Source organism: Megascapheus bottae, chromosome 15 (genome assembly GCF_031878675.1).
Source record: "Megascapheus bottae isolate mThoBot1 chromosome 15, mThoBot2.hap1, whole genome shotgun sequence".
NCBI classification, from domain to species: Eukaryota; Metazoa; Chordata; class Mammalia; order Rodentia; family Geomyidae; genus Megascapheus; species Megascapheus bottae.
Genome location: NC_143523.1, coordinates 27,222,792 through 27,344,687, shown reverse-complemented (window position 1 = coordinate 27,344,687; position 121,896 = coordinate 27,222,792). Strand labels below are relative to the sequence as shown.

At 42.0% G+C, this 121,896-nt stretch overlaps 4 protein-coding genes and 1 long non-coding RNA gene across 7 annotated transcripts; 3 read left to right on the top strand and 2 right to left on the bottom strand.

Annotated features, from left to right (window-relative positions):
• The first annotated feature begins 2,261 nt into the window (after positions 1-2,261).
• Ffar4 (free fatty acid receptor 4) lies at positions 2,262-20,107 on the top strand. The gene is made up of 3 exons (XM_090346236.1): positions 2,262-2,828; positions 10,183-10,311; positions 19,440-20,107. Exons 1-3 carry the CDS (start codon positions 2,262-2,264, stop codon positions 19,830-19,832), a joined length of 1,089 nt encoding a protein of 362 aa, XP_090202362.1. The 3' UTR covers positions 19,833-20,107.
• Positions 20,108-22,952: 2,845 nt separating this feature from the next.
• Rbp4 (retinol binding protein 4) lies at positions 22,953-29,650 on the bottom strand. Its single transcript, XM_090346237.1, has 6 exons — positions 29,550-29,650; positions 29,312-29,444; positions 29,051-29,187; positions 28,766-28,872; positions 23,639-23,851; positions 22,953-23,239 (listed from the first exon to the last, which is right to left on the bottom strand). The coding sequence occupies exons 2-6, from the start codon at positions 29,420-29,422 to the stop codon at positions 23,202-23,204; spliced, it is 606 nt and encodes a 201-aa protein (XP_090202363.1). The 5' UTR covers positions 29,423-29,444; positions 29,550-29,650; the 3' UTR covers positions 22,953-23,201.
• Positions 29,651-36,711: 7,061 nt separating this feature from the next.
• Positions 36,712-71,839, top strand: Pde6c (phosphodiesterase 6C). The gene is made up of 22 exons (XM_090346925.1): positions 36,712-37,191; positions 42,618-42,770; positions 42,877-42,966; positions 44,149-44,289; positions 45,244-45,318; positions 46,174-46,238; positions 46,339-46,405; positions 47,838-47,885; positions 48,912-49,061; positions 49,810-49,953; positions 51,242-51,310; positions 54,760-54,906; positions 55,136-55,243; positions 55,574-55,683; positions 57,962-58,049; positions 63,852-63,952; positions 65,787-65,894; positions 65,981-66,044; positions 68,607-68,681; positions 68,785-68,868; positions 69,612-69,768; positions 71,565-71,839. The coding sequence occupies exons 1-22, from the start codon at positions 36,712-36,714 to the stop codon at positions 71,624-71,626; spliced, it is 2,586 nt and encodes an 861-aa protein (XP_090203051.1). The 3' UTR covers positions 71,627-71,839.
• On the top strand, positions 38,617-42,617 carry LOC150054058 (uncharacterized). Its single transcript, XR_016537915.1, has 3 exons — positions 38,617-38,633; positions 41,682-41,794; positions 42,565-42,617. It is a non-coding gene; the product is annotated as an uncharacterized LOC150054058 (long non-coding RNA).
• Positions 71,840-75,426: 3,587 nt separating the features above from the next.
• Positions 75,427-104,376, bottom strand: LOC150054056 (protein FRA10AC1 homolog). Of its 3 annotated transcripts, XM_090346234.1 has the most exons (15): positions 104,252-104,375; positions 103,637-103,722; positions 101,719-101,792; positions 100,214-100,309; positions 99,652-99,697; positions 96,157-96,233; positions 94,738-94,821; positions 94,016-94,100; positions 92,973-93,018; positions 92,359-92,472; positions 91,112-91,154; positions 88,337-88,449; positions 83,221-83,259; positions 77,721-77,799; positions 75,427-75,913 (listed from the first exon to the last, which is right to left on the bottom strand). In XM_090346234.1, the coding sequence occupies exons 3-15, from the start codon at positions 101,790-101,792 to the stop codon at positions 75,871-75,873; spliced, it is 939 nt and encodes a 312-aa protein (XP_090202360.1). In that variant the 5' UTR covers positions 103,637-103,722; positions 104,252-104,375; the 3' UTR covers positions 75,427-75,870. The 3 variants fall into 3 exon arrangements, with proteins under 3 accessions (XP_090202360.1, XP_090202359.1, XP_090202361.1); XM_090346233.1 differs by lacking the exon at positions 103,637-103,722; XM_090346235.1 differs by lacking the exons at positions 83,221-83,259; positions 103,637-103,722 and having other exon boundaries at positions 104,252-104,376.
• Between the last annotated feature and the right edge of the window lie 17,520 nt (positions 104,377-121,896).

The following is a 121,896-nucleotide window of genomic DNA, read 5'->3' as shown; positions in this document are numbered from 1 at the left end:
AGCCAGCCCTGGCAGGAGAGTCCCTGAGACTATCTCCAACTAATCATCACCCATCAATAATAAAAGCAAGAAGTGGAGCTGTGGACCCAGCAGTAGAGTACTAGCCGCAGGCTCAAAAAGTTCATAGATTATACCAGGCCCTGAGTTCAAGCCCAGGACCCACAATTCAAAAGAATAAGTGTTATAGGTATCCTCTTCCAAGCTGGCTCCTGCGGTGCTAGGATATGAAGTCTTAGGGGACTGTCAGGTGGATCTTTGGACTTAGGAATGGTACGAAGGTGGGATGGGGAAGATTGAGGAGTAGGCTTCTAGTCTAGACACGCCATCTGGATTGTCCATCTGGAGGAAAAACAAACTCCAACACCATCTTCTCCACCTCTGATTCTTTCCCTCACCCTGATATGTCTTGAAGGCTAGTCAAGGTTCAAGCTGAGCCCATCTGCTCTCCAGTTTAGAAATCAGATTATCCACTCAGCCCCCCCCCCAACCCCCATGTCAGTGGCAAACAGACACACACACACACACACAGAGTCCCTTCCCAGTAGCACCTCAGACCTGACCAGTATATTCAACCCCCTCATAAACACTAGGCAGCTCCAGCAGCTGGGAGGGGCCTGGGAGTATGGCAAAGGGAAGAGGGATGAGGACATGGGTGGTGGTGAGAGGACGCTGGCAAAGGAAGTGGCACTGGGTGTTGAGCCACAAAGCACACTTTTCAGTTTCTAGAGCAGCAAAGTGGTGGAAGCAGGAGGTGAGGGGGCAACCTGCCTTCTATTGCTCGGCAGTCCACCTCAGATATCAGACGAGTTGCTCTTGTTGGACTTCAGCTTCCTCTTGGGACAGAACTGGATTTCCCTCAGCGCTCGGAGTGCTCTGCTCCTGAAGCACGTTTACAGCTTGCCCCTGTAACAGCCAAAAAAGCTTCATCAGGCTGACCTCTCCCCTTACCTCCTTACCCCTCCTCTTCCTTCTCCTCCTCCTCTTCTACCTTCACTACCACCTCTTTTTCTTTCTGGGATGTATAATTTATTCAACATTTTTTGGAGAGCTGCTTGTACACAAGAAACTTTTTTTTTTGGGGGTTGTGGGACTTGAACTCTGGGCCTGGGTGCTGCCCTTGAGTTTTTCAGCTCAATACTACCACCCTATCCCTTGAGCGGCATCCCCACTTTCAGTTTTCTGGTGGTTAATTGGAGATGAGAGTCTCACAGGCTTTAGTGCCTGGGCTGGCTTTGAACCGTGATGCTCAGGTGTCAGCCTGAGTAGCTAGGATCGCAGGTGTGAGCCACCTCCCCCAGCACAAGAAACATTTCTATCTAATTATTTTCAATGCAAGAAATGGACCTGAACTTTCATTAGAGTAACTAAAACTTGATAACCTTGAATGAGTGATTTATGTGTGCTCTTCTATTTATCCACCCAGCTCCTGCTCTACCCCTGAGCCACACCCGTCACCCTGAGTGGAATTCTTTATGAGTTCCTCGCAGTAACCTTAATGAGGAACTATTATTCCTCTTTCAGAGCTGAAAAAAAAAATGGAACAAAGAGGGATGGATCTACTCAAAGAATGATAAACAAAAATGTAAAAATGGTATTATCTTTAAGTAGTTGTGCAAAGGAGGTGTCACTTGTCAAAGCAGTTTATGAATGCATCTTGAGCCCTGTCTCCCCTCTCCACCCACCCCTGCCCCTTATATTTTTTCTTAACTTTGTGGTATATACACAATGAATTCTTGACTGCGTTCTCCCCATCATCTCCCCTTCGTTAGACTCCCCCTCTCCCCTTGGCCCCAACCCCTTCTTGCTAGTTACCCGGGGATTTTTTGACAAGTCTTTGGGCCCAGGACCCTTCGCTTCAATCTGTAGGGTTTCTTGAGTGAAATCTTCCACACAGTTCAAAACAACCTCCAAACTTCAGCTCTGATCTAATAAATCTTAAGTCGCGAAGGAACAACTCGGCTCAAGGTGAACTAGGGGGCTAGGGCGGCTTGGTGGGCGGGGGTTTCTGGGAGAGCTTCCCCTGGCCTCCCGGGGAGCCCCGGAACTTGAGATCAGGACTCCCCAGAAGCTGGCAGTCTGCGTGGGGCAGGCTGGGCACTTCCTCGTTCCCTGGAGCCCGGGACCCAGCTCCTGCGCTGCCACTGGTAGGTCGGTCAGGGGCCAAAGGGGAGTGTCGCAATCGCCACCCGCCCCGTCTCCACCCAGGCGCCCGATCCCCTCCCAGACGAGCGCGCCCGCACAGCGCGGCGGGGCGCCCGGCCATGTCCCCCGAGCGCGCGCCTTCGGGGCCCACGGGCCCGCGCCGCAGCCCGGAGCCGGCCAACCGCACCCACTTCCCTTTCTTCTCGGACGTCAAGGGCGACCACCGGCTGGGGCTGAGCGTCCTGGAGACCACCGTGCTGGCGCTCATCCTGGCCGTGTCGCTGCTGGGCAATGTGTGCGCCCTGGTGTTGGTGGCGCGCCGACGGCGCCGCGGTGCCACCACCGGCCTGGTTCTCAACCTGTTCTGTGCGGACCTGCTCTTCACCAGCGCCATCCCGCTGGTGCTCGTGGTGCGCTGGACCGAGGCCTGGCTGCTGGGCCCGGTGGTGTGCCACCTGCTCTTCTACGTGATGACCCTGAGCGGCAGCGTCACCATCCTCACGCTGGCCGCCGTCAGTCTGGAGCGCGTGGTGTGCATCGTGCGGCTGCAGCGCTGCGCGCGCGCCTCGGCCCGGAGGGTGCAGGCGGCGCTGCTGGCCTTCATCTGGGGCTACTCGGGGCTCGCCTCGCTACCCCTCTGCATCTTCTTCCACGTGGTCCCGCAGCGGCTGCCCGGCGCCGACCAGGTGAGGGCCAGGCTGGGAGGAGAGCCACGGGTACATGGGTGGGGGGCCAGGGGCAGGGCGGAGAAGCCCACGGAAGCGGGGAGACCCAGGTAAATGGGTGATCGCCCTTCGTCGTCCTGCCAGCCCTGCCGTCCCCACCTGAGAATTGCAACCCCAAACTCCTTTAGTGCCATCGCCCACCCCCCATTTATGTTTATTTGTTTCCTGTCAGCACGGGGGCTTGAACTCAGGGCCTGGGCGCTGTTCCTTAGAGCACTGGAGCAAATCAAATAAACCCTGTAACTTGAGCCACACCTCCACCTGCTTTTTGGTGGTTCATTGGAGATGAAGAGCTGCTCAGGCTTTGGGATCCAGGCTGGATTTGAACCTTCAGATCTCAGTCTCCTGAGTTAGCTAGGGTTACAGGTGTGAGCCAGCAGAGCTGACTGGATCCCACAGACTGAGGAGCCAGGTGGGATTGGAGGGGGTTTACCTGGACAATGACTTGTTTTCTGACCCCGTGTGACTGTCACTCCTGCTTCACAGAGGAGGAAGCCCAGCCAGAGGGAAGGCAGCGTCTGCAGCCTTGTTATTAATCATCCTGCAGCTCACGCCAGCCACTGGTCACCTTCTGTCCAGAGGTGCCAGCGCCAGTCCGGCTAGCACGCAGTTAGGAGAAAGGGCACTGAGCCCCCAGGCCCTCAGACCTGATGTGGCCTCTCAGGGGCTCGGGACTTCCCCTCCTCACCCTCAAGTGTTTCCAACTGCTCTACAGGGAGGGTGACCCGAGACCACAGGGTCTTGGTCGGGAATCTTGGGTGCCAGGACTTTTATGAGGAGTTGTTCATCAGGGTCGTGGTGGCGGCAGGGGTGTCCAACGAAGATTCTCCTCGCAGAGTAGCCCCTGCTTGCATGGCCTCCACTCCTACCGCCGACAATTCAGGAAGCCCTGTCCCGGCCCTGCAGGCTTTGCACCCCAAGAAGACTCCAGACTTGGGTGCCAGCCGGGGTGCACCTCAGAGGCCGGTGTTCAGGGTCTTTCTGGGCTGGTTCATTTCTCTTCCACGCCTGGCAGAGGGAAACAGAAAAAGGACCATACCTATAGCTTGTTTTTCCTTCCCTTTCTCTGCTAATCCTCCACACTGTCTTCAAGGCGAGGGCTCTACCGCTTGAACCACGGCACCACTTCTGCTAACAGTGTATTAAATGACTAACGAACTGAAACATTATGATCAGGCTTGTGGCACTTAATCAAAGGACATATAAGGATTAACAGGCATGCCCCAAAGAGCTAGGATTGGCTAAGCTGCTAAGGGCTATTAGCCTGGGGAGACTAAAGACTATCTCAGTGGATAGACTTGCTCTTTGCCCAGACACATCTGAGTATCAAGGTGGCCACATGGATTCTTCTAGAATAAGTGGAAGACCCAGCCAGGCCCAATGCTACACCAATGGGATCAGTTTGGAAGATAAGTTTTTCTCTCATTGGGTCAGTGCCTTTGTTGAATTTTCTCTCACTGGGTCAGTGCCTTCGTTGAATTTTCACAGAAGAAAAGGATGAAGGGGAAAATCCTTCAACTTATCAGAAAAAGAATGAGGTTAGGGAATTTAGATTAAACAGAACATAATTTCAGTTTCCAGAAGGGTATTTTGTACTCTCCCTTTTACAAGTGTTCGGGGATACAATCCTACTGAACTGGCAAGGAGCCCTACAGAAAGAGTTGCTAATCCTTTCCCAGCCAAAAGCCCATTCTAATGCAATGTGCCAACATGGACTCCAGAGGTGAAGGAAGAAGGCCTGTGCAATTGGGGCCTCTGTTTCTTATGCTCCTTGACTCCTACTCAGGCACAAGTATGGTGGTGGAACTCTCCTCAACAGCTCCAGAATGGCCAGCATTGAATTGTAGAATGCCACTCTGGAGATCTGTGCTGGTGAGGGGGTGGGGGTGGGAGAGGCACACATCCTCCTGCCCCTCCTCCCCCGCCCTCCCCTTCCCCTTGGCAGTATACAGTAGTACTCTTGTAGCCCAGGCTTTGCTTACAGCAGTTTTAGGCATCCTTGGGTTCAGTTACCTGTGGACACCAGGGGAGTTCAGAAAATATTACATCAAAATATTTTTTAATCCTAAAGTTTTCTAAGTTTTCCAGTATATTGCTATAATTCTATTTTATTATATACTTAGCTGTGGTTAATCTTTTATACAATGTCTAACTTAAACATTAAATTCTAGCATAGAACTGTACATATTGTATAGAATAAATATACATATACATATATACACACATATGGGTTTAGTACACTATGGTTTCAAGCATCTACTGGAGGGATATTGGAATGGGCCCCTCTTGAAAGGAAAGGGTTTATGTTTTCTGCATTCTTGCCAGGGAAGCCAACAAGGTATGAATTTCCTCGAGTGCCACCTGAGGTGGTAGTAGGCTCCATTAGCTGAGCAGTTGAAGAAACAAGGTTGACAAAGAGGAAAAGTAGGGAAGTGTGTGTGTCTGCTTAAAAAGAAAAGAGAGGGAAGGATCTGGTCTAGACCCAGGCCAGTCTCACATTTAAAATTAGCAAAGCCTTATGTTCTCAGATTAACAGTTTCCTGATGGTAGACCCTGCCTGTCTTTTCTCACCCGGACACCAAATATGCATGTTTTGGATGGGTGATATTTTCCTCCCCACACCAAGCGCTGAGGGACTCAACTCACCACCTGCATGTACAGTTCCTCCCTGAAAGTAGCACAGACCAGGGGAGCAGTGCCCCATCGAGCTTTCTGCCTCTGCAGCAACAGGAGGGTGGCTGCCAATCCCAGTGACCAGATTTCCACACTTTACTACGGCAATCTGGTATTTAGAGTATAGGCTTTGGAGCCAAAAGTGGTGTGTTTGAATCCCACCTCTGGACCACTGAGGAGTTTGTGTGGGGCAGAGGACAAGCCAGACTTACTCTCTGCACCTCACTTTTCTTATCTGCCAGCTGGACATAAGAACAGCATCCACCATCTAGGACTGCCATTGAGACTCAGGCTCTGTAAATGGGCCAGCGCCTGGTATGTAAGCGGTCCTTATGCACTCAAGAATTGCTGGCTGTTATTAGTTTCCTTATCTTTGGGTATAAACATTTTAAACATTCTTCAAGCAGTATAATTCTTCTGCTATGTAAAAAAAAAACAAAAAACAAACCAGGCTGCCGTTGTAAGAGTTGACATGTCTTAGCAACGCTGACATTCAGCCGGGTCAGCTCAGTCTTGCAGCAAGATGCCTGCTGGTGTGTGCCGTGGCCCTGGCCAGGCAGGATCTCCCACTGCTGGGTGGAGAAGCCTCGGCTAGAATGTGCTGTCTACTCACTCTACAAACATTTACTGAGCATCCCTTCCTGTCACCCTGCCAAAGCCACTTCAACGCAGCTTAGAAAGTGCATTTATTGAGGACATGGATGGTCCCATAATTCCATAGTCCAGTATGGTCGGTAGCTCAGCAGTGCCACAAATGGATGTGCTCATGTTTATTCTCTGAAAAAGGAAATGACCAAAGTTACAGCAGGCAAAGGATGGTTCCAGAGGATAGCCTGGCTCCGTCTGCTTCACTGATTTCATACTTCACACTTAGGGTGCTTGGTCCCCTCCATTCTGCCCCTTCTCGATTGTTTACCTGACTGATTCTTAAGGGGTCCCTGCTGCGTATGGGCCAAGGAGCTAGGTACCACTGGCTTCCATTGTTCATAGTAAGAGAATACTTTTCTTGTTTTCCAAGACTGGACTTGAACTCAGGGTCTCAGTCTTTCATTCAGAGGCTGGTGCTCTACCAGTTCAACAATGCCTATGGCCCCCCCAAAAGTCAGCCCATCTCTTGTGTGGACCATTTCTTTATTTTCTGTTGCAAAGCTGATATCCAAAGAGAAAGAGAATTCTCCATTCCTTAAGACAACAGTGACGTCTTCCGTTTGGTCTGAAGAGCTAAGTCAGAGTGAACGAGCCCCTCCTTAGGGGCTGGTATAGGGGGATCAAGGAGGCTTGTGGCTCACGAATCCTTAAAGAAACAGCCAAATATGGGCCAGGCATCATGCTAGCTTCAGGGGTGCGGCCCTCAAAACACATTTCCTTCCTACCCTTGGCACCACTATCATGGAGGGATATGGGGGGTGTTTGGATATGTCACGTGATATGGAAGGGATTGTTGGGGAAGGCTTCCAAGACAGTGTGCACAGTGGGTGTGGAGAGAACAGGAAGTGAGCAAAGCAATGGCCTGGGCGACTGGAGGGCCGCAGGGCCACACGACCACTGGGCCAGAGGAGGTGGCTGTGACAGCACTCTTTGCCCTTCAGAGCTCTGCAGGAGCCCCACACCCAGCTTAGGGGGTAGAGAAATAGGGGCAGTGGGGGGGGGGGGGCTTCTAGGCAGGCTGTAGGCCTGCAGAACTAGGATGTCCTTTGGGGAGTTTGGGCTCATCTGGAGAGGTGGACATGTGGGAGGGGAGACCAGTAAGAAATCTCACGTGATCTGGGGGAACCATTTTTTTTTTTTGTCTTTTTTCTCTCCAGGATCTGAACTCAAGATTTCAGGGTTGCTAGGCAGATGTTCTACCATTTGAGCCATATCCACAGTTTTTCTTTTGGTGTTAGCTATTTTGCAGAAAGGATGTCTGTATTTCTGCCTGGAGTCAGTCTGAGACCACAAAACTTTTTACCTCCAACGTCCAGGGTAACTGGGATTATAGGTGTGTGTCCCTATATCTGGCTTATTGGGCTGAGATAGGGATCTTGGTTATGTTTTGCCTGAGTTGTTGGAATCTCAGTCCTCTTGTATTCCTCTTCCTCAAAGCTGGATAACAGGTGTGACATCATACCTGGACCTCCACTTTTTTTTTTATTAAGACAAAAAGTTAAAAAAAACTCAAATAACCTAGAGGTAGACACTATTGGCTTTCTGGAATGTCCCTTTCAGCCTTTTTCTATATGTGTATTGCAGAAACGTGTGTATATATAATATATATTCATGCATACAAATATATGCTATATATTATATTTATACAAATATATACTATGTAATATTCATATAAGTATATAGATGATATATTCATGCATACATATTCTATATAACATTCATATTCTATATAACATTCATTCACACATATATGTGTATATACTATATAACATTTTCATTCATATATACACATTATCTTCAACATCCTAGGATCATACAGCCTGGGTAATAGAGATTCTTAAAGATCATGAATTGATCAAGCATGGACACAGCAATGAGCATATATGCATCACAGAATCTGTGCATATTCAAAGGGGATGTTTTTAAGGGCAAAGTGAGTAGGATTATATAAGTTATTCTGATAGCATCCCCCTTGGTTGCTGAGTGGCGTCTGTCAGCTGTTGAACAGGCAGCTGCTGGCTGAGGTACTTTTGTGTGCCAGGATGTGGTGACCTTTGCCCGAAGTGGTCAAATTGTGGCCGAATCTTCAATAATAGTTCTGGTTGTGAAGCATGCCTACAGGAGATCTCCGCTTTCATAACCCTTGCCTCTGCTTATTTGTCTATGTTAGGTGGATTTTCTCATGAGACATATGGTGTAAAGACCTACTCTTTGTCCCCAGTGGGAGAAGAATGCCCCTATCCTATCATTACTCACTTGTCTACAAAATGGTAGAAACCTGGAGAAGTTTGGGGTGGTAACTCCAGTTCAGAAGGCTTTAAGAATTAGGGTGTGAGAGGTTATAGGGGTTTTCCATCATTACTGTAAGAGTTAGAGATAAAGTTAAGGCTGGAATCCCCCTCTTCACATTAGTGTGTCAGCATTTCAGCCCTCTCAGTTGCCATTCAATGCACGCTGGAGGACTTGGGAAGAACCCCAAGAACAGTGGGAACTCCACTGCAGGATTTATTTCCAAGCTCCTCAAGAAACACAAGTTTCCTTCTAGCCACCTACAAGTAGAAGGATCTAGTAAGCCTTCTTTATGGAAGGTAAAAGCAAAGGAACATTTAAAAAATGTTTTAGTGTATGTATGTGTGTATATATAATATATTATATATAAATATATATTATATACACATTATATGTATATATACATATACATACACACTATATATACATACACACACACACACATCTATGTGTGTGTGTGTGTGTGTGTGTGTGTGTGTGATGGGCTTGAATTCAGCCCTGGAAGCTGTTTCTGAGCTTAAGGCTACTCTCTATCACTTTGAGCCATGACTCCACTACTGGTTTTCAAGTGGTTAACTAGAGATAAGAGTCCCACCGGGACTTTTCTCTGGGCTGAATTGCAATCCTCAGATCTCCAGGATTGCTCAGGTCTCCTGAGTTGCTAGGAGTACAGGTGACAGCCACCAGGACTCTATGGTTTTATTTTTATTTTTGTAAAAAAACAACAAAAAAACCCTCTTGTTTTCATTTCAACAAATATTAGTTTGCATGATCAGATGCACATGGGCATTGTGCCTTTCTGTAAGGAATCATTTTTTTAATAACACAAAAACAGGAAAAGGAAGCAATGACTCCAGCTGCCTTTACAAGGTACAAAAATAATGAACATATTCTTCCCCAATTCTCTTGTCCTGGAAAGTTTTCTTGTTCCTGAGGTCCCTTGAAACATTTTGCTGGGGGGGAAGGGGGCAAATACCATCATTATAAACTACACCCTGTTTTGTATCAGATACTTCTAAGCCTTAGTCTCCTCCTCTGTGAAATGGGAAGACGGTGTGAATTCAGTAAAATTGGGGAACATTATCTGAGATAATATATGGGGTACAGTAAATGTTCAGTGAGCATCACACACTGGTGTTTCATTCAAAAACTGGGTAGGATAATGAGCACTCACTTCATGCACACTCAGTGCCCTAGCACAATGTGATGTGTAAGAGCCTTGAACTTGTCTCCCTATGCTTGGATTAGGTCTCACATCTAGTCTGCGTAGGCTTTCTCAGGTGAATCCTCTCATTTGGTTTTAAACAGTTGGATTGAAAGAGCATGCTTAAATGCTGTCTGTATCCCAGCCAAGGGAAGGGGGAAGACACACACACACACACACACACACACACACACACCTACCTGTGAGTGGCCTCTAGTTTTCCCAGCCTGCGCCCCTGAGGCTCAATACCTCCCTGGAGAATGGGAACAAAAACAATGCTTTGAGGGTCAAAGGCAAGGCCTAGGTTAATGGGTTGTGGTGGAGTTGGGTGGAAGGATTTGAGGATATCCTTTCCCACTAGTTGTAATACAGCCATGCAATGGTATCATGTAACCGTAACACAGCCATGTAATGGTATCATGTAACCTGTCAATTGGGACTGAGCTAAAGGCCAAAGAAGTATCTGGAATTTAAGTGATTTTTTTTCCCTTTTATAACTAGGAAATCCTAATTTGTACACTGTCTTGGCCCAACCTCGCCGGAGAAATCTCGTGGGATGTGTCTTTTGTTACTTTGAACTTCCTGGTGCCAGGCCTGGTCATTGTGATCAGTTACTCCAAGATCTTACAGGTAGGTTTGGTTGAAGGGTTGCTGCACCGTATCTGGGGAACTGCGGAGTAGAATCTTAGAAACACGTAATACTTGGAAGTATGTTTTCACAGGTTGTTTTTTGTACAAATGTATATGTGTATATCATACATGCGCCGTGGGTTTAATGAAGCACTCAAGATCACAGGTTAAAATGGTCACATGGCCACTTCCAGGTTCGTGATTCTTTTTTTTTTGACAGTTGTGGGACTTGAACTCAGGGCCTGAGCACTGTCCTTGGACTTTTTTTCAAGGCTACAGCTCTACCACTTGAGCCACAGCACCACTTCCAGCTTTTTTTTTTTTTTTCTATGTGTGTGGTACGGAGGAATTGAACCTGCATGCTAGGCAAGCACTCTACCACTAGGCCAAACTCCCAGCCCCTCCAGGTTCATGATTCTTATCAGAGATGAGCTCATAGGTCCCCTCCATGACTTCCATTTTCCCACCATGGCCATGTCTTTCCCTGTTACTTCCTGAATGCTGTTGTGTCTATAGAGGCCTCAAAGCCTTCCATCCAACAGACATGATTGTTTTATGGAGTATTGACTTTTTCCTCATCACACACACAGCAGGAGGGCAAATATGCACGTTTGAAGACTTTTATGGGAGCACCATATATGAATCAAAAAACACACCCAGCTTACGTGTTTGGCTCACAAATTGAACTGGCTCATAAAAGCAGTTCCGGGGAGGGGGGCGGGAAACTGGCCAAATGCCCCTCCTCTCCCCAGGATCCCTGAGACTGTCCATTTCAAATGTGTAGGATACAAGATATTCCTGCTGTCTACCCTGGTAGAACACTCATGCAGTGATGTCAAGGAGACAGGTAGCTCCTGCTCCCCACCTTTTGAGATAATACCTTTGCATGAAGGTGTGTCAAGCAATACATGTACTTATGCCTACTGTAGACAGCTTCCCTTAACAGTCTGTAGTTTTTGGAGTTGGGCAGTGGTTAAATCTTAGTTTTATAACATCTCACCTAGGGGTCATCTGGCAAATAGGTCTATTGAAGTGGTAAGATCTCATTGCCTCCCTGTCACTAATTTTTTTTTTTTTTTTTTGGCTCAAGTCCTGGGGATTGAAGTCAGGGCCCAAGCACCGTCCTAAGCTTCTTTTGACTAATGCTCTACTACTTGAGCCACAGCTCCACTTTTGGGGGTAGTTTAGTGGACTTTCCGGCCTAAGCTGGCTTTGAACCATGATCCTCAGATCTCAGCCTTCCAAGTAGCTAGGCCTGCAGGTGTAAGAGTACCTGGGCATTGATCACTTTTATGGCCCTTTGTAGCTGATCAGTAACTTTTTTAGATGTTCACAACCCAAGGGAAGACTTCTGCCTTGCTCTGTAGGCCTGCGGGAGACAGGTTACTAAGTAGAATCTTCCCTATCAGATGATTTATGACTCCTACAAAAATAAAATAGCCTTTAGATCTGATAAGGCAATTAAGGTCCAGAGTTAAGGCCTGGGATGTGTTTGCAGTGGGAGACATGATATATTTTAATGTTACAAAAGGATTATTGCCATTAAGTTATATAGAAATAAGTGAGGGAATAGTACAATGTTTAAAATTTTGACAAATGCATATGTAATATTCATGTATCATGGCATCCTTATAGGAATTATAATGACAAAACCCAGGCACAGAAAGGTCATGAACTTATTCAGGATCACAGAGCTTTATAAATGTCAACCTGAGGGATTAAAACTCAAGATGTCAGGCCTCAGAGGGTCCCTCTGCTTTAATGTTCACTCTGAAGTGCTGGTGGATTGAAGGTGGGTCAAGAGTTTGCAAGTAACGTTCTCTGTCTAGAAGGAACTTTGATAGAAAAGAAGAGAGGTTGAGAATGGTACTTCTGTCTAAACAAAACACCCTGGAGCAGCCAGGCACCATGGCTTCCTTCTGTAATCCTGGCCTCTGAGGAGGATGAGATCTGAGGATCAGTTTGAAGCCAACCTGGGTAAGAAAGTTCATGAGACTCATATCCACTAAACCAGCAAAAAGCTGATAGTGGAGCTGTGGCTGAAGTGGTAGCACACCAACCTTGAGCAAAAAGCCTAAAGGCCTAGTGCCCAAGTCCCTAGTTCAAGTCCCAGTATTAGTACCTACTCAGGATCCACTTCTGATCTCCTGAGAGGCCAAGAGGGCCCTGGCATACACCCATTCCCAGGGCACCGTATACCTTTTGCCTCCTTCAGAGTCTAGCCAGTTTACTGTGGGTGCTCAATAAATATTTGTTGAGCCAGTGAGGGATAAGCTTGGATCCCACTGAGAAAGGCCTGGGCTTCCAATTAAGGGAAGGGGTGGGGGGGACTGGTGAACAAAGCCATCTAAGACTAGGGTTCTAGACCAAGTGTCCCTCCCCAGTGACCTTGGGGCCCCTTGAAGCCAGTAGAACTCCAGGATTGTTTTAGCACAATAAAATCAAAGTGGAGCTAGGATGCTTGAGAATCACAAGGTTAATAAAAATCGAACAGTCTTGAAAAAAATTCCTTTCTACCACACTAGCAAAACTATTGCCCAGTTCTCAGGAGGACTGGGATGTTTTCCTCACTTGGTACCTGGGAGTGGGCAAGCTGGCAGGTGAGTGGCAGGGCTGGCTCTCAGCCTGCACATCTCCTCTCCTCAACATGACCACAACTGAGACAGCAGACCCACTGCCCTGCCCAGGCTCTTCCTGTCATATTCCTAGGCCAGGCTTCCCCACCACTCCTGCCTTGTCACCTGCCTCGATTGTCTCGGGCCCCAGGCCCATTCCTGGGCTGCAGAAGGTCAGATTCCCCAGCTCTTTCCTTGTCCCAAACGTTCTTAGAACATTCTGTTGTACTGCATTGGTCAAATGTACTTGGAAAACATGGCTATAATCCAAGTTAGGTGGGATTCTGTGCTGCATAGGCTCATACACACAGGGAGTCTCCAGCGCCAGAATACGCCAGGCAGCGTTGTGCAGTCTGACTATAGAGCTCTCTTTTCCCTATAGAGCATTTCTCTGGGCCAGTGTTCTGTGGAATCACCTGTGAGAAACCCTGCCCTGCCCTGAGATAGTCTTTCTAACCTGGGCAAGAACATCACATTAGCTGGGCTTTTCCTCTAACGATCACCTTTAGCAGTTGCCAGATTTGACCTCTGCCTTTCCGGCTTCCTTTTTTCCTAATGACTCAGATCTGCCATAAATTTTCAGTACATTTTTTTCCAATGACAGTTTTCCCAAGGGAATAACCTCCCAGCCACTCTTTAATGCCTTGGCCAGGCTGTCAAGGGCGGCTGTTTGGGCTCAGTTTACAAGATTATCCAGCAACACTGTCAGGAGGACCTAGGATAGACTTCTACCTTTGGTAACTGTGTTTATTGTTGCCCCTCCCCCTGTCCACATCCAGGGAGATGGGCAAGCAGAGTAGGCAGGGCCCGAGTGCTCAATTCATACTAGAAGCTCAATACATGTCTTGAACAAGCCAGTGAGTCTATGGCTTACAGTGGGAAAGTTCTCAGCCTATCTCTCAGTGCTTAACTGAGAGACAAAAGGTCTGTTTCAAATGAGCATGAAGGGGTTAGTGAACAGGAAGCCTGTCTCCCATGCTATAGGCCTCAGCTCCAGGTTTGGGGACAGTGGTCTCAGACAGAGACCTTCAGGGAAAAGGGAGTCTCATGGCTGGAGGTTTAACTGGGAGATGCCGATTGGTAGAGCAGCCTCCTTGAATTAGACTCAGCCCCCAGAGACCCAACCTCTTGTCAGTGGGACTCTTTCTCATCTCTGGCCATTGTGGTCTACAGTGGTAAGGTACAGCAAAGGCTATGAGATGGGAAGAAGTTTCCCCCATGGCCTTCAAAGTTCACGTGGTTGTAAAACCAGCAAGTCTTGAAGTTTTAAAAGAGACTCCCTCGAAGGTTTGGGGTGAAAACTTTAAACCACGCATTGTCCTCCATTAGCAGCTTCATACTCAAGAATTACTGCAGAGAGCTGGGCGCTAGTGGCTCCTGCCTGTAAATCCTAACTATTCAGGAGGCCGAAATCTGAGGCTCACAGTTCAATGACAGCCCAGACACTTTTGAAAGTCCGTGAGACTCATCTCCAATTAACCACAGAAAACTGACATGGTGCTGTGGCTCAAAGTGGTAGAGCACTTGTCTTGAGCAAAGAAGCTGAGGGACAGTGCCCAGGCCCCCAAGTTCAAGCCTCATGACCTGTCCCCCATCCCCCTGAAAAAAATGATCTGTGGAGTTTAGGGGAAATGCAGATCCCTGAGCCCCCTCAGTCACTCAGAATCCACATGCACGATGGCAGGTCCACTGGCATCTGACCACACTCCCAGGAGTACTGTCCCACTCCTGGAGAATGACATATCATGTTGGAGAAGGGCACCAGCACCTCTGCATGGGGTACACGGCCCCCCCCACCTTGACTGGGAGGCTGGAGGAAGCCATCTTACCTTTCAAAGCCTCCATCTTTGTTTCAAAAAGGAGGTAACCCCAGTATTTACTCAGAGGCTTGTTTCGAGGATGAGAGGTCATCCTCTGGAGTGAACAGGGAAGTTAGTTTAGCACATCAAGAGCTTGAACTCCTGGCCCAATGTTGACTAGTCTTGACATCTAGTCGGGGTAGGGAAGCAGGGAAGGAGACACAGTGCCATTTTTCTTCCTCACTCTGCAAACTCCGGGGCCTGTGGAGAAACTCCACAAACAGTAGCATCCGTGAGTGCTCAAAACAAGAAACACAAGAGAACAACAAACACAAAACCTCTCAAGCACTGGCTGAGAGTCAGCTACTTTGCCTCACATAGTCTTTCCCAGTCGTGGGCAGGTACCAGCGAGAGCCCTGGCTTTGGAGAACACAGAGTTCCTGCTTCAGGCTTTTAACTCCCAGAAAGGCCATAGTTTGGTAGGTTTTAGAAGAATACTGCTTGGACCCCGACCATGCAGTCTCTGTGGTAGATGCCTGAAACCACAGACCGCAAAGATGCCAAGCAGGAGATGAATCCAGGGGGGCTTTAGAATTCCTGGCTGTACAGCTTGGAGTTTAACAGCTGGGCAGAGAAAGTTCTGTTAATAGAGGCTGTAGAGAGTGGGAAGGAGATAGATTAAGAGAAAGAACACAGGCTGTTAAATCAGAAGCCTAGCTTTGTAATTGCTGAGCTGTGACCTGCTGAGCAAGCTCCTTGGGCGCTGTGCCTCAGTTTCCGCACAGGTATCCACAAGTACCTAATGTCACAGAATGCTGGGAGAAAGAAGCTACAGAAGGAAACCAAGTGACAGGCAAGGCCTGGGCACCTAGAAGTGCTCAGTAAATATGAGCTCTTGTAATACTTTTTGAATGGATGAGGTTGACAAGTCACCATACCAGAGAGCTCTGGATGCATGGATTTTCTTGTCAGGATAAGGTGGGCTGCCTGAGGGTGACACTGCTGTACCCACCAGTCACATTTTGGCCTGGAGGGGCATTCCTACTCCGAGGCAATTCCATTCCTCCAAAGCCTACCTGTCTTACCACCCTGTTCAGCTATCCATCTCCCAGACCTATCAGCCAATGTGGCACCTTTGTTAACCAGCTTTCACCTTCACAGACCTGGACTTGGCACGGTAAACCCCGGTCCTGGTCCCCGAGATGGGGTCATCCGCAAGGGGAGCAAAGAGAGAGTTGAGTACTACCACAGCCACCTTGAAGCCTTTGATGATGCAGCCAATGGTTAACACCACCGAGCTGGGTTTTCACAGATAGGGGTTATCACCACTGATGATTCAAGTAACTTCAGTTGCCTGAGAATTAATTTGCTCCTCCACAAAGCAGGAAATTATGTGGTGCAAATGCAAAGAATAGTTCTGACAGGATAATCAGAGAGCAAAAGACCCACAGAAGAGTCCAGAACCCCTTTCTAAACCTGTGCAATCCCGGTGGCCTTACCGCCCCCCCCCACAATATAATGCTGACCCTGCTCATCAGGGCAAGATGTTATTAGCAGCCCAGCAGCTGCACAGGGAAGACTTCATTTACTGAAATGCTCATGAGGTGTGCACCCAGATAAGCCAGAGGATATTTGTTCCAATAATCACTACCTGTCAACTGGGGTGTATGTGCCAAAGGTCACCAGTTGTTCTCTATTTAGGAAAGCACACCCGTCAATGACGACATCTAACATCTGATCCCAGAACTTTCTAGTCACTGATTGTGACTGCCTTATTTTAAAACTTCCTCAGCTGGGCACTGGTAGCTCAGGCCTGTAATCCTACTCAGGAGGCTGCGATCTGAGGATCAGTCACAGTTTGAAACCAGCCTGGAAAAACTTTGAGACTTTTAACGCTAATGAACTATCAAAAGGCCAGAAGTGAAGCCATGACTCAAGTGGTAGAGCACTAGCCTTGAGCATAAAAGCTCAGGGACAGCACCCAGTCCTCGAGTTCAAACCCCAGGACAGATAAATTAATCCTTCCTTTTCATGATGAATTCTAAGAACCCCCTTCCCTGTTGGAGGAGGAGTTAGTGTCATGGCTGGGAGGATGGAGGAGGTCAGGTGTTCTGTCAGTACCCTTGACCTTCCTCAAGGACAAGAGGCCGTCTCCTGTTGGTCATGGCTATGCTGGGGTTCCAGGCCCTGCTGCCAGCATTCCCAAGCAGACCTCCACCCGTGCCCTTCTCACACTGCTTCATTTGGGGTCTGATACTAGGAGCAGCTGCTCTAAGCAAATGAGCAGCCTCCAGTTATAACTGGCAGTCCCAGATCAGAGTTCCACCTCCAGGGGTTCTGCATGACAGATCTGGCAACTCACCCCCCCAAACTCCAGGTGGTGAAGGCGAGAGGAAATGTATGAGCAAGGCCTAGGCATACCATAGAGGCTCATAGATGGGGAATAGAGATAGAGCTCTAGGATTAGAAGAATTGGGGAAGGGGCAAAAGGTAACTATTGAACACTCTCTGGCTTTGTTGATCATTGTGGAGAAGTTATCTCTGAGCTCTTGAGGGGAGAAAGGTGGTCATGGTGAAGCCATTGTTCAGGAGCAGTCTTCAAACACCACAAGATGTTTTTGGTTTTTTTTTTGCCAGTCCTGGGCTTGAGCTCAGGGCCTGAGCTCTGATCTTGGACTTTCTCAAGGCTAGAGCTCTACCACTTGAGCCTCGGCACCAATTCCGGCTTTTTTCTATGTATGTGGTACCGAGGAATCGAACCTGGGTCTTCATGCGTGCTAGGCATGCACTTTACCACTAGGCCAAACTCCCAGCCCACATCACAAGATGTTTATTAGCCCTGTCCTTTCTGGATTTCAAGAGGAGAGCAAAGAATCTATGGAAGGCAAAGAAGCCAAGCTTTATCCTGTTTTCAGTTGAGGCTGAGCTCAAGGAAGGAATTAGGAACTGCTGCTGTCCTGAACCACTAATATCCATTGAATACTCACAGGTAGATTCTTCCAATACCCACAACTCAGAGGCCTGCAGGCCTGACCAGATCTGCTTCCCCCTGACACTGTTAGAGAGAGCTTAGAGTAAGAGCTTTGACCAAAAAGCTGGGAAGTAGAGCTGTGGTTCAAGTGGTAGACTGTCAGCTTTGAGAAAAAAAAGTTAAAAGACACCACCCAGGTCCTGAGTTCAAGCCCCAGTACTAGCAAGAGGAAGGGAGGAAGAGAGAGAGAAAAAGAATCATTTTTGAACATGTACTTCTGAGCACATATCCTTCCTCTGGGTTATCTGATTCAGTCTTTTTAGTCTGCTCTTTCACCGTTGTTGGAGATGTCTCAGGATGCTGGTGTGTCTCTTAGGAGACCAACCCAGAAGGAACATAGCAAGGCAAGATTTTACTTCTGCTGAAGGACTTGCTGGTGACAGGAAGCCACGGAAGCAAGCGTTCCGTCTGAGCCCACCCAGGTTTTATCCCTAACCTGTTACTGGCCTTTGTTCTGATTGGTCAGAACTTAGTTCACAGTCTTGCATGAGTGGCTAGTTTGAAAAGCATTAGAAGTTGATCCATGTAGGCCAGCAAAACAGGGCACCTGGCCAAAGCAGTAACTTATCGGAAAATGAATTCGAACTCTGCTGGTGCTCTACCACTTGAGCCATGCCTCTAGTCACTAGAAAAGCAAACCCTTATAACAAGGTACAGCTTAACTAAAACAGCTTCTTGTAAGATGGCACCTGCCCTTAAAAATGGCAGTGTTTGCTGGTGGGAATGCAGACTAGTTCAGCCACTCTGGAAAGCAGTGTGGAGGTTTCTTAAAGAACTGAAAATAGACCTTCCCTATGATCCCGCCATACCACTTCTGGGCATCTATCCTGAACATCATAACCCAGGATATGATAAGGACACCTGCTCAGCTATGTTCAGTTCTGCACTATTCACAATAGCCAGGCGATGGAAACAATCCAGATGCCCTACTGCAGATGATGGATACAGAAAATGTGGTATATATACACAATGGAATTCTACATAGCCAACAGACAAGATAAAATAATGGCATTCGCAGGGAAGTGGATGAATCTAGAGCGAATCATGTTGAGTGAGACAAGTCAAGACCTAAGGAGCAAAAGGCACATGGTATCCTTAATATATGGCTATTAAATCCAAAGAGTACAAGAGCGAGGACTCAATAACTGCATACCCTAAAGCTATGGACATGGTAATGGAAATACAAACATAACTATACAGACATAAAAACCTATGACTCTATAGACATAATGTTTTATTTCATAAATTAATATGTTTCTATGACATACAAACCCTTAGCCTAATTTTGATTAAGTTCTAAATACTAAGTCCCAGTGATTGTAAATAGAGATTCCCTCCTTGAACACTTGTTTGTTAAACTTGTCATTTAAAATATGATGTAAAAATTAATGTTAATAACTTCTTTAATAAAAAATGGCAGTGTTTATTTCAAGCACACAGAAAAGTTTGTAAGCCCCATGCACTGTGGGTGATTCTCTGTTTTCCTTGGCAGCTGGTGGGGTGCCCCTCTCCACCGCACAGCTTCCATGTAGCAGCATGCCGGGCCTTGGAGGCAGTTCCTTCTACACCAAGTTCCAAAGGCAGATGTCCCAGTACACGGGGATGTCAGATCTCAACTTCTACCTTGAAAACCTCCACTTGCAAAGTACGTTTTGACTCTAGTTGTGTTTGTGCTTCCTGCAGATCACCAAGGCGTCGAGGAAGAGGCTCACTGTGAGCCTGGCTTACTCCGAGGACCACCAGGTCCGCGTTTCGCAGCAGGACTACCGGCTCTTCCGCACTCTCTTCCTGCTCATGGTGTCTTTCTTCATCATGTGGAGCCCCATCATCATCACTATCCTCCTCATCTTGATCCAGAACTTCAAGCATGACCTGGTCATCTGGCCCAACCTCTTCTTCTGGGTGATGGCTTTCACGTTTGCCAACTCGGCCCTAAACCCCATTCTCTACAACATGTCACTGTTCAGGAACGAATGGAGGAAAATACTGTGCTGTTGCTGCCTGCTCCCAGAAAAGGGAGCCATCTTGACAGACACATCTGTCAGAAGAAATGATTTGTCTGTTATTACCAGCTAATTCGTTCAGCTCTCTAGGCAGCCTCGCTCACTCTCAGGGGAGCCAGAGTGTGCTTTCCAAGGGAGTTACCTTGCCAGGGTACCATCACCGCTGTGGGCCCTGTTTTACACAAATGCAAGCTTTGCACATTTACAACTCTGACAAATTATGGGACGATCATTCAGTGTAAAACTATTTTTCCTTTCTAAAAGGATCTACTGTGAGTTTCTTTTAAATATGAACTTTTTCAGTGTTTGTAATATGATGGAGCTAATAAAGTTTTATTTATAACTGTTCCTACATATGTCAACCCATACTTTATGGTTTCTGAAGGGAGTCTTGTTACTGAGTCAGGACTCAGATTTCTCCTTTCAAAGGTCGCAGTCACTTTAGGCATTACTTTGAACTCATAAGGCCTCAGGTGCACTCATTTATATAAGAGAGCTTAAGACATTTCCAGGGAACAGGTAAAGGTGGTGTGTGGGGGGGGGGTTAATTAAACTGAGGTGAGTGCTTTGCTTGCTCTTGAGTTTGCTTGCTTGGCTGGCACTCTACTACTTGAGTCATGCCTCCAGCCCAGCTTTTTGATTGTTATTTTTTTATTTAAAGAATTTATTAACATTGATTTTGATTGTTATTTTGAAGATGAAATCTTGTGGACTTTTCTGCACTGGCTGGTTTCAGATCTCAATTGTTGAGATCTTAGCCTCCTGGGGAGCTAGGATTACAGGTGCAAACCATGGGAGCCCAGCTAAAGGCTGTTTTTTTACCCCTTTATTAAAAGAGAAGTGTCATGGAATCAGAGAGAAGATGGGATGAATCCAAAATGTTTGAGAGTACAACTATAAGTGGACCTTTTTGCTGTACCACCCATCAGAGTCCCCTGAAACACCTGCTGTGCCCACGCTGTGTTCTTGGTGCTGAGAATCCAGTGGTGACACAGCCAACCAGGCCCCTTCTCTCAGCAGCTTACTCTATCCTGGAGGAAACAAACACTGAATGGGAGTCAGTAAATAATACGACATCCTAGAGTGCATACGCAGCCCAGGACAGCGTGCTGTGGGATTGTCCAGCATTTAGACAGGATGAGGAAGGTGAAGAAAGACAGCTCTGACGAGTGTAAAACTTTGGGTTGAAAGGTGAACTGCAAATAACAACTGCAATGTGGATGCAGGTAAAGGGGGTTTGCAGGCAGAGAGAGAGGCTAGCTTGCTTGTATTAGGAAGAATGGAGGATCCAAGCAAAGTATCTTAGCCCTAAGCCTCCTCCAGATGCTGTCTTTGATGCTGGGACTTGGGGAGGAGAGAGGGGGAGTGTATTCCACTGAAGCCCATTCCTGGAGTCCAGAACAGCCCCAGTCTATGTCAGATCTAGAGGACACCACATCGAAGATGGAGGCTAATAGATCTGAGGAATGCATTTATTTGTCCAGCTGCTGTGTAAGGAGCAGGCTTGGAGGGGCAGGAATGAAATTGGCACCCAGCCAGATAGTTGCTGGAGTAGGAAAAGTTGATGGGAGCCTTGGAAGTGGATAGCACTGATGAAAGGTTGTGAGAAATGATCTTGGGATATACGTTGAGACAGAACAAAGATGAGTTACTGGTTTAAAAAAGAAAAAGAAAAAGTGTGAGAGGAAGAGTCTTTCAGGGTGACTCCTAGGAGCAGTCTTGGGGAGGGGGGTAGAAGTGGGGTGAAAGCCAAGTGTTTCATTTGGAATGTGTTTGAAGTCCCAGTAAGACATCCAAATAGATGTGTTTCATATGGCCCATCTATAGTCACATCTGGACAGGTGGCATTGCTGGGAGCCTTGGATGGCTTTTGGAGACCTACACTTTTGTGAACTACCCGGAGAGAATGGAGAAAGGGAAGAAACCAGAGTCAAAGACAGAGCCCGGGGACATGCTGACTCTTGGAGGTTGGGACAATGGCTGGAACACAGCGCCTGCCACTTAGTGGGTAGGTGACCAATCTTCGTTTCCTTGTCAATCATCCTCAGCTGTCGCTGCCACTCCTGGAGTTTCTGAGGTAGGATTTATGGTGACCACAAGCTTAGGGACAAAAAGACTAAGAGAGTGTGTGTCACAGAGAGAGAGAGAGAGAGAGAGAGAGAGAGAGAGAGAGAGAGAGAGAGAGAGAGAGAGAGAGAGAGAGAGGGAGGGAGGGAGGGAGGGAGGGAGGGAGGGAGGGAGGGAGGGGGAGGGAGGGAGGGAGAGAGAGAGAGTTGTTCACATGCTGGTGCTAGAGCCTGAACTCAGGGCTTGGATGCTGTGAGCTCTTTGCTTGTTTTGCTCAAATCAGCATTCTACCACTTATACCACAACTCCATGTCTGTGTGCTTTTTTTTGGTTTTGTTTTGGGTGGCTGATTAGAGATAAGATTTGGGCTGGGCTGTAGCTCAATGGCAAAGCACTTGCTTCCCAAGTGCAACATCCTAGGGTTCCATCTTCAGTACCAAAAAAAAAAAAAAAACCAACAATAAACAAACAAACCAGAACCCAAGAGTCGCACAGGCTCTCCTGCTCAGGCTGGCTTTGAACTGTGATCCTCAGATCTCAGCCTCCTGAGTAGCTCAGATTACAGGTGCAAGCCCCTAGTGCCTGGTCACGTGGAGCTGGTTTTGTGTTTTGTTGCGAGGGATGGATGCATATGGTTTGGGTCTGTGAGGCTGTCAGGCTGAAGCAGAGAGAGCTAAGCAGCGGCAGCCTGCTGTTCAGGAGAAGACTTGCAGCACTTTCTCATGACGCATGAGGAGGGGAGGCAAGAGCGTCCATGGCACCCGCAATGCAACATCCCCTCCCCTCCCCTCCCCATACCAGTGTGGCTTGAGAAGTGCCTACACAGCTTCCAAGCTCAGGGACAGACATTGCCTCATTGGCTTTTCACTGTATCCTGTGAAGCGGGGCCACCCAACCTGCCCCGAATGGCACTGCTAATACCTGAAGGGAGAACAAAACTTCTCATCTTCTCATCTTCTTGGGTTAACAGGGAATCATCTTTTTCAGGAAGCTGGGAGAAACCACGGTCTTTAAGAATGGAGATTCACCAGTAGAATAGGTCAAAGGTCATAGCAAGTGGGAAAGAAAAATGCCCCGGGATTTGAAAGGTCACCTGTCACCACAAACCAAACTTCATACTCGCAGAAGCTGGTGACTATATTTTATTAAATCACTTTGGAGTCCCTGCAGTGGTCCCTCAAAAACCTTCAGTAACAATGCACATGCCATAGAAAGAGGGTCACTCATTCCCACGGATATTCTTTATGTGCATTGATGGTGTTCTGTTTCTAGAAAGAAGGGTAGGAGATGGGGGGACAAACTGAACTCCTAAGATAAATAGAGATGAAGATTCAGATCAGAAGCTTGCAAGTGAAACTTCCCATCCTTGGTGTTGCTACAAAATGTTTCTTGACAGTTTGTTCTCACAGTAACCTGAAATGCAGAAAGCAAAGCCATTCATGAGAAAAAGATGGGGTCCACGTTCAGGTCCACTGGGCAGACTGTGGTGGTCTCCATTCATATTCTGCTTCCTTTGAATGAGCTGCCACAAACGATGCCCTCTCCGTGAGACGTGGCTCGCTCTATACGTACACATGTAGCAGAGCTGAGGACTGAAGTTAGGACCTTGCACTTGCCAGTCAAGTGCTGTTCCTGAGCTAAGCCCTCAACTTCAGAGATGTGGCTATAATTTATACATACCCTCATGCCCTCAAGGTTCTTCTTGAAACCCTTTAAACTGAGGGGTGAGGGAGGGGCTGCGATCCAAGAGCCCAGGACCTGCTGTGTGAATCAGCGCTTCCTTTATTATTTGGGATCAAATGTACCACTCACCATTGTGCTCAATCCACCGATACTGCCGGTCCAGACACAGCTCCTCCTGCCTCTGCCTCACCAGTCTCCGGGCCTCCGGGGCGAGGCCGCTGGGGTGGCGGGAGAACACGAAGGAATAGCTGTCGGCACACGTGCCATCCAGGTTCAGCAGGCGGCAAGAGTACTGCAGCGCGAAGGTGTCATAGTCCGTGTCGATGATCCAGTGGTCGTCATCTGCAAGCCACACAGCCACAGGGTTCGTGGACTCCTCCTCCCCCTCAGGAGTCCGGGGCCCTCCCGGTGTACCCCCAGAACTGCCCCGACTCTATTTAATTTAGCCTCTTGTTGACAGATGACTGTGGCTGGGACTTCCTCAGCGCTAAATTCTTCTCAGTGACTTCACACATAGAACCAACATGCACACTGTTATTCCCTGGTTGATAGATGAGGAAACTGGGAAACACAGAGAAACTAACTCACCCAGGATCACAAAGAGCAGGGAAAAATTGGGATTCAAGCAGTGTCCACAGGCTTAGCCACATTATCATCAGTCACTACATAAGTTGAGGGGAGAGGGATTTGCTTGGTGTCTCTGGCCATGTCATACTCCATGTTGAGGAAAGACTGAGGGGCCTTGATGCCTAGCATTAGAAGGTGTGAAGCCATCTCTAGAGCTTGCCCCAAGTCTATCCCTGTTTGTGCCTCTCAGAGAACCCCTGCAGTGCCAGCATAGGGTGGAATTTAACGCCAAATTAGGCTGTACAGGAGGTCTGTTATAGGAGAGGGAGTGGAGCCCCTTCTCTTCAGTTCACCCCTGACTTGATAGAAGGGAGCAGTCCCATCCTCCCTGGCTGTCCCAGCATGAGGATCAGAGGTCAGGCTTGGAAGATGCCCAAGCAGATGGCTGCTGAGCTGTCACCAGAAAGCCACCCAGCAGAGGAGCCAGGCAGGGCAGTCACGTGGCTGCTAAGATTCATGCTCCCATCCCTGACTCCTGAGCAGCAGGGCAGAATTTCCATGGCTAGATGAGGTCACTCCTTCCCCTGTTATGGGATCACTGTGTCATCTGGGGTTCTCCGGGTGCCTAACTCAGACATAAAAGCACCCACCTTCTAAGTGTCACTTCGGAAAATCTATGGCTTTAGAAAGAAATCCTCCTCCTGCTCCCAATTATTGGCAAATGTACAATGAAACACAGGCAGGAAGTAACTTCCTGCCTGCCCCTCTCTCCCTGCAGTTGGCAGGGTGCCTCTGGAGAACCAACCAGACACCCTCAAATGTTTCCAGACAGAAGCTAACTACACACAATAGACTAAGGGGAAGAATGCTGGAGCCAGTGGCTGTGTGGCTGAGAGTCCCTGACTCCCCAACCCAGGAACTGGGGTTCCACTGCAGCCATGTCCATACTGTATCCCCATAGACTGGTTAGAGGTTTGGATTGTTTATCCTCAAGTAACTGGCAGAGTCAGCTGCCCCTTGGGGATGTGGTTCTACTGGAGATCTGGCTGTCACCCATGTGAGCCTGGAAACCCCCTGGAGCCGTGGACCCTCCAGTTATCCAACAGGACCAGATGGGGGTTCTCAGACCTAACGGATCAGCTGTGCCAGCCAGGAGAGAGACCTTATGCTCCTCATAACTAACACTGCAATCCAGCAGCCCTGGACGTGAGTGGAGCCCAGGACCTTAATACCAAGTAGACCACCATAGCTCTGGACTCCATTATCTAGACCAGTGGTTCTTAAACCTCATTATATAGAAGGCACACCACTGGGGAACAGCCCCAAAATCAGGCCTCAGCCCTACCCCAAGAGTTTCTAATTCTCAAAGTGTAGATTCGGGTCTAGAAATCTGCACTTTAACAAATACCATAGTTGATTTAGATACAGATGGTCAAGTGCCCCTGACTTTGAGGAACACGGATATAGACATTCCAGCGTCCATAGTGACTCAAGGCCTGATAGGTTGACCATCAGAACAGCAGATCTGATTTGAGACAAAGACAAAATGAATCTTTGTCCATGTCTTCCTTAAAATAGTGATGATGGAAGTTAATACCTCTTTTTAATGTTACATATCAAGCCAGGCACTATGGCTCATGCCTGTAATCCTACTTCCTCAGGAGACTGAGATCTGAGGGTCGCGGTTCAAAGCCAGCCTGGTCACTAAAGTCCATGAGACTCTTATTTCCAATTAACCACCGGAAAACCAAAGTGGTGCTGTGGCTCAAGGGGTAGGGCGGTAGCCTTGAGCTGAAGAGCTCAGGGACACTGCCCAGACCCAGACTGACAAAAAAAATACACATCAAGTAACCATTTCATGCATTAGTTTGATCAATTTTTCCAATAATCTTGGAAATTAAAAATAATTGGCCATTCCCATTTCACAACTTAGGAAATCAGAGAGGCTAATTCATGGTGCAGCCATGCCTTTTGAGACATCCCTAACTCCTGAGACATCTATTCATTGAGTCTAGAGCCTTCCCAAGCTGGGGCAACAAGCCAGCGCAGTCTGATAACCCTAGACACTGAATGAGCATTTACACTGGAGGAGGCCATCAGTTTGCAGTACATGGAGAGATCAAATGACCTTCTAATTCTCTTGTCCAGATTCATGTTTAATGTGCCAACAAAGAAACTAGCATGAAGCATGACATTAGTTTGTAAAGAAGGTCCCCCTGTAAGCTAAACATGCGAAACAGAAGGTCAACATATGAAGTGACATCTTGTGAGACATTCAGAAAACATCTCCTGAGCTGAGATGTGTCTTTCAGTGGCACCTGACACTTATGTGACTCTGAACTTCTTACTCTTCACTTAGAAGAGACTTGAATCAATGGTCCCTGTGTTCCTGACCAGAAAGTTAAGAAGCCGTAATGGCAAATACTTAGAGAAGTTTTATCTCCAGCACTGATCAAAGTGCTGTCTGCATATCAGCTATAGTTTGGTACCACAAATCCATGAAGCAGCTATTACGTATCACCTTCACTTTGCGGATAAGGAAGCTGAAGCACAGAAAAGCTGGGAAAACAATCCAAAACCTCACAGCCAGTAGGTGAGAGGAGATTTGAACTCAGACAAGTCTGATTTAAATGGGGCAGGCTTAACCACTATATCACACAAGTCTTTTCTGAAAGGCAACCTAAGGAGGCTAGATAGATAGAGGGACAGATAGACAGACAGGCAGATATCTCATTTAAGATCTATACCAGTCACTTTCAAGATATCAATCATTTTTCTCCTTTCCAGATGCAATCCTAGATAAACCCTCCCAAATATAGAAGGTAGAAGTAGTGTCGATATGCTTTGGCAGGGAAAGCGGGCCACTAAAGAAAATTCCCTACTTCCTCTTTGGTTGTTTCTTCCCCTGCCCCTAAAGATGCTGTTAATAATTCTATTTTTATTAAAGAGGATACCTCGAAGTGCCAAAGAGCATCATGTGTTTATCCTTTAAGTGAGTAATCTTGTATCTCCTCCTATTGGTATTTGCAATCCATTATCAGAAAAGTATAAGCTGGGAGCTGGTGGCTCACACCTGTTATCCTCAAGAAACTGAGACCTAAGGATCACAGTTCAAAGCCAGTGCAAGCATGAGGGCTCTTATCTCTAATTAATCAGGAAAAAGGCAGAAGTGGAGGAGTATGCCTCAAGTGGTAGAGCACTAGCCTTGAGAAAAAAAAAAAACAACTAAGGACAGCATCAGTACTTGCACAAAAAAAAAGAAGAAAAGAAAGATAGAAGGAAAGGAATAGAATAGATTTTACTTTACTTTTTTTTTTTTGCTTGAACCCTGAGATCTGGATACTATCCTTGAGCTCCTTTTGCTTAAAGCTAGCACACTACCACTTGAGCCACAGCACCATTTCCAGATTTTTCTATAGTTTAATTGGAGATGAGTCTCAGACTTTCCTGCCTGGGTTGGCTTTGAACCACAATCCTCAGATCCCAGCCTCCTGAGTAGCTAGGATTTACAGGTATGAGCAGCTGGCACCCAGCTTAGATTTTACTCTTGATAAATCACTTTAGGAAGCTTTCCTTCACTCTTTGAGATAATTCACATTATTTTTGACCACAAATGCATTCTCCTCTTACAGTATAGCAACTTTTTATGTGCAGCATAAATCAATAATGCAATATTTGTTTTCGGCCTCAAACTTGTAGCCCTCTTGCTTCAGACTCCTGAGGGGAGGAGAAGCAATTTCATCTAACACATGACTTCTGGAAACTCAAATAGGGTGTACTATAATAGAGAACACTTCTGCACTGGATCACTGATGGAAAAGACTGTGCCCCTGGATCTCATCTCACAAGAACGTGTAAATAATACTTTGCCAAAGTTGGTTCAGGGCCATCTGGGCCTGGTAATTGGTACCCGGGCTTCTTTCTATTGGCTCTCTCACATACCTGTTGCACAATGATGAACAAAGTTCTACCTTCTCTGGGCCTCTGTTTGTTCACGTGTATACTGAGCCCCATCCCTGGTTAGTTCATTCTCCTCTGTTTGATCTATGGTGTGTCTTCCCAGGCCTACATCATTCTACCTTCTATCAAATAGACTCCACATCTCAGACTTGGGAGAAGGAGGCAGAATAGAAAAAGCATGTGGAGCAGGTCTTAGCATGGTGGGAGCTCTGGATGCCCTGCCTCACATAGGAGTTTCAGTGCTGGGGGGGGGGGGAGGGCAGAGAAGAGGCCACTGCCATCTAGAACATGTATCTGACTCTCCAGGACACTGAACCACAATCCAACACCATGCCAGCGTTCCCTCTTTCCTGGGATAGAGGTCTCAGCCTCTGCTGGGAACTTGGGGAGCCAGATGTCTCAGAAGGATTCAGCCCAAAGAGCCAGAAGGAAAGGCAAGCCCAGGTAGAGCTGGTGATGGGGGTGAGGGGGGGAAGGGGAGCAGGGGGAGATGAAGGAACAGGAACAGGAACAGAGTGGGTTACACACACCTGGCCGAGGAGGTAACCTTGAGCTGGGGCCAGGTTTCTGGAATGGGGCGAGGGCGGGTGGTGGGAGAGAAGCTCACAGGCCCTTCTCCCCAGAGGGGGCCACTGGAAAAGAAATCTGACTTGGCCAGGTGGGATTCCCTCCATAACCCGTCCTTCCCCCGCACACCTTTCCAAAATGGCCCCTCTGCTGACTACTCACTTCCTCTCTGGAGAAAGGAGGCTACACCCCAGTACTTCATCTTGAACTTGGCCGGGTCTTCGGTGTCTGTGAAAGTGCCCACCATGTCAGCGCACACTTCCCAGTTACTGCAAAAAGCCAAGAGGATCTTGAGCCAAATAGAGGTCGAGGGGAGGAGGGGAGAATAGAGCCCCCCTCCCCATCTCACCCCTGCCCCTTCCTCCCGTGCTTAGAGTTGGTTTGATGCCCAGCTAGGCCGAGGCTGGCGGGCCAGCGGGCGCCCGCGGGGGCCCAGGGACCACTGACCTCAGCAGCCGGACGCGCCCCTTGGCGGTGGCGCTCATCTGGCCGTTCTCGTCCACGGAGAACTCCGCGATGATGTTGTCTTGCAGGAAGAGACCCTCGGGGTCCTTCTTGGCTATGGCGTACCAGGTCCCCGCGAACTGTGGACGCGATGGCACACAGGGAGGGTTTGGTGTCTGGAAGTCCACGGGCGGCCCCCACCGGGGGATTCGAGGGTGGGAGGGTTGGGGGCCTGGGCGCCCCCCCCCCCGGGCCCGTACCTACCCGAGCTTTGTCGAAGTTCTCCTTCACTCGGAAGCTGCTCACCCTGCAGTCGCGCTCCGCCCCAACGCTGCCCAGCGCCGCCAGCACCACGAGCGCCCACATCCACGCCATCGCGCCCACCACGGTGTGCGCCCTGCGGGGGTCACCCTCGTCACCCCGGGCTCCCGCGGCCGCCCGTCCCACCCCGCCGTCACCCCCAGCCCACCCCCCAGGACCACCCCGGGATGGGGGAGCTCACCACCCGGAACCGCGCGCAAGCCTGGCCACCGCGTCTCTGGCGCGCGCGTGGAGCAAGGCAGGCGAGCGCCCGCGGCCGCCCCGTCACTTTATAGCTCCGGGGGGAGGGGGTCGCGCTTTCGTAACCGCGGGGTGAAAGACCGAGGGGCGGCGCCCAGGGGGCCGGCCGAGCCCGGCACTTGCATAACGCGCCCTGACTCACTGCCTCCCGGGAGCGGGGAGGGTCTCTGAGCCAGCCTCACCTCCTCTGTGCACCCCGACTTGGGGGAGCTGCCGCGCAGGGGTGCCAACCCAGACCCAAGGCTGGCCCCAGCCCTGGTGCCAGCGACGGCCAGATGCAGCCTGGGGTGGCCGCCTCCAGGCGCTCCTGGCTCTGCTCAGTGGCACAGCGGCCAGAGGAAGAAGAAATTTGTGCTGGGGGGCTGGTGCGAGCCCCCAAGCCCTGCAGGTGGCAGATTGGCCCCTTGGGACCCTCTGAGGGTCAGTTGAGCAGGGGTCTGGGAATATTTTGGCCAAGTGGCTTTTCCGTTTCTAAGGGATGTCTTTTTACTCTTTGTGGAGAGTTTTGGTGCTCTGAGTCAATATTTGTCCTTTTGTTTCAACATCTGTAGAAGAACTAAAACAAATCCGGTTAAATATTCTCTAGAAACGCAAGCTTGGGCAGGACAGGAAACATTTCCAGCCACCTCAGTGGGTGGCTTGAGTGGTTGTGGCCTACTTATATTGTGAGCTGCAATTCCCCAGAACCTATTTTGAACAGAGAACCTGCCAATTGTTTATGATACATTTTAGTTTCAAAGCCATATTCGAATTTTGCTGTTTGCCCAGCAGTGAAATGTGTTTTGACTGAAGAGTGGATAAAAGACAGTGAACAAAATCTCACGGGTCAATGGTCAATAAGCCAAAAGGCTGTTGACTTTTTTTTTTTTAAATCTACATTAGGCCACATTTTCCTCAAGTGTTTTCACTTCATTCCAAGCTAAATGATGAAATCTGATGAAAGCAGTTGAAATGACTGGATGTGAGTTAGCCATAGGGCAAAGAAATCATTGTTCTTAAGATTCTGTACAATATCAGTTGTCTCCATTGCCCAAGTTGGTAGGAATCGAGATGAATCTGGCCAGATCTGAAAGAGGAGGAAATCGTGCAAAGAGAAGGAACTAAACCAAGAAATAAGCATTGGTCCTCAGACTAGCCCTTGAACTATTTTTTTTTCTTTCTTTTTGGCAAGTTTGCACTTTCTAAGCAGGTAGGTGCTCTACCATTTGAGCCATACCTTTTTGCTTTCCTTGTTTTTCAAATAGCGATTCACTTTTGTCCAGGCAGGCCTAGTTAGGATCCCTCCTATTACTCTTTCCACATTGCTCAGATAATAAATGCACTTATGGCACTAAGCTTTTTTTGGTTGAAATAGGGTGTCACCAACTTTTTAGGAAGCTGGCCTCAAACCACAGTCACCTTCCTGCGTCTGCCTGCAGAGTACTTGAGATTACATAACTACCTACCTGCTTTTCTCCTTCTACTTTCCACCTTCTATGCTTGGCCCCATTTGAGACCCAGCTGTCTCCGTGGTGCTAATGATATGTTTAATTTCTGGCTACCCCAGAGTTTGAAAATACATTTTTTCCTGTCCAAAGAGCTGACGAAGAGATTTGGTTGGGCTAGTTTCACAAAAGAATGTTTATATTTTCTGCTCAATAGCTACAGAGGACTGGTTTCACAACCCTACAGATAACAAAACCTGAGGATAGCCAAGTCCTTTACATAAAGTGTATCACTTAAGCACTTCCTGTTGTATACTTTAAACCATCTACATTTCCAATAGGACCTAATACGATGAATATACTGGGGAAATAGTTGTCATACGGTACTATTTAAGGAATAATGACAAAAAATGTGAGTGTTCAAATACAATCATGGCGTACTGCTAGTTACACAGTTGTTCATTCTAATCCCCTGAGGGATAATGTCAAGAGACCAATGTCAGTCATAAACCAAACTATGCACTACACAAACAAGACAGAGATAAAACAAGTGCCTGAGAGAGGCAGAGAAGCTGTGGGATTTCGGAGGCCACAGCAGGATGTGTCAGGTGACTTCATGCTTGGTGGATTCAGCATTGTGTTTGGTGCCCAGCCAATTCAAGCCTTGTTGTTTTTTTCTTTCTTCTTCTTCTTTTTTTTTTATCTTTCTGGAATTTTGTCCTCAGATATTTATGAGTCACTACTGGCTGAATTTGTGGATGCAGAACACAAAGAGAAGGAGCACTAACCATAATTCCCAAACAAAGTGTGCTATAGATAGATTCTCACCTACAGGAACCAATGTGTTTGACCCTATGTGCAGGTAAGTACCTATGTACCCTGGGTGGGAAAGGTCTCCAGAGTCTCCCCATCTCCAGCTTAATGCTTGGCTCCAATCCTCAGCATCCTAAAGCAGAAGCTTCCCGTTTCTGCTCAGCTCCTCCAGTGATGGAGAACTGGCTAAACACAACTGCTCTGGGACAGTTGTCACTGCTAGAGGAAGTTCTTTTCATTCCCCCTGGCCCTTTCTACACATTCTCACAGAATACATTCCTGCCCTCCTCAGGTACCCTGTTAGGGAGAATAAATGTAGGGATTTCAATGCATGTATGTGGTGATCATTTCCACAATAACAGGTATTCATTTATTCATTAAGTGTTTAAAAGACTGTATAACCCAATAGCCTAGATGCCCTACCATCAGCGAGTGAGTTAAAAAAAAATGTAGTCTATATACACAGTGGAATTTTACTCATCCTTCAGAAAGAATCATGTTATGTCATTTTTAGGGAAATAAATGGACCTAAAACAAGTTTGTCAAGTAAGGTAAGTCAAGTTCAGAGAGGCAAACAGCATGTGTTCTTATTCCATATGTAGAAGCTAGATGTAAAATACAAATAAACATGATAATTATATGGGGCTCTACACATTTACACACAAACAAGGGGAGTAAAGGTGGGTAGACATAGGGGAGGAATCTAAAGGTATAACTCCTCTGAACATCTAATGTACTGAGTAGCTAAACAAATTCTTACAAATGGAATCCTGTTTTTTCCCCTTTGTTTTGATTTTACCTTTTTCCATGGGGGAAGCAAAGGGAGCACAGAAACAGAGGAAGGGTAAGCAAATGTAGGCATGTATTCAATGTATACTAGGTAAAAAAATGAACTCTACAATTTGTGGGAGGAGGAAAGTGAAGGAAGGGATGACATGCCTAAGAAACAGTACACGCATAATCTACTAGGAAATTTCTTAAAAAAACAATAAAAAGTCTGTGTAACCATATGTCTTCTCTCATGGGTTTCCCTCCCCCCTCTTCCCTTCTTTAGCCTGTCCTCCCTTCCCCTCTCCTTTCCTTTTCAGCTCTTTTAGTGAAACCTTGGTGATTTTTAGATACCAGCAAAGGAAAAGTTTATTTTGGCCTCTTCTCTTAGATTTCTTCATGGTTAAAAATCATAAATTCAAAGTCAACTGGTATTTTTGACTTCAGTACACTGAAATTTATTCTCATAAAAACAACTTTTCAAATATGCATATATATGTAATATTGAAAGGAAAAAATGTTCACAGGGGTAGTTACCTCTGTGAGAGTGGATTACAGAGTTTTATTTCTTTATACCTTTTGTATTTTACAAATTTCCTTCAGGGAAAAATGTTTAATCAGAAAATGAAACAACTATTTGTTTTGCCCATATCGTCTTTGCTTTCTCTCCTTTTTTTTCTTGCTCACAAGTAAAACTGTGTTTCAAGTTCCATTTTATGAATATCATATAGTTCACACAAGGTTCCATTCCTTGCCATTTATGATAGAGAGATGATCATATTTTATTCATGGTGGTATCTAGCTCTTATCCCCTCCCCTTCTTTCCCAGGGATGCATCCAGACCATTGGATGCTCAGTTAACAAATACTGTTTCATTTCCTTCATGGAAATTCATCACTTGCTGTCTGTCACCGTGCTAATGCATACTTACCAGCATGTAGCTCTCTAGCACCAGGGCTAGTTGTCAGTGTCTTCTCATCACATCCTTGCTCTCCCCTTCCATGGGCTCCACACTGCCAGCCTTTCCTCCTTTGTACCCTTTCCTGAAGCTCCATGAAACTCTGCCTAGGCTCTGACCTGTGTCTAGGGAAGATCCAATAAGAGCATCCTGTCCTGTCAGCCATGTTCTCTTTTCTTCTCTTGGTGGCTGCTGGAGAGACCTCCAATTGCTTCAGCTGAATTTACATAAAGGAGAAATAAATTACCACTGAGTTAAGCCACCAAGACTGAAGTTAATGTCAACACTAACAACAACAGACACGTCATTAATCCCTAGAAAACACTGAAATGTATTTCACCATAGTTGGAAGAAGAGCGCATGCAAGATCCACGTATGTTCTTAGGCTAAGATAAATCAAATATTCCCAACCATTCCATTTTGTACAAACTGGTATTTGCATTCCAAGGCTGACAGAGGGGCCAAGAAAAATGGGGAAAAATAAGGAAACTGGGCAGCATTTATCCTCTGAGTGCATTTCAAAGATGCCAAAATCATTGGGTGAAAAATGAAAGGCCAGTACTGAGCCAATGTTTTAGGTAGAAAGAGTCAAACTAACTTTTCCATTTAGGGTGTTTCAGTGGCTTCAAAGCTATAAATCAACCTTACCAAACTAGTTGAAAATATTCATGTGTATCACACCACCTGACAGATGCAGGCAGAGAAGTGGTTCTGAGAGCAATGTGAAGCAGAAAGCTCCCTTTACAGTTGCTACCATCTGAAAGTCCCATCTAGTGGAGTTGAGTTTCCATGATCGCTCATGCCAGGAATGGACGATCTGGCCAAGACTGTGCTTAACAGTGGGTTCCATGGAATGATAGAAATGCATCTAGGCAAATCCAGATACTGGTGCTGATTTCATATTGGTACTCCAGTTTCCTGCATGTGTTCTTAGCAAGTATATGGACATATCGGTAAAAATATTTAACATTTCTTAGCAGTGAAACATTTTAGTAATACAGGATTAACTATTACATGTCCCTATTGATACAGAATGTCTGGAAAATGTCAACATATTAAACAGAAAGTTAAAGGAAATTTATACCCCCCCCAATTTAAAGAGGGAGGGATGGAACCAGGGAATTGTGGGTATATCTCATGCTTTAGGGAGAAATCTGACCTGTATTATCATCACAAAATATGTAGGTAGAAAAGAATATCCACAATTGTGATGAAAGATGAGGTAGTCTGAGAGGAGGGGAGACTCAGTTGACTTAACTTCTCTCGGGAAATGCATTCTACACGTCCTAATTATAATGGGATACCAATAGAATGTTATAATGAAAATAGTCTTTCTCCAAGGAGCCTCCTGAGACCAGATTTGGGTGTAATTTAGGGAGCAAGGAAATCACAACCAGACAACTGGCATAGTTCTCAAAGGCCAGTTAAGTACCTTTCTTTGGGAAAACCATTTTCCATCTGAGCATCTCTCAATTCATGAGCTAGAACTTGTAATTTTGATGATGTAAAAAAAAAAACTTTTTAAAGTTAGAGAACTCAGTGAAACCCACACAACATTCTTTCAGAAACAAACTTAAATGAAGACTTAATTTAGTCAGGATAGTAGGTTGTGTGAGGTTTTCTTTGAAGAGAATATGGCTTATTAGGTTTGTCGATTTACTGTAGCACATAAGGAGCTTCATTAAGTTTGAAATCGGTATTTTTATATTCAAGACACTTGATTTAGGAAGTTATGGTTTTTGACTTATTAGATGTGTAATGGTGTTAAAATATTTGAGGAAATCTGCTTAATAAAAGTAAAAGCTTAATAACCTGAACATTAAACAAAACTAAGTACTGTTAAGTGTTCTTTCAAGCCAGCAGTCCCTGAGACATTCAGGATCCTAGCAACACACCGGTCAGCTACTGTTAGTAGTTTAATGAACTCCCTTGGAGCGACAATACTTGATGTCCAGATTTTTGAGAGCAAGATTCACACATGCTTTGCAGGAAAAACCCAGCTAGCAGTTCCACCGGTCGCTTTGTGTTAATGATGTCTTTTAACAAGTGTTATTGATTAATTTTAGACTGGAGACAAATGTTTGTTCACCTCTATAATAATAATTAGATAGGGGCTCACATTTTTTTCCCTGGCGATCTTAGATTTCGATCCTTCTTTCTTTGTCTTCCCTATCGCATGTCTTATCTCTTAAGGTTTATATCCTTAAAATACTTCTGAAGTCATGATTTCTAAAGTGAGGGCAATTGAGAGATGAGTACTTTAGAGAAAGAGTATAACAAGCAACATGAGTGATTAAAAAATGTTTTTTTTAGCTCAGTCGGTAGAGCATGAGACTCTTGAAAGACTTTTAGAAAAAGGTAAGTTGTTTTTTTTTTTTTTTTTGCTACTGGGGCTTGAACTCATAGATTCACATTCACTCAGGGCTGTCACTCTGCACCTCCGACTCTGGTGTTTTGGCTAGTTAATGGGAGGTAAGAGTCTAACAGATTTTTTTTCTGCTGGCTTCAAACCCATGATACTCAGACTCCAGCCTCCTGAGTAGCTAGGGTTATATTCAGAGCAACGGGCATCTGTCTCCATATTCACTTGTATACTATGTTGTCAAATGTTTTTTTCTCCACCAAATGCTGATTAAAAATTCTCTCTCTAAACAAAAAGAAGCCACAAGTACTTTCAGGGTCTTCATACAAGCACTTCCTATAGCTACCATGCAAGAACAATTCAAGTTGCCAACACATGCTAAAGTAATGTCAACAATTCTTCCTTGCTGTGGACATCAGCAGTTCAGTGACCTTTTCTGCAGCAGGCACTTTTCAGCCTGACACTTGCAGGGTTGATCTGGCATGCGCCGAGGACTTATGGGCTAATAATGCTCAGGGACTTAGCATCCTAAAGAGTTATTTTTAATCCTTCTTTTCTGAATGCCACTATAATCCAGGGCCTTCTGTCACATCCCCAGAGTGTCAGGAAGCCAGCCACCTTTCTGCTTTACCTTTTGGGGATTTTATGAGCTACTACCAACTAGGGTTTCCTGCATACTTTTGACCAGAATGCATTTCCTTCTTGTCTCTCTGCACCAGGGAGTGCTCTGAGGGTCTTCCTCTCTGAGCAGCAGCAGCACAGCAAAAAAAGCCACAGCATGGGTGAGATTAGCCAAGAGGCTGTGGAGAAATACCTACAGGAGAACCCGCAGTTTGTGAAGGAATACTTCAACAAGAAGCTGCAAGCAGAGGTGCTGGGGGAACCTTTGGAGAACAACAGGGCAGCAGGCCAGGCCAACATGTCACTCCTCCAGCTGACTCAGGTGGAGGAGTCCGCTCTCTGCCTGGAGCTTCTTCGGTCTGTGCAGGAGGAGGCAGGCAGCCCTGAACTGGCAGCTCATGGGGCCCTGCAGAGGCTGGCCAGGCTGCTGCAGGCTGACCGCTGTAGCATGTTTCTGTGCCGAGCTCGCAATGGTGTGCCAGAGGTGGCCTCCAGGCTGCTGGATATCACCCCAACCTCCAAGTTTGAGGACAACCTGGTGGCCCCTGATAGAGAAGTTGTGTTTCCACTGGACATTGGAATAGTGGGTTGGGCTGCTCACACGAAGAAAGCCCTGAATATCCCAGATGTGAAAAAGGTAGGTGGCCTTTGATGGCTGGGCAGTGGTCTTAGCAGGAATAGACAGGTCATGGGAGAAAGATGGGTCATTCTTTCCGCCTAGGTCTGGCTAAAGCCTGGGGAAAGCATGTACAGTGGAAAGAATACAATGGAAAAAATACAAGGTTCCCTGTGCAACCTGAATTTCAGTATTGTGTGTGTGTATGTGTGTGTGTGTGTGTGTGTGTGTGCCAGTCCTGAGCTTCTTTTGCTCAAGGTTAGTGCTCTACCACTTGAGCCACAGTTCCAGGTCTGGCTTTTTCTGAGTAGTTTATAGGAGATAAGAGTCTCGCCGACTTTCCTGCTCCAGTTGGCTTTGAACTGCAATCCCCATATCTCAGCCTCCTGAGTACCTAGTATACCAGGCATGAGTGACTGGTGCCTGGCTCACAAGGTGGTGTTTTGATCCTTATAAAAACAGAAAACCAAACTCTTCTTATCACTACAACACATATTCATTTTAGAAAAATGGAAAATATGTTAATCACTCATGATTCTTTGCTTGGCAACAATCCTGAATACGCATGCCTGGACTTGTCCTGCAGCCCTTTCTCCCCCACCGAGTAATTACGATTTCCTATTAACAAAAGGAGAGGGGTAGCAAGTGCTGGGACCGAATAGCAGGGAGGGAGCCAGCACTGAAATGCTCTCTGTGGGAGGGTCTCATGCCAGCTCACAGTCAGGCATCTGGAGACAGGAGGATAATCTCCAAATACCTCCTGAAGCTGCTTACAGGAGGAACAGCCCTGGAAAGAGCTGTTTGTTACACATTAGCACTACTCTGGACACCCCTTAGGTACAAGGATTGCTCTGTGGCTCTTAGCATCCTGGGTTCTTCAGTTCCTGCTTTCAGGGTTTAAGTTACTTGACACTTACTTTTAAGGTGACTGCAGCTTTTTCAGTTGGCTAATGGGAAGAAGTGTGTCCTTAAATAAGCTGTTCTTAGGGCTGTATCCCTCACACTTGATTCTTTCTTATGGGAATTTGCTTCTTTCCAGTCTCCAGTGAAATCCATCTCCAAAATTAGTAAAGTATCACAAAATCATTGAAGAATTTTTTGTTCTGCCAGGCATGGGTGGCTCATGCCTGGAATCCTAGTTATTCAAGTGGTTGAGATCTGAGGATGTAAGTTTGAAGCCAGTTAGGCAGACAAATCTATAAAAACTCTTACCTCCAATCAAACAGCAAAGGAAAACAAACAAAAAACCAACAATGACAACAAATCAGAAACTGAGATGTGACTAAAGTGGTGGGGCACCAGGCCTCGAGTGAAAAACCAACCAAGAGCATGAGACCCTGGATTCCAGCCTCAGTATTGGCAACAAAGAACAAAAACAAAAACCAAAGAACACCTTGAATTTTTTTTCCCTGAGTTTAAGATAAATTCTCCAGAAGAAAATACTACGTGGAATTGTTCAAAAGGTAAAATGGGACTGGCTTATACATTGCTCCAAGGATAGAGAGGATATTTCCCTTATTATGAGGACCTCTGTTCTGAGGACAGAAGGATGTGTGTGTGTGGTGGGGGGGGTAAGGCCTTCCTGAGCTCAGAGGGGCAATCAAGACCTTATTTGCTTTCTATTTCTGCTGCTTCTAAATACTCCTCTCCCTTTCTATCCCCTGACGTGTGCTTTTATAACCCTGACTGCATTCTGATCAAATTGGTAGTTTAAAAAATATTGACGCTGGGCTGGGAGTTTGGCCTAGTGGTAGCATGCTTGCCTAGCATGCACAAAGACCTGGGTTCGATTCCTTGGTATCATATACATAGAAAAAAAGCTGGAAGTGGTGCTGAGGTTCAAGTGGTAGAGCTCTGGCCTTGAGAAAGTCCAAGGAGAGTGCTCAGGCCCTGAGCTCAAGCCCAGGACTGGCAAAAACAAAAAATACTGATGCTGACATTTTCAGTAGGCCAATTATTCCAGACTGGTTGGGACAGCATTGGAGTTTCTGCAAGTTACCCAGGTAATCCAGCCAATGTTGAAAACCACTTGTCTCCTGAATGAGCAGATGCAGAGAATGGGGTAAAGTTCTAGGTAATGTGGAATATCAGAGACAATGGCCTGGCAAGGCTCTAGCCCAACCCTGTCCTATGGCAGACAAAGCTGTATCTCCCCCAGAGTCCCTGGGACATGTGAGCAACTGAGAAGACTGGAATCTGCTTGCAGCAACTGACCCAGCCTCCCTTGCAGTTTGCTTAAGCTTTAGCCACTGCAATAAATCCACAACAAGAATGCACTTAAAGTGAAATTTCACATTCATTCTCCACCTTTCTATTGCACTTGGCAATTTATGAAACATCTTCACATGTCTAAACTTCTGTGGTTCTGGAAAAGACCCTGTGTAGGAGCAGGGGCCATTTGCATTTCCATCTCTCAAGTAGGAACTGTGCTTCAGGTCAGGCAGGATGAGCACAGCGTGATAAGCAGCCTCCCCTTTGCTGCTGCATCACCTGGCCAGCCCAGGTTGAGGGGAAGACTTCTCACACATAGACACAGACACAGAGTTGGCACTCTGACCTTGGGTAGTCACAGAACAGTCATATGATGTAGGGTAAGTAGTTGGGCACCAGACAGACATGATTGCAGGTCCATATCTGAGGCTTAGTGACCATGTATGTGACTGCGTGATTTCCACCACAAAAAAGGAGGTAACCAAACATACAGATTCAAGATTCATAAAGTACCTGGCTCATATCATAGTAGATGTTCACTTAATTATTGCTGGGATATGGTCACCTGCTGGGATTTGGGGATTGGGAAGAGATGGCCAAAAAGGGTCAATGAGTATTGTCTCTTTAAACCGGGTTAGAGGCAGGGAAGCATTCGACAGCAGTAAAACGGAAGTGTTCTCTTCAAGCTAACTGTTGTTCTGCTGGAGGGGAGCTATTTATTAACTGCAAGCAGGTTCCTGAATCTGACTGGTTTAGGAGTAGGTAGAAATTTTCAATAATTAGCTGGGTGTTGACAGCTGCCTTTCCTCCTTCCTAGATCTTTCTCTTACCTCTCTTTCTGCCTCTTGATTGCAAGGGTTAAAGGTTAGGGGGTTTAGTCAGGATTTATCTACACTGTGGCCCAGGAGGGATCAGACACACTGACTCTATAAACAATATTTTCCGTTTGCCCAGTAACTTCTTTGAGGAAAGACCGTCATAAGAATTTGCAAGCTAGGAACCCTGTGGCTCGTGCCTGTAATCATAGCCATTCAGGAGGCTGAGATCTGATGATCCTGGGCAGAAATGTCCCCAGGAGACTCATCTCCAATTAGCCACTCAAAAACAGGAAGTGGCACTGAGGCTCGAGTATTAGAGCATGAGCCCTGAGCACAAAGAGGCTTAGGGACAGGACTCGAGCCCTGAGTTCAAGCCCCACAACCAACCAAAAAAAAAAAATTGGGGAAGCTGAGAAACACAAGATGTACTTAATAAAACTTCACTAAGGACTGTTGGAGCTAGTGACAATAAAAGCACCAGAAAGCTACACCTCTCTTACTCTGTAATTTGATGGATGGTTTATTTAAGACTTTCAGATTTAATCATAAACAAGCATTAAGATGTGAAAGTTAGGGCCGGGAGTTTGGCCTAGTGGTAGAGTGCTTGCCTAGCATGCACGAAGACCCGGGTTCGATTCCTCGGTACCACATACTTAGAAAAAAGCCGGAAGTGGTGCTAAGGCTCAAGTGGTAGAGCTCTAGCCTTGAGAAAAATCCAAGGACAGTGCTCAGGCCCTGAGCGTAAGCCCAGGACTGGCAAAAAAAAAAAAAAAAAAAAAAAAAAAAAAAAAAAAAGATGTGAAAGTTAGCCATTTTCTCCAAATTGCAAAGGAAAATTAAGAACACATCCGGTGTCCAAAATCTATAGTAAAATGGCATCAAGTTTTGAAGCAGTGTAGTGAACTATATTTGGAAAGAGAAGCTGCTAGACTCCACCCCAGAGAACATGTTTCTAGAATTTCCTTTATCTGTTTAGTGCCCAGGAGTTAAGTGTCAACAAAGGCCATCAAATACTGTAATGGAGACAGAGAGAGGGGCGGGGGGAGAGGGAGGGAAGGGGGGGGGGAGGGAGGGAGAGAAGGAAGAAAACAGGATGCAAGCTGCCTACTCAAGCAGTAGATGGAGGGAAAGAATTGAAAGCAATCTGAGACATTTGGTGGGAGATAAGTGAGAGGGAGTTTGTAGTCATAGTTGGCCTATATCCTGTAAATGGTATCTCGTTTCTCCAGTGACTAGGTTAGAAAAGCTAAGACTAAGAAAAAAAGATAGTTTTGAAAGGGTTTAAAATAGCCCCAAATTTGTTGCTCTTCTATTTTATGTCATGTATTCTCCTGAGCACTCTGCCTGTACTGGCTCTTCTACTACCTAGAGGCCACAGTGTGATAGAAGTATCATTTCCCCTCTTTCCAATTAGAAAGCAAGGGCACAAAAAAAATGCCATGGTGAGGGTCACAGACCTAGTAAATTGGGGCCTCATTTCAGCCCAGGAAGTCTGAGTTGAGAGCCTTTTCCATTTATACTGCTGCCTCCCAGAGAAACAGAAGAGCCCAGGATTGGATGCCACAGTGATGCTCCCAGCATTTCACATTTGCATGGTGAGTGGTTCCATCTCCACATGAACAACTCACCTAATGGGTTGGTGTCTGTTGTGAGGTCTGGACTCTGGTTTATCTGCAAGGATTTCTGAGGCTGAGTTGTGACTTATTTCCTGCTTGAAATTCTGGTGGTCTTCTCACACAGGGTGAGTGGAAGTAAGAATTTCAACCTTTCATAAAATTAATGTTTTTTTAAGTGCATATAAGCTGTTGATCCAGCAAAAGGGGATTTCTGCTTTAAGAATTTAACATGTAAAAGCAAAAGCAACAATGGTAAGTGTGGTATTGTTTGTAGTAAGAAAAATGGTACCAGTGGAGCTCAGCTGACGGGATAGATAGCAGATCATACAAAAGATGAGTCCACAATCACCTGCCTTGGTCTGGAGTGAAGTCCAGAAAATGATGTCAGGTAAAAGAAGTATCACACAAAATTAGAAAAGGAAATTTTATTTTAAAAATAGAAAAGAAACCGGGTGTTGGTGGCTCACGCCTGTAATCCTAGCTACTCAGGAAGCTGAGATCTGAGGATCAAGGGCCAAAGCCAACCCCAGACAAGAAAGTCCCTGAGACTCTCATCTCCAATTAACCACCAAACAGCCCCACGTGTAGGTGTGGTTCAAGTGTAGAGCACCAGCTGTAAGTGGACAAAAGCTAAGGGACAGTGCCAAGGCCCTTGGAGTTCTAGCCTCAGGACTGGCACACACACAAAATAGATGTGTTGTAATCACCCAGTGACATGTTGAATTGAAATTCCTACTTTTTTTTTTAAGTCTTAGTTCCTACACTACCGTGATGTTTTGGCCAATGTGACTATTTTCTTCAGAACAGCCATTTTTCTGACTTCATGGACAAACGAACCGGGTACGTCACCAGAAACGTGCTGGCACACCCCATCGTGGTGGGCAAGGAGGTCCTGGCGGTGGTCATGGCCGTGAATAAAGTGAGCGCATCTGAGTTTTCCAGACAGGATGAGGAGGTAAGGCTAAGGCCTGGCAGGCCAGTCAGAGGTAAAGCATGCGCATTTGCTATCTACCCAAAGGAAGGAGACACAGCCATAACTTGTTCTTCTTGGCCCTCTGTAGGTCTTTTCCAAGTACCTCAACTTTGTCTCAGTAATTCTGAAGCTCCAACATACCAGCTATCTGTACAGTGTTGAATCTCGGAGAAGCCAGGTAAAGGCACACTGGCGTGTTGTGACAAAGGGACCCAGAGGCAATAAATCAGACACTCTCAGCCTCTTATCCTTCAATGGGGTAAAGATAGAGCCCCAAGCTTCAGTCCCATGAGTCCTGACATGGTGCTTCCTCCCCTCTTTCCCTCCTTCCCCATCCCCATGGATAACTGGCTGAGTCCTGCATGCCTTCGGTTTCTTCATTTGTGCAATGGCAATGATAGAGATGGCAATGACAGTTCCAATACCTGCTTCACATGGTTCGTGTGATCCTTTGCTAGTCATTAGTTCTAACAGAAAGCCCTTGGCAGTGTCAGGATAATCGTAAGGAAGCTATTATTTGGAGTGGAAAACCACTTCTAGGTTGCTGTTTCCTTGAGGCAGAGGGCTGAAGAGCTTTGCTTATAGCCAAGAACCGGGGCTTCCTTGGTCGATCATGGAGCCTGACCTCTAGGCCTGGGTGCTGTCCCTTAGCTCTTCAGCTCAAGGCTACATCTCTAGCAATAGAGCCACAGTACCACTTCCAGTTTTCTGGTGGTTAATTGGAGATAAGAGTCTCATGGATTTGTGTACCTGGGCTGGCTTTGAACTGTGATTTGCAGATATTGGCCTCCTGAATAGCTAGGATTATAGGCATGAGCCATCAGCTCTGGGCAACTTCTTTTTGTTTTAATTTGATTTTATTGTCAAGGTGATGTACAGAGGGGGTTACAGTTACATGCATAAGACAATGAGTATGATTCTTGTTGAACACTCTTACCCTCTCCTGAAAGTGGATGGACAAGTTCTAAAATCCCTTCTCATTCAATTCTGTGTCAAGTTGCCTCTGATGAGGTATGGATGTGTGAAGGACATGTGTTAGGTAGTGGACCCGCTCTGCCCAAGGACTTTCTCTTCCTCCAACTTGAGAGCATTTGCCCTATAGGAAGGAACCATGGCTTTCTCCCACCCCCTTAACAAGCCTTTGGCCTCACAAAGGTTTCCTCATTGCCCCGGAGAATCTGAGTAACCTGTTGGTTATATACATTTTCCAAAGTAGAACTGCAGTGTCTGGTGACATGTCGCCATTGTATCTGACGTACTCATGTTTTCTTTGGGTAAATGCACCATCTTTCCATAGTGCTTTGTGTTCTAACAGTTTTCTTTTTCTTTTTCTTTTTTTTTTGCTACTACTTACTTTCAGATCCTTATGTGGTCAGCCAATAAAGTATTTGAAGAGCTTACAGATGTTGAGCGGCAGTTTCACAAAGCCCTCTACACAGTGAGAACATACCTGAACTGTGAACGATACTCCATTGGATTGCTGGACATGACCAAGGAAAAGGTTGTCACTTTTCATGCTTCTTGTCACCTCCTCCCCCTGGAAGTCACCTAGAAAATGCATGCCAAAAGGAAAATTAATCCATTGGAAAATGGATATACTCTGTGATTAGCACTGAATCAGTGCTAATAAGACATGATACAGAGGTAAAGGTGTGGATACAGGCTTGGATTTTGGCTTGTCCACTCCCTGACTATATGTATTTCAGCAAGTTTTTTTAATACTCTTTAAATAAATAATAGCCCTTAATTTTTAGATCAATTTTAGGTTTATGGAACTATAGAAGAACATAAAGTTCCCATCAACATTCTTGTTCTCTCCACCCTAGCCACCAGTCTCCCCATCTGTTAGGCTCTGGCCTTAGTGTGTACATTTGCTACCAGTCTAGACTCATTATTGACTAAAGTTCATCATCTCTGCTAGTGTCTACTCTGTGTCATGCAGTTCTATGGGTTTTCATAAATGCAGAATGCAACATACCTGTTATTTCAGTGCCATAGAGAATAGCTTCAGAACACTAAAACAGATGACCTATTCAGATCTCTCCCTCTTGCCTTGAAACCCTTCGCAATCAATCACTGAATGTATAGCTCTGCTTTTTCCACGGTATTATAAAAATAGAATACGGTATGTAGCTTTTATAGACCAGTTTCTTCCACTGAGCAGTACACATTGATTCTTCCATGTCTTTTCATGGCTGAATGGCTCAAAAATATTAATTCAGAATTGGAGCTGTGGCTTAAGTGGTAGAGTGCTTGGGCTGAGCAAAACAAAAGTCCAGGGAGAGTGCCCAGGACCTGAGTTCAGGTTCATGAGCAGTATTGCTGGGAATTATAGGTCTTTCTAGGCCTAAAATTCCAGAGCTATATAGGTTAACAGAAAAATATGCACGCAATTTAGATAAGATATAGTGGGCCACAATAACCTTTAATAATCTGTAAATGTAATTGCCTCCAGGAATTCTACGATGAATGGCCAGTGAAGCTTGGAGAAGCGGCACCTTATAAAGGTCCCAAGACACCAGATGGCAGGGTAAATGCAGACATCACCCCTGATGCTGTCTGGTCATGTGTCAGGTGCTAGAACTGAGAGGCTGTAGTACTGACAGGAAACAGATCTTGCTTGGGAAACTGAAGTTTTATCTTGTAATTTCCTATAGGGTCCTGACATAGTAGAAAGTTGGAGTTTGAGGATCAAGTCCCAGCTCTGCCCCAAGCAGCGTTGCCTTCATTCATCACTTAATATGTCCACTTCCTTTTCCAGGAAGTCAGGGCTGGTGGGTACGTGGTTCTCAGCAGAGAGGGATCCAAAACTGTTGGAAGAAATGCCTGGGTCACTCTAAAATTCTGCTGAATTGGGAGCTCCTGAGAAGGACTGAGCTAGATTAACTTCACCCTCGACTGAAAACTTCATGCTTATCCATCATGTGTTCTGGGCACACAGGGAAGGAATTAATGAGGTGGAATGCAGCAGGGCTGGGGACCTGTGAATAATATTTACTATTTATTGCACTGAGAAATTAAGTGATTTACTTTCTAGTGAAATTATTAATACCAGGTACTTCTAGGCAACAACAAAAAAGACCATTTGAAAATAAAAACTAGACTAGCTGGTGATTTAGTAGCAAAAAATTTCCCCTCAAAGCTGTTTTAGTGTATGCAACTTCTTAATATGAAATTTAATCTGGTGTTTGTTAGTGCAGGAAAACAGTCAATACTATTTCTGATTTTATTGTAAGCTTGTAATTAGAATGTGACTTGCTTGATAATTTCTGTTCTATGGAGAAATGTCACTAGGAAGATATTTATGCATTTGATAGTCCTTGAATCATAAGTGTTTTCCTTGGGAAACAATATTATACATAAAATCACCCCCCCTCTCGCTTAGGAAATCATCTTTTATAAAATCATTGACTACATTTTACATGGAAAAGAGGAGATCAAAGTGATTCCGTGAGTGTTGGCATGAAGTAGCTATAGGACTTGCATTATTTTTCTTTTTGCACACAGTACATTCTGCGCTAACAACAGTTCTCTCCCAATCTTCCCCCAGGACACCTCCCTTGGACCACTGGACACTCATTAGTGGATTACCAGCATATGTTGCTGAAAATGGATTTGTAAGTTATTCGTACATCCAAACACCAGACATGATTGCATAGAGCAAAGAGTTAATTGTCAATGAACCAGACAAGAATGAGATGACTACTTTCTTTGACATAGGTCAAAGGAGGAGAATAATGGTGGCAGTGGAGTGTAGCTTAGCTGGAGATTTCAAAATGATACGAAAATATTTAATGAATAGAAGAAAGACATGTCTATTTTTCCACTTCTCGTTCTGCAGATAGCTATACAATTTCAGCCATCCTTTCACATTCAGCAAGTATAATTTATGTTAGGTTACCTTTGCAAACCACATTTGATGGGTACTAAGTCATTGTATAGTTTGACAGGTTCAAATTATATGATAAAAATTAATGGATGTTACAGGCTATCTCTTAAACTCTCAGGTTCTGAATACTCATAAAAGTTTCAAAGTGTTTTCACATTTTCCTGTGAGAGTAGAATAGTGTAACCACCTTAAGCATTCATGGTGGACCATGTGCTGACAGGGCCTGGGGTGGCACGCTTACTAAATTAGATTTTCAGGAATTAAGTCGTTGGCAGCTTGAGACTCTCCATGGTGGAAATAGTGATGCCATATGTCAGATGTCAGTGAGTGATGGAGACAAACCACAGAAATGCCCAAACCCTGGCCAGGAGCATCAGCTCCTCTCTGGAGATCAGCTGTGGTTTCAGTCCATGAATTTGACCATGTCATTGAACATTTTGGAATGCTATTTTCTCATCTTTAAGAGGAGAAGTTTAAATTTAATGATTAATATCCCTTCTGGCATTAAAAAGCTATGATTTCAAGTACTGAGTATAACTTTGGTGAGAAAAACAATATAGTTTTTTTTATTATGGCCCATTATGGATATGAAATCATAGACAATTCAGAATGAAACATCAAAAAGCAAAAACAGAGATTTCATGACTTTCTAGAAGGTATTTGTAGTCTCTACACTAGAAAAGTGATATTTCATCCTAAGTCCTTATTTTGGTACAAACAAAAGGCTGTCTGTGTTTTGGGTTTTTTTTTCCTCACCTTCTTATCTGAATCCCACTTGAGGAAAAAAAATCAAAGAGCAATCTCAGGATTACCGCTCATCCATGTGCCTGCAAAATGACCTTTCTGTTCATCTTTCTCCTTTCCTTGGCCCAAACACTAAACTGTTAGGAATTAGAAGGGATCCTTGGAGACTGGGCGTGTAGGAAAGAGCAGAGATGGTGATGAATGTATCAATGACTTATTCGAAAAAGAGAAGCTAATTTTAGTAAGTTGTCAGCAAGTATGACCTAGCTGAGGTCCTGTGGGAATAATCTGTTTGCAAGCAGTCAAGAGCTATGAGAGAGACCATGGCTTCTGCTGCGTCCTTCCTTGACCTTTGTGGGTTTAAATGGCCCCACCACACAGTGTCAGGAAGCCTCTCATCTTTTCTTGCTTTACAGATATGTAACATGCTGAATGCCCCTGCAGATGAATACTTCACCTTTCAGGTAACCATTCCCTTGGCCGAGGGGCGGGGCGGGGGATGGGGAGGAGATGTTCTTTCTTCATCCTGATGCTGCCCTATGCTCAAATGAGGCTAGCAGGCACACAGGGGCCCATTACTCTCTAGTCCTGGCTGGTCCAGTGGCCACCCATTAGCATATTCTTCAGTGAAGGAAGGAGGGCTGGAGGGCAGAATAAGAGAGGAGATGGGGGCCTTCCTCTCCTCCGTACTGGGCGTGACATTCCCCTCCTGGCTTTCTATTGACAACAGAACCTAACACATCCTTTGTGCTCAGTAAATGTTTTCTGTGTGAATGTCTGGCTGGATACATCTACAGCCTGAGACTATCCCTTATCAGGAAAACAGAAACAGTACTAGGTATTTCAACAGAGAGAATATAGAAAATTGGCTTCAAGGCATTATAAGGAGGAAGAAAAAGTGGGAAAGGAACAGTGAGGCAACATAACAGTTCAGAAGATCATCCCATCCCTAGGGCTGGGAAACAAAGGAAGAAGGTTAGACTGTCAGAATACAGATACTTAAGTTTTCATTCTAGAGCACCTGATTGGATGTCCTAGAGGATTTATTTCAGCTGCATGGTTCTAGACATGTTTGGATGCCATTTATCACCCAAAGATTGACCTAAAAGTAAACAAAATGGCAGGTGGTGGAGTGGTTGCTATCCAGAGGAAACAGAGAGAACCTGATGGGGATGAAATAGTTCTATATCTTGATTCCGATGGTTGTTGAAAATCTACATGTGGGTCAAATGTGTGTAAAACTATGCATTCATATACATACAAGCACACAGAAATAAATACATATGAACCTACTAAAACCCATGTAAGTATCAAGACCATTTCTTGACTCTTAATATCTTACAATAGTTACACAAGATGGTTCCTTTTGGAAATGGTGAAGCATTTGTGGGAACTCTATGCCCATTTTATGGTAACATCCTATGACTATATAAGTACCTAAAATTAAAAAGTTAAGAAAGAGGGACTCTAAATTCCCTTATGATTTGTAGAAAGGACCCGTAGATGAAACTGGTTGGGTCATTAGAAACGTCTTATCCCTGCCTATCGTCAACAAGAAAGAAGACATTGTGGGAGTGGCAACATTTTACAACAGGAAGGATGGAAAACCATTTGATGAACATGATGAACACATTACTGAGGTGAGTGCAGTTACCAAACAATGGAGGCAGGTGGCATTCATGAAGTAATAGGTACCTAATTATTTGCTATTAGAAAACTGAGAGGAAATTAAGATGCCTGTCATGAATGACTGTAAACACAATGTTTTTTGTGTCATTCCTGTTTCCTGACTTCTACAAACTGCTATGTTTTCTATAGTTTGTGCTTAACCCAAATGGTTTCAATTCTGTAAAAAAAAAAAAGAGTATTTTGGGGCCAGGAGTTTGGCCTAGTCGTAGAGTGCTTGCCTAGCATGCATGAAGACCCGGGTTCGATTCCTCGGTACCATATACATAGAAAAAAAGCCAGAAATGGTGCTGTGGCTCAAGTGGTAGAGCTCTAGCCTTGAGAAAGTGCAAGGACAGTGCTCAGGCCCTGAGCTTAAGCCCAGGACTGGCAAAAAAAGGAGTATTTTTATCTCCTCATCCCTGTCTTCCTTCCCATCCTCTCTCATTCTCACACTAACCTCCTGTCTAAGTTTTAGGTCTTGTTTTATTCTAATTCTGTTGAAATTCTCCCCTGTAATGGGGTATGCTTAATAATGTGGCACTCTGAAAGGGCTTGGCCAACTTTATTGTTTGAGTAACAAATTCATGTTTTTTTCTTACATTAGGAAACCAGGCCACTGATGGAAGAGAAACTGGTGGCTGAAAAGTCATGCAGATTGTTGTCCCCAAATGAGTTTTCATGGAACTTTAGAGAATCTGAGTCACTTGTTTTACATTGCAGACTCTCACACAATTTCTGGGATGGTCTCTTTTAAATACTGACACCTATGAGAAAATGAATAAGCTGGAAAACAGAAAGGACATTGTTCAGGAAATGCTCATGAATCACACCAAAGCCACTCCTGATGAAATTAAGTCTATTCTGGTAAGTAGGGAGCTCAGTTCTGAGGACATTAGGTAGTATTTAACCTTGGCCTCTGGAAATCATCTAATTACCCAGGAGTGTGACAAGTGTGCATGGAGATTTACTCTTGGGATAAGTAGGGAATGACAGAGAAGGACTTGGAGGCTGGGCTACTTGGCTGGAATAGCATTTAAAACAACACCTGTAGTTATAGGAAAATGAAGAAATAACATCTAAATTGGAGTGTGATAGCAAGGAAAATATATTTCCAGGAATCAGTCAGCTATTCCATGTATCAGTCTATGTATCATTGTATTTACATGTAGTGCTGCATAACAACAACCATTAATGGCCTGCAATCATCATCATCCCCTCATGCATGCATTTGTGTACTAACCGAGTCTTGAAGAATGTATCTTTATCATGGAACAGCTATGTGGTATATTTCAAATATATCTTAGCTGGATGGGCCAGGAGTTTGGCCTGCTGATAGAGTGCTTGCCTAGCATGCACAAAGACCGGGGTTTGATTCCTTGGTACCGCATACACAGAAAAAGCTGGAAGTGGTGCTGAGGCTCAAGTGGTAGAGTTCTAGCCTCGATAAAGCCCAAGGACAGTGCTCAGGCCCTGAGTTCAAGCACCAGGACCGGAAAAAAAAAGTTTTGTTTAAAGCCAGGCACAGTGGCTCATGCCTGTCATCCTAACTACTCAGGAGCCTGACATCTGAGGATCTTGGTTCAAAGGAGTCCATGAGACACTTAATTCCAATTTACCACTAGAAAACTGGAAACTGTGGTTCAAGGGGTAGGGCAGTAGCCGTGAGCTGAAGAGCTCAGGGATAATGCCTAGACCCAGAGTTCAAGCCCCATGACCAACAAAAAAAATAAAATTAGCTGGGTGCGGTGGCTCACGCCTATAATCTTAGCCTCACAGGAGGCTGAGATCTGAGGATCAAGGTTCAAAGCCATGCTGGGCACAATAGGTCTTGAGGTTTTTATCTCCAATTAACCTCTAGAAAATGGAAAGTGGGGCTTGGCTCAAAGGGTGGTGGTAGCCTTGAGCTGAAGAGTTCAGGGCAACACTCAAGCCCAGGGGGAGGGTGGTAGTCTTGAGCTGAAGAGCTCAGGGACAGCACCCAGGCCAAGTTCAAGCCCCATGACCCCCCCCCACACACACAAAAATACGTGTGTGTGTGTGTGTGTGTGTGTGTGTGTGTGTGTGTGTGTGTATGTGAGCTGGTTTTAATAGAAGAACCAAACAGAACTCTTTCCTTCATAGGACTTTTACCTCAATTACTTTTATATTGTAGAGATTCAAAGAAAAATTAAATATAGATGTCATTGAAGACTGTGAAGAAAAACAGCTTCTCACAATTTTGGTAAGTATAGTCCTTTTATCCTTGATGTCTTTTAAATAAAATATACGGGGATATGCCTTCTTAAGTAAATGTGGAATTTCTTCTTCCATGATGTTTTCAGCGAAGCTGATTTCTTCCAAAGACTGAGCCCTCTGGGGTCCTGTGTTTCTTCATCTTTATTCTCTACAGTTAAATTCACAGAAGACAACCTGCAGTCACAGCTGACCTGCGCTACTGCATGAGGGGCGTCAGGCTGAGGGATGTCATGGTCTAGTTTAGTTTCCAAGTTTTGGGCTATTCCATGGCCATTTTCAAGGACAGGCCAGAGTAGCAGGAGAACATATGCCCTTCTGAGTGCAACGGCTGTCAGCCATCTCTAGCTTCTCTTCTGGAGTCTGGAGGAACTCAGTCCTTCTCTGTTTTTTTTTTTTTTTTTGCCATAAGGCCAATGCTATCGCTTCTGGTTGAAATTAACTTCTTTTTTGGTTCACTAGTCCTGAATTCTGCTGGTCCAATCTGTTAAACCTACTCAGTCAGTTGTTCATTTTAGAAATTGTCCTTTTCAGTTTAAAAAGTATGTTTATCTTTGTTGCCCTTGTTTTGAGACAAAATCTTGCTTCGAGGCCCGGGCTGGCCTTGAACTCATGACTCTCCTGCTAAAGCCTCCTAAGTGCAGAGATCACAGGACACCAAATTCTGCTTTGAAGTTTCAACTCTAGATTGTAACTTTACATTGCTTCACCTGTTTGGGCTCTTTAAAAGGTTTATTAATCAGGATTATATAAAAGCACACAGCCATCTTAACGTCTGAATAACCTCTAGATTTTGAGTCCACTCAGGTTTTTACTTTGGTTTCAGTTACTTTATCCTGTTGTACAGGCATGCCTCATGATTTAATGAAAGACCAGATATTGTGAGGAAGAACCTGTAGGGGCTCTGAGTAAGGAAGAAGGCTGACTTTTCTTTCAGCAGAGGAAGAGTGTGGCTTTGGATTTCATTAGGGATCTTTCATTTTGCCCTTTCTCCTGGGATAGAGATTTGTAATCCTACAGGATTACTTTTAGAATACTAAGACATAGAGTCTGGTTAAGACTGAAAGGATATCCCATTTTCTCTCCTCTCTGCTTCACCTCTTTTCCTCTGCTCCCCCCCTTCCTAAGCTCTGAGGTTAAGCACTCTTTCTAAACTAAGGCATACCGACTACCTCACCTGTTCCAGCCTCTTTCCCCCCCTCCCCCCAGCCCCCACCCCACCGTGGGTTATGGGGCTTGAGCTTTGGGCTTGGGCGTTGTCCCTGATCTCTTCAGCTCAAGGCTACCACCCTAATCCTGAGCCACAGCCCTGCTTCTCATTTTGTAGTGATTAATTGGAGATAAGAGTTTCATGTTCTTCAGTGCCCCGGCTGGCTTTGAACTGAGATTCACAGATCTCACTGTCCTGAGTAGCTGGGATTACAGGCATGAGCCACCGGGCCTGACATCCTGCCTATTTTTATGGCTCTGATCCTCCATCCCAGCTCTTAGCTCTGCTGCCAAAGACCATTGGCCTTTGATCCCTCACTGAGGGCCCAGTACCTATCCATAATGTTTTCTCCTTTTTCCTGGGCTCCATCTCTAAACACCACCCTGACACACTTGGCCTCCAGAACAACCCTTCTCTCAGCGATCCACATCTTTTTTATAAAACAAAACCATAGTCAAGCTGCAAAGGCATCAGAAGTTCTCTCATTCTCAAGGTAGCAAAGTTGGGGCCTCATTCGTGCTGCAGATGTAGTGGGACAGGCATCACTCTGCAGATTTACCAAATCACTAGCTTATTTTGAATGTAAAATCTACTCTGGTTTAATCCCAACTCATTGCTGCATGAAATGTAGGAACTTAAATAGACACACAGAGTTTTCTGGCATCAATGGGCATAAATGTTGCCCATTTCTGTTCACCCAGGGTCTCCTCCAAAGTTATGCTTAAACTGTAGGTTCAGGTGGGGCTTAGCTGTCTTTTCTAAAGGTTCCCTGTCTCTGCTGGAAAGGCATGGTGCAGCCACAGTGCCCTGAGTCACAGGAGGTGACAACCATTTCCTCACTAATGCCCACCACTCCCATTGCACCTTCTCTCCCATTGTGGAATCCTCCCTTTCTCTTCCTCTCCTCTTGGAAATGCCTTGGGATATTTTTAGGGTGTCTCTTAGGAATAAGGACACCAACTCAAAAGGAAGTCAGCAAATTTCGCTTCCAACTAGGAAGACAAGGAAGCAAGAAGGCTGAATGGGCAGTCCACTAGGCTTTATCATAATCTGTACCATCCTTTTTTTCTAGTTGGCCATAACTTCGGTTTACAGCCTTGCATTTGGCTAGTTTGAAAGGGGTTTAAAGTTTTAAGCAAGCAATTAACAAAAACAAGGACTGCTGGCCAAGATTGTCTGGAAAAATAATTCTTACACAGCTGGTATTCTACCACTTGAGCCATGTCTCTATCCCCTAAAAAAAACCCCACAGATTTTCTAACAGAATGTGATTTAATTAAAATAGCTTTTTTGTAAGATGGTGGCTATAGTTTTTGTGTGCTTTTATCAAGCAACTATCATTTTGACGGGAAAAAATGTAACTCCTAACTTCTTCCTTTCCTCCCTCCCTTCTCCTTCCCTCCTTCCTCTCCTCCCTTTCACCAGCTCCACTTCATCCACACCCTCCAAAAATCTCTCCTCTTTTGATAAATGAACTGCCCTCAAGCACTGAGTACAGGATGCATTTTGGTTATTCTGACACTTTCACTGGTTTGTGTTTTATAAACATCTCAATAAATCAGGTTTCTTAAGGAGAAGGTACATATTCTATTTCTCAAGACAATGCTTATGGGCTTACTTCACTGTTTTCACATAATCCTAAGTCCTTAGGAGAGATGGATAACAAGAAACGCTTGCAAATACACCTGTACAGCATAGGGCATTCATTCATTTTTTTCATACATTTACATTCAACAAACATTCACTGTGGAACAGACACTGCTGGTTCTGAGATTCAGCAGCAGGATCCCTGCCCTGGGGAGTGAACCCATAGTGGGAAACCATCACTGTGTGGATAAAGAAAATTTGAGAGGAATGAATTTAGCCATCACCCCATGTTTACTGAGTATTTCCTGATGAGGAAAAGGAAAAGGTGAATACTGATAACAAGTAAAACTGCTATTAACAAGCACTTTATTTTAGAGACAAAACAGAAATGGATTGGGAACTGAATCTCATCACTTAAGGTGCTTGAACTTGGCTGTGTCAGTTTCGCGTCCTGTGAAGTGGGGGTAACGGGGTGGTTTGTGGTGACTAGAATCTATGCAACCCCTACAATTCAGTGTGAGGGCCACAGCAGTTAGGGAAGGCTCTGGATTCTTTTATCGTAACTTTGACATTCCACATTGGGTTTGAGCATGGAGGAGGGATGGCCAGCTGTACTCTGACACCACCTGTCCTTCCAACAGGAAGAGGAGCTGCCGGACCCCAGGACCACCGACTTGTATGAGTTCCGTTTCAGCGACTTCCCCATCACAGAGCATGAACTGGTGAAATGTGGCCTCCGACTCTTCTTTGAAATCAAGGTGGTGGAGAAATTCAAAGTACCTGTGGAGGTCAGGTAGTATTTCACTCAATACGCTGTAAGAATTCTGTTCTTGTGCTTCAGAGAATGTTTTGGGTAGTTCAAAAGCTTAACTCGGTTTGGCTTGTCAATTATCATTAACTTCGTCAATCCAGCAGCTTAAACTCTGTCACAAGACCAATCCGTATTTCTTTAGATAAGCTTCTAACCTTTAGAACTCGATTCCCAAGTCTGGATGGTGTTGTCGCTTTGGCTAACAGGTGCTCACCAGATGGATGTACACCGTGAGGAAAGGGTACCGCCCTGTCACTTACCACAACTGGCGGCACGGGTTCAATGTGGGGCAGACGATGTTCACCCTGCTGATGGTGGGTACTGAGGATGGGGAGGCAGGGGAAGCGGTGGGAAACCTGAGCAGGAGCAGGAGTGGATAGGGTTTGTCACATCAGAACCATCCATGTGAAATCTGACAGCCCCTTTTCCTTACATACCAGCCCGGGGAGGATGGCTGCCCCCCCACACATGCACACACCTTCTTAAAGGAAAATGCACTTGCCTGCTAGCTTTGAGAGTCACCCTGAATGCCACAAGACATACAAGCAAGCACGCAAGCCTGAGAAACACAATAGGACACTGTTCTCCTGGCTACAGCTGGTGCATCAGTGTATTAATCCATCGAAATATGGTCCTCTGTTCAGACAGGAAGGCTGAAGAGATATTATACAGACCTTGAAGCTTTTGCCATGCTTGCAGCTGCTTTCTGCCATGACATTGACCACAGAGGCACCAATAACTTGTACCAGATGAAGTAAGTATGCTGGATATTTGTAGGATACACAGTAGGGAAAGGAACTTGGACGTGATCCTTTCTTCTTCTTCCATGTTGGAGAATCTCAGGGCCATGTTTGTTCCCTCTCAAGTGTCTCAAGCCCACAGGGTAACTTCTGCTATTTCTCCCTAGTGCTTGCAATCCCTCTTTTCCATTTCTAGTATGCCTCCTCATTTACATACGCCTTTGTGGCTTAAAAAAATTGAACATAGGCTTATACTTGGGTATACCTGTAGAATGTGCCCCCGCTTAGGTTAGAAAACACTTCTGTGTGTGTGTGTGTGTGTGTGTGTGTGTGTGTGTGTGTGTGTGTGTGTGTGTGTGTACTAGGTACTGGGAGAACTCAGGAACTCATACTTGCTAAGGCAGGTGCTCTACCACTTGAATCATACCTCTGGCCCTCTTTTGCTTTATTGTTTATACTGCTTCATGTTTTTCTCCAGGGCCAGCCTCAAATTATGCTTCTCCTTCCTATGCCTCTTGTGCAGCTGGAATTAAGATATGAACAACCATACCTAGCTTATTTGGAGGTGTTGTCATCTGCTGTTACAGAGAGGAGGAAAGATGAAGTCAAATTGGTTTAATGCTGTGTCTTTAGCATGAAGTTAAAGTAGGATGTAGCAGGACTGGATGTGTCATCTTATATATGGAGTTTCACATAGGACAGAGCTGAGTCCCAGACTCTTGTGTTCTTCCTCCTCCTCTTCTTCCTATTCCTTCTCCTTTCTTTACTTTTACTGTATCATGCAACCTAGACTAGCCTAAAACTCGATTCTTCTGCCTCAGGATCTAGAGTGCGAGTTTATAGGCATATACCACTATGACTGGTGCCCCGTTTGTGTTCTAACTCCATCTGTTTTCAGCAAGCAGAAAAACAAATGTATGAATATCAAATGATATCATACATATATAAATGACATCCTACACATGTTCCTGACTGGAGATAGGGACAGGCCTGTTTTCTTTAGCCTTAATGGGGCTCAGCCTCCTTCCAGCAGCTCCACTAACATCCTGGGTCAGAGAGTTTCTTTTCCTACTGTTTGGATTACTGGGTCAAGCTCTAAGACCCACATTTTAAGAATCACATAAAAACAAGTAGATAGATTCAGAAAAAAAAATTAAAATTACATGGTGGAAACTATTCTTTCAGAGTTACTGAAACAATTTAGTATAGAATTTCACTCCCTTCTAACTCGAATTGAACTTCATTAATTTTTAAAAATCTCCCATACTGACATAGACTAGGTATTGAAATGATGGTTAAAATTTTGATAAATTAAAACACTGATCAGGCATCATCAATTTGTTTCCTAGCTTGGTTTAATCATCTGTAACCTGGCAAGAACACCTCTCTCCCTAAAATTCTGCTTTCTAGGTAGCAAAATAAAAATTCTCTAAGGCTGTTACCATATTTCTGCTATCTTCCTCCTAAAAATGATTATTCCATATTTGCATGACAAAAATCTTCCCATAACCTGCAGACCTTCATCTCAGCCTTTGTCTACCCATTCTTCCTCCTACCTTTTGACCTTCTACCTCTGGGACAGGATAACTGACATCCTCATTTGTGAATAACTGTGATCTAGCATTTCACAAAGGGGAATCTTGAATTTAAATTTATGTCACTGTGTTGGAAAAGGTATCTTGGTTTCTGGAAATTTTCAACACTTTCTGTAGACTTGCACGGGTCTGCTATATGCCATGTAAGCCTGAGTACCCATACCTCAAACCCCTTAAAAACTTATAATTTTATTTATTTATTTTTTGTTGGTTGTGGGGCTTGAATCAGGCCTTGGCGCTGTCCCTGAGCTCTTCCACCTCAGGCTAGCACTCTACCACTTTGAGCCATAGTGTCACTTCTAGTTTTCTGGTGGTTAATAAGTTTCATAGACTTTTCTGTCTGGGCTGGATTTGAATCATAACCTTCAGATCTCAGCCTCCTGAGCAGATGGGATTACAGACATCAACTACTGGTACCCAGCTAATTTCAATTTTTAGATATAAGTTATAAAAGGAACAAACTTCCTACTTTAAGCACTTCATTCAACAAATGGAACTTGCTGAATTCAAAACAACATATTCTCATCTTTAGGGCTAAAGAAGAAACAATCTTTTCCAATGTTGTTTTTGACCACTACAGACACATTGTGTGAGAAAGGAAGCTGTAAACAGAATCCTGTAACAGCTGGATTCTGAACTGTACAACTTCCGTGCAGTCTCTCACCAGTGAAGCTATGGCATATTCTTTTCCTCCTAGGTCCGCATCTCCACTAGCCAAGCTGCATGGGACATCCATTCTGGAGAGACACCACCTGGAGTACAGTAAGACCCTCCTGCAAGATGAGGTATGACAGCCTTCCTCCTGGTCAGACTGGGTTTGGAATCAAAACACTAACCCACAGAAAATGCGTGCAAAGAGTGGTTCTGAGCTATGGCTTTCACTACAAATTCCTGTAACTAAGGTTGATCGATGGGAGGCTTCGACTGTAGTTTTTGAATCACTCAACCAGAAGTGGCAGAGGCAGAGGAGAAAAGTGTCATGGGAAATTACAGCATCTGTGTGCCCATGGGAAAAGAATGAAAAGCATGCATTGAGTGTAAAGGTCTCAATGCACCTTGAAGTGTATTTAAATGTGTGGGGAGTGGGGAAGGAGGCTAGAAGACCATTGGTTTTCCCATTCATTCTTTGGGCACACATGGCTGAGCCTGCAGGAAGTCAGGCCTTATGAGGGTCAGAGTGGAAGACAGAACCAAACAGCTGTCACCAGACAGGCACTGCTTTGTGTTCTGGAGTTTGGAAGGGAGCACCCAGGGAGGGAGTCGGGGATAGCCTAGGCTGGAAGTGGCTTTGAGCCCCTTGATTGGCACTTCCTGTGGGCTGCTTTCCACAGAAGCTATTCTTCCCTTTATCAATTTCATTTAGTTGATATACAGGCACACAGTAATGTTATAGATGTAATCTAAAGAAACTTCATTAAAAAGTTCCACACCAAAAACAATTCAAATGAGTCATTATTAAATTGAGAGAAACCTTAGTTTTCACAAGGCAGAGAATTTGCTTAGAATTGCAAGCTCATTTGGAAAAATATACTCTGCGGAGTAGGACTTTTCTCAGCATCAGTAATAAACTTTTATTAAATGTCTGAGGAGGGACTATATAGAACTATGTCCATGTCTAGAAATAAAATGAAATTTTTCCAAATGAACAGCCAAGCAGGTCCACACAAGTCAAGGGAGGACATCTTGTAAAGCACAGCGACTAGGCAGAAAAGAAGAAAAGGAGACAATGGCTTGAGCGGTTTTGAGTGTGTTGTGATGATACAGCTCCTGATACCTTGTCTATTCGAAACTTGCTGTTGCATTCCACAATCTACATGGAGAGGCACCAGCCTTGTATTGTTGATTTTCTGTGACTACTAAAAAATACCTGAGCTCAAAGTAACATATGGAATGGAGATTAGTTTGGCTTATGGCTCTGGAGGCTGGAAAGACTGGGTAGCCACATATCCTGGGCTTCTGGTGATAGTCTCATGACAGAAGGGCAATGGGGGTACAGAGAAGGGACAACATACAAGGGGTCTGAGTCTCTTTATAACAGCTTCCTAAGAGAAAGGCATTAATCCCATTTAAGGACTTTATCCTTTCTTTTTTTCATATATTTTTATTGTAATTAATATCATGTAATTACATGATATTGGACTTTATCCTTTCTTAATGGACCTATTGTCACTGGGTTTAGGGACAGAAGGTTCCTGGTCTCATGAGGAAAAGATTTTAAGGATGGAGAACAAGGAGACTCTGCAGGCACACTCTTATTAATGTGCAAGTACATTCTTGAGACTGGAGAATGGCCGATCTCCAGTGAGTGGCTGGCCCAAGAAGCTTAAGATTTTGAACTTTTCTTGGGATCCACATGGGGGTGGTTGTTCCTGAGAAAGAAGGGTTTTCAATGGAATTGGGATGTGTTATCATCTCCCATGCCCCAAACCCCCTGGGAAGAGGTTTTGCTGCAGATGATCAGGCCAGGACTGATATGACAACTAGGTGGACATTTGGTTATGTGTCCTTAACCTTACCCACATCAGGCTAGGGAGTTTGGGGCCTGAGACAGTCAGACCAGGAATTTCCATTTTTCAGGTGTCAGGGGCTATGGGTCATCCAGACCAAGCAAAAATATCATGAGTTGTTCTGCTGTCAATCCTAGCTGGCCAGGGTGTGCTTGTTTTTTAAGTCAACCTCTGAACTTTGTTCTAAGCCCTTGGGTTTCCTAATTCCATTACACTGAAAATCAAATTTCAATATGAATTTTGGAGGAAATGAACTATTCCAACCATTGCACCTTTGTGACTGTAGATGGTGGGTCTCAGAAATGACACCTGATCCAATCAACTATACCAGAGCCATCCGTTTTTCAGGGTGGGGGTGGGTAGACTCTTAAAAGCACGAAGCCAGGTCCCCAAGTTCCAGTTAATAACCAAACTTCTTGGATGGAGTAGAAGCTGTAAAATCTGCATTTTGAGTTAGACCTCTGTTATTTCAGCTGTGCGGGCAGAACATCTCCTTGTTACAAGATTCATGGAGTAGATCAGATCTTTTCTACCACAATAAAAGAGTAGAGATGGAAAGCAATTCAGGAAGGGAAGAGAAAATTACCTAATTTATCATGAGTCTTTGTTTTTGTCTGGGGGGAATCTTTGCTTTCTGAAAAAGACTTTTCTGAATACTCCACAGAGAGGTGAGAAGTTGAATATAATTCATCACTTAATTTCATATTTAATTTCTCATGCTTAACAGGGAAGGGCTCCTAAGGCCTGGTCTGATTTTACTCCTGGGCCTTGACAGTTCATAACAGAAGTAGTTTTCCATCTTAACTTTTATGTTATTTACTTTATGGCCTAAACTGGCTTTGATGGCTATATAAAAGCTTATTATTCTTTCTAAAAAGCAGTATTGCCAACCAGTAATCCATACCATCTTTTGAAGGACCTGTCTATAATACTATTTAGCCTTTTAATTGCAGGTATTTAAAGCTTTGTCAATAGAGTTGCTAGGCAATGCTCATGCAGCCTGTTTGTGGGCAGTCATATTAAGCACTAAAAACACAACACACTCAGACATCATGCGTGCTTTCTATATGCTGGGAATAATGCAGTTCTTTTTTTTATTCTGTAAAGGAAATACTAACATTCATTTTGATTTTTCATAAGGGAAATAAATCCTAGGGATTTCTCCAACAAATATCAGATATTTGCTTATCATATTATAAGGTGAATGTCCTTATATGGCTATAGAGGTGGATTTGCTGCAGCTTAAAGAAGAGAACAGGCTTCTCCAGAACCATCTACTTACAAAGTGTATAACCATTTTATTTATGCCTTTTATACCACTCCTATCAGTCTATCCCGGCAGAAATTAAGTTCCTGCTACGCAACAGTAGCTCATGCCTGCAATCCTAGCTTCTAAGAAGTCTGAGATCTGAGACTGTGGTTCAAAGGCAGGAAAGTCCCCATGAGACTCTTCTCCCCACTAAACTAAAAAAAGAAAAAAAAAAAAGCCAGAAGTGGAGGTGTGGATCAAGTGGTAGAACACTAACCTTGAGCAAAAAAGCTCAGTGCCCAGGCCCAGCATAAACAGACAACGAGACAGACAGACAGACAGACAGACAGACAATTTATGTACAGCTACTCTAGAGGCAAAAACATACTGGCAAGGTGCTAGTGTGGGTGTCATAGGAGCCACCCTGGAGATCAGAACTGCCAGTACTTATTTGGCTGATGACTTGAGTGCCCCAACTATAGAGAATTGAAGCCATTTCCATCTGTTTTTCTGTGCAACAGGGAATTCCTATTTTTACTGCCACTCTAATAGAAAAATAAAAATAGACTGTGAACCCAAGAAGGCAACTGAGCAGGTGGAGGCCAGCCCCGCTGCAGCTGGGTTCAGAGCAGGTTCCTTTCTTTGTTCCAGTGCACTTGCCTCTACCATGTTCTAGAACAATGTACAGAAATGGCATTTTTTTAAAAATTACTGTATGCATAAAAATTATACTTCACTTAAGTTGGTTAAATACTTAAGTCTGAAAAGTAGCTTGTCATGTGGTCTCAGTTTTCAACAATTGCTTCTCACCAAGGTTACAAATGAGGTTCCCCACAGATTAATGAAAGGTCTACTTCTGAGTTAGGATTTGAACAGTTTTTTTTTTCCTATTTGCTTTTTGTCTTTGATGTTTTCCCTATTGCTTACATTTTTGTAGTGAGGCTATGATCTGTCATTTCTATAACACCACGACGGTTGCTCAGTGTGGGGGAAGGGTAGGAGCCAGGGCTGGCTCCCACCTGGTGACTTGGTCATTGCAGTCTGTCTCCTCTTCCGTCCTCCTCACCTATGGACTAGAATGCCAATGTGCATCATCAGGGCTGGCTGCATTCTGCAGCTCCTCCTCAGCTTCTGTTTTGTCCTGTGCTGCAACATGGGGCCATGGTGGGCAGCCCTTCTTCTTCCATGTGTGTGCTATATACATCTGAGACCTTTAGTTCTGATTCAGCAACCACTGGATCTGTTTTCCTTACTTTAAACAAACAATCCAGAAAAACCCAACTTTATTCGTATGCCTATTTTCAATCCCGCATTTTTTTAAAAGGACTTAGTCAAAAGCCAGGAGCGGTGACTCACACCTGTAATCCTAGCTACTCAGGAGTCTGAGATCTGAGAATTGTGGTTCAAAGCCAGTCTGGGCACTAAAGAATGTGAGACTCCTATCTCCAATTAACCACTAGATAAGGGGAAGTGGGGCTGTGGCTGAAGGGGGAGGGCAGTAGCCTTGAGCTGAAAAGCTCAGGGACAACGCCCAGACCCAAGGGTAGGGACAGCGTCAACCAAGGTCCAGAGTTCAAGTCCCATGACTTACAAAAAAAAGAAAAAGGATTTAGTCAGTGTTCCAATAATGTAGTATTAAAGATAATAAAGGCTAAAAGAGAAATAAGAGAAACAGGATAGATTTTGGTAAAGGTCATACAAAACCAAAATATATACAATGAAGTACAAACATTGGCTACATGTTGGTTGGCCATGAGTTTGGTCAAGAGCTTTCTAGCATTAGTATAAAAACAAGAAACAAGATCCTTTATATGATCTATATTAACAATGCAAAAATAAAACAGGTCTGGAGGCATAGCTCAAGTAGTAGAGTACCTACCTAGCAAGCACAAAGCCCTGAGTACTGCCCAATAACAAATCAGAAACTCTTTTTCATTAGTGTTCATTAATTGTATGAATTTCATTGTGCTATTTCCATAGATGCCTGCAATACTATTTAAGGTATCAGGGCTTTAAGTAAGTTTTACACTCTAGTTCTAGAATGCTCAGAAATGAAGCCAATCCCTACATGAAAAAGAGTATGGAGAAAATCTATAAAGAAAAGTCTAGTCAAGTCTTTGTAAAATAGTATTACAAAAATTTTTTTTTTTTTGCTAGTCTGGGGCTTGAGCTCAGGACCTGAGCACTGTCCTAGGACTTTCTTTAAAGATAACATGACAATATTTCATTCCTGTCCACCCCCCACCTCCCTGACCCCAACACATAAATGAGCACTGGCTGAACTTGTGGTTCCTGAAAGATGAGTGTTGTTTGGGATCTTTCAAATACCCATCCCAGCACACATCCTAGTACAAGCAAATTTCAAATCTACTGTTTTTCTAAGTGGCTCTGGAAGACAATACTTTATGTATTTTTTTTTTTTTTTTGCCAGTCCTGGGCTTGAGCTCAGGGCCTGAGCACTGTCCCTGGGCTTTCTCAAGGCTAGAGCTCTACCACTTGAGCCTCAGCACCACTTCCTGCTTTTTCTATATATGTGGTACCAAGGAATCGAACCTGGGTCTTCGTGCATGCTAGGCAAGCACTTTAACCACTAGGCCAAAGTCCTGGCCCTACTTTATGTATTCTAAGTACTTAGACATATACTGCTTCAATGTTTGTAACAGTATCCATTTTTAGAATATAAATGTCCTTACTCAAAATAGAGTAGATAAAAGCTGAAAACAAAGGACTGAAAGACCTAGGTTTTCTTTTTGTTAGGCATCAACTGGTGGTTTGTGGAATCAAAGGTGAACGAACGCTTACTTGTTTACTGTGATGTTTTCATCTTACAGAGTTTAAACATCTTCCAGAACCTAAATAAGCGGCAGTTTGAAACAGTCATTCATTTGTTTGAGGTTGCAATAATAGCGACGGACCTGGCTTTGTATTTCAAGTAAGTACGTGGTGACCCACAGGAAGGGTAAGGATTGCCTGCAGCCATCTGGTCTCTCTTTGGAACATCAACTCGATTTTCAGGAGAGATGCCTGACAGTGCGTCTGTCACACTGGGCAGCCAGAAGGCCCTGGTGTCACAGGAGCTCCCCTCGAGGAAACGCAGGCATGGTGTGTAGTGCTGGAGGAGTGATGCTGAGAATCCATGCATAGCTCTTTTTTTCTGGTGAATTTACCATCGCCCAGAATCTGGCATTTGGTGTTTCAAGCTCATGAATCTGATCCTGTGAGCGGCTTTGGGCCAACCTATTTATAATAATGTTGCCAGGGAGACCAGATGCTCAGAGTATCTGCACATGTTCTTATAAGTGAAACACCAAGTTGCCTGGTGAACACTGAGTAGAACAAAATGAGCTAATTATAGAAACCCAATATTCAGCAGCTGGAGCATGACCAAAATTTTCTTCCTGATCCTTCTTAATTAAAGAATTATTTTTTTTAAATGTTTGACTTTGACTCAGAGCTCTGTGTTTGCCAGGCAGGCACTCTTACCACCTGAGACATGCCCCTAGCCCATTTATGCTTTAGCTATTTTTCAGATAATGTCTCACATTTTTGCCTTGACTGGCCTCAGACCAATATCCTCCTATCTATGCCTTTTGTACTGCTGAGATTACATAAGTATATCAACCATGCCCAGTTTACTGGTTAAGCCCTTGTCAGGGCTGAGCTCCACCTCCTCAGTAGCTGGGATTACAGGCATGAGCCACTGTACCTGGCCAAAAATTTGAACTATTAAATCACCCACATAGCAACATACACACTTAGGATGATATACTGAACTCAGATTCAGCCCATGTTAAATTTTGCCACATTTGCTTCAGATCTCAGCTTTGAAGGAGGAAAACAAAAGCAACTAACTAAAGCATGAACATTCTGCTATGATATTCTTCCCCTTCTGCCAAGGATGTCACCAGTCAGTACTGACGCATATCTTTTCCATTCATGCATTTCCATGGTGTTGTTAGGGTGATATTGTCTTCATATGCAGCACACTTGTCTCCCTGCAACTTGCTTTTTTCATGCAACAACATTGTTTACTTGGTAGTAAATGGAATCAATCCCTATGTTTCAGCGGTACAGAGTATTTGGCAGAACAAGTCACTATTATCTTACTCATCCCTCTCTGCATACACACTTAGACTATTTCCAGTTTCGATCACTGCCTACAATACTACTTTATATGTTCTGTGCATGCATGGTGGAGGGAGTGGTAGTCTCTAATGCACATATCCAGAAATGAAATGCAATAGGGTTTTTCTATGTTCAATGTGTCATTTAACTTCTCATTTACATTCTCACCAGCAATAGATAGGTAGGAAGTGTGGATTCCCCAGAGAGAGTACTCCAGATCTGGGCCCATTTATAATTTATTTTGCTGAGCTATTGACTGTGAGATGATGGGAGATCAAGTCTCCACATTCTTTGTGTTCTAAGGTTTTTTGTTGCATATGCTGTGACAGGATGACATGTTATCATGTCTATAGCCTTTATTGATGTAGTCTCCTTTTTCATTTGTCAGTTGTTTGTTTTTGCTGGTACCAGGGTTTGAACTTGGCACCCTTTTATAGAATTAAACCTATCTGTCCTTCCCCTTAGTGCTTTGTGCATGGTCCCTTCTATGTTGCACAGCCACTGCCTGTGTCCTTCGCCCTCCTCAGCTAGCACTCTACTCCACGGATGTCCCAGTGCAAACTATGAAGAGCACACATTAAGATACGTTTTTACCTCTGCTTTAATATGGCAAACCTGTCATGTGGCTGTATTTTTTCTAGGAAGAGAACCATGTTTCAAAAAATTGTCAGTGCCTGTGAGCAAACGAAAACTGAAGAAGAGGCCATCAGATACGTAACTACTGACCCGACTAAAAAGGAGGTTATCATGTGAGCAGTTGAAATCTGACTTCTCTTTAGAGAAAATCATGACTTTTGTTGTCTCTTTTATTAAAATATTTTCTTGGCTTCCCAAGGGCGATGATGATGACGGCATGTGACCTGTCTGCCATAACCAAGCCCTGGGAGGTGCAAAGCCAGGCAAGTGCAACCACCTTCTGACATGCTCTAGGGTCCTCTCTAACTCCTACATAAAAGTCTACACAGAGGTCTCTGGCAAGCTCAGAATCCTATTCTGACAAATTACAGACATAAGAACATCAGTCATTTGATCAGACCCCAGAATAGGGCAAACAAAAGAAACCTTGGGATGAAACAATGTTTTCTTCAAAGAATTCCATATTGTTAAACAGGCTGTAAACACGTTTACATAAATCACTGAGTGTGGTGGTACATTCCTGTACTCCCAGCAGAATTGAGATTGAGGCAGAATAGAAAGTTTAAGGCCAGCCAAGGCAATGTAGCAAGATCTTATCTCCAATACATACATATACATATGTATATGTATATGAATATGTATATGTATATATATATGTATGTATGAGCATGGTAGCTCACACCTATAATCCTAGCTATTCAGAAGGCTGAGACCTAGAATATTTTAGGCTAGCCCAGTCAAAAAGCTCCTGAGACCTCATCTCAAAAGAAAAAGCTGGGTGTGTTTGTATGCACTTGTCATCTCAGCTATGCAGGAAGTGTAGGTAGGAAGATTATGGGCTCCAGGCTAGTCCAGACTAAAAGCCTGAGACACTATCTCAATAACCAGACAAGGGCTGGGAGTTTAACCTAGTGGTAGAGTACTTGCCTAGCACGCACAAAGACCTAGGTTCGATTCCTTGGTACCATATGCATAGAAAAAAAAGCCAGAAATGGTACTGTGGCTCAAGTGATAGAGCGCTAGCCTTGAGAAAAGCCCAAGGACAGTGCCCAGGCCCAGGACTGGCAAAAAAAAAAAAATAACCAGAAAAAAGCACACCTGCTTCAAGAGTGAAAGACTCAAAGTCCAACCCTAGTATTAAAATAATACAGAAACAAACAACGACATAAAAATGCAAGAAATAAGTTATCCTCACAAAAGTTAAGTAACTTCATGAAACTGAGGAAAAAGCAATCTCAGCTACTTGGGAGGTAGAGATCAGGAGAATCAGTGGGAGGCCAGCCTAGACAAAAAAAAGGCAGCAAAAAAGCCCATGTTAAGATACCCTTTTCTCAACAAATAAAGCCAAGTGTAGTTGTACACATCTGTAATCTCTGCTACAAAGAAAGCATGTGTAGGAGGGTCATGAATGCGATCATCTGAAGAATAACTTAAAATAAGAGGGCTACAGGCTGGGCTCAAGTGGCAGAGATCTTGCCTATAAGCAAGACTCCCTGATTTAAAACCTTAATACCACTATGAAGTAAAAATGAAAGAAAGAAATGAGAAAAACTTGCAAAGCTACATTAGCTACAACCTCTCTTGGACACTGTCCTGGGCCCCAGTGGACTTCCGAGGAAGCGTACTGTTCTAGGAATAAGCACCACTGGCCTGGAGAACCACGGTGAAGCTTCACAGTGCAGTGTGTGGGGCCTGTCATGACCTGAGTGCAACACACACTAGGGTCATTTCCTACCACTCTCTCTGAGGCACCGATTCACACTTCACCTCTCACAGCTGACATTTCATTTATCCTCTTCTGGTCTGATAAGCTGTCCCTCTGCATTTCAATGTAAAGGCAAACTCCATTCTTCATGACAATAACCTTTCCCTCTCTTTACACTGACACCATGGGTATAGCAGCTACCACACCGATCACGTGACTGTCTTCACTAGACTGAGCATTTGAAAGAACAAGGGCACCTCATCTTTTTTAGCAAGTTTGGCTCATGTAAGTCAGGCAGCTGACATTTATTGAATGTAATTTTTGAGTTTTGAACTCAGAGCTTTGTGATTGCCAGGCAGGTACTCTAAAGCACTCTGACCCATAACCCAGTCCCTTTTCACCCTGCTCACTTTTGAGATAGGGTCTCCATTTTTGCCCTGGACTGTGATCCTTTTAATCCTTTCTGCTATTGCTGAGATGACAGGTACATATGAGGACTTCTACCCAGGTTAGCTCTGAACTGCAGTCTTCCTGATCTCTGCCTCCTAAGTAACTAGGAGTACATGCAAGTTACCAACACAAGGCTGATTTCTAAAAAGATGAAATAATGAGAATTGTCTTTGAACATCCACAGAAGGTAACCGACACTATGTACTGATCTGGGTTTGTATGCCCATGTGCACACAGGGCATGTGCTGTGTATTCAGTCATGCAGGGCAAAGGCAAGCTGGAAGTATAGGAACCTGAAGAACAGCAGGCCACTATTTTTGCTTTTTGAGACAGGACTTTGTTGTATAGTCCAGACTGGCCTTGAACTATGTCACTCAAGCTGGGCCCTGAGCTCACAATCTGCCTCTGCCTGCTTCCAGAGTGAGAGAGTGAGATGTAGTGGCAATACCATTAGGGAACAGATGTTCCCAAACCTCAATCTCAGAGTAGGAAGAAAAAGTCTTTCTTTCCTATTGCAGTTTAATCTGTAAGTAGTATCTTGTGTTTTCAGAGCAAATGGTGGATAACATCTGAGAGTACTGGCTGGAAATCCTAGCTTTACATGTCACTCATACTAATTAACTTCCTGTTAATGAGTAGATGTGGTAAACTCGGCTTTTCTCCTCCACAGGTAGCACTTCTGGTTGCAAATGAATTTTGGGAACAAGGAGATCTGGAGAGAACAGTGCTGCAGCAACAACCTATTGTAAAGACCATATGTAAAATGCATTGCTTACTAATCAGGATGTATCTACTTTGTTTACTGAATCTTGGGAAAGCATAGTAAAAGGACTTATTTTTCTTTCTAGCCTATGATGGACAGAAACAAAAAGGATGAACTACCAAAACTTCAAGTTGGATTCATTGATTTTGTTTGTACTTTTGTATACACGGTAAGGAAGTAAACTGAATGAACTATACAACTTAGTTGAAATGAGAGTATTTCCTTTATAGTGTAGCCAGAAGGAGCCAGATATAGTGGGGTACAACTCTAATCCCAGCACTTAGGTGACCAAGGCAGGAAAAGAATTGAAAGCCTGAGTTACAGAGAGACCCTGTCTCAAAACAAAACAAACAAAAAAGAATGACTGTTACCAGAGTGAAAAAGTCACCATGGAGGGCTGGGAATGTGGCTTAGTGGTAGAATGCTTGCCTAGCATGCATGAAGCCCTAGGTTCAACTCCTCAGTACCACATAAATAGAAAAAGCCAGAAGTGGCACTGTGGCTCAGGTGGTAAAATGCTAGCCTTAAGCAAAAAGCAGCTCAGGAATAGTGCCCAAGACCTGAGTTCAAGCCAGGAAAGAAGGAAGGAAGGAAGGGAGGGAGGGAAGGAGGCAGGGAGGGAGGGAGGGAGCCATAAGGACTGACATTATTTCTCCATAGTAACTGGAGCTCTGACTCTAATCTCATTCAGGGTAGAAGAAAAGGTATGAGAACTTAAATGTAAGCTTTGGACAGATCTGCTTAGGCAGGCAGTAGAAATCATCTGTCTTCCCCAACCTCCCAAGACACCTAGTCAGGCTTATCCCAGCAGCTCTAAGCCCTGCATACCACCCGACAGCTTCTTCTCAGCATATAAAAATACTGAAAATAATGGAATGCTTTAAGTCACTTATGACCTAAAATCCTCTCTAGGAGTTCTCGAGGTTTCACAAAGAAATCACACCTATGCTGAGTGGCCTTCAGAATAACAGAGTGGAATGGAAATCCCTGGCTGATGAGTATGAGGCAAAGGTGAAGGTACTTGAAGAGGAGGGGAAAAAGCAGGAAGAAGGAAACGTGGTGGGAAAAGGTTAGATACAATCTGCTTTAGCTACCTTTAAAGTATCAGGAAGTCAGGTTGAGCTGTAGGTCCTGTGAGAGAAGCATAACAGGAAGCCAACTTTACTGGTGCAGAGTGACAATTATAACACGTTGTTTGGTGGTTTTTCTGGGTTGCAGTTCCCCCAGCCAAGAGCTTATGTATAATTCCAGATACTGTTGGCCAGTTCCACTAAAGCAGATGTTGGGAGTAAGTCGTCTTTATTTTTCTAGGAGGGGGATCTAAGGGATCTCTGCAGAATAAATACTAGGCTCTAGGAATAATGTGAAAGCCACAGAAACTGTGAGACCACAGGTGATAATACAGCTTTGGGCTGATACTACACATAGCTGTAAAATTTTAGGCAACATGCTTAAACTCTGAGTTTAATAATCTTCTCTATTAGTAAGATTTTATAGATCTCCAACTTAACTTTTGTCTTTAAAGTTTAGCACCATAAGAGTTTTCTAAGGAATTCTTTTTTTGTGGGTCATGGGGCTTGAACTCCGCCTGGCCGCTGTCCTGAGCTCTTCAGCTCAAGGATACCACCCTACCCTTGAGCCAAGCCCCCACTTCCCATTTTCTAGAAGTTAATTGGAGAAAAGAATCTCAGGTCTTTTGTGCCTGGGCTGGCTTTGAACCTTGATCCTCAGATCTAAGCCTCCTGAGTAGCTAGGATTACAGGCATGAGCCTCCGTATGCCCTACTCTAAGTAATTCTTATAGACAAAGACATCTTTGTGTGGAAAGGTCTTGGGGAAAAAAAGCTCCATTTTATGTTTGGTGGTATTTTAATCAATTCAGAGAGTGATAGTATTTTCTTCCTTACTGAAGTTAGAGATAGCCTTCAGCAGAATAAAAATAGGACTTTTTCACTGTTTCACACATCTACTCACTTATTCACTGGGTCTGCTCTAATCAAGGCTTTGTGTTGGGCAGCCTTCATATGAAGATACTAAGTAATCAACGCATAGTTTATGATCCAACCCTGAACCTCAGAGAAAGCTTCTGTGGCTTGGGGAAGCTCTGAAGGACACCATGCTAGTGTCAAAACACAAGCTCTGGCTCACACAGAGAGGAGCAGGACTGGAGAACGAAGAAGGGAAAATAGGAATATGTAAAAAGTGCTGAAATGAGAATAAGCTCATTGCAATCGAAGAATTTAAAAATAGGTGTAACTGAGACAGGAAGCCCAGGCAACAGATAGGGCCTTAGCGTAAGCAGCACCAGAGTGCTGCTGAGGCTTGGCTGGATTTCAGTTTCCCAGAGTGGGTAAAGGACTGCAGCAGCAAAGTAATGAAGACTGAGTACAGAGATTCTCACTGAGCACAGGAGAAGGCTATTTCTTAGTACTTCTCCATTTGCCTTTGTCCCAATTCATGGTAAAGAGAAAATCAGGTCCCTCAACTGGCCCTTGATATTTTATTATTTAGTCTTTGGGAATTTAGGTTTTCTATACTTTATATGCATAAAAATTTACTTCTTATTTGAATTTTTTCTCAACTAAGACTGTGTTGCATCTCCAGACAGTAAATCTTGCTTATTTAGCTCACATTCTCAGATGTGTAGCGTTATTGAGAAATCGAGATATTTTATCAGATTCTATTTTTAAGTAAACCAATTGTGGATAAAATATTACCTTAGTACTTGTGATAGGTTAACACTACTAATTAGGCTATAGAGTTGATATTAACTGCCATGACAGAATTATAGTAAGTACACAGTTATTCAAACTGATTCCTAATGATAGTGTTTTTGTTTTTTTTGTTTGTTTTTGTTTTTTACTAGCTGATGAAGATTTAGGACGTGGTAGTGATGACAAGAAGTCCAAAACATGTTTAATGTTGTGATGCAATCCAAATGGCACATATTTCAAATACCATCTTAGTTCCCAAGAAAAACAAAAAACATTCCAAAGAACTTCAGTCAATTTCATGCAGCAACCCATCAAATAACACAGCAAAAGGATCCTAAGAAAAACCTCCCTATGACTCTGAAGAGAGTATACAAGCCCTGAGGATAAAATAAAGTTCAACAAAAGTTAGGCAGAATGAGTGCATTTTTGGTGCCGTTTATTTTATCTTAAAAACTATGCAATCCTGAAACTAATCACAAAAAAGTTTTAAAGAATGTATTACTTATATTTATTTGTTAAGGTTGTCATTGAATGCTGGAACCCAAAAGTTCAGAAACAAGGTGTTGGCAGGGTTAGTTTTAGTGAGGCCCTGCCTTGGTGTGTGAAAGCTCATGTTTCCTCCCTTCATGTGGTCATCCAACTGTGACCATACATGTCTCAGTTTCCTCTTCCTATAAGGACATACTGATCCTATTAGATTAGAGACCGCTCATTTTAATCTTAATTACTTCATTAATGTCCCTATCTTCAATGTTGTACTAAGAACTTCCAACACATGTTGGGGGGATTCAGCTCATAGCATTCACAACTACAATTTATACTTCAAACATTTCTTAAACCAAAGCCTTCTCATCACTATGTCCTGGAATCACAGAAGCAGGACAGAGCATGAATAACAAAGATACTCACTAGACACTACCTTGGAAATGAACTTTACAATCTGGGGTGGGAGGGGGTGGTAAGCAGGAGAAAATAAGGGAGGGGGTAACAGTGTTTAAAACGAAATGTAGCTGGGTGCTGGTGGCTCATGCCTGTAATCCTAGCTACTTAGGAGTTTGAGACATGCAGATTGTGGTTCAAAGCCAGGCATGAAAGTCCATTGGACTCTTATTGCCAATAAACCACCAGAAAATTGGAAGTGGTACTGTGGCTCAAGTGGAAGAGCAGTAGCTTTCAGCTGAAGAGTTCAGAGACAGTGTCCAGGCCAGAGTTCAAGTCCCAAGACCGACTGAAAAAAAAAAAAAGAAAGGAAAGAAAAAAAGAATAAATATGGACTGGGAATGTGGCTTACTGATAAAGTATTTTCCTACCATGCATGAAATTCTGGGCTCGATTCCTCAGTACCACATACATACAAAAAGCCAAAAGCAGCCCTATGGCTCAAGTGGTAGAGCACTTGCCTCGAGGAAAAAAAAAAAAGAAGCAGCAGCTCAGGGACAGCGCTGAGGACCTTAGTTCACCAAGCTCCAGGAGTGGCAAAAAATAAATAAATAAATAAAATAAAAATAAAAAAGAATACAGTACAGGGTATATAATGTGCAGAAAGGGGGCCAAGAATGCGGCCTAGTGGTAAAGCACTTGCCTAGCATACACGAAGATCCAGGTTCAATTCCTCAGTACCATGTACATAGAAAAAGCCAGAAGTGGTGCTGTGGTTCAAGTATTAGAGCTCTAGCCTTGAGAAAGCCTGAGGATAGTATGCAGGCCCTGAGTTCAAGTCCCAGAAATGGCCAAAAAAAGAAAAATCAGCTATCATGCAGAAAGTAGAAAATAATATGTCAAACACTACACTTCTTGAAGTGCTTATCTCTTTCCTATCTTTTTTTTTTTTTAACCCTTGATAAAAGCATGAAGATCACACCATTTTTGCAGCTTATAAAAACTGTTCCTTTGGGCCGGGAGTTTGGCCTAGTGGTAGAGCGCTTACCTAGCACACATGAAGACCTGGGCTCGATTCCTTGGTACCACATACACAGAAAAAGCTAGAAGTGGTGCTGTGGCTCAAGTGACAGAGCTCTAGACTTGAGAAAGCCCAAGGACAGTGCTCAGGACCCAAGTTCTAAACCCAGGACTGGCATAAATAAATAAATAAATACCGTTCTTTTGTCCTAGGCCTCCCTCACTTCCGTGTCTAAGATACATTATTATGTTAAGTGTAATTAGTAACATTTTTAACACTCAGAACTATCCTTTTCATTGAAAGAGTGATCAACTTACAAGATACCTGGATAATCCTCATACAAGTGAAGGCAGTGATAGCAGCATTAAGAAACATGTGATCTAAACGAGGTATGCTGACATGTGCCTATAATCATGTGATTTCAAGGCCAGCCTATGTGGTATATGACAACTCTATCTTAATTCACTTTGCAAATAAGAAAAGAAGCATGTGATTTCTAGAAAGTCAATTAAGATTACTTTTTTCAGTGATTAATAACTCTATCAGGCCTTCTAAATATTAAATTGTTAAGAGAAACTAAGGACAATCAAATACTTCCATGTGTATTTGTCTGGTATCACAGAAATTTAAGTTTATTTACCTATAATCATAGATGAAGTTAGAAGCCAGAATGAATTGCAAGCACCATATATTTTGCCATAGGGAGTTTTGTAAAAATATCTAAATTATAATAAATTGAAGACCTATGCACCTCAAGTGTGTCTTATGAAGACAAGGACCAGTTTCAAGCAGCTAAGACACAGATCATTTGTTTTGCAAAGTTAGGTACTTTGTCTCTCACATTAGAGTGTAAGGTTCATGAGAAGGGATACTTACCTGTCTTGCTTGCAGCTCTGTTTAGGCTCTGTGGTACTGGGATAAGGCAGACATTCAGTAAACATGAATGAAGGATATTTTAAATAAAGGTTACGGGAAACCGGTATAAATAAGGAATGACAAAGCCTTCACGTGGGTTAAGTGATACCTGTACAGTACTGCCTCATTTTTCATTACTTAAAATAGTTTATTTAGACTTGATTTACTACCAATACTTGATTTTTATTTATTTATTTATTTTTTGCCAATCCTGCAGCTTGAACTCAGGGCCTAAGCACTGTCCTTGGATTTTTTTTCCTCAAGGCTAGCACTTAGGCATAGCACCACTTCTGGCTTTTTCTGAGTATGTGGTGCTGAAGAATTGAACCCAGGACTTTGTGCATGTTAGGTGAGCACTCTACCACTAGGCTATGCTCCCGGTCCCAATGTGAGCCATTTTTAAGTGCTCAAATTCAGTGATAGTAAGTCTATTCACATTGTTGTATGGCCATTTCCACCATCTAGCTCCAGACCTTCTCATCTTCTCAAACTAGAATACTGTTTCCATTCATGAGGTTCTTTTGTTGTTGTTTTGCCAGTCCTGGGGTTGAACTCAGGGCCTGAGCACCGTCCTTGGGCTTCTTCCTTAAGGCTAGTGCTCTGCCACTTGAGCCACTGCACCACTTCCTGCTTTTCTTTTTTCTGAGTATGTGGTACTGAAGAATCAAATCCGGGTCTTTGTGCTTGCTTCGCAAGTACTCTACCACTTGGCCAAACACACCCAACCCTACTTGAATTTTTTAGAAAGGGAATGTAGTTATTTTTTCCAGGTACCATTTAAATTTTTAGGGACTTTATTTTCTGATGACCACTATTATTATTATTTTTGCCTATACTTGGGGCTTGAACTCATGGCCTGGGTGCTCTCCTTTAGATTTGTTGCCCAAGGCTGGTACTTTATCATAAGCTATCGCTCTACTTCCAGATTTATGCTGGAAAATTGGAGATCAGAATCTGGATTTTTCTGTCTGGGCTGGCTTCAAACCTAGATCCTCAGATCTCAGCCTGTTGAGTTGCACGGATTATAATCAAGAGCTACTGACACCCAGCCTATGAATATATTTTACCATTAAATGTTAACTACATGTTCCATAATTAATATCAATTTTGTTATTGAACATTTCAAATATTTGTTCTCAGAAATCAAGATTCCTTTTCATTCATTATAAGCAGCAAGATGAAAAAAATACTTCAAGATCTTTTCAAGGATTTTGATATGTTTAATATTAATAAACTCAGTACTGATTTAGTTTTCTGATAGATTGTGGAATAACTTCCTACACAATTCACTTAGAGCAATGCCGCATATGATGCCTCAAATATAATATAGAAGTCTTATAAATATCTGTGTAATTAATTAGCAACAATTGCCTAAAAAAAAGGAAAAACACTTGATATTAGCCATTCTTAAAGTAAGATTAAATACCAGTCATTCCATTTTTAAATATCCTTTAACATAGTATATCACATAGCAAGGAGCTTCAGGTAAAATAGGTGTTGATGGGTAATTGAAGACATTAAAAAAAAAAGTTCTCACAAAACTGATGAACTTCTGGAGCATTTGTAATTCTGAGAGGAATCACTCAAGCTGCAACTTGTAGGAAAAACCTCATGAAGTTTCACAGTAGTTTCTTTTTCCCATCTCAAAGAAATAAATCCTGAAAATACTCATCAAATTCTTCTTCCCTATTTATAAAGAAAGAATATATATATTGATTAGAATAAGTAATTGTAGGAGACACATTACATGTGATAAATAAAGATACTTTAACTCCATATGCTGGCTGATTCTTTTCTCTGTCTACATATTTCCATGATTTAGCATCAAATGATTCTTGGTTTCTAGAATAAGCATACCTATACTCACACTGATTAAAATGAAAACATTTCACACTGGCACAGTCCCAAAATGAATCATCTAAGATTTTGCTTTGAAGCACTTTATGAAATGCCACTGCTTATCTACTTTTTTTAAATTTTAGTTTACTTTCATTAATTCTTATTTCAAAGTAGAATGTGTTCAAGAAATGAGTTAAAAAACAAAACAAAACAAAACAAGAAGCCTTCCATTATTAAGGAAAAAATATAAGCCTTACTCTTAGGATTGTGGGGAAATCTGCTTGGGTTACAGCAATTTATTATTCTGAAAATAGGACATTTTATTTACTTTTAGCTATGCATTTTTAGATTATATCAAAAATGAAAACTAAACTTCTAAAATGGTAAATTAGAACATGATATATCAAAATACTATGACAAGTGAAAACAGCTAACGGAATGTCAGTGACAGGAGCCAGCATGGGACAGTGGAAACAGCACAGGCTTTGTATGTCTAACTGTCACTTTCTAGCTATTACAGCAAGTTAGTTTCCTACTTCATTTGTAATGTACATGCACTCACACAGCTGTAAAGGTTCATGAATATACGTTGTTTTCTTCTGGAAACAGGGACTCAAGATAGGTAATTAAAAATTAGACTGCTAGGGCTGGGCCTAGTGGTAGAGTGCTTGCCTAGCATGCACAAAGACCCAGGTTTGATTCCTTGGTACCACATACATAAAAAAAGCCAGAAGTGGCACTGTGGCTCAAGTGGTAGAGCGCTAGCCTGGAGAAAGTCCAAGGACAATGTTCAGGCCTTGAGTTCAAGCCCCAGGACTGGTAAAAAAAAATAAAAAATAAATAAAATATGAGACTACTAATCTCTTATAGGTCAGATGTTCACAATAGGACTCAGTTATTTAGATTTTAAATATGTAAGAATGGATAAAGCTGTCACAGCTGTATTCAAATATGAGGAAAAAATAACAGAATAAAATAGAATCAAGGAAAAAATTATCTGTTTGGTATTCCCCATAGCATGACAGAAAAATGCACTGAGATTTTAAAACTGTCAAAAGAAGACCTATGTGTGAAACTGGTGGAGCAGTTTTATGGATTGGTATGCCTAATACAGAGGTTTGTATTATGAAAGCCTTTGTTTATAGGATTTACTCTGTGTGTTTGTATGTTGTTGAGGCTCAAACCCAGGGCTCTGCTCATAATAAGCAACTGCTCTACCACCATGCCCCACCTTCAGCCCCCATATACTTTTATTACGTATACAAGTCCGTTAAGTGGATGACCTCTTTGGTCATTCTCAATTATAAAATCTGTTCAAGGATAGGTGCTGTACACCTGTATAAATCTCCAGGGGCTCACAGTATCATGGGACACACTGACTTAAAAGCTAGTAAACAGCTCTCTCTGAGGAATTCAAGGAAGGTCCAGAGGGCCATCTATGCAAGTGAGCTGATGAAAGCTTCATTCACCGTGAGGAAGCTGTGCACATTGGCTCTTCATGGCCACATGTCTGGTACTAAGCTCTCATCTTACTGGGTAGTCTTTGGCATCAAATAGACATAAATACATTAAATTTTCTCATTATTTTAAAAAAATAGCTTCAGCTTCTTAACTGACTAAAAGGGACTGCCTAGGCATTACTGTCAGAACTTACTGTGATTTTTCATCTGTCTCTGGTAATGGGCCTCTCCACAACTCAGATTCTGAAGCACCCTCTTCCTCATCAGTATGTCCTGTTCATTTCAAAGAATAAAAATACATTTTGAACACATTTGAACTCACCAGTTAATTTAGCATGCTTAATTTAATGCACAGTTCCAGAAACAATACTTTTTTTTTTCTCCCAGTCCTGGGCCTTGATCTCAGGGCCTGGGCACTGTCCTTGGATACCTTTTGCTCACTGAGCCACAGGGTCACTTCCAGCTTTTTCTGTGTATGTGGCTCTGAGGAATCAAACCCAGGGCTTCATGAATGCTAGGTGAGGACGCTATCACTAGGCCATGCTCCCGGCCCAGAAACAATTTTTTTTTACATATATAATTCAGTGGTGTTAAATGCATTCTCAATGTTGTGCCACTATCAATATTCTCAAAACTTTTCCATCAGTCCAAATAGAAACTTTAGAAACTCAGTCTTCCCTTCCCTTCCCCTGCCCCCTTCCCTCTTTCCCTCCCTTCGTTCTTTCTTTTTTTTTTTTTTAATTGTCAGGATAATATATAGAGGGGTTACAGTTACATTTGTCAGGTAGTAGGTGCATTACTTCTTCCACATTGATACTCCTCATGTTTTCGTCTCCATTTCCCTCCCCCCTACCACCTCCCAATCATCTTGTTTCCCCCCTTCCCTTTCCTATTTCAAATAAACAAATAAACGTATATAGAATACACCAAGTAACAAAGTCGGATACAATAACAATAGGAGATTAACCACAAGGGCAAAAAAAAGAGAAGAGAAATAAGATAGGAGGACATTAAGAACAACAATCACACAAGATAAAGCTCTTGCGAAGCAATAATTTTTCAAAAATAAATCAGCAATATGGGAAATTCCAGTCTTAGCAAAAAAGCCAAGAATTTAATGTCTCATGAAAATTTTCTGTTAAGTTGTAAGAGTAAAAGCAATTGATTTATTTCTTCTTTTCTTGGTCCTACAAAAGCCATGCACATTAAGATCCCCGAAAAGTGTTTGTTTGTTTATTTATTTATTTTTGTGGGTCATGGGGCTTCTGAACTCTGGGCTTGGGTGTTGTCCCTGAGCTCTTCAGCTCAAGGCTACTGCCCTACCCTTGGAGCCATAGCCCCACTTCCCTTTTTCTAGTGATTAATTGGAGATAAGAGTCTCTATTTTAAGACTACTGCAAGACCATTTCTCTTTAAACCAGCTGTGGTGGCTCACACTTGTAATTCTAGATACTTGAGAGAAAAAGAAGTTGTGAGACTCCATCTCAACCAATGACTGAATGCAGTGACACACTTATTACCCCAGCTTGTACAGAGGAAACACAATGGCTGGGTGTATGCCCATTACCTCCACCATCATAAGCACAAATAGGAAGACCACAGCCAAGTCTGTGATTTGTGAGGTTCTATGAGCATAAAGCTCTGTGAGGCTAATCTGGGCATAAAAGTCCAAAAGATTCCATCTAAAAGTAATGACTTGGCGCCGGGAGTTTGGCCTAGTGGTAGAATGCTTACCTAGCATGCACAAAGGCCCAGGTTCAATTCCTTGGTACCACATACATAGAAAAAAGCCAGAAGTGGTGCTGAGGCTCAAGTGGTAGAGCTCTAGTCTTGAAAAAGTCCAAGGACAGTGCTCAGGCCCTGAGCTCAAGCCCAGGACTGGCAAAATAAATAAATAAATAATGACTGGACACATAACCATGTGCATGTTATGCCAGCTTTAGGGAATCACAGTGGCTGGGTACAGTGGTGTGTACCTGTTACATCCAGCCATACAAATAAACACAAGTAAAAGAATTAAAGCAGGGCCGGGAGTTTGGCCTAGCAGTAGAGTGCTCACCTAGCATGCACAGAAACCTGGGTTCGATTCGGGGCTACCACATACACAGCAAAAACTGGAAGCAAAAAAAAAAAAGAATGAAAGCATAGGCTAGTGTGGGCATAAAGTGAGACCGTATCTCCACAAGAGCTCAAGCAGCTGGGTGCTGGTAGCTCACACCTGTAAACCTAGCTGCTGAAGAGACTGAGATTCAGAGAATGATGATTCAAATCCAGCTTAGGCAGAAAAGTCTTAGAATATGTCCAAATAACCAGCAAAAAGGCTGGGCTTAGAGGCATGGCTCAAATGGTAGAACATCAGCCATCAGCAAACAGAAGGTCCTCCATTCAAGTTCTAGTAGTAGTAAAAGAAGGAGAATGGAAGGTAAGAAAGAGAAAGGAAAAAGAAAGGAGAGGAGGGGAAAAGAAGAACCAAGGCAAGAAGGCTTGACTCAAATGGTAAAGTGTTTGCCTTGCATATGCAGAGCTGGGAGTTCAGTCCCTATTTAAAAAGAATGCACATTATCAGTCTGATATTGGCTATTCTAGTGATGGCTATATTTTAACAGAAACCTCCTCTCCAGGATTAATTTTATAATTGTTTGTATGAAGATTATTAGGTAACATCATCATTCCTACCCTTCTGTTTTCGTTAAAATTGGTGCCACAACAGATTCAGTAAGGAGCAAAGTTCAGGCACACACATTGATTCAAGGATCAAAGTCCAGCAGGTAAAAGGCAGTACCACCATGACAAATCAATGCAGTTTTGTTTTTGTGCTATGCTGAACATTTTGCACAGACCAAATTGGAGCAAAAGTAGCAATTTAGTATTAACTCTTATAGAATGATTTCTTGTAATATAATTGTTTTTGATTTAGTTTTTTTTCAGTCATACAAAAATCATAAGCTTTTTGTAGAGAGCATATTTGCATAAGAATCAGTATGTCAAGAACTAAGCCACTATCCAAGACCAGCCAGTTATGGAAAAATATTTGTTACAAATTTTTGAAACTAATGTTGACTATGTAAATGAGAAGAAAAGTATGTCAGTAAATAGACTTGTTTCCCAACATGATGCAGAGTGAAAATTCTGTAACCTTTGTCAGGAAAAGCTAGCAATATGCATATGCAGCAGTTTAAAAGCCCATATCCTATTGTCTGTGATGCTACTTTGAAAAGAGTTTGAATAAATAATCACCTCACATATATACATATAGAGACATAGCCATTCAACTATATCAAAAACACACAGCCAGGCTGAGGATGTGGTTCAGTTGTAGGCTGCATTCGATTCTACAACAAACAAAACAACCTACCCCATCAATCAGGGATTAAAGATTGGTTAAATAAACACTATATAACTGTCTAAAAACCCTAACTCTACGCATGTATTAAATAAAATAGAGTAATGGAACCTTCTGAAATTGTTTAAGAAGGGGGAGGAGGTATGAAAGAGTGATGGATGGGATTTGACTCGTTATGTTGTATATATGGATGGACATGCCACAGTGGACACCTCCTTGTATATATGCTACTAAGCATATCTAACAACAGGGGCTAGGAGTAGAGGAAGACCCAGGTTCGATTCCTTGGTATTACATACATAGAAAAAGCTGGAAGTGGTGCTGTGCCTCAAGTGGTAGAGCACTAGTCTTGAGGAAAGCCCAAGGACAGTGTTCAGGTCCTGAGTTCAAGCCCAGGACTGGCAAAAAAAAAAAGTTTAAGTTACAGAAAATATGCACTGGATAAGCAAACTAATATTAAAAAGGTATTATATATGTGCAAATAAATTATATAAATATATATTAAAGAATGCATATATATAATGTGCTATATTTTTATATAGTACTTATATACTGTATATAACAATATATTTTATATCATCTATATTATATACTATGTTATATTTTATATATTATATATATAAATAGGTTTGCAAGAGCAAACCAGCTCTAACTAGTGAATATATTGCCTGTGAGCTTTGAATACTTTTACTTTCAACTTTAAAGATTTTCATATTACTTGTACTTTATACGATAAGCATATATTGCCTTCAAAATTAGTAGAGAATTAAATACTTTTGGGGCTGGGAGTGTGGCCTAGTGGTAGAGTGCTTGCCTAGCATACAGGAAGCACTGGGTTCGATTCCTCAGTACCACATACACACAAAAAGCTGAAAATGGTGTTGTGGCTCAAGTGGGAGAGCACTAACCTTGAGAGAGCTCAATGATGGTGTCCAGGCCTTGAGTTCAAGCCCTTACTTTGTTTTGGGTGGTATAAGGGAATAAACTCAGGGCTACCAATTGAGTCATTCCTCCAGCTCTTTTTACATTATTGTACTGATTATTCTTAGGATAAGATCTTACTTTATGCCCAGAGAGCATGGCACTACTTGTTCCCTGCTCCCTTCCAAGACATTTCCCACATCAGCTTCCCTATACCCATTTTCTGATCTAGACAATTTACTAATTTTACTAAAAAAAAAAAAAAACAAACAGATAAATTTAAACATAATACAACTCCCTAGCTTTTAAAGTGGATACTTGTCCAGAACAACAGTATATGTCTAAAATAGTCTGAGTCCCTAAGAGTGAGAGTTAATACAATTTACTGCTATGACAGCTATAACCTGCCAAAGGTGGAACGGATGTTGCTAAGGAAGAAACAATAAGGAAGTGGTCAATACAAAATGCTATCATCGAGAGTCACTGTTACATCTTACAGAAACTATTGGTAAGGGTGGGGGATCAGATCTTAAGTCACTGACTTTGGCTAGAAGTGGAACAGCTATATCCAAAGAATGTACATTGCATTGCCACATGTCCAGCAAGTTGCTATCTACAGTGTGCTTTGAACACACTACCTTCTGAGGCATAGTTTTCCTTCTATTCCTTTTCTCACAGTTGTAAGTAACAAGTTTTTCCTATGATTGAGGGGAGAAAAAAACTATTTTCAGGCAGTTTTTATCTATAAGATCTAGTTTTGCATACCCAAGTCATTAACATTTAGTTTCCACATCCATGCCCTTGCCTCTTCTCATCCCAACTCTTTTCTCCAGGCTATGCATCTGCAGCCCCACCAATGTTCTCCCTATGACACATAATGTTCTCTTAACACCTTGGCTGTTCAGTCCTTGACCTGTTTGATCTTCAATATCCCCTTTAGAATGTGAGGCCTGTAAACAACCACGTACAATTTTTACAGGATGCTCTAAATTGTGAACACAGGCCTAAGATCTTGGCTTTTTTATGAATATTACATGATAATTAAAAACTATCTCTGATCTTCTCTTCCTCCTGAGTAGCAAGAATTATAGGCATGAGTCACTGTGCCCAGCTAAATAACTTTTTTCTTAAGGCTTAACACCCACTCATTACATTTTTTTTTCTGTTTAGCTTATATTTCTGTCTCTCTTCCATCACATTTTATAATGTGAGCTTAAAATGTGTCCATTGCATTACTGACAATTTTAATGTTCTCTATACTGAAAAGAAATGTAGAAACTTTTAATTGGAGAATAAACATTTTTGGTCCTCTGTTAATTCTTCTCATGTAGTACAAAAACAGAATAATTCACATCAGAGAAAATACAATTCATAAAAAATCTAAACTGGAAGTACTCTATGTTACTACTAAATAAAGGCTTGACACTTACTCTTTACAGAATCTTCTGATTCCTTTGAGGAAGAATGTCCTGGAAAAAAAACCAACATTAACAATGTTTTCTGAAGTACCACATCAGACTTGCATAACAAACGTGGGCACAACTACAGTTCAGTTCTTCTTGTTTGGTTCCCCCTCATGCCCTCATGTTTTCTAATCTCTCAGGTTCCTTAAATTATCTCCCCAAATAAAATGATATGTTCTTTTAGGCAGCGATTTATCCTACATTCTCATACAGCCTAGAATAGCTAGCATTCAATTTTAAAAGTGAGTGTGTGCAAAAAAAAAGTGAGTGTATGTGTGTGTGTGTGCATGTGTATCAACCTAATTTTGCTTTAAAAAATCTCAAACCCATAGTTTGTTTAAAAAAAATAACTTCTTTAACTTGAGATTTTCAACAACTGAAAGTAGTAAGTAGTTTACACATAAAGATTCCCTTATCACAATATATTTCCAAAGTCATGTCATAGGAGGACTGTTTTCAATTGTCAAGGTTGAGGGAAATAAAATAAGAAATGCACTTAACATATATTAATGCATCTTTTAAAAAAATCCCACCAGTATACTGAGCTTCCTGTTTGTACTAAAATTGTATATGGTCTATGAATGATGATATAAATATCCAAAGGACACTTACTAGAAAAATGTTTCCTCACTCCTGTATTGCACTTTGTAGTTTTAAAAGCAAAACTACAGAATATTTTTCAATCATGATTCCAGGAATGTCTCTGAGGTACCTTTCAACTCTGAGAAATTGGTTGAATTCACTGCGTACCTTGTGTGTAGATGAAACACTGTGTTAGGAATTATAGCTGATGAATTATACAAGCCACATGTCCCTTCTTTCACAGAAAATAAATCATTTCAAAAGAAAATTTCTAAAGCATGGTTCTTAAAGAAGAACTATAGGGTGCTACTAGAATATGTAACCAGTATCTAATTTTGTTTGCAAGAGTGAGTGAAGAACTTTTCCAAGGAGCTGAGCTACACTGCAACCTGAAGGATGAAGTGGCTTTGGGAAAAGGGCAATGATAATACGTGGAAGCTAGATCTAAAATACAACTGGACATGATAACTTATATACAGGATTCTAAGCATTCATATACTAACAGACTAAAGGAGGAGGAACCCAATAGGTTAACTCCTTTGAATGTGTAAAGTATTATTTATTGAAACAAATTCTAGGAAATGTGTTCTTTTTGTTTTTCCTTTTGGAATATTTTTGTCTCCTTTGCAAGGAGCACAAAAAGAAAAAAGATGAATAAATGCAGTCATAGTATTTACTACATACTGTGTGGAAAATGAATGATGTAATTTGTGGGCAGGGAAAGGAGGGGTAAACTGGAGAAAAGCAAAGAAAGGGGTGTCATTATGCAAAAAGAATTGTAGTCATTATCTGACTTATGAAATTGTAAACCTCTGTACAACACTTCAACTTTGTTTTTGCCAGTCCTGGGCTTGAGCTCAGGCCTGAGCACTGTCCGTGGGCTTTCTCAAGGCTAGAGCTCTACCACTTGAGCCTCAGCACCACTTCCAGCTTGTGGTACTGAGGAATCGAACCGGGTCTTCATGCATGCTAGGCAAGCACTCTACCATTAGGCCAAACTCCCTCCCCTATTTGTTTTTATTTTTTAAGGGCAATGATGAGGAACAAAAATTTGAACTTTCTACCAAGACAGTCGACCTAAGTAGGATCTTCTTCCCTTATCTAACAAAGCAAACTCACTCATTTTTCTGTTTTTCCCCTCTTTCTCTCCTCTCTCTTCTCTCTTTCTTTCTTTCCTCTCATTCGCTCTCCTCCTTCGGCCCTCCCTCTTCATTTGTTCAGCCATCAAACATCCAGCTTAGAATTCATCTAGTGACCTCTATTTAGCATTTTCTTTTCTTTTTTTTTTCTTTTGGCTAGTCTGGAAGCTTGAACTCAGGGCCTGGGCACTGTCTTTGAGCTTTCTCAAGGTTGAAGCTCTATCACTGAGCCAAAGTAGCACCACTTCCAGCTTTTTCCTATGTATGTGGTACCAAGGAATTGAACCCAGGTTTTGGGGCATGCTAGGCAAACACTCTTACCATTAGGCCAAACTTCTGGTCCTATTTAACATTTTCTATGGTGCCAACATGAAACTACATGAGTAGATGCTATTATACGGGAACACTCAAGAGATATTCAGGTAAGAATCCTGGGGGTTCTTACCCTAAAGATAAGGCTAAGAAGGAATTGTTGGTAAAAAGTGAATGAAAGGCCAGAAAGACAGGAATAAAAACAAGATAGTAAGTTCATTTGAAGAGGGGCAACAGACTAAATGCATAGTGATGTTATTAATTACTATCCAAGTTTAGGCTAATTTAAGGTGATATGGTTATTAAAGGAGAGACTAAGTCTTCTTTAATGTAGAAAATGCAATGATAAATAGGGTATCATAGTTAGGACATGAATATGTAAATTCAACAAAAGCATTAAAAGCATAAAAAGGAATTCTACATCAAAAGCTAACTTTCCATTTAAAAAAGAGAATAACTCCTTTTCACTATCTACTAATTTGGTGATAATATATACTTGAATACTTTAATTCCATTGATATAATGAATGTATGTGAAAAGAAAAAAAACATGTTAATAATGCAACTTCACAGACCAGTAGTTTGGCATACTGCAGAGTGCTTGCTTACCATGCACAAAGCCCTGGGTTTGATTCCTTGGTATGGCATATACAGAAAAAGCTGGAAGTGGTGCTGTGGTTCAAGTGGTAGAGCTCTAGCTTTGAGAAAGCCCAAGGATAATGCTCAGGCCCTGAGTTCTAGCCCTAGGACCAGCCCCCACAAAAATGCAACTTCACTAATGATCTTCATAGTTAGAGGAAGAGAGCCCTCTCTTGTTCAAACACTATATTAACACTGAGTTGAATTCAATTCAACCTAGCATTCTGATTTATTCCAAGTCTAAAACAATTACTCTATTTTGTTATGGGCTGAAAAAATGAGTTACTAGTAGTTATGTGATTTAGCCAAGTGAATTAGGTTGCTGGGTAGTATATAAACTGCTTAATGAATACCTCATTTCAATTTCTGTATAATGTTAGAAGGTAGGGACTGTTATAATGATCATTTTAAATATGAGGAAAGAGGCTTAGAAACCTTAAGAACTGCTAAGGAAATGTAGACAGTTGAAAGACAGATTCGAATTTGATATATATATATATATATATATATTTTTTTTTTTTTTGGCCAGTCCTGGGCCTTGAACTCAGGGCCTGAGCACTGTCCTTGGACTTTCTCAAGGCTAGAACTCTACCACTTGAGCCACAGCACCACTTCCAGCTTTTTTCTATGTATGTGGTACCAAGAAATCGAACCCGGGTCTTCGTGCATGCTAGGCAAGCACTCTACCTCTAGGCCACACGCCAGGCTTCTTGAATTTGATATTTTTGAGTATCTGCTATGCACATGCTAGGTTCTAAGTGCATAGATATATTTCAATCTCTCACTTCAAAAGCTTATAAATGAGTGGGAAAATTATACAGATCATTATAATAAACATCACAGTACTATAAATCTTACAATGTTATAAACTATAAAATGCTTATAGTGGGCCAGGAGTTTGGCCCAGTGGTTAAAGTGCTTGCCTAGCATGCATGAAGACCCGGGTTCGATTCCTCGGTACCACATACATAGAAAAAAGCCGGAAGTGGTGCTGAGGCTCAAGTGGTAGAGCTCTAGCCCTGAGAAAGTCCAAGGACAGTGCTCAGGCCCTGAGCTCAAGCCCAGGGCTGGTAAAAAAAAAAATGCTTATAGTGCTTAAAGTGTTTTCACACATATTTGATTCTATATATATGTCTTTGCAGGGAGGTATTAACATTACCCTCAATAAACACAAGAAAAATAAGCTACAGAAACTGAGTATTCTGGAATTTCAGTCTAAACAATAAAGCAAGAAAAATAAATAAAAGGGATAAAAGGAGAAAGGAAGAAGTCATATTATCCATGTATACACATGAAATGATTCTATACTTAAAAGACTCTAAAGATTCCCACAAAAAACTCTTAGATCTAATAAGCAGTTTCCACAACTTAACAGGATATAAAATCATCAAATATATAAACAACAAACACTGCTGAGAATGCACGAAAACCTCATACACTGTTGGCAGAAATAAACTAGTGCAACCACTATGGTAATCATTATGAAAGTTCCAGAAAAAACTAAAAACAGACCTACCTGATTACACCACACTGTACTTGGTGATATATCATAAAGGAAAGTAAATCAATGTACAAGAAAGATACCTGCATACCTTTGTTTCTATAGCTCTGGTCTCAATAGCCTAACTATGAAGTAAAATAAGATGTCTAAAAACTGATAAATAAACAAAGTATGTCTCTGTATGTCTCTATCTGTCTCTCTCTCTCTCACACACACACACACCACACACACACACACACACACACACACACACACAAATACAGCACAATGGCACTATCAAATGCTATCTGAAAAGAAGAGGAAGAGAAAGAAGAGGTGTGGGAACATGATAGAGAAGGTGGTTTAAGAAAAATGCCCTGTGTGCATGTATGGAAACATTACAGTGAAACCTTTTCACATGTATACTAATTCAAAAATAAGACAATAGCTTTTTTAAAAAAAAATTCAGTGTTTCTTACTTGAGGTTTAAATATTGGATAAAGCCAGGAATCAAATCTCAATTCATAATATTATATAACATTATAGTATAGCACTAACAAAATAATGTAATATTACACCTGCCAAAAATGAACCAGACCAACCCTGTTCTTCAAATTCCTGCAAGTCACTATAAATTCATACTTAAATTCTCAACCCATTTCCATTCAACTATTAAAAAGCACTTCGGGAGCCACGAGGAGTTTGGTAGAATGCTTGCCTAGCATGCACCAAGACCCAGGTTCTACTTCTTGGTACCACATACATAGAAAAGTGCTGCTGAGGCTCAAGTACTAGAGCTGTAGCCTTGAGAAAGTCCAAAGACAGTGCTCAGGCCGAGTCTCAAGCCCAGAACTGGCAAAAAAAAAAAAAAAAAAAAAAAGCACTTCATATTCAGAAATATAAATGGCTACTATATGTTAATTTCCTTTTACCTTTGTCCTTTTTCTTGGTGGTATCTTCTATAGGAGATGATCCGGACTTTTTATGTACATATTCTTCACAATCTTTTTTAGCCTTTCTTTTTTTTGACTTGATTTCTTTTCTCCTTTATGTTAATAATACAAAATCAAAGTTAATTTTTTAAATGGCCTTTCAAAAATAAACACCAGTGAACAAAACAAAAATCACATTGAGAACTTATTTTAAAATATAATGTACACAAAGAACCTTAAGTATGTAAATATTTTAGGAGGCTATATTAAGACAATTCTGTAAGATAAGGAAGCCTAAACATTTAGACAAATTATTTCTTTTCATACTTTATTAACTCACCTAAGAAAATTTCAAAACTAATCTCATTTCCTTTTACATAACATATCTAAAAACACACTGAAAAATCACAAGAAGCAAACTGCTATAACAGTAGTATACCACTAATAGAATTTTTTTCTTAAGAATAAAGGAATATCAAAGAATTAAACTTTTTCTTATATAAAACTTGAGGCTTTTGTATTTTTCATTATTCATAAGCTTTATAGATTAGAATGATGATGCAAAAAGAAAAAAAAGAAGAAAGGAATAATGTCGGGTGCAAGTGGCTTATGCCTATAATCCTAGCTATCTAGGAGGCTAAGATGTGAGGACTCAAGTTCAAAATTAACCCAGGTAAGAATCTCCAATTAACCAACAAAAAAGCCAGAAGTGAAGCTGAGACTCAAGTGCTAGAGCACTGGCCTTGAGCAAAAATGCACAGGGACAGCACCCATGTCCTGAGTTCAAATCCCAGAACTGGCATACACGTGCATTCGCGCGCGGGCTCGCACGTGCACACACGCACACACACAAAAGGCATAAGGAATATAATGAAGATATAATGGAATGTAGATGGAAGCAGTTTATTCTGAACTCCTATGTCAACTTTAGACAATGTATAGTTTTATTACTGTGGCTTTATCTGGTCTAGGCTGGGTTTATAAACTGGTCAGTACTATGCAGCAAGTAATTAAGTTTAACTGCTTAAGAAAAGAAATACTACGTAGGAAAAGGTGATAATACCAATTCTAAGACTTACAAAGAAAGACAAAAGAAATGAGATTGAAAACTTTAAAAGAATTTCCAGATACTATTTTCAGCAGTGACTATGTTTGCTCTTTCAGAATCCCTTCAATTTAGAAATAAAGCTCAAAAGTAAGGGTCATAAATATCTCTAGCTCCTTTGGGTATCATTTGTTGACAAAGGGAAATAATTAGGCTATCCAAGTAATCTAAAGATCTGTTACTTGTAAGAATTAATAATTTAGTATTTACTTTTTTTGGTCAGTCATGGGCCTTGAAATCTGGGCCTGAGCGCTGTCCCTGAGCTCTTTAGTTCAAGGCTAGCACTCTACCACTTGAGCCATAGTGCCACTTCCAGTTTTCTGGTGTTTAGCTGGAGATAAGTGTCTCACAAACTTTAGTGCCCCAGATGGCTTTGAACCACAATCCTCAAATCTCAGCCTCCTGAGTAGCTAGGATTACAGGCGTGAGCCACCAGCATCTGGCCTAGTATTTACTTTTAATAGTACTGGACAAATGTGCTCAATAAAATTAATATGCCAGCCTGCCAGTCACTGGTGGCTCACGCCTAAATATCCTAACTATGCAAGAAGCTGAGATCTAAGGAACCCTAGTTTGAAACCAGCCCAGTAAAGTTCATGAGACCCTTTCTCTCCAATTAACTACTAAAAAGCTTCAAGTGGAGCTGTAGCTCAAGTGGTGAATGGTAGCCCTGAGTAAAAAAGGTTAGGGAGGGGCCAGGAGTTTGGCCTAGTGATAGAGTGCTTGCTAGCATGCATGAAAACCGGGGTTCGATTCCATGGTACCACACACATTAAAAAAAAAATGCCGGAAGTGGTGCTCAGGCTCAAGCAGTAGAGCTCTAGCCTTGCGAAAGTCCAGTGTTCAGGCCCTGAGCTCAAGCCCAGGATTGGCAAAAAAAAAAGAAAAAGAAAAAAGAAAAAAAAAGTTTAGGGAGAGTGTCCAGGCCCTGAGTTCAAGTCCTAGGATAAAAAAATAATATATTGATAGACATACATATATATATATATATATATATATATATATTCTTTTTTGTAAGTCTTGGAGCTTGAACTCAGGGCCTGAGCACTATCCTTGGACTTTCTCAAGGCTGGAGCTCCACCATTTGAGCCTCAGCACCACTTCCAGCTTTTTCTGTGTATGTGGTACCAAGGAATTGAATCTGGGTCTTCATGTATGATAGATAAGCACCCTATCACTAGGCCAAACTCCTGGCCCAATGGATATATTTTTTATCAAACTGTTATTCAGAACATGAAATTTGATTTCTATATGGGCAAGTTTCACTGATTTTGTACAAATATCATCAATGGCCAGGATTAAACCTGGTTTATAATATGCCACACACTGTACCAAGTACTTTACATGCATTTCACCACTTCCCAGGCAGATCTGTGCATGCATGTGAATACATACACACACACACACACACACACAATTGCTTAGCTAGAATAGAACACCGTGGACTTCCAATTCCCTGTGTTTTGTGGTCATATAATGCCCAATTTTCTGTGCTACCAACCAATCTAATCATCAACTCCCATGTCTACATCTAGACACTCAGTGGAGGTAAATTAATATGGTGGGATAACTAACACTAACATTGTTTTCATTACCAATTATAAAATAATGAGTTTCACAATGCCATTATTCTATTTATACTAAAAATAACACTTAAAAGACAAAATTACCTGTGATGAAAATTTAACTTAAAGGAACATTCTTGGCATAATCCTAAAACAATATAAAAACAAAAGATAATGATAATCAAAAAATAATGAATTGCTGAACTGGAGCAACAAGTATTACCATTCCCAATTTTTAATTTATATTTCATATACTACATAAGGGAAATAATTTGAAGACAATAAAATGAACTTTACCAAGTCAAAAAAATTTCCATACTCATATAAAATAAAAACAATTGTTAAAATTATTGAGAAACTGAAAATACTTTAACATTAATTTATTTTTTTAAATTGTTACTTGTTTTGCATTAGCAGCATTAATGTCTCATATCAAAGCTACCTAATAGTAATAATACATAGTATACTACTACTAATACTACTAATAATAATGTGGGTAGAGTCACTCCCTCTGAAGTGTTCTAAGAACTTTCAAGTGGAAAATAATTTTCCAGGGAATACAGTTCCTTATCTTACTCTCAGTATACATAAAAACACATTTGCTGATAAGCACTTCCAGTTTGCACCAAGAGCATGTGGATAAATTAGTGACTTCTATGAGGAATGGGTAGAAGCTCTGAAGGCACCTTAAGACAAGAAAGCTGAAACAATGCCATTAACACAAGCAGGGAGAAAAGCAGTGGATACAAGACAACTAGCTTGAAAAGAACAATTATATTACTCTCAAACTGTTCTTTACTGAATATCGAACTGTGAACTCATTATCCATACTGCAATGCCTACATGATCAAATAACGTAAGATTTTTTTTTGCCTTTTCTGATATTCTGCCATGTGTAGATTTACATGTGTAAATCTAATTTACATTTGAAATTAGAATTACTTTACTGCAATGATACCATAATGCTAAGAACATAAAAATTTGAGGATCCAAACCTGAGAGTCTTGGGCCAGGAGCATGGCCTAATGGTAGAGGGCATGCCTAGCATGCATAAAGTCCTGGATTCCATTCCTCAGTACCACATGCACAGAAAAAGCCAGAAGTGGTACTGTGGCTCAAGTGGTAGAGTGCTAGCTTTGAGGAAAGCCCAAGAATAATGTTCAGGCCCTGAGTCCAAGCCCCAGGACTGGCAAAAAAAAAAAAAACCACCAAAAACTGGAGAGCCTAGTAAGCTCTAAGGAAAAATGAGTACTTTCAGATATGCTTTTTTTCAGTTGGATTTTACGTACACACTTTAAATTGTAAATTAAGCTTATAATAAATCAACCTCACCTCTGCTATAGTTAACTTACTTAATTTAACAAGTGCATTTCTCTTTTCTCCATGCTCAATATAACCAAAATTAACTTCCCAGCTCTTCAAGCCTTCTTTTATATCACAATGTTTATTTCCACAAAAAAATTGACCTGCAAAAAGGAAGGAATATTTAGCTACTGTAGCTGGTAAAATTTATCCAAAATGTTATTAACTCTAAAGTTTACTTTTAAATATGTAAAATCTTAGCTACATAAAGTCAACATTAGAAAATAACTGACTACAGTAGTTGCTTAATATTCAACAAATGTGTAAATAAGAATCTGACCAAAGAGCTGAACTGTTACAAAATAATAACAAAGTTATTGCTTGATAAGCCATTTATATTTAGAATTGTAGTGACTCTTTGTTAGGGAATCCCATACTCTAGAGGTTAATTGGAGATAAGAGTCTCAGGTCCTTTTGTGCCCAGGCTGGCTTTGAACCTTGATCCTCAGATCTCAGCCTCCTGAGTAGCTAGGATTACAGGCATGAGCCACTGCACCCAGCTTAGAAATTATTTTTATGTGCTAAGAATAACCTAACCCAATTATTTCATTTCAATATCATAAAAAACACTATATCCTACTAAAAGCTTTTTAAAAGTAATTACCTTTTCCTGAAATTACTTCTTTTTCTACTCGCCACCTAAATCCAAACTGATAAGAAAATACTATGTCAAAGTAAGTTCAAGCATTAAGTTTAAATTATAAATTTAAACATGAAGCTAATGTTCAACATCCTTAGCCGTGAAGGAAATGCAAATGAAAATGATACTAAGATTTTATCTTAGACCAGTCAGAATGGCTACCAAGAAAACAAACTCTGGGAAAGATGGCGGGGGGCGGGGGGAGGGGGAAGACAGGGATGATGATCCTTATACATAGTTGGAAGGAATGTAAATTAATACAGAAGTTACTATACAAGTAAGTATGGAGGCTCCTCCACAAACTAAAAAAAACAAAAACAAAAAAAAACATGCTATCCTGACATATCACTTATGGGCATCTATCTAGAAGAATGCAAGCTGGCATTCAATAAAGATACCTGCACACACATATTTATAGCTGTACTTTTCACAATAGCCAGAATATGAACTCAATCTAGGTGCCTGTCAACAGATAACTGAATAAAGAAAATATGGCATATATACAAAGTGAAGTGGCTAGGAGTAACAGAGAATGAGACAAAGAACATGTTGGAAAACATACATACTAAAGGTATTACTGAAAAAATTATTACACCAATTTCAGCTATAATGAGATCAACCATTTGGACATATACATTTGAGGTAGTTTTTAAAACTATGTTGTCTATAAATGAACAATAACATGTATATAAATATACACTGTCCATGTACAACATTACTTCCTCTCACACTTAAACAGGATGCCACTTGTGTTTAGACTAGTCATGCTTCAACTCACAAAGAAAAAGCACCCTTCTCCTTGATAAATTCCATAGGTCCTTTGTAAGTCGTTTGGCTGAAGAGGTTAAATGATCAAAATGATACTTCATAAGTTCAAGACAACTTAGACTAGAATTCACCTCTTTAACATGATAGTGGGGGCTGGGCAGGTGGGGTGTGTTATAATAAAATAAAAATTATCATTGCACATTAGTAAGAATACTTTCTCTAATACTTAGAGGGCATACCTTATTTTCTTTGTATCTACTGAGATCTGCTATGCAGTATTCTTTAAATAATTTATCATAGTATTTCTTTGCAAGTCTCTTCTCCCTAGATCCAGGAAAAAGAAGTATCACACATTTAGAAATCTAACTATAGTTTTTCACTTGGAATGTCAAATAAGTAACACATATGATATAAATATTAATGTTTTAAAAGAGGCCTATTACATAAAAACTGATAGAAATGAAAGCAATAACTTTTTTTTTTACCATGTATATGTACCTGTATGCACGCACATGCACGCGTGTGTGCTACTACTAGGGCTTGAACTTGGGGGGTAAGCACTGTTCCTTGTCATTTTTGCTCAAGGCTAATACTCTATCACTTGAACCACAGCTCCACCTTGAGCTCTTTGCTGGTTAAATGGAGATAAGTCTCATAAACTTTTCTGTTTATGCTGGTTTTGAACCACAATCCTCAGATCTCAGCCTCCCGAATAACTAGGATTACAGGCATGAGCTATGACTACCCAGTTTGTTTAGATTTTTAACACCTGTCTCAGGGATTACTTTTTACCAAATTATTTAAAAAAATTTTACATGAGAAGACATACAATATGGTCCTTAATTCAGAACTGTCCTATGAGAAGGCTGAATGCTTTGGATAAATGACAAGTACAAAAATATGAAATATGAAAGACAGGACTAAGCATTTGGTACATGATGGTTGTGATGGCTAAAACTACCAAGTCATGTCCACTTCATCCTCCTCATTCCATAGGAATCTATGATTGTCTCGAATAACATCCAAGTCTGTTTTGTCATTCTCCCTGGAAAATAAAATGATTTCTATAACCAAATTTAGGAAGCAAAACAATGTATTTTAAAAACAAGTAAAAATACATAAAAATATAGGTAAGCACATATTTATATACATACATACACTATTTTAATATTTTTACCATATACTTAAAAAGTGTTGCTACATAAGCAAGCTAAATGTATGCTAATCCATCCATATTCAATGAGTGCGTACTAAAAGCTAAGATGAGAAAACTGAATAATCACTAAAACAGAAAATATGAATAAAAGTAACTTTCAGAATTTAATGAGAAGTTAACAAGACTACTCTCAAGATACCTAATTTTAAATAAATATGCTAAGTTACCTCTTTACTAGTTTCCTAGGAAGACTGAGGAAAGGAAGAGAATTTATATTACCTTTCAATGGGATATCAATGTGTGAGAAGTAATGCACCTACTACCTGGTGAATGTAACTGTAACCCAACTATACATTACCCTGACAATAAAAGAAAACAATAAATAAAGATTACCTTTCAAGATAAAATGCTAATTAAAGATAAAACACTACCCAGTCAGGGATTTGAATAAATATTGTTGAGCAGTACAGGCTAAAGTAATAGAGAAACTAAATTGGCAGTAGATGAGATTGAGATAGTACTAAATTTATTTTATTTTATTTGCCAGTCCTGGGCTTGAGCTCAGGATCTGAGCACCATCCTTGGGCTTTCTCAAGGCTGGTGCTCTACCACTTGAGCCACAGCACCACTTCCAGCTTTTACTATGTATACTGTACATGGAGTCAAACCCGGGTCTTCATTCATGCATGCTAGGCAAGTACTCTACCACTAGGTCAAACTCCTGGCCCAACACTAGAATTTTTTAAGGCACTACTGACTCAGAAAATTAAAACAAAGGGGGAAAAATTCATGCAAGACAACTGACTCTAATAAAAGGGCTTCTGATTCAGAAAGGGCCTCTGCTTTCATGTCTAAAAAATTTTGACTGTGATTTATTGTTTGCCTTACCTTGTAAAACATAACCCTCAACACTGAGGTCTAAATATTTTATTGTCTCAAAGATCCCTTCTAACAAGACACATGAGTATTCCTCACACATGAATATTTCTCACATATGCCAGGATCATACCTGGCTCTGCAAGTGAGGCAGCTGAGACCAGTTGCCAAGAAAATGGGATTCACAAAGAGTAACTTAACTAGAAGCTGCAAATGGCCTGTGTGCCTATGACAAAACAAGGAGACCAGGATAGAAAGCAGAGGAAGAGAGAGTCAGAACACACAGAGGCTGTAGGTCTTTAAAGCCATCTACATGTCCCCTTCTCTATGACACTTGGTGACACTTACCCTAAACGCTTGAAGTCTTCCTTTTTGCCACCATAATATAAAATATAGTCATTTACAAATTTTGTATGCCTTTGATACTGAAATGAGAAAATTAAGGATTTTACTTACTTATTCTGTGTCATCATATAAATAAACAGCACGGTATGAGTCTGTTTACTTTTAAAACTATATCAATATATCTGTATGCTCATATATTATTCTTTTATAAAAATCTAGGACAGTACACATTAAACTGTTCAGACTCACAAAATGTACAGTAAAAGAACTTTTACTTCCAATTGAATACTTTCCCAAGTATGTTAATTGAAATGTAATGCTTGGAATACTATTCCTGTGATAAAGCACATCTCCACCAGGGGAGATCAAGATCTTTCTATTCTATCCTATACTGCACATACTCTTTTACCACCACATAGTCTATTACTAAGAATGTGAAAAGTAAAGAAATCATGGCTTCTAAAATTAAAAGGGAGAATTTACTACCACTGTTATAAAACATAATTTAGTTGTTTTTGTAATGTTAAATCCTATAATAGAAGATGTAACTTTTATAATATTAAATCCTAACATTAAACATTTCAAAAATAGAGTGATGTTAAGAAATCCAGTTTTCTACACAATCATACTTATTTTCAATGCAGTATAATAAGATATATGAGCACTCTACTGTTCTGCAAGAGTTGGTGGCACATGCATAGAATTGAACATGCATAAAGCAAAGCTGACCTCCCCATCTGTGATGCTATCTATATGACATGCTATTGTATTAAAGACACATAATGATAGCTGGGCACCGGTGGCTCATGTTTGTAACCCTAGCTACTCAAGAGGCTGAGATCTGAGGACTGTAATTCAAAGCCAGCCTGAGCAAAACAGAAATGACAGACATTATAAAAATTACATCTTCTGTTAGAGGTTTTTCTATTACAGAAACAACTTGTGTTTTATAACAATGCCTCTTAATTTTCGAAGCCATGATTTCTTTACTTTTCACATGCTGATTAACAGTCTATGTGGTAATAAAAGAGTGTGTACAGTATAGGATAGAATAGAAAGCTCTTGCTCTCCCCTGGTGCTGAGAAATAGAGACTCTTACAGGAATAGACTTATGGAGGAATAGACTCTTATAGAAAGAGACTCATACAGGAATAGAGACTCTTGTCTTATAGTGGAGACTCTTATCTCCACTATACTCCAAAAAAGCCAGAAGTGGAAGTGTGGCTCAAGTGGTAGAACACTAACCTTGAAAAAAAACTCAGAGACAGTTCCTAGGCCCCGAGTTCAAGTAAAAGAGAGAAGGGGAGGAAGACAGGGAATGAGGGAGGAAGGCAGCAGGGAAAGAAGGAAGGAAAGAACCGAGGGAGGCAAGGACAGAAAAGGAAAAGATGCACAATGATTTTTATTGATCACATGTGTCCTAATAGAAGATTTCACTACATTTCCAAAACTGGTAACAAAGCAGTTAACATGTCAGAAGCAGCAGAGAATGAGAAATGACAGGTGTTTTAAAATCTAAGTTTATGAACTTGAACAACCACTTTTTTCTTTTTTATAGTGAAGTCACTTTCCCTATAAAAGCTGTGGTCAATAAACTTTTTTTTGTAAAAAGCTAGATGGCAAGTCAGGCACCAGTGACTCACACCTATAATCCTAGCTACTCAGAAGGCTGAGATCTGAGAATTGTAGTATGAAGCCAATCTGGAGAAGAAAAGTCTCTGTGAGACTCTTATCTCCAATTAACCACTCAAAAAACCAAAAGTGGTGCTATGGCTCAAGTGGCAGAGCACTAGCTCTGAGCACAAGGAGCCACAGGGACAGTGCCCGGACCCTGAGTTCAAGACCACAACTGACCCACACACCCACACAAAAAAAGTCTAAATCACAAATATTCCAGGCCTCATATGTCATATAGTATTCATTAGGCCAATGTATCAAGAAGGTAACCAGAGACAACATATAAATGTGGCTATATTCAATACATGTTTTTATGTCCAACATAGTGTTGATGGAACACTTGCTTCCAAGAAGATGGAACAAAGATATATTTCTCCCTATTTCTTAACTTAACAGTAAATAATAATCTTGGAATATATATATATATATATATATATATATATATATATATATATATATATATAACAAGCAAGATAATTCTGGCAGGTGCCAGTAACTCACATCTAATCCTAACTACTCAGGATGCTGAGATCTGGAGAACTGGTTCAAGACCAGCCAGAGACCAGCAGAAAAGTTCATGAGACATCATCCCCAAAACATCCTGCAAAAAAAAAAAGACTAAAGATGTGGCTGAAAAAGCAGAGTGCATCAGCTGAGGAAGCACACCTAACACATACAAGGCTCTGAATTCAAGCCCAAGTGGTACCAAACAAATAAGAGTAGGGGGAGGGGGATGAAAGGAAGGAAAATTTAAGAAGAAAATTGAATGGTGGAGAGCTGATTTATCAAATACCTCAGGTCATGCATTCTCTACCTTTTCTTTTTGTCTCATAAATCAAACACCTGGAGATGAAGCTGATAATCTAGAAAAACCAGAAGCCTAAACTTGAATAGCCTCAATAAAAGTCTGTTCTCTCTAACCAAATGACCAATAGTTGGCCTAGTGAGACCAGTAATTTACAGACAGTAATTATTGCGCATTAGTCAAACACCACAGTAAAAACTGTGATCTCTCCTCCACTCAGTGCCTGAAATGGAATATCTAGACTTTCATTCTCACCAAGCTATAACTAGGTGTCCCGACTTAGCCCAAATGTCAGAAAAGACAGAGCAGATGTTCAAATGCTAAAGGAACTAGATGCTGAGGAGATCTATAGAAAAGCTAATCTACTGTCAAGAAGGTAAGAGGAAGCAACAAATTAGGGATATAACAGTACTTTTATTTCTAATATCTCAGCAGTAATATGGAAGGCCAGTGTAGCAGTTAAGTCTTTGAGCCATGTTCTTAATGAGAAACTGAGCTGAAACTTGACTACAAAAGGGAAGGGAATAAGTTATAATTCATATCTGGCCTCTAGTCATGACTGAGAATTAAAGTCACAGCAGCTCTAAGGATGGACCAGACATGGATGGGATTTCAAATACAAGTTTTTCAGAGAATTTAGATAAGCAAGAACCAGGAAGGAAGAGAATTTAAATACAGACTAAAGACAAGGGAATGCAGGGAAGGAAAGTATCAAAAGCTTGACAAAAGCAAAATGAAAAAATTTTTTGCAGATTCATGAACTGTGCAAGCCTATTTACAGATTATACTAGCAACATATTTCATGGTTTTATCTGTAAATATTCCTTATGTATTAATAAGAGATAATTATGCCCAAAAGTATTGATGATAAAATTCTATTTGCTATAAGCATTTATCTCAAAATTAAAAAGGCATACTTAGCTTCCTAGAATTATGCTAAAATAATTTAAATATAGTAACAAGGCATATTTTAATATTCTACCAAATATAGAAATCTATGAATATAAAAAGGATACAGCATCCATAGCAATGAGATGAAATCTTCTATTCCTTGCTTCTTCCCTGTTTTTAAAAAAAACATGTATTATTCCTCAGTACTACATACATAGAAAAAAAAGCTGGAAGTGGTGCTCAGGCTCAAGTGGTAGAGCTCTAGTCTTAAGAAAGTCCAAGGACAGTGCTCAGGCCCTGAGCTCAAGCCCAGGACTGGCAAAAAAAAATTTAAAAAAATCAAAATTAAAATAAAAAACATGTATTTGAAACAAACTGGAATGTACATATTCTAATTATAATCAAACTGCTTCATCCCTGAGTTCATAAAAACATCTTTTTTTTTTTTTTTTGCCAATCTTGGAGCTTGAACTCAGGACCTGGGCACTGTCCTTGAGCTATTTCAAGGCTAGTGCTCTACCACTTGATCCAAAGCACCACTTCTGGATTTTTCTGTGTATGTGACAACCAAGAAATCAAACCCAGGGTATTGTGCATGCTAGGCAAGCACTCTACTGTTAGGCTAAACTCTTGGCGCTCATAAAATATCTTAAACCAAAGAACATAATTCACATTGAAATACCATACCTATCGAGCAATTCTGCTGCAACTTGTTTATGGACCACCTTTCCATGCTTTTCTTTCTGAAATGGCTTTTCGAGTAGTAAATCATCTTCAACTGTCCTAATGTATTAAGAAGAAACATTACAGAGTTAATTTTTCTCAAAGGTTGTTTGCTAGTTTTTGCAAATTGAGGAGACATTACAGAATTCAAGTCTTATTTTAAAAAAGACTCAATGATCTTTAGTAAGACAGTTTACATTTCTTTAACTGTATTTAATGCCTATACAAATGGAGAAGATGAAATTAATATATATACTGGTTCCAATATCATACTACCCAGGTTTCTAGTTCAAATTCTAACAGTCTTTACTGTTACTATTTTGTGCTACTCCAGAGGACTGAACTCAGGGCCTGGATGCTGTCCCTGAGCTGTTTTCCTCAAGGCTAGCACTCTATCACTTTTGAGCCACACCTATACTTCTGGCTTTTTGGTGGTTAACTGGTTAATCTTCCAAATTTTCTGGATTTACCCAGGCTAGCTTTAAACCTTGATCCTCAGAGCTCAGCCCCCTGTTATGACTATGGGCATGAGCCACTGGCACCTAGCTTAACTAAGTCATTTTTCACCTTAATCTTAATAGGATTAAATAACTTAATTTCTGTCTGGGTGTTAAGTTTTTGGTAATAAAAAATATGGGGAAAAATAGGACCACTATAGAGGATACAGATCACGGGTGAGCAGACCTAGATATTTAGATAAACTAATCCTAGAGCACAATATCTAACTATACTGCTCAAATTCCATTCTGACAAAGTAAAAAAGTAGACAATACAAAACATCATAAAATATATTTTTACTATAATTATTTCCATAAAGATGGATTATCTTTATGAAAATGTTTAGGTCATTAGTATGCCTAGTATAGTACTCACTGTAGCATTCGTTTAGTTAACAAGAGCCAATCATTCCTAAATTAATAGATAAAATCAAATCTCTTAAGCACTGAAGCTGCAAAAATACCCCTAGTAACAGTTCCTTGGTCAAGACATAGCCTCTTTGCAACACGTAGGCTTTATAGGCTGGCAGTTCTTATCTCTTCCAATCAAATCTTTCATAAGCTTTTTCCTTAACCTGCTCTTTCACATGACTACCCAGTATTACAACTGCACCCTCCATACTAACTTCACTTTGAAGGCAAATATTAGCAAGATATCACCAACAAGGTTCCTTCTGAACTATGGTATTAACAAGCACAAGAACTTTAATAGGTGAATGAAAATACACGCAAGAGAGAAATCTGAAATCTTTCTTTGCTTTTTTCTCTTTCCATCTTAATAAACTCCTTTACAGCACCAACATTTTATCTTATTTCAATACAACTGTCTTTGGTTTCCAAACAAGTTATTATTTTGATGAATAAAAAAACACTAGGACAGTTATCCTTCATGTGAAGACACAATCTAAAACAATTCAGAATTATTTACATCTCATATCAATATAGAAATTATGTGAACTGTGGACTATTTACCTTCTTTTCTTTTTGCTAGATTCTCCATGTTCATCATCACTAAAATCTGAGTCATAGCCTCCATGACCATGCATCTGCAAAGGAGTGTAAAAGCAACTATTTAGGCCCTACCTTGGCAATCGTTAGGGAGACAAAGCAATTGCTAAATGCATGATCTTCAGTAAACCACAATAGGTTTAAAGAACCACGATAAGAGATCATTGTTTGTGGGCTAGTAAATCATCTGCAACTTCAAACTGCTTTTAGATAGCAGAGGTTCCCTTCAGAAAATGTGTAATTTTTTTCCTTTCATCCTCATTAAGAAAATAAGGAAGATTACTCCTTGGTCTTTACATTTATTTCAATCAGGATAGTCAAATGTTGCTGAATAATTATGCACCTGATAAGGGTGGTCCAGTCAAGGACAGACCACAATTTTATAACAATATTCCACTAAGATTATGCTGTGGCTGAAAATCCTTATTGCCTAGTATCTCTTCTGCCACTGTTTAGGTATGTCTAGGAACACAAATGCCATTTAAGTACAATTGCCCACAATATTAAATAACACACTGTTCAGGTCTGTGGTGTAGAAAAACTTGTAGCGTAAGCTGTCCCACATGCCGTGTGTAAATCCAGGATATATCATCATGTTTGTGGAAGTACTCAACAATGTTAGCACAATGATGAGACTGCCTAAGGGTGCATTTAACATGTTCCTCAGTATGCCATGCTTGACTGCATTTATGTTGGCACAGACATCGTGGTAAGTACTTGACAATGTCTGTGATTCTCCATAATCTTCATTTGAGGATGAAAAAAAAAATCCAAGAAAAGTAGATCTTTGTACATTTTCGACCACTCCAAATTGCCCTGATATATACCCATAAGAATTACAGAATTTGGCCAGCCCGGTGGCTCACGCCTGTAATCCCAATTACTCAAGGAGGCTGAGACCTGAGGATCAAGGTTCAAAGTCACCCAGGCACAAAAGGACCTGAGACTGTTATCTCCAATTAATCTCTAGAAAACTGGAAGTGGTGTTTGGCTCAAGGGTAGGGTGGTAGCCTTGAGCTGAAAAGCTCAGGGAGAGAAACCAGGATGATATCAAGGCCCATGACCCATTAAAAAAAAAAAAAGAATTACAGTATTTGGCCGTGAGCATAGCCTAAATGGTATAGTGCTTGCCTAGCATGCACGAAGCCCTGGGTTCGATTCCTCAGTGTCAGAAAAAGCCAGAAGTGGTGCTGTGGCTCAAGTGGAAAGGCGCTAGCCTTGAGCAAAAAGTGTTCAAGGACAGTGCCCAGGACCAGTTCAAGTTCCAGGACGAGCAAAAAAAAAAAAAAAAAAAATTACAGTATTTGTGGAACATGTACTACTGATGAAATTTTTCCTGTTATTTTTTAAGATATGTAGGCATTTCCCTTTTTTGTTTAGCATTTCCATAAACTACTTTACCCTTTGGCTTAATTTGGTCCTGTGTAAATTCATGCTTAGATATTCATAAAAATGCAGGTGTCAATTCTGTTGGAAGAAGCTCCTGAGTTTGGCATTATGATGAATTTGAGACATGTATTAGTGAGGGAACAGAAGGACTATTTGATGTCATACTCAATTTGTATGGCTGAAAAGAAACCAGTCCATGTCAAATGACTCACCACAATCTATAAAGTTTAATATTCTCTAAACTTCACTAAACTGGACCTAAGATATAAGCTGTTTCTAGTCTTAACTACACTAGTCACTTTAACTGTAGGTTTTATTGGTATCATCACTACACCACTAATTGCATTAACCAGTCAACTTTCAACCATAGGTGTGTATGTACTTCTCTTTCCCTGTCCCCATCAAATTCTTCAGAAACAAAGAATTTCATCTCAAGCCAATAAAGGTTAAGGCCACAGTACCAGCCCTGTCTTAGTGCATCTGGAATGCATACCTTCTATCAGATCAACTCCTGGCTCTGGAGATCATAACTGTTTAAGCCAGAACACCCTTTTACTCCTGGTCCTTGTCCATTTCTTCCTAATACAATGGTTGTAGAAACAATAGTAAGGCCTTGGTGGTAAACTCTAGAGTCAGCCTGCAGGAATTCAAAGCCTAGGCCTGCACGTCCTGGTTGTCTTTCCTCCGGACAGGTTCCTGGGCTTCTGGGCCTCAGTTTCCCCACTTACAAAATGAGGCTAAGAGTGCTGATGGCACGGGTCTGAAGTTACCAGGTAGAAGGGGAACAGGGAGCCCTGTAAAAGTGAACTAAGAGCGCGGCGTGGTCGTCGCCCAGTTCCTTCACCTGCAACACCACTTCCTACCCTCGGCTCTCACTTCCTGTCTTCCCCGGCCCTCCACCTCCACTCGGTGGTAGCGCTCAGAAGTTCTCAGCCACTTCCCGCAGGGGCCGAGGACACCTGCGGAGTCCGCGGGCTCGAGCGCCCGCCCACCCCCGACCACTCCGGTCCACCCTCCGGAGGACCCCAAACACCACAGTCCTCCCTTCCGGTCCTCTCAGCTCCGCCGAGCTCGCCCTGGAAGTCTTCGCACTGCAGCGACCACCCACCGCCTGAGCGGGCCGCTGCAGGGCCACGTCCGCCTCCGCCGCACAACGTTGCTGCCACCGCCGTCACCACAGCCACCTCCAAACTCCTCCACCTCTTCCTCCTTCCGCTCTACGGGTCCCGACAGGAAGTCACTTCCTGTCTGGCTCAGGCATGTGTTACACCTAAAGAATTCCGTCTCGGGAACCTGTGCTACCGTTAGGATAGTTCCGGGAAACAAAAAGGGTTGAGAACAAGGCCCGGAAAGAGGAGGGAGCCTTTACATTTTTACATTTCTCACCCTCCCTCTCCTGCCTCCCAGTCTCCTTCCTTGCCCCTCGAGGAAATCCAAGAAGTACCACCGTGTGGCTCAGCCCACGCCCGCCAGGAATTGTATTTCAGAAAGAAAAAAAAAAAAACAAAGACAACACAAAAACTCCTGCCTGCGGGTCCCTGCCGCCCTGTCCAGTAACCTTAGTAACGCCTGGAGGAGCATCCCCCAGCCAGCCGCGGCCTCTGCTCGAAACCAGGGCGAAAATAACTCTCCACGTCCCCCACCCACACAGAAGATGCCGGTCCAAACGCAGAAGAGCTCATCAAATTGGTGAGGAAAGGGAAAAAAAAAAATAATCAAGGAATGGGAGAGAACCCACAGGGTCGTGGATCCTCTGCCAACAAGGAACCTGGCACACATGAAAGAGGATCCAAAATAGAAGCTAAAAAAAAAAAAAGGCAGGAAAGTTAATTTATTTTAAGATGCTCCAGGCTCTTCCTGCTTTAGGCACTTCCCACCCGGTGACTCTGCTTTCCACATTCATTCCTGGATCCAGGTCTTGCCTCCCTCTGGCATTCATGAGTTACATGTCTACTTCTTCAGGAACCAACATGGTGCCTTGGAAATCACAAGCGCTAATTAAATATTTGTTGGACTGGCAAGCCTCTGGCTTTTTGCAGAATGCCCTTTTTGAGAGAAAACCATGGCACTCAGTGCACACTGATTTTATAGATGGCAATATCCTTATCAGTTCAAGGCTCCTTCTAACCCTGGCAGTAAATTGTGGAAGACATTCTGATTTACCTACTGCAGTCAATGTGTTCTTGAAAAGCTGTGAGGTAACTTAAATGACAGTAAATTCAATTATTTCAAAATGCAATTGGATTATACTCCAATAAAAACATTTGCTCAAAAAAAAAAAACCTGAAGCAATAGGAAGCCTTACAATTTAATGTTATGTTCTTGGAGTTATTTTGTTAAGCACCCTTTTATGGAAAGCACTGAAAAAAACACCAGCTGTTCTTTTATTATTAATACAAGCAAACATATTTGTGCCTCGTAGCCAATGCTCCCCTCTACCAATACTTTACATTTATTAGCATTTTTCTTTTCATTCCGATATCTTCTTGCCTGATTTCCTTTAGTATGTGTATCAAAATAGCATAATGAACCCCAGTAAAATCTGTCCAAATGGAATAATGACAAGGAGCATTAAAGCATGATTTAGATGGGGTGAATTTGGTCAAACTATATAATATTCATGTAGGTATATATGACAATGACATTTCTTTGTAATATACAGTTAAGTTATGCTAGTAAAAACATATGAAGAAAAATGTTAGGCATAGATTGATTAATCTGAATTTTAAAACAACACCAGATAGGAAAAAAAATCCCACCAGATCAGGAAATCTCAATCATTATACCCTAACAACAACTAAAGATATATTTATTAAGTGCCTACTTGGGCAGAGTACTGCCATACTTACTCATCAGGGTTACAAAGATGTAAAAGACACTCCTGAACCTTGAAGACTGACTACCTGGATTGCAAATTAAATTGGTTTCAAGCAACTCAGCTGAAGATGGTTTGTTGTATACCAATAGCTGAATACCATCTGCTATCTCAGTCCCTATAACATGGAATGAGACCTCAGCCATGATGGGTTTGTTTCCTCAACAGACTTGCCTCTTCAGATTTACCTTTCTCTCTGTCTGGAAACCCTCTGTTTACCTCTCCTCTTGTCCTACAAGCTTCAGCTTAAAATGAGACACAAGCTTTTCAACTACATTGTCTCACCAACTAAAAAGGATTACCATGATCGATATATGTTGCTTTGGGTACAATTACCTGCAAACATACTGAACTCATATCCATCTTCTTCATTGAATTATAACTTCAACGAGGTTGAGGACCATACCCCTCCTTTTCAGTTCTCAGCCATCAGCGCAATGCCAGGCACATAAAAGTTGTTCAAAATCTTTATTGAACAAATGAAGTAGATATTATTGTTAGGAAAATAGAAGAGAGAAAGAAAGGAAACAAGCCAGACTCAATCTCAACAGGCTAGAACTGTTTGTGGCCAATGAGGGGCACAAACCTTCCCATGGGTATGGAAGTTGTTGGGGGGGGGGTGTGGAGTTGGAGTCAAGGTTTTTATAGGGTCTGAGCAAGGAGACAATGATTACATGAATTCAGCAGAGGTGAGGGGAGGGTGATTGCAGGGACAGTCAGAGACTAGGGTCACTATTCTCTTATCCAAAGTTCCAAGCATTTTTTAATGTTCAAATAGCTCTACATCTGTCTTGCCTAGATGGTTTGACCTTCACAGGATACAGTTTTTAGTCTTTCAACCTCCTAACCTTTTCCTGGCCTTCCAGCTTGACCTCAGAGCCTTACAGGCTAGGCCCACAGTGAAATGCTTACAGACAGACTTAGATGGACTGTCCTGCCTGCTCCCGGCAGTCTGCACTTGTCTTTGGGTGGTCTGTCTGGTATCTGTACACATCTGGGAAAACAGAGTAGGAGTCAATCCTTCAATTATTATCCCCATTTTAGAGACAGGGAAATAGACTTAGAGAGGTTAACTCTCCCTGAGTTATAAGCAAGTAAATAGGGACACTAAAAACAAACAACAAAAAATAAAACAAATTACAAAGAATTGTAGTGTCTTTCCCATTGGTTGCCTTTCAATGAGGCCACTGCATTTTTTTGATACTTAGAAAAATCAGAAAGTTGTTTTCTTGTTTGGTTGGTTGGTTTTTTGTGTGTGTGGCAGGGGGGAGTCGGGGGGGGGGTGGGGGGGGTACTGGGCATTGTCCTTGGGCTTTCTCAAGGCTAGTGCTTTGCCACTTGAGCCACAGCATTACTTCTGGCTTTTTCTGTGTATGTAGTACCAAGGAATTGAACCCAAGGCTACATGCATGCTAGGCAAGCACTCTACCACTAGGCCATGCTATCAGTCCTGAAAAATCAGAAACTCTATACAGAAAAATACCAGAAAAGTTAAGACAGGAGGAATAGAAGAAGTAGGAAAGACTTTATGGAGAAGGTAGAACATAAACTACGATTTAAATATTGATCTTGACAAAATAGATGGGAAGAAGAGACATTCAAAGGAAGTAGCACTCAAGAAAAGATGAGAGATAGATACAGTCATGGGATGTTTACGGAACTATAAATGAGAGGTCACTTTAGTTGGAGAGGAATTTTTGAGTAACAGTAGTGAAGGCATCAGGCACCTATGGCTCATGCCTGTAGCCCTAACTACTCAGGAGGGTGAGATCTGAAGATTGAGGTTCAAGGTCAGCCTAGACAGAAACATCCATGAGACTCTTATCTCTAATTAATCAAAAGAAAAGCCAGAAGTGGAGCTGTGGCTCAAATGGTAAAGCATTAGCCTCTAGCAAAAGTAGTATGGGGACAGCAAGGAGGGTCTGAGTTCAAGTCCCAGGACCAACACAAAAACAAAAATCAAAAGGAAAATCAACAGTAGTAAAGGAAAAGTCAGAGAGGGAAGTTGATTTTATATGTTCTTGAGTATTAGGTTGTGGAATTTGGTCTACAGCCAGTGAAACATGGTAAAACATAGATAATGTTTGGATGTGTAGGAATTCAATATCGAATAAGTTTGTGTTTGAATACTCTGCTATTTACTAGCAATGTTTTCTTAAGCATGAGTTTTCTTCAATGTTTCCCCTTCTTTAAAAATGAGAATTACAACAGTGATTACTTGACAGCATTATTGGGGAAAGCAATTTAGACTTTGTATTTAAAGGCCCTGGCCTAATGCCTGGCACTTAGTAAGACTTAATAAAGGCTCACTATTGTTCTTTTAAAGAAGGAAATATGTGTGGTGTTTTAATAATATATTATCTAAAGAGACCGAAAGAACATAAAGTATTCTAATAGAAAGGGAGGAGGTGACTAAAACATGGCATTGTCTGCAAGAAATGCTAAGTTTTCTTTGGTTGTGAATGAAACTGTAGCAAAACATATAAACATCACATACCTTTTCCATGAAAAAGTGTGTTTTCATACTTTGTTTTAGGCATTTGCCATCTCTTAGCTTTTCATGTTTATCGTTTTGTGGGTCCTCACTATTTTTCACCCATCTCCCCTCCAATGCAGTTTTTTATTTTCTCTCTCCATCAAACTCTTCTGTGACAAGGGTGAGTCAGTCAGATTTTCACTGGAGTAGGGTTCCTACCACTCACTAGATAGAAAACCCTGGACACATTATGTACTCATTTACTCTTACTTGTCTTACCTAAAATAATGGGGTGAAGCTAGATGCTGGTGGCTCACACCTGTAATCCTAGCTACTCAGGAGGCTGAGATCTGAGGATCAAGGTTCAAAGTCAGCCCAGGCACAGAAGGACCTGAGAGACTCTTATCTCCAATGAACCACTAGACAATGGGAAGTGGGACTTGGCTCAAGGGTGGGGTGGTAGCCTTGAACTGAAGAGCTCAGGGACAATGTCCAGGCCAAGTTCAAGCCCCATAACCCACCCCCGTCCACACACACAAAAAAAGCCAGAAGTGAAGCTGAGGCTGATGTGGTAGAGCTCCAGCCTTGAGCAAAAAACAGCAACAACCTCTGTGATAGAGTTTAGTCTCTGAGTTCATGCCCCTAGACTGGCTAAACAAATAAATAATGAAATAAATAAATAAATAGGGTGATAATATTACCTATATCACGAGGGTCAGTGAAGTTTCAAATTAAGTGATGCAGGTGAAATGGCACCTAGTTCCCAGTAAGTATATATTTAAGGAATGAAGCAGGTAACAGAATTTTTTTTCAGCGAATAAGCTTAACAATTAACTGCTTCTTACATTTGGTCCAGAAACAGATCAGTCCATATACAATACCCTAATTAATGTCATAGGTTCAAGTCATGGAATGCAGAAAGTTATTCCAAATAAGCAGTCTGGGTCAATCAAATACTGGAGAAAAAAAGAAAACAAGAACAAATAATATAGATTCCTCATTCACACACCATACACAAAAGTCAAAAAACAATAGGAAAATATCTTTATATTTCTAGCTTTTTCAGAGACACAAAAACTTTTTTAGTCTTCATAGGAGCTAGCCATAAAGGAGCAATATAAACTAACAACTTCTGTTCATTTAAAAGACTATATTAAGAAAACGAAAAGTTTTGTTGAAAAGTCACCAAGTGGGAGGAAAAATGTGGCATTACCTTAATTATAGTGGTACATACTAGCCTTGGAAAAGATATTCAATAATAGCTACTAATGTTGAATGTACACTCCTCATCAGAGGACTGTATAGATGTCAACCAAAGACCTAAGCTAGAATATCCATAATTGTTTTTGCCAGTTATGGGGTTTGAACTCAGTGCCTGGGCAAAGTCTCTGAGCTTATTTGTGCTCAAGACTAGTTCTCCACCACTTGAACCACAGCACCACTTCCGGCTTTTTCTGAGTAGTACATTGGAGATAAGAGTCTCGTAGACATTTCTGCCCAGGCTGGCTTGGAACCACGATCCTCAGACCTCAGTAGCTAGGATTGCAAGCACGAGCTACCAGAACCCAGAAATAATTCTAAATGTAATGGAGAAACTAACTGGAAGCTACCCAAAGATCAGTCAGCCTTAAAATAATGAACTCATTACACAGTAGAAAGTAAGTAAACTACAAGAATGCACTTGCATGGATGAATATAAAAAATATAATCCTGAGCAAAAGATGCATATATATGCAAAAGAATACTTACACAGCTCCATTTATATAAAAGATAAAACAAATAGATAGCTATGTAAGGTAATACATGTTAATTAGCTAAATTTATTATTTCACATCGCATATATACTTCAAAGCATTATGTTTCACATGGTAAATGATAAATTTTTCTCATCAGTAGTTAATTAATTATATTAAGTCTTTTGTCTTGTTCTTTGTCTGGGTAGTGGGATCCCAGGTGAGAGATGAGGGAAATGACAGGAAAAGGCCACAAGGCAGGAAGTAGTGAGCTATGAGAAGATAATGGTTTTAGTCATCCTGGCTTTCATTATGAGTAACTCATTTACACCCATGATCTGTGCATTTTCGTGTGTGTGTGTGTATGTGTGTGTGTGTGTGTGTGTTTGTGTGTGTGTGTGTTGTGTTCAATAAAAAATTTACAAGTAAAAAGTGTTACTGTTCCTGTAGATTTAAAAAAAACTTTATCTCTAAGTGATAAATGGAAGTTTTGTCAATTAAAACAATTTTCGAAATGAAAAAATAGATCACACTGAAAGTAGGTGGGATTTCAGAGGACCTTAAAAATCTTAAATCAGAGTCTACTATACTGCAAGGAGCAAGACAGACATAAAGTCTACTATACTGTAAGGAGCAAGACAGACACAGATAGGGACTCTATAAATGTTGATAAACGCTCTACTATCCAAAGTGCCCAGGCCTTGAATTTGGCAAGATCAACCTATATTTCTTGCCCACTAGCATGAACAAAGGCAGCTTCACAGAGAAGCTTGGCCCTTGAATAGGGCCACAGCCCAAAGTACCTTTTGCAAGCTGACCTATGGTTCACTTGCGTGTGTGGTAGCATGATTGCTGGTGAGCCAGGTTGCACTCTGAAAATATTGCGGTGGGAATGGGCATTAGAAAGCAAAGTGAAGAGACATCAACTGAACAAATGAATCATTTTTAGGCCTGTTTCCAAGAGGCAATGAGAGAGATACCGCCGACCCCCCCACCCCTGCCCTGCAGGTAGTTGTGGATGAGAAGGCTTGTGATTAGGAGATAGTGAGGCAAAAACAAGAAGCACTGAACCGATATGCTGGGGTTTTTTTGTCATATAATATATATGCCTATAAAGATTTCATGCCTCACTTAGGAATTGCAAAGAGGAAGAATAGTAATGAAAGTCCCTGTAAGGAAAGTTGATATTCTTTCCTCTAGAGCTGGGAGCTAAAATCATTAAAACAGGTTACCCTTACCATCAAGGCTCAGCACAAATATTCTTAAAGCCCAACTTGAGAATCTAATTTTTTAAAGCCATATTTGTGACCTATGTACACAGTCACAAACTTAATGTGTCAGAGATTTTATATTACTAACTAGTGTGGAAATTAGCAAAATGTTACAAGCAATTCAAAGAATTCCAAAAGCACATCCATTGGTAGTGAAGAAAGGTAAAATGAATTTAGGCATCTATGTAAAACTGATCTATGTCCACAGGATAATTTATCAGTCAGACTGAACCAGACAAAAATCGATTTGAGATCTCATGGATTTGTGTCACTATCCGTTTCTTTACAATTTTAGAAAAGAGCTCAGAGTGAAAATTTAGATAGCTCTATCATATGCTAGTCAAGACACATTTTAATTTATTTTACCTCTTTCAAAGATTTTCAACATTTTTCCTGAGGCCCCTTCCAAGACATGCTCCACTTCAATTCCAACAGCACCAGGGTAGCGGGTAGCGACCATCTGAGGCAGCTCAAGGCCTGGCCCTTGTGGTAGAGGTGTAACTCCACAACCATTCCTGCCATAAACGTGGTAGAGGTGTAACTCCACAACCATTCCTGCCATAAACGCTTCGTCCCTATGAGGAAGCACCATTATGATGTGACTTCAACGGGAGCAAGCAGACATAGTTTCTGCTCTCTTGGTCCTTGCTCTCCAGATGGGGACAGGAAAGAACAAGTAAAAATGACAAATAGTCATACATGTAATGAAAGAAAACAGCTGTGGATGCAGAAAATCACCAGTGGGGGCTCCATAGGTCAGGGTGGCATGTTGCTCAGACGAGAGAACATTTAAGTTGTGGAGGCAGGGGTGACATGAAGCCAGCCAAACTGCTAACTCCATGGGCTATCCTACCCTCTGTGCTTCACTTCTTGCTTATCCCTGCCCAGGGTCCCGGGTTTACAGGAAGCCAGAAAGGCCAAGTCTTACCCTCCCAGCAGTCTTACCGGAGGCATCTGAATCAAAACTCAAAAAACAAACAAACAAAACAAAGATCCCTTTTGCTCAGACCCCATTTCCCTCCAGATTCTTCATCTCCAATGCATGAACCACAGTTGAAACCCCAAAGAGGAATACAAGGCATTTAAAACTCAAATGACTGGGAGAGTTAACACATTAGCCTGATGGTGTAAAACAATCAGCTCATTTGCTGAACTGATTTGATTAGAAAACTGCAAAGCACAGAGATCTTGTGAGCGGAAGGAAAAGACTAGGAGGAGGAGGGGTAGAGCAATGGGGCAGGAGAGCCAATGTCACCTGCTCATGGTTTTGTCTAGGGCCTGGATTGAAGCTCATCTCTGTTCCAAAATCATTTCATCACGCTGTTCCATAGCTCTTGCCAGGAGGTTGGCACCAGAAGGGCTGGGTTGGGAACCATCTGCCTGAGTTGGAGCACTGGTCCTGGGGACAAATAGCAGAAAGAGGAACAGGCAGAGGTCAGGGTCTGGGGCCCAGCAACATGAGCAGAAGGTGGAGAACAGAATCAGAGAGCCCACAAAAAAAAAAAAGTTGTATCATAGCAACGGGGGGAAGTGTTTAGAGAGAGGATGCGGCCAATTATGTCAATACAGAGGACTGTTTTTCAAAATGTATGTGATTCTGAGAACACCCACACCAGAACCACAAAGGGAATCATTAAGAATTATGATTCTGCCGAGCAGCTGCGCCTGGTGGCTTGAGCCACCTCCTGGCTACTCAGGAGGCTGAGATCCAAGGATCGCGGTTTGAAGCCAGTCTGGGCAGTAAAGTCCATGAGACTCTTATCTCCAATTAACCACCAGAAAGAAAGTACCAGAAGTGGCACTGTGGCTCAAAATGGTAGAGCATTGGCCTTGAGGTAAAAAAAGTTCAGGGGTTGCCCTGAGTTCAAGCCCTAGCACCAGTACCTAATAATAATAATAATAATAATAATAATAATAATAATAATAATAATTCAAATTACTAGTCCCTGACTACACCTGGTTCGGAACCTCTGACACTGTGGTAGAACTTGGCAGTTCAGCAAGTGCTTTGGGTTTTGTTTCTGCCTACAGTAAAGTAGTCCCTGTATCTGCAGTTTCATTTTCTATAATTTCAGTTACCCGTGATCAATTGTGATCCAAAGTGTAAAATGGAAGATTCCAGAAATGGAAACAGTTTCCAAGTTCTAAATTGCATTCTGAATAGCATGCTAAAATCTCCACCCCAACCTCCAAATCCAGTTCCATCCAATCCACTGCATGAATTGTCCCTTTGTCCAGTGTCACCACCCTGTGTAAGGCATTTAATAGCCACCCCAGCATACAAGAATAGTCATGCTGGTCATCTAGAAACACCAAAGGGAAGGTGTGAAGTGTTTCTTAGTAAGGGTGAAAGCTTTCAACAATGTATGCTGAGATTGAGAAGAGTTACAGCACTAACTTCTCTATATAAATTATATAGTACCTGGAATGCAATTGGAAATCGAAAATATGAATAGCTATTATTGTGTAATAAGGAAATCTCATTGAGTGGGGACAGAATGAGTATTTTTAAAGCTCAGGTAGCATCAGTAGTGCAACTTGGGAAATTTCTGCAAACTATAGAAGGAAATACATGGATAAAGAGTCAAAATAGCAGGCAAGAGTCATAAGTTCAGAAAAAATTGCAGCAGAAGGAAAGATGATGGGAATGGTAGTGAGAGCTGGCTTATGCTGATGAGAGATAGGTTAAAGTAGCTGTGATTAGAGTTGCTTGAAGGCTTAATGAGGATGGTTTCCATGGCAAAGACCAGCATCTGCCACTAGACGGAAACAGGGTAGGAAGATGGATCCCAGAGACGATAGAAAGTCCCATGGACAGGGATGGGGAATGTAGTGGGCATGAGGTAAAGAAGGCAAACCATTTTCCTGAGCTCAGAGGAAAGCTGTGGTTCACCACGTGTAGTCCCAGGATGGACACCACCCTGGAATGTACACTGCAGCCACTGCCCCAGTCCTCCTGCATCTGAAAGCCTAAAGGAGCCATCTAAGGTCCTTTGTGTGATTCCAGGGCACCTATAGTTTGAGAACTATACAACAGGAGGGGAGAGTGGTAGAGGCAGAGACCTTTGACCTTTGACCTTAGATTAATGTTATTTTTCCTTGACTACAGTAGTTATTTCCTTGTGTATATGCGTATGAAAGCATCACATTATATGCCTCAAACATACACAATAAAGAAATAAAGTTAAGAGTCACCAATAATAGCTCCCTTGGGTGTGAGTAGAGAGGGCGAGGAAGCAGCAGGCTGTTACCTGGACAGGAAGAGTCTAAACAAGGGTTATTGTTAGAAGCCCGGCGGCAACCTATGGGCACGTGGTTATGGGCATGTGATCCAGGGCCTGGATCCAAGGGCTGGCTGTGAAATTGGACAGGAAAGAAGCTGGAGAGAAATGGCATTCCTTACTCCTGCTTCAGACTCCACATTTCCTTCCAGCAGCGCCCTAGAATTCACTTCATTCACTTCATTCACCTCAAGGCTTATTTGAAGATTCAACTTAGCACATACTTGAGTGAGCTTGTGGGTCTTTAAAACAGACACACAGAGCTTTTACATACTTTTGCATAGAAGATTTATACTTCTTCAGTCTGAAGAGCCAGGGCAAACCCCGCTGGATTTGCCTATATAAACTGTGAGACTCTGTGAGCTTTGGACTGGGGGCTTCCCACAACCCATGTGGTATTTAAATAGGAAGAAAGCAGAGACCCAGGATTTCTTACCCTAATACCATTCATATTTTCTGCTTCTGGCTCCCTCAAGCCTATGATTTCTTTTTCCTACTATGGGGCAGCACAGCATTCATTCAGGATAAAGGTTTGATGTGAGCCAACACACTTATACCATTCTGACTGCAAGAAAGCTTGGATATCCCTCAGGCCAGGCCATTAGAGACCAGAAACATGAGCAGCTGAAGATATGAATGTGACTAGAACTCAGGTCTCCTAATGTCCTTCTTGAGTACCATCTTTCTCACCATCACTCATTTTAAAGTGTAATCTGGAATAAAACTCCAAAACAAAAATTATATTTTAGTTTCAAGATATGTTCTCTTCATGTATATATGGATATGTAGAGATATATATCCATATATGCAAATATATATATATATGGGTATATAACAGATATCATGTATGCCCATATATATGGAGAGAGAGACAGAGAGGGAGAGGGAAGAGAGAGAGGGAGAGGGAAGAGAGAGAGAGAGAGAGAGACAGAGAGAGAGAGAGAGACAGAGAGAGAGAGAGAGACAGAGAGAGAGAGAGAGACAGAGAGAGAGAGAGACAGAGAGAGAGAGAGAGAGAGACAGAGAGAGAGAGAGACAGAGAGAGAGAGAGAGACAGAGAGAGAGAGAGAATAGAGCCCATAAAAGGAGATTGAGATAGAGTCTTTGGAAATGTATTAAAATTCAAATATTGCTCTCACTTCAGTAATTGAATATCATCCAGCATTGCTTTATGAAGGGGGAAAAGAGAGAAAGTTTATTTTATGCTAGCAGTAATTGATACTCATGTGCTTATCATTAGCAGATTGCTGCAACTTCCTTCCCGAACAGTGTCATGTTATCCCTTGTGTTAATTTTACTTCCCTTTGGGTACTAAATCTACTCAAAGGGAAAGACCATCCTCTTGGCTTTGCATTCTTCATGGCTCTCTGTACTGTTCTTGGCACCTTGTTCTTCGTAAGGTTTTGGCTCCATGGTTATTCTTTATAAAAGAAAAAAAAACATTTGCAGAGTGACATGGCTTAAGATAACGTGCAATCAATATTTTTGGAACTTTTTCCTTCTCCACTTAAAGGAGAAATGTCGAATTGCACTATGAATATGCCACATCAACAGGAAAAATCAACAAGCAGCTTTTAAAAAGAAAACAGTTTAGGAAGCTGTGGGCTCAGATACACAATTCTGAAATCAAAATCACACAGAGGAGTCTCAACTGCTGAATCACATGTCCTGAGACAAATTAAATTTTCAACCCATAGCAATGGTGGCAAAATCAAATAACACATCAAGTCAGATCAAGTTAATTTCTCTTTCTAAAAGCAATGGGTGGTGTTGTAAGCCCAACACATACATGAATCAACTCCTTTTTCCCCACTCCGAAAAACCCCTAAAGATTGCTTGCTTGCCTGTAAAAGTGATTGGAGCAGATACAGTTCCTAGACAAGATTCAGATGCTCAAGCTAATAAGTGAAATGAGCACCCATGCCAATAATTGAAAATGAGAGAATAATGATTCCAAGTACTTGGTACCAGCTGCAGTAACTAAATAGGCACCTGCTTTATGTTTTATCCTGTCACCACCTCTCAGCTTCATTTAGGCTTCTGGGTAGATTTTTTTTTGTAAAAATGAACATATCTCATTGCAAAAGCATACAGAACTACCTTGTTCCTTTTTTTATCATTTCTTTTCTCTTCCTTTGACTAGCAAACTGAGTATTAAAAAGAACTAGTCAAGGTCAAGGTGGTAAAGGTCCCTACATTTTCTAAAACATAGCACCCAGTTCTGCTAACAGCTCTTACTAAGTGGTAGATTCCACTATCCCAGGCAGAAAATCTGAAAATCAAGATGGAGATTCAATTTCTAAAAGAAAGATTGCTGCACCTTAGCAGCTATATAACAAGAGCAAGTTTGTCTGCAGAGACTTAAGGCTCATGAAGAATCACCATCAAGCTGTTCTAGACTGTTCACAGCACAAGACTGGCATGAGCATTTGATAAGATTAGGGAACCATGTGTGGAAAAGCTGGGAGAATTATGCAAATGTAAGGCCGATGTTAATATTAAGGATATTTATCTACACCCATCTAAGAGGAATAAGATAGCCATTCATCCACTGGAAATGAATTGGCACTTTTTCAGAGCCCTGAGCTGTCATTTCCCATTTCCTCCCTTTTATTCTGTCTATAAAAGCTGGCTAATGATGTCCTCATCAGAATCGATTATAAGATTCACATAAGGTAATGTGTGTAAAGCACCTTGGTCCACTCTTATGTGAATGGTATTTCACTAATGTGGATTGCATTTCAAATAAGAAATTAAGTTCATTGTCCTGAGAATATTTCATACTTGCAGACCAGCAATAGAGGCTTCATGCTAACTTATAAGATTCAAGAGAGAAAAATAGAAAGGTCAACCATCAACAGTGCAGAATCAACCAAGCTGGCTACATCTCAGATGGAGAAAAACAGATGGTAGATAAAGGCACGCATCCTTCAATCTTCCATGTCTGATTAGCAATTCCATTCTTCCCATTCTCATTACTACTGCTCTGCTCTCTCATTTCAAAGCTGCTTATAAATTCCATCTAACACAGCCAGACACCTGCAATGGGAGGGTCTTAGAATATAGAGTCAGAGCTTCTGGTTAGAGCTTCAAAGCTCATTGAGGACAGAGACCACTCTCCCCAGCTCCCTGCCAGGTCCCAGCACTTAAGAGAATTGCCTTGCACCCAACCATCACTGAGCATATACTTATTTAATGATGTCAGAACCTCAGCACTATGAGGAAGAAGCTGAGATAGCAAATTAACGATGCTCGATTTCATCGACTTCATTGGCATGTCCTGTTTCCTTTGCTTTTAATGCAAAATAAGGTATCCTTGCTATAATTCTAAAGATTCAGAAGACTCCGATTGGTGATCAGGATAGTCCATCCTGACCCTCTAGATTGTGTCCTTAAATCCTGTGAGTAGAACCAAGAGTTCCAGAAGCAGAGTCCAATGTGGTTAATGTATTAATTGCTGACTATTTAAGACCTCACAGAAGACGAAAAAAACTAGTCAGTCCAAAAGAGGACTCTGATGTCTTGTGCTTGTACTGTTTATATTAGTGCAGAAACCATAAATCAACTATTCACAATGCGACCCTGTTTGTTTTAGAACAAGACAGCATTGAGAGTCCTGAGAAAGAAAGTCTAGGGACTCCTCTGCTTTGCTGTACCTGTGGGATACAGAACTTGCCGTTGACACCACCTACACACAGCCACTTTGTCCCTAAATGTGCCTCTGGTATATAACTGACTTGGTCAGCAGGTGTAGCATCTGCCATATAGTGTGCTCGGAACTCTTTTCTGAGAACTCTGAGCTTGAGATCAAGGAAGTCAGATCTAAGCAGAATCTTGAAAATGGGAAGAAGAGAGAAGCATGCTTGGAAAGCAAACAGCATGGCTAAAGACACAGTAGCATGAGACCCAGGACATAATCAATCTTCACTTGGCTGGACTCAAAGCTTGAGAAAAGGTAAGGAGATAGAAGATACTGAAAAGTAAGGCAATCTGATTCATTCCCGAGGGATCAGGCTTTAAAGAAACAGTCATTACAACCTTGGATTATGACCAAAATTGCATTAAAAGTGCTGGTCAGCCAAAGGCTGACATCCCTCAGAATTCATCTAGCTTGATGAGTAATTAATACATTTATTTGTTGATCTGTCCAACGAGAAAGGGGTTGACACTAATAGGCTAAAACAGATCTACCTGTGGTCCTCAACCCTTCTTATACTATAGAACAGTTTGGAGAGTATAAAGAAAATTTCCAATGTTCAGATCCACATTGGCAATTCTAGACCCATTCTAGTTGAGGGAAATACAGAGGTCTAGAGCTCAGTCACACTTCTACATAGCTACGACACAGCCTTAGGGAAGTAAATGAATCACCTCAGATCCTAGTGGTCTTACTGGAGCCACAACTTCTCTGTGGTAATAGATGTGGTGGGGTAGATGCACTCACATCTAAAATGTGAGTTGTTGCCCTTTTAGCCATTTACAGAAGATGCTGTTAAATAAGGGAATCTTAAATCTTGAACAAAGGAACCAATATTTAGGGGTGAAAGCTCAGGCCAGGAGTTTGGCCTAGTGGTAGAGTGCTTGCCTAGCATTCATGAAGACCCTGGTTCAGTTCCTCAGTACCACATACATAAAAAAAGCAGGATGTAGGCGGCATGGTGGCTCATGCCTGTAATCCTAGCTACTCAGGAAGCTGAGATCTGAGGATCCCAGTTCAAATTAACCACTAGAAAACCAGGAGTGGCCCTGTGACTCCAGGGATATGGCGGTAGCCTTAAGCAGAAGAGCTTGGGGAGAGCACTTGGCTCAGGGATAGGGCAATAGCCTTGAGCTGAATAGTCAAGGACAGCGTCCAGGCCAAGTTCAAGCCCCATGTCCCCCCCCACACACAAAAAAGCAGGAAGTGGTGCTGTGGCTCAAGGGGCAGGCAACTAGCTTTGAAAAAGCCCAAGGACAGTGCTCAGGTCCTGAGTTCAAGCCCTGGGACTGGCAAAAAAAAAAAAAAAAGAGTGAAGTCTCAGAAGCAGCAAAAGACCAGCTTAATTTTACCACCTAACACTCAGGGAGCAAGACAGACGGACAGATCCATGCCTCTCGGGAGAATCAAGAACCTGTGGAGGCATTCCTCTTGTTAACCTCAGTGTTGTATTCCATTGTAGTCTTGAAAGTGGTAATGCCCACCTTACCTTGTGAATTCAGGAAATTGCCAGGATTAGAGAATGCTTTCAGGAGGAGTGGCCATTTCTTGTCTAATTGCCAATCTGTCGGGTTCTTAAGTTCTACTAAGCGCTTACACATATCAAGTACTTGTTCTGGGTCTGCCACTTGCTCACTATTTAACTATTTGGACTAGTCACTTTACCTCTAACTCAGCTGGATTTATAATAAGGTCATTAGGGCAGAAACCATGTGTCTACCAAACTTGGCTTCCTTTCCTCCCGGCCACACTTTAGTGACCATTTCCAGCCTTTCTTGCCAGAAGGTAAGCTATATGACCAAGTTGTGGCCCACAGGATGTGAGTACAGGTGAGGTAACCCAGTGAGAACACATGAGATAGGCCTCAATCTCAAGATTCTGTGGAATCCTTGCCCTGGGTACTCTCACTGGGTTCACCAGCAGGACGCAGAAGTTCCCGTGGAGAATTCTAGAGTCCTAGAGAGAGGGTGGAGTTTCCCTCTAAGGCACTCTTCTCTCTCCTGCTTCTACTCTTGACAAGAGTAAGAAATTCAGGAATGTTTGCTCTAGCAATTATTCTGTGACCAATACAGAATTTTCTGAAGCTCTAACAGAAATAATTAAGAAGCCCAGTGTTGAGTACCTATTAAAATGTTATTAAATGAGAGCTACTATGTATGTCAATCTGGCTTTACATACATGGACTTTTCCTTTCTTATTTTCTCAATGCTCTTTCTTCAATTTGATCCAGAGACCAAAGCACCCCTGGATGCCTAATGCTGCTTTGTCTTTAAGCCTGATTACAATGGTAATGCACTACTTCTCTCTGGAGTTTGCTTCCCTAATAGCTTTTCTTGCAAAAATATGCAAGAAGGGGGGGGAGTGGTAGAGGCAGAGGGGATGTTTTTTTTTTCTATTGACACGATAATGGTTCTGAAGAGTCAAAAGCATGAGGCAGTCCAACTGGCACGGCTCATCACAGCTCCATTTTTGCTTTCCCTTCCTTTCTGTATGAAGGCTACAAGAGCTGAGAGTTAAATTAGTTTGAGAGCTGACTCGATGAGCAGCACAATCTGCTCCACTGGAGAAAACATTTCATCAAAACTGTTCCTGCTGAATTTTCATGCAACTTCCAAATTTTAATTAGAAACTGGAAGACCAGATGGGAAGCAAAAGGAATTTAAGGTAACAAGGGAGCAAGTGCTCATAGACTAAGGTTAAAATCAATTAATTGTGTAATTGATGGTGGCCAGTTAATCAGCATGATTGGAGAGTTTCTGAGGACATTTCCACTGGTCTCCACAGCAAGTCAATATGCCCAACCTCGTTCACAGTTAGTTAGTTATTTGATAGAGTCTCATTATATAGCTCAGGCTGGCCTCGAACTTGTAATTCTGTTTTTACTTCCTGAATCCTGAGTTGTCTATGATCTCTGTTAATGCTCAGAATTCCTCTGCAAGGCTAAGTTACAGGTATGGAAAATGACCTATAAAATTAAGCAACCTGCTGAAGAATCATACAGCTGGTAAAGGGCAGAACAGAAATTCAGCAGCACCACTGGGCTTCCAGCTACTTCCCAGTATAGCTGACTGTACCACAATGAAAGCTTCATCCCTTCACATTAGATGCTTTCTAAGTAATTGATCCTTCAAACACAATTTTTTTGTTTCTGAAATTATACCTTTATTTGGCGCTGGTAGAATCTGCCATGCTTAGTTTTTCAAAAGTATTTCTGCTAGATAACAAAAACGATGTCATGTCATAAAATCTGAACATGTTTAAAGAATTGATTTTCTAATAACTCTTTATAAAGCTTAAATTTTATTGTGTTTGAATTTTAATATTAATTCCTCATGGACAGTGTCCAAAAGTTATTATTACAATTAAATTTTCTTAAAGTTACTTAAAGCTATTATTAGAATTAATAGTTACTTCAGCTCT

Excerpts from the sequence above, each read along its gene's own strand:
- Ffar4 (XM_090346236.1), top strand. The coding sequence starts at position 2,262 with ATGTCCCCCGAGCGCGCGCCTTCGGGGCCCACGGGCCCGCGCCGCAGC. Across the intron at positions 2,829-10,182 it reads GGCTGCCCGGCGCCGACCAG|GAAATCCTAATTTGTACACT; the intron begins GTGAGGGCCAGG and ends TTTTATAACTAG. Across the intron at positions 10,312-19,439 it reads GTTACTCCAAGATCTTACAG|ATCACCAAGGCGTCGAGGAA; the intron begins GTAGGTTTGGTT and ends TGCTTCCTGCAG.
- Rbp4 (XM_090346237.1), bottom strand. The coding sequence starts at position 29,422 with ATGGCGTGGATGTGGGCGCTCGTGGTGCTGGCGGCGCTGGGCAGCGTT. Across the intron at positions 28,873-29,050 it reads GGGCGCGTCCGGCTGCTGAG|TAACTGGGAAGTGTGCGCTG; the intron begins GTCAGTGGTCCC and ends GGCTTTTTGCAG. Across the intron at positions 23,852-28,765 it reads CTCCTTTCTCCAGAGAGGAA|ATGACGACCACTGGATCATC; the intron begins GTGAGTAGTCAG and ends TGTGGCTTGCAG.
- Pde6c (XM_090346925.1), top strand. The coding sequence starts at position 36,712 with ATGGGTGAGATTAGCCAAGAGGCTGTGGAGAAATACCTACAGGAGAAC. Across the intron at positions 49,954-51,241 it reads ATGAAATTAAGTCTATTCTG|AGATTCAAAGAAAAATTAAA; the intron begins GTAAGTAGGGAG and ends TTTATATTGTAG. Across the intron at positions 51,311-54,759 it reads AACAGCTTCTCACAATTTTG|GAAGAGGAGCTGCCGGACCC; the intron begins GTAAGTATAGTC and ends TCCTTCCAACAG.
- LOC150054056 (XM_090346234.1), bottom strand. The coding sequence starts at position 101,792 with ATGCATGGTCATGGAGGCTATGACTCAGATTTTAGTGATGATGAACAT. Across the intron at positions 92,473-92,972 it reads AGAAGTAATTTCAGGAAAAG|GTCAATTTTTTTGTGGAAAT; the intron begins GTAATTACTTTT and ends TCCTTTTTGCAG. Across the intron at positions 88,450-91,111 it reads AAGTTAAATTTTCATCACAG|GAGAAAAGAAATCAAGTCAA; the intron begins GTAATTTTGTCT and ends ATTAACATAAAG.